We start from the raw sequence: 144,179 nt of genomic DNA, 5'->3' as shown, positions 1-144,179 counted from the left end.
ATCAACAGAGTTGGAAGGGACCTTGTATTGTAGGTCATCTAGTCCAACCCAATGCCCCAGCAGGAAATCCTACACCATCTCTGACAAATGGCAATCCAATCTCTTCTTAAAAGCCTCCAGTGATGAAGCTCCCACAACTTCAGAAGGCAAGCTGTTCCATTTGTTCTCACTGTCAGAAAATTTCTCCTTATTTCTAGGTTGAATCTGTCCTTGATCAGTTCCACCCATTATTCCTTGTCTGGCCTTCAGGTACCTTGGAAAATAGCTTGACCCTTCTTCTCTGTGGCAGCCCCTCAAATATTAGAACATTGCTCATGTCTTCCCTGGTCCATCTTTTCACTAGACTAGCCATCCCCAGTTCCTGTAACCATTATTCATATATTTTAATGTCCAGTCCCTAATCATCATGGTTTCTCTTCTCTGCATTTTTTCTGGAGACTCAACATATTTTTTTATAATGTGACAATCAAAACTGGATGCAGTATTCTAGGTGTGGTCTTACTAAGGCTTTATAAAGTGGTATTAGTACCTCACTTGATCTTGATTATATCCCTCTGTTTTATAATTGGCCTGTCTCTATCTCTAATTTTCTCTCTTCATACATATATGTAGAGTTTATAAAATATTTTTGAAAGCTATTTTTCCTTCACACAGAGCAAGCATTGCAGCTGCTATGATAATGTCTAAATAAAAACAGTCTAATAAAGGTCAGTAGCGAAGTAAATCATTGCTCTAAATCTGTTGTGTTTTCCTTGTGGGTCTCCACCTTCCTTTGCATGTTGCCTGGATTTCTATTTATCTTTTCAGTAATTCTAGGGTTCCTTTTTAAACTCTGGAAACCTCAGAACATAGTGAAGTCAACAACATTCCATTAAAGCTTATTTGGGATTTGCTTCTAAATCAAGCTGTGTAGTACTGTGTATATTTTACACGTAAACCATGACTTCTTTCAATCCTCAGATGTGCAATGCTTAATCCAATGAGTGTTCATCACAGTAATATATTATTTATATGATTCTGACATTAAGTGGATAATGATTCCTAAAGATACAGCCTTGAACTTGCTCAGAAACTGACAGTTCCTTTATTGTAAATGAACCATTATTTTGTATCTTAATTATTAAAAGCCCCAGAATGCTATATAATTTAAATAAAAACCATATAAAATTCTCAACAAATCGAAGGAAAACCAAAGACTTCTAAAAGCAGCAGCAAAATCAAAAAAAGATTATAGACGATAGACTGCTATTGTCACACATTTTTCCTTTACTCTGAAGTCTTCCTGACTGACCACAACTCCGAGCCTGAAAAAAAAGTTCCCATCAGTGCGCTGAGTTGATGGAATAATTTCCCATGAATTAAAGGATCGGCTGGAGAAATAACTGTGCAATGAAAGGTACAATATTATTTCACTTTCTTTTTTTTATATATGCAAATAAACACACACAGCTGAGTGCTCTTTCATCAAACTCAATGACAACTTTTAGCAAAATAATAGAAGCACTTTTTTTTTTGCAAGAAAAACAAATGATCCTTTAATTAAGGTTTAAGAAGTAGTCAAGCTTCTTACCATATTGCAAACTCTCTTGATGCAACCATTGTTTCAAGTAACTGCTCCACTAGCCTAAATTATATCGAAATGTTCAATTTTTGATATGCTTTCATGTCAGAATCAGTGATGAATGAAAATGATCTAATTGTCTGGCCCAATTCTAAATAAGAATAGCTGAATATGTTCTATTTCTCAATCATTCAGAGGAATGTTATCCCTAAACCTTGCTCTTTCATGCTTTGTTGCTTTAATGTTTATAGAAAATTGTCCTAGGAATTAAAGGTAAAAAACAAACTCGTGCCTTGAATAATCAGTGGCCCATCACATAAAATGCAAAGCCATAGTCTTTGACGATTTTCATCTAGCATGCAAGATAGAAGAAAGAAGAACATATTTTGGAAAGAAGTGTTACATGTAAATAAAATTACATGTTCTTAATAATTGTTCTGCACCAGCTACAGACCCCAAAGAATGCAGCACACACAAAATCTGTACAAATCTTAGTTTACTAAAATAAAATCAGTTTTTTTTTCAAACAGAGACTGTTAATTAACTTTCTTAACAGCCTGCAAGAATCCAAAGAATAAATAATCTTAATCTTACTATGGTTGACAGAAATCCCAGAAGCAATTTGCAGAGAACTAAGATTAAGGCACAAAAGAGAGTGAACAGTTGTTCCCTGCAAATTGCTTCAGTCGGCGTTCCTCCTTAAATTGGCTAAGGGAGTGGCCAATTAGCCCCAAGCCTTACTCTCAAGGAGACCTCCTCCTGAGGAGCCACTCCTGCCTTTTGGCAGTTGTGCGTGCCCATGCATCGAGAAGAGGCTCCTCCTCTTCGTCCTCTTCACTTAAGGTAGCTTCTGGAGGTTCTGAAGGCCCTGGCTGAATCCCCGCCTCTGGCACTACATCTTCTCCAGCCTCATTGTCCGGCTCAAGTGCCAGATGCACAGGCTGCTGGCGCAGCACCACACGAGTCTCCTCAGTGTCCGAATCAGCCACCAGCCCCACAGGCTGCGTACGGGCCACAACAATAATAGAAATAATCTGTGGTAAAATATATACAGTAGCAACTGTTCAATCTGTACTTTCATGATGTATCCTGATTAGGATATTTTTACAAATAGAAGATATGTGTAATTTTTGCACTAGTGCCAAAAAGGAAAGAATGCTACTTTAAAATAGCATGGTTTCTTGTTCAAACCAACCAATCAAAACCCTATAAACATCTTTTGACAATAATTTTACTAGGCATATTAATTTCAGCCAGTCTGCAACTGAAAGCTTGAGTATGTTCAATTTTTGGTTTATTTCCATAATAATAAATTTCAAAATATGGATGCCTAGTCTGCTAAATGCTTTCTTCCTGTGGCAAAAAAGAGCTGCCTTTACAAAAATAGTGTTTCAATCTTGTCATTATTCTTGTAAAAATACTTAACTTTGTCATTTATTGTTCTGATAAATAGGCATCATATTATGCATGGAAATGTTCAAGATTTAACAGAAAATAAATGTTCTAAGCATTGTTGTTATACTGGGCTCCTGGTTATTTATTATTTGCTTATACCTGCAAAAGTATAATAAGCACTTAACATTTCATTTAATGCTGACAGCCAAGTTATGAACATTTTAAGAACAAATAGGTTGATTGAGATATGGGTGAAGGCCATGGATACTACATAAAAAAGCAATAGTGGTACACAAAACCAACACAGTGGCTATAAAAGCACTAGTAGCAGGAACACAAGGCTCCTGTAATCAGTACCTATTTCCAGAACTAAATGATTCTTAGAATCAGCATGGAAGTCAGTCCCAAGAACAGGTATTGTAACCAAATCATGGAAATAACGAGAAATGATAGGACCTGCATATACATAGCACAATGATTATGTTCTTAAAGTGGAATGATTATTTAAACAAAGTCTAGCCAGAAAGCTAAACAAATCATTGCTCCATAGCGAAGAACAGAAAAAAAGGCCACAGGAAAATATCTCTCTTCGAGGTCCTTTTCATTCTATACCATACTTGCTTAAATTGGCTATATACCTAGAAGTGTAAGAATCATCTATAAATGGATATTGAATTGGTAGTTAGAATTATGTAGGGCTGTGAAATCTTATTTGCCATCAGAAAGACAGACTAAAGCCGTGATGGTAAACTTATGGCACGTATGCCACAGGTGGCATGCATAGCCGTATCTGTGGGCACGAGAGGTCAGCTCCAGAGTGCATGTGTGCGCTGGCCCACTGGATGTAAGGAAGCAGGCTGTTTCCTGCCTCCAGAGGGCTTCAGGTGGGTGGTGGGGAACACCTATTTTTCTCTCTCCCCAAGCTCCAGAGTCTTTCTAGGACCTTGGGAAGGGTGAAAATGGCTCCCTCCCTGGAGGCCCTCTGGAGGCCAGAAATGGCTCGTTTGCCAACTTCCGGTGGGACCAGAAGTCAGCAAACGGGCTGTTTACGGCCTCTGGAGGGCCTCCGGGTGGATGGGGAAGGCTATTTTTGCCCTCCCCAAGCTCCTAGAAAGCTGGGGGGAGCCTGGGGGGAGAGAAAAATGGGCTACCAGGCCCACTGTGCCATTTCGTGCCAGGAGCAGGAGGAAGCAGGGGGGTCATGCATGCATGGGCCGGGTGCATAGAATTATGGGTGTGGGCAGGTGTGCACATGATCCCCTCCCCCTTCTCCTCCACTCCTGGCATGCGATGGCAAAAAGGTTAGCCATCACTGGACTAAAGAAAAGCTGATATTCTTAATTATGTTACTTGAAGAACTTTTTGAAAATACCCTGGACTGCAAGAACAGATAATTCAATATTAAATCATACTTCTCCCTGGAAGCAAAAACAATGAAGCTTAAATATTTTGTACATTAAAGGAAAACATGAATCTTAGAAAAACCATAAGCAATCAAATAAGAATTTGACAAAAAGCAAAATGTTTAAGTTCATCCATCCATCTATCCATCCATTCATTTGTTGTATGACTGCCCATTTTCCAAGTGATTCTTTGGAGCTAATCCCCCCCCCCCCCCGCCAAACAGATCAGTATTAAAAATCCAACAAATTATAAAAAATAGTCAAAACAGCCAATAGTATTGGATATGGTGAGGTATGTCATGGTATTTAGAAGTGACATATCTAATTTTGTTTGTTTATTTATATCCCACCTTTTTACAAATAACTTAATATGGTAAAAGTATCCAATATATCTTCCTCCTAAGTTCCCCACAACAACAACCGTGTGAGGTGAGTTGGGCTTAAAGAGAGTGACTGGACCAAGGTTACCTAGCTGGTTTTAATGATAAGGCAGGACTTGAACCTTAATCATAATAATTATCCATGTGCTGCATACTGAACCAGCTTTATGAGTGGTCTTTTGGCAGCTTCTTGTATAGCAGGGCTGTCAAACTGAATTTCTTTGAGGGCCAGATCAGCATTATAATTCTCCTCCGCAGGCCAGCCAGTGAAGGGAGATGGGAAAGATGCTTCCTGCAGCACCCTGCTGGCCAAAATGCGGTATGGGGGGCTGTATGGGGAGGCTGCATGCAGCCCCCTGTGCCCTGTTTTTGGCCTGAATGGCCTCCTGCAGCACTTTGCTGGGCAAAACAGAGCACGTAGGGGCCACGCATGCCCACCATGCCCCATTTTGGCTGCCAGAGGTATTGTAGGCCAGCCCTTTGCTATTTCCAGGCTGGCCCCGCAGACCAGATTTAAGCACTCCATGGGCTGGATTCGGCCCGCGGGCCTTGAGTTTGACACCCCTGATGTAGAGTGTCAGGGAGAAATGTTAGCATTTCCCCAAATCAGATCACATTGCTACTGCCCTTTGAAAAAATCCATTGTGACCCATATTATGCATATTTTTATAATGGAGAAGTCAAGTTTGGGTAAAAAAAATGGTAAGCTAACACCAATTCAATAAATACTGTAAAATCAAAGCAGTATGTAAGAAATCGGAGCCAAGATACAGTAGGCGATTTCCAAAAGCAGCACAGAGAGTTAGGATGAGATTTTATTTTAAGAGTATATAGGAAACCTGTAATTCTAGTTAGATGAGCAAATGTTTCTGTGATACTACATAAGCTTAACTTTTTCTTGTCTTTCACTAGCCAAATAAAAGTCTTCACTGAAATAAATTCCTCAGACATATTATTTTTCTCTGCATCTTCATTTTTGAAGCCTCTCTATGGATCTCAATATCCATGTGAAATGTAAGCTGTGATTCATGTTATGGTTAAGAGAGAGACCTTTAAATGTTCCATTATATCAATTGAATGCATTTTAAAAAATAAAATCAGTGTGCAGCTGTTTTGGTTTATGTGGTCTGCTGAGTTCCACTTATGAAATAAAATTAGGTCAAGTCGACATGATATCACTTCCCTTTTCTGAACAGAGTTGGGAAATAGCACATAATTCAAATGTACGTGCACACTGATTTTAAGACTAAGCAGACCAGCTGGAAAATGACAAAAACTGGCAATCATCTTGTTTAAAACATGAATAATATTTTAATCAGATGCAAACATTTTAATAAAATAGACATTTTATGGAGCTATTTACAAATGGACATATTTATTCATATTTCTAATCCTGATTTCTCATGAAACAATATTAAATATAATGCAGTTTATTGTTTCTAAATATTCATCCACTCCCAGTAGGCCTTAATTAAATGTGGACTGAATCAATGCAATATAGTCCGTAGAATAATGTCTGCAAATTCAAATTGTGTTTTTACAGTACAGGGCAGTACAGTACCAATGATAGAAACAGGATTACTAGGTAAAATACTAGCATTATGTTCATTATTTTTGATTCAAAAATTCAAAGGCCTGGCTCTCCTTCACAGATCTATAATCTGTAAATATGGGTAGGATTTCATTATAGATCCCTTATGCCTGAGTTTCCATGCAACTATTTTTGTGGTTACTTTAACTCATAACTACATTGTATACGGCCAATCTGTAAATTATGACTGATAGCTTAATGTATTGAGCACAACTGACAAATACAACAAAACAATATTAAACCATGGTTTAACTCTGTCCATAAAAAGAATCTAATGAACTGAGTGCATTTTGGGATTAGACAAAGTGAGGTGAAGTGAAATGAATATTGCCTATCCTTGAGGAAAAGGCAGATTTCACTGATATAAAATGAAGGAACGTGCAGTAGTATGATGAACCATAACATAAGCAGGATGGGAGAGGATGGAAAATATTCTTGGCTAGCTAACAAAAAAAAAAAAAAGCTAGAAGTGGGATCTGGTTTTCCTTAAAAGCAGAAGAAAGTAAAGTACATGGTCAGATTGACTTTCATACAAGGATATGTGGTCTGCTACTTATATAATTAAAAGAGAGTGATATCCCTTCTTGCTTACATAAGAATGAACAAATGAACAATGAGTCAAAGAGAATTGTGTCTCAAGCTGAAATAGCTGAAGTAGCCTTGTTTCTTGGATTGAGCATGTGTTACTTCAGTTTAGATGTTCCCCTTCTTGTTTCTAGAGCCATCTCAATAGAAAATTGCTATTGCTGCTAAATTCCATCAGAATAGCAGTTCAGATTCAAAATAAGGGCTTCTAGTAAAATGGAAGCATTTTCAAAACCCAGAGTCTATCCCAAGAAAGAGATAAATTGCCAATGAGATTGCCTTCCCTTATGTAAAATATCCCGAACTTTTTAGGTTTCCTAGTTCAGTGGCCTCTCTTCGTATGGTTATCTCATTTGGCTAATATACATATTTAATCCCCACTGTAACTAAATAATTTGAGTCAGGGGTGGGCTTCAAAAATTTTAGCAAGGGGTTCTCTGCCCGGTTGCTGGGTGGGCGTGGCCATGGTGGGTGTGGCCTAGTCAGCCTCCTGCACCATGGCAGGGGCCGCGTTTTTGCTCTCCCTGGGCTCTGGAGGCTTTCCTCGAGCCTCTGGGAGGACAAAAATGGCTACCCCAGGCTCCAGAGGCCCTCTGGAGACCTTCTTCCCAAACTTCTGGTAGGCCTATTTTTTGCCCTTCCCAAGGCTCCATTCACACCCTGTACTTACTTGCATCCAAAACGGGCCATGTGGGAAATCTTGGGAGGGGTGGGGTGGGCAGGACCAACCAGGAGTGGGATTTGGGCGTTCTCCAAACTGCACAGAATCTTAGCTAGAGGTTCTCCTGAACCCCTGTGAACCTCTAGGAGCTGACCCCTGGTTTGAGTCCCTTTTGTGATCACCACCCAATAAATGTTACCATAGAATCATGTCAATGTGATTAGATACCTACCAAATACCATAGATTTTTCAGAATCTTTCTGTTTTTATAGAAATCCCAAATGTGCCTTTTGAGAAAAGCACATTTGGGATTTTTATTTTTATACATATAGAGTATTTGTCTTGCAGCACTATTCACATATAAAAATAATCTTTCATTGCTTTTTTCTAGTTGTCTGTCCGTTAATCTCAACAAAAATGGTCTGGTTTTAGTTGAATCTAAGTCTTGAAAATCCTTTTTATCAGTATATATATTAATCTCTATGGAGATTCTCAATCATCCAGGTCATGAAAATGGCCTTTCCTGCCCCCTGGAGGCCCTGCAGAGGCAGGAAACAGCCCATTTCCCAACTACCGATGGCCCAGAAGGCCTGAAAATCAGCTGGGTGGCACGCACATGTGCGCTGGGGCTGAGCTAGGGCAACACTCATGTGCCCACAGGTACAGCTCCGTGTGCCACCTGTGGCATGCATGCCATAGGTTTGCCATCACAGGACTAGACATACCCAGTTATTGCAAATGTTCATTACATGTTTTAGTCTCTGGATCTCTAATCATCTTTGTTGGTCTTCTCTGCACTCTTTCTAGAGTCTCAATCTCTTTTTTGTATCACGGGTGACCAAAATTGGATACAATATTCTAAGTGTGATCTTGTTAAAGCAAAGAATAGAATAGAATAGAATAGAATAGAATAGAATAGAATAGAATAGAATAGAATAGAATAGAATAGAATAGAATAGCAGAGTTGGAAGGGACCTTGGAGGCCTTCTAGTCCAACCCCCTGCCCAGGCAGGAAACCCTACACCACTTCAGACAAATGGTTATCCAACATCTTCTTAAAAATTTCCAGTGTTGGATCATTCACAACTTCTACAGGCAAGTTGTTCCACTGATTAATTGTTCTAATTAATAAGTGGAACATCTAATTAGTGATGCTAATACTTCATGTGGTCTTGATACCATTCCTTTCTTCTTGCCACCTAGGACTGTACTGGCTTTTTTTGGCAGCTGCAGCATACTGGCTGGCTCATATTTAGATGGTTGTCCACTAGAACTCCTAGATCCCTCTCACAATTACTGCTGTTGATCCAGTACTTCCCTTTCTATACCTGTGCACTTGGTTTTTCTTGCTTAAATGTAAAACCTTACTTTCCTCACTATTGAATTGCAATTTGCTGGATAGGGCCCAGTGCTCAAGAGCACTGGTTCTCAACCTATGGGTCGTGACCCTTTTAGGGGTCGAACAACCCTTTCACAGGGTCGCCTAAGACCATCAGAAAACATATATTTTCAATGGTTTTAGGAATAATTTTATGGTTGGGGGTCACCACAACATGAGGAACTGTATTAAAGGGTCGAGGCATTAGGAAGGTTGAGAACCACTGTCCTAGAGCCTTCTGGATCTTGAGTCTAACTTCTAAAGTGTTGTTATTCCTCCTAAATTGGTGCTATCTGCAAATTTGATGAGTTCCCCTTCTATCTCATCATCTAAATCATTAATAGAAATGTTGAAGAGAACTGGGATGAAGAGAAAAACTTGGGTTAATCCACTGCATACTTTATTCCATATAGATGTGGTTCAGTGATGGGTTGCTCCCGGTTCTGTCCAGTTCTTTAGAACCAGTAGTAAAAGTGGCGGGAGGCTCCACCCACCCACCAGGACGTCATAATTGATGATCTGCGCATGTGCGGAAGTTTCTGTGTATGCACAGAGGTGCGCCAAGTGAAGCAATCTCGCTTGCACTCTTTCGTTGCAAACTGGTAGTAAAGGTAAGTAGAACCCACCCCTGATGTGGTTCCATTGAAGACTACATGTTGAATGAGGTTTGTCAGCCAGTTATGACTCCATATGGTGGTGATGCTGACTATCCCACATTTTTCTATGTTTTCCCATTAATAAATTATGTTCAAAATGTTTAGCTCATTTTATCATAACGTTTAGCTCTTTGTCCTTATTTCAAATTTCAGCAAAAATGTATACATTTCAACAATTACACGTTTAGCATTCGTACATAATTCATCTTCAATTTTTGTCTTTAGTTACTCAGTTCCAAATATCTTATTGACTTTGAAGATAACCTTTTTATCTTCAATATAAAAACCATTAAAAGCTAAATTCATCTGATGCCAATTATTGTCTTGATTTCATCTTAAATTTTCCATGCTCTTGTTCTAACGACTCTCAATAGGCTGACTATTTTTCTTTCCTTGCTGTTTCTTTTCTATAAAGTACTCCTCGTGCTAAGACTCATAAAGGCATCTTCAGGCACAGACTGGGTTTATACGGTATTTATTCCACATTCTCAATAAGGCATTTATGAAACAGTGATTTTTAAAATCTACATTAACCTTAACTTTATCATACCACAGAAAGCTACACCAACCAAACTTCAGATCATGCTATTCTAGTTTAAAATTCTTTTATTTCTTTGTAGCACCCATTCTTATATACACACCAAATGATTGTCTGGAAAATACAATTTTTATTCTCTCTCTCTCTCTCTCTCTCTCTCTCTCTCTCTCTCTCTCTCTCTCTCTCTCTCTCTCTCTCTCTCTCTCTCTCTCTCTCTCTATATATATATATATATATATATATATATATATATATATGTATATATTGAATATATATATATATATTACCATTGTTTAAACAGTACAGGGTTTTGTTTGCTGCTATGCAAAACTTGATATGTGTGACCAAAATGAGTCCAATCATTAGTTCTGACTACTTGAATGAGATAGCACCAAATGTCTTCCTCTTCCTTTTCTTTCATATTTTATAGATCTTTTCCTCTGCTTGGATTCAAGTGAACATATTGCCGGCATGGCTGCTGGCAATATATGTGTTTTTAGTTTCAGTCAATCTGCAGCCAAACCATGGTTTCAAGTAGCACGAGGCTGCAAATTGAAGCAAATTTCTAGTGGCAATATATAATAAATGATCTTACCCAGAACCCAACCCAGCAAAGTTCATCAGAGATAAGTATGTTAGACAGTTCAGCCAAGCACAATCATGCATAATTTGTCATTTTAACCTTGAGAGGTATGTGAAAGGGTGTATGGCTTCAGAGTGGAACAATTGATAGTATATGTACAGAATCTCATTTTTATGTACACTATCACTAGCATTGGGCAAGTTAAATAAACTATTTTTATATTTTAATACCTTGTTATTCACTGCCTATAGTCCTTCTCTGAGGGAGATTAATGGTTCAAAAATGTGAAAATTAAAAAAAAAAAAAACAGCTTCCCACTTCAGAATATTGTTTCCTGATCGAGGATTTCTGCCTTGACTGCTATAGATAGACATTGATGTGACCATCTATCTAAAAAGCCAGTATGGTGCTTTTTAGTGCTTGATACATGAATTAGCCCTCAAATAATGAATGTTTTCTTCAGATCTAAATTTCATCAGATGACATGACAGGGAAAGGGCAGTAAAGAGTTTGTCAAGGTATATCTTGAAAATAAGTCAAAATCAAGCTAGTTTGGAAATATACTGTTCACACTGTATCAACAATAATAATTTAATTCACAGGGACATTTTCCTTCATTAAAAGCAATTACCCAAGCCTGATATAGTGATTTATCCAGAGTACATATTTCTGTATTTTCTCAACTTTGATGTTGTGCGGCAAACCTTCTCTTATGATTCATAATAAAGTAAATATCCAAGAGTGTCTCTCATTTTTTGCAAAATACTCGAAAGATTTTTAATGGTACTTTAAAATTTATGAGAAAACTCAATTGCCTAACATGGACTTTACCTTACATTTAATAAACTTCTAATATAGCCTTAGGTGTTTTCTCTTGAGACAGCCTGATTTCCAACGAAATATTGCAGATAGTAATTTGATTATCAGTAAATGTTCAAGCAGGCAAAGGTAATTTGTCATCCTTAAGTGCTCATTCTATTCAAAACACATAGCACACTATTTTAATTTTTATTTGCCAGCAAAGTATTATCATTCAGCCCTTATTATTTTCTATGCATTAATGAATATAAACATGTAGAATAAGATTGTGCATATGTGCATGCATGCTTTTATATTATTTTAAGGAATCTTTAACAAGTTTGAAAACAATACAAATATTAGAAAAGAAACAAAATAAGAAGAGGAGGGAAGGAGAAGAGTGGAGAGGAGAGCTATTATAAAGAAGTGGCTTCTGTTCTTTCTGACAGTGATTATAAATCACTGTCCCGACACTCTCATGTTATACCCCTCCTGTGGGACCTGCATTGGCTACCAGTTGCCCTCCGGGTGAGATTCAAGGTGTGGTAATCACCTATAAAGCCCTACATGGCTTAGGCCCGGGGTATTTGGCAGACCATCTGCGGCCAGCAACAGCTCCCCATCACCTGGTGCGTTCCCACAGGGAGGGCCTCCTTGGGGTGCCGTTGGCCAGACAATGTCGGCTGGTGACCCCTAGGAAGCGGGCCTTCTCTGTGGGCGCACCTACGCTGTGGAATCAGCTCCCCCTGGGCCTCCAGGTGGCCCCTGACCTTCGCTCTTTCCGCCATGGCCTTAAAACATGGCTATTTCGCCTGGCCAGCTTGGACTGAAGGGGTTTTAGAGGGGATTTTAATGGTTTTTATAGTTTTATTGGGTATTTTTAAAGGAAGGATTGGACTTTGTGTGTTTTATTGTTGTGAGCCGCCTTGAGTCCTTTTGGAGATAGGGCGGCATATAAATCCAAATAATAAATAAAATAAATAAATAAATACATTTAATCCTCTCTATATAAGTATTGGAACAGCTCTTCTTTCCAGTTGCAATATATATATATATATATATATATATATATATATATATATATATAATTTGACACACGTACACTGAGAAACTATTATTTGCACAAAAATGGACAGAATCTGATTAGCAACAATGAAAGAATGGTTGATGAAGATAATAGAACTAGCAGAGATGGCAACATTAGTTAGGCTGATTAAAAAAAGATCAACAATTACATTCCACAGTGACTGGAAACATCTTATGGATTTTTTGCTGAAGAAAAAGAACAATGAACTAGTGATTCATGGCCTTGAAAGATTAGAAAGGTTAGTTTATCAGAAAAAAAAGGAAATTGTGATTTTTCTGCAAATAATAGTTTCTCAGGATATGTGTGTCAAAGTATATCTTTTTGCAACTGTAAAGAAGAGTTCCAAATATTGGGGGGGGGGAATTATTTTCCTAAGAACTCAGATTTGACCCTCTTTGTCTTTAACTGAATTTTTCTGTATATAGCAATAATTTTCAAGTTTAGATAATTAAAAAAACAATGTATCATTATAAGTATGAATAATATATACCTGGTATGAAATAGGCCTCATTCACTTTTAAAAACAAATCTTTCCTGTAACAAACTAGCAAGAACTTTTGGGTTTTTTTTATTTTTATTTTATTTTATTTCAAATTTATATACCGCACCTTCTCCCAAGGGACTCAGGGCGGTGTACAGCCAAATAAAAACATACAATACAAACATTAAGAACAATTAAAAGAATATATATTAAATTTATAAAATTATATATTAATTTGGCCCCAGTTTAAAATGGGTTAACTTTCCATCATCACTCTGCCCACTACAGCCCCTCTTTCATATACCTCAACATTAAATCTCCATAGGTTTCACTGCAACCTAAACTTGTCCAGTCTAAATTCTTTGCAGAAACATTCAGAATAGGTTTCCATAAGTCCCTAAAGTTCTCTTGGCAGGGTCTTATGAGTATTAAGGTTATGTGTCATAGTAGTATCACTCAGCCATTAAGCAGTAGGCAACTACTAGAGTATGTAATAACTTAATTCAGCTATGGGGAGAATGTCATGGCAACTATATATCACTTAAATACTGGATCTGACTTATAATTATTTAAATGAAAAGATCCTGTACTATTTTCATTACATAAAGAAAATCTCCTGCCAAGGCCCAGTCTGTAACTTACCTGCTCTTAAATTGTAACTGAAATGCATCAAGATTGCTCTTTGATGAGCAGCCAAGAAGTAAATTACTCTTTTTGTCCTTTCCCCATCCCAGCCTTTTAAGATCCAGTCTGGCAGCTGGAATAGTTCCTAGTTTCTATTTTCAGCTAGAAAACACTGTGGCATGTTGTAATAGAGTTTTTGTTTTCTCTCTCACCCTCCGGGCCATATATTAACAGCAGCTTCTAAATAAGAAAACTGAAAATAAAATCTTAAAGTTAAGATGCTTCTCCAAATAACTCTGGAGATGTCTGATGAAAGGAAGTAGACTCCATCACAAAATAAGATCAAACATCAAAGATCAATGACTCGCTCCAGTCACTGATTAGCAATCAATCTAATACAGTATTTCCCTTTTTGGTTTATAATGTGATTCATAGTTACTGAAATTCCAGAATGAAACTTTCAGTCAGTTTTGTCTAGGTATATGACATTCCCCTTAAATTCAAGCATCTTTGTTACATATACATTCAAGAATTATATTTATCAAAAAGTCATAACCACTATAGCACAAACAACACAAACTATGAAAAGGATAACACTACTATACATCAGACAGTCAACCTGGTACAGTGGTTAAGGCATCAGGCTAGAAACTGGGAGATTGGGAATTCTAGACCTCCCTTAGGCACGAAGCCAGTTGTGTGACCTTGGGCCAATTACTGTCTCTCAGCCCAAGAAAGCAACAATGGCAAATCACTTCTGAAAAACCTTGCCAAGCAAATTGTAGGGATTTGTGCAGGCAATCTCTGGGAAACAGACATAATTGAAAGGAAGAAGAAAAAATATATATTCCAAAACATCTTAAATAAAACATCCAATATTTCAGGGGAAAAAAACAATAGAGTCATCTACAACATACTGTGTATGGTTTGTAACAACCACTATGTAGACAGATATGCAGGTGATAAGCAGAGCACATTTATGAATACCAACTAGCAGTTAAAGCCAAAATGAACATTCCTTAATCTCACAATAGTTGAACAAATTCAACCATAATTTCTACTGGGAAAATCTGAGCATCCTAGACCAAGTATAAACCCCAAAACAGTAGGGAATTCCTGCAAACTTAGCACTCAGACAAATCAATCTTCAATAGACACATAGAAATAACCAATATTTACACACCATTCAAAATAGATAATAACACAGTTAAGAAGGAAACAAAAAGACCAGAACGCATCTTCTTCCAGCAGCCAACACCCAGATAAGCAGGAATTAACACCAGGCAAACAATTAATCAGAAAATAACACCCTAATCAAGGAACTACCAAATAGAAAACCACACTCTATCAAAACTGCCAGAGCAAGCTATTGCATCTAATAAACCTTTCACTTACTTACAGTGATGATGTTACCTAGTTGGGTAATCCCAAAAGTACTTTTTCAAGAGGCAACTGGACTGTCTTATTTTTCTTTGAAGATGTTTCGCTTCTCATCCAAGAAGCTTCTTCAGCTCTGATTCCCTTGGTGGGGAATCGAATGATTCATATTCCTTGCAGACAGCTGGTTATTTGCATTCTTTCAGAGAGTCATTGAGGCCACTTGGAGGTTGTCTGGGTTCAACAGTGAAGGGACACAGGGAAGAAAGCACAACGCCACAACACAGTTCTTTCAGCAGTTCCAAGAACAGTCCATGCCCATTTGCACTACTTAGGTGACCCTGAGGAAGAAGCTTCTCGGATGAGAAGCAAAATGTATTCAAGGAAAAAACAAAGAAAGTCCAGTTGCCTTTTAAAAAAGTACCTTTGGGGCATGAGTCTGAGGTAGAGATTAACATAAGCTTTGGGGTTAATTTCTAGAATTATTTTTTTCCCTTTGTAGTCATTCAAAGAAGTGACAAGTTACATAAATGTCATTAGTAAGATAATAACTAGATTTCTCAGATAGGATTTCTCAAATAGGAACATTGATGAATCAGGTACACATATATGGACTATGGTTCAGGATAGGCAAAAATGGGTTAAAAATCCACTAACATTTCGTAACAGTACAAATGAGTATTATCAAGCATGTACTTACCTTATTTTTTGGAATATAAAACGCACCGGAGTATAAGACACACCTTAGTTTTTGGGGAGGAAAATAAGAAAAAAGCTGAGTGGCGGGTGGATCGGCCTCCCGGAATACCCCCAATCAGCTGTTCCCAGAGGTGAATTTTAGCAACAGGTTCCTTGCTTGTGATCTCTGTGCTTTGCTTTTTTTTCTGCCTTTGAAACTTCTGAAACTCTGTTTCAGGAAAAACTTTTTTTTTCTGCCTCTGAAAGCCTCCAAAACAGAGCTTCAGAAAAAAAAGCTTCTGAAGCTCTGTTTGGAGCCTTTTTTTCTGAAGCTTCTTTTCAGGGGCTTTTTTTTCCTGAAGCACTGTCTGGAAACTTTTTTTCTGAAACTTCATTTCTGAGGCTTTTTTCAGCCTCTGAAACTTCCATTTGAGAGGCTGGGTGGCGCTACATTCGGAATATAAGATATACCCTGATTTTCACCCTCTTTTTTGGGGGAAAAAGGTGCATCATATATTCCAAAAAATACAGTATGCCTTTTTTCTTTGAGGCAAAATAATGTTAATTATTAAATGTTAAAATGAAGATGCTTGAAAGTTTGATATCATATATCCATAATGATCCTGCAAATAAGACGTAATGAGCTGACATATTTTTACAGAACGAAATATGCGTTATTTGGCCTTTGTTTTAAACTCTAATTTTAAAACTTTAGGTGAAAAGGAAATTTGGAATAAAAAATGTTTACCACTTAAATAAAGTCCCGCCTGGACTACTGTAATGCTCTCTACATGGGGCTCCCCTTAAGGAGCACCCGGAGGCTCCAACTGGCGCAGAGTGCGGCCGGGCGGGTGGTATGGGAGTCACGTGGCGCTCCCATGTAACACCTCTCCTGCACGAGCTGCACTGGCTCCAAGGTTTTGGTTACCACCTTTAGAGTGCTCCATGGCTTAGGGCCTGGTTATTTATGGGATCGTCTGCTGCTGCAAACGGCCTCCCACCGGCTGGTACGCTCTCACAGAGAGGGACTCCTCCGGGTGCCGTCAGCCAAACAATGTCGGCTGGCGGCCCCTAGGGGGAGAGCCTTCTTTGTGGGGGCACCTACTATCTGGAACGAGCTCCCCCCGGAGATACGGAGGATCCCGGATCTACGCACCTTCCGCCGCGCTCTTATTTCACCAGGCTGGTCTGGCCTAACCTTTCCCATTCTTTTTTTTTTAATGTAAATTTTAATGTAAATTTTAATTTGTTCTTAACCTGGGGTTTTAAATTTGTCTTGGGCTAAATTGATTTAATTCGATTTTTCTTCTGCTCTTAATTTTTGTATTCTATGTGTTTTATTCTGTGCCTGTTCACCGCCCTGAGTCCTTCAGGAGTAGGGCGGTATACAAATTAAATAAAATGAAAAATGAAAAAAAAATGAAATGAGAAAGTCTGTTAACTCAGATTAACAGAAAAACAGCTAGAAAAATGAAATGTTGACACTTGGCTTTCAACATAGAGAAAATATTCAAGAAAGTAGGAAAGTAATAGACAAATGATAGACAAATTAAAAGAGCCCAAGGTGCTAATGGATAGATATATTGGATATTCTCTTTTAACTTCCTAGTAGTCTCCAAAGTTGAATTTTTCTCATATTGGAAAATCTGATATTAAAGTACATAAAAGAGCTATGGTGTAAGTTGATAAGGAAGCATGTTGAAGGAACCCATAGAAACAAAAGATCCATAGACTCTTGATTGACAGCTATGTTTACTGAATGTAAATATTCTTTAGATTGCTTGCATTGGAAACAAAATTCTTTAAAAATGCCAGAACAAAGGAAAATCTTTTGGTTCCTCCATTTGGCTTCATCAGCATCTTCGCAGCTAATATTTAGTCTTAGTTTCTGAGCTTGTTAAGACTATTCCACCCATGGGATAAGATTATAATTGCCTTAAGTATTCTCACCTTGCATGGTTTTGTTACTGAAAGTAAATTCAAACAAAATTTGTAAATTATAATTCAAAGAGTATGGGTGTGAATTAATAACAATACAGACTAGTGAAATAGAGTACCGCTGAATGTCTCAATAACAAGTTGACCTATACAACCAAGAGGACTTTCATAGCTCAAATTTGAACTAAATTATGGCCTGGGGAATGGATACTATGTAACGTCTTCATTGTTTAAGTCATTGCAACTCCAAAGAGGTTAGAAACTATCTGAAGAGAAAATGCTTTATCCCGAGAGTTATAACACTAGTTGGCCCTCATTGCTAAGTACATTACCTATATTTTGTCAAGGGACCACTATAAATCTTGAAAGAGCAGCAGCCATAAAAAAAATAGCAACAACAACATTTCAGCGGAGATTACTATTTACTGCCTCATTCCCCATTGCTTGAATAACACTGACACTGCGAAGAGACATGATGCATAGCCTTTAAAGCTGCCAAAAACAAAAATTTGAGTTTCTGAGAAATAGGTGGCTGAAGACTTAGGAACAGGGATTGAGGGGGGAAAACCTTTTGTTGGAATACTAAGCAGCCTATGATTTTATTTAGTGAGATCACTAGTGGAAGTAGTCTAGCTTATCCTAGAAGTTATAACACTGAGCTTCCAACAATTGTAAATTCCACAATTACTCTTGAGTATATTACATTAAGTACAAGAAGTCCCATTAATTTAAACAGATGATTTTTATTTTATTCATTCATTCTAGAAGAGAAGAAAACATTCATTTAAATGTTTTAACTGTCCCTCTCCATTTTTTTTTCAGAAAGTCTTAAAGATTGGCTGGTCTATCCAACCTTGGCACAAAGTTGCTTGGCTTGTCCTTTTTTTCATAATGAAATGGCTCTTTGGTTTTGAATATTGAGATTTATGTAGGATTGTATTATGATTTATAGCTTTTTATTTTGCTTTAGGTTAAGTGATGCTATTTTTGATGTCATTGTCTTGTCTATATTAAACTGTCAGGCCAAAAAAACCTAAGTCATATAATAATTCTTCCAAACTCAATTCTTTATTCAAGTATCAAGTATCTTGCAAAAATATAAATTCTATTCATAGATAAAGCCAAATTTTAAAGGTGCTACCAGTCCATGATTAGTTTATATGAGACTGGTTTCCAATATGAGTTGGAATCTATGTCAGATTTACTTTTAAGGTAAAAAAAAAAGTATTAGCATAGCAACTTTGTGGGTCCCAGATGCAATGGCAGAAACAGGATTTGGGCTTTTCTGCTGTCTTGATGTCAATTAGTTTCCCATTTTTTAATTAAAAGTATCATTTAAAAATATGAATTAGATAGAAATGGACTATTGGAGACAACCCAAAAATATGCTAGCAGGCATATTATCAGGCATATTATCAGCTCTGGGGACGCAGAAGATATCTTAAATCTTCAACGGTAAACATTAAGATTGTGCAAATAATTCAGAAGAGATGTTTAGCACATGTTGGAATGAATATAAAGCTTTTTGCTTGAGATTGGGATGCAATAAAATAATAGACACAACTATGATGAAATGCCAAAAAATGGATTTTATTAAGTTTAAGAGAATTACTGGCGGGGAAAACAGCTGTACCAATCAGTATGTAACGAAATTTTATTTTAATGAATGCCGATTAGTGTATATTCAAAGTGACAATAAAGTTATTCTTAAATAAAGTGTTCCTTCAGCTTTCCAGCAAGTCAATGGCTAGAAAGCTGAAGGATGGACCCATAGGAGCCAGTGGCTGTGCATCACTCCCCTAGAACATTTAAACCAAAGTTAAATTTTTTATACTTTTCTTAAGGAGTAGAGAGTTTCAATAATAAATTTTGAAATGGCTTGATAGCTCATTTAATCAAAGACCTGGCCTCAGCTTCACATAGCTGAACCTCTGCCAGAGCTATTTTTAAAAGGCATTGTCTCCAGCAGGCAACATCTAGGATCATCTGATGACATACCTTGTCAATATCTTGGGAACTTAGATTACTGATTGTTTCCTAAGAATATTTTTATGGAAGAAATCATTTCACATACATAGCCAGTGATCTCCAACCCTTCTCAGAAATCTGATTAGGAAGCTCAAGCACTTCTATTAACTTTAATTGTTTTAAATAGAAGTACATATTAAAGGCTCAAAGGCAAGCATGACTTATAGTACAATAATTCAATCTGTAAATCTTGCTAAGTAACTTTTTCTAAGATTACATATGCAGGAATTTACAATACAAAATTTGTCTGAGTTGATTAAATAATAATTCCTACACTGGTGTCTATGCACTGTGTGCTCACCAATCTCATAGGCTGCCACTATAATCACCCTCCATAGCAAAATACAATACGTGTTAAATTGCTGTTGTGAGCAATAAACAATGGCATCAATGCACTTCTTTCTAGCACCATGAGATACACAATACAGTCTCATTATTGTATTATGGGAATTGTGGATTCTCTTGCAACAGAACTCCACCTGAAGCTGTTAGTTCATGTAAACAGCAGAGTACCATAATTCACCATAAATTTTAAACATAAATTGATGGGAAACAGCCATTTTTAGTGGAACTGTTGGAATCAGAACAATAGTAGTAATGGAATAATCCCTAGTTACCCATAGTGACATCTGTTGTTTTACTCTTTAAAGAATTCTCATTCGCAGAACCTAAGAGCTCACAATTCTCTTGACCAAATGTGTGTGTACTGTATACCTTTTGGCTCAGCATTATCATCTCACCTTTAGTACACAATTGCTGGGCAATAATGCTATTTCTATGTTAATGCCTGAAATAATTGGAATAATTGTGTGAGCGCTGCATAGCATTAAGTTCAATAAAAGTAGATGGAGTCCAAGAGACATCCCACAGTACATGGGTAAAAATTGCTTCCTCTCTTCATTGTGTATGAAAAGAAGCAAAAAAAAAAAAAACCCTCTCTCATGTTAACCACTCTGCACTCGCTTCCAAATGTCACATTTCTTCATGCTGCTGGGTAAGTTCCCATTAAAAAAAAAGACACAGAAAGGTCACAACACTCTCAGTTGTGCATGAAAAATAAAATCAGCTCAACTTCTGCAGGACTGCTTCATTTTCATGAGTTAAACGAAAAAGCGAATCCTATCCAAATGGCATTTTGAAGCTCAACTCCATTTTCTTGCAATTTGGAATTGAACATGTTTTGGTTTTCTTCCAACTTCTTTTTGTGTGGAACAAGCATTTAGAAGAGAAATGTGAGTTTGGAAAGATTTACTTATGTACTAAGTGTGCAATTTCTATGGAAACCCTGTTACCTGCCAAAGAAATTGCTTTCATAGCCCTCCATCTTCTTCAGCCAGTACAGTAAATTATAGTATTTGAAGTTCTGATGGAAACTCTAACGACCAGGTGACAGAGAGTGAGAAATGCCAAATATATCACAATTGGCAACTTAATCCAAAGGTAATTGCTATCTTTGCAGTCATTTCTTAGATACTCCTATCTGTAGCAAGAAAAAAATCTGAACGGCTTTTCTTTGCTACATATTTTTCTCCCATATTTACACTGCTTTTATTCTCCTAACAACAAGAAAAAAATAAATAAGGCTTTGTATTTGGATGAAACCAAATATTTATTTGGTTATTCTTATTTTCTGAGAGATAGATGTGGAAAACATTTTAAACAGAATAATTGTCAGGTTCCAAACAAAAAGAAAAACAAACACAGCCAAACACAAATTTAGTTTGTTGCTGCCTGCTTTACTTCTTTTTTGGCACACGCTAACAATCACAAAAGGAACTTCTTGTTAGGGCTAACCACCCATGCTCCCCGCCACCTTTTAAACTACTGTATAAGCACCACCCACCCACTCACGCGTGCAGCTCCCTCCTACATGACCCTGAAATGAGCAGGGAATAACACATGTGAAGAAGCCAGCACCTGCTTTAAGTCCAGCCTTCCTTTTCCTCCTCCTCAGATGCCAGTAAGTTTTTAAGGAGGACTGGTCCTCTTCCTTCTCTGTCAGTCAGCCTTTACTGTCAATCAGCCTTTACAGGAGGACCCTTCCCGACCAGTCACCCAGGACATTTCAGGATGGCCAGGGAGAGCGGTGGCTGCCTCCCCTCCAAATGGCAGCTCCAGGCCGGTTGGCATGCCAGAGCTGACAATAATTGTATTGGATTTGTTAACAATTCTAATAATAATAGCACTGTGATATGCAAAACATCTATGGATATTGTAGAATACATTTTAACATTCTCAATTGATTTTGATCATTTGGTCAGAATTTCCCCTCTAGATTGACTCCAGTTTTTGTTTTTACTTCGTATCACCTTTTTCTTTTGAGCTTTCTTGCTTCTAATGGTGGGAAGAAGCAATGCTTAGATTTGAGATTACCAGTAATGCTTCTAGTAATGTGGAAAATCCAGGACATTGTAGATACTTAAGGAAGCACCCTTTCAGTAAATGTATTCCTTTATAGGTAATCCTCCTTTAGTGGACCAGATTACTGGACCAGAGGAATGGACTTCAGTAAGGCATTTGATAAAGTAGACTATAACCTACTACTTGATAAGATATAAAAATAGACAGCATCACCACCAGATATATTTGTAACTGTCTGACTAAATGCACTCAGCGTGTAATCATGAATGGAACTGCATCTACATGGAGTAAGTATGTAGTGGGGTACCCCAAGGCTCTGTTTTAGGCCCAATGCTCTTTAACATATTCATTAATGATTTGGATGAGGGGCTGGATGGGGAACTCATCAAATTTGCAGACAACAAGCAAAGGAAGTCTGTTCATCAGATTGCTTAGGATTTTCTACACCATGAACAAAATTTGAAGATAATCAATATCCTGCAAAACCTCATCTTCAAGAGTAGGTAAGTTAGTGCTTCCTTGAAAGAGAGTGAAACATGCAAAGACTAACACACTTCATGAATGTATTTAAGTGGCCCAAGGGTCAAAGGAGGATGTGCTAGTCAGGACAAGTTGGAGCTTTTATTCATGACTTCAGACCATTTAAACTGAAAAATGACTGTACAATTTGTTCATATGCTGCACTGAATATCTTAGTATGCAATGCATATAAATAATGTTCAAATTAGCATGGAAAGCAATTTTATCCTTGAAGGGCCACAAATATCTCTATTTAGCAGGTCTTTCAGGGTTTTGACATTAGATTTTCTAGGTCAGATGGCAATAAAAACTTAACTACTTTAAAGAGCTTTGTTGGATGGTTATTTCAGAATGCAGTAAAAGTCATGAAGTTAGCTTTCTCTACAATAACATACAATAGGTATGATTATATTCAGTAATTCTATATAAATACTATTCACTTTGGAATGTATTTATTTTATCCTCTATATTCTTCATTTAAATGCATGACTGGAAGTCCTTCCTAAACAAAAAAATTAAATGATAAGCTGTCAGGGGAAAAGCCTGAATTCATGAAGAAAAGACTCCTAAATAATAGAGTGAGAACTGTCGTAATATACTTTGTAAAAGTTTTCTAAAATCAAAACTATTGCCTCACTTTATGGAACTGTATTCAGTTAAAATAGACACACAAGCAAGACCAAATATGTATTTCACTTGAGGTCAAGAAATACACTAGTATCATCTTTGAAATTTCTGTTGCCTCTGTATTTAAGTCTACTGTATATGGCATTTGTAATGGTAATGACCTCAAGAGGCAGGGCAAAGAGATGCAGCCAAGAGAACATTCAGATAAAAAAAAATCTTGTCCCACAGCAGGAATTTGGGTGGGACAAGCAGTTCAGAAGAGATCCACCCTTGTTTCTTGGGCTGTAAAGGCAGCAAGAAGGAAAATGTTTTTTCAGGCACTCAAGATTCTGTTAAGATAATCTTACCATAAAATAAAATAAGCTCATCTGGGTTACTTCCATATATGACAATAGCAGTGAGACTTTTATAGGCTCCAAGATGGAATGACTTACACATATTTGTGTGATTAGGGACTGGAGGCTAAAACATGTAAAGAACATGTTGCTGGAATTGGGTATGTCTCGTTTGATGAAAAGGAGGACTAGGGGTGACATGATAGCAGTGTTCCAATATCTCAGGGGCTTCATAAAGAAGAGGGAGTCAAGCTATTCTCCAAAGCACCTGAGGGCAGGACAAGAAGCAATGGGTGGAAACTAACAAAGGAGAGAAGAAATCTAGAACTTTCCTGACAGAACAATTAATCAGTGGAACAACTTGCGTCCAGAAGTTGTAAATGCTGTAACACTGGAAGTTTTTAAGAAGAGGTTGGATAACCATTTGTCTAAAATGGTATAGGGTTTCCTGCCTAAGCAGGGAGTTGAACTAGAAGCCTTCCAAGGTCTCTTCCAACTCTGTTATTCTATTCTGTTCTGTTCTGTTTTGTTCTATTCTGTTCTGTTCCGTTCCGTTCCGTTCCGTTCTGTTCCGTTCCGTTCCGTTCCGTTCCGTTCCATTCCATTCCTATTCTATTCTATTCTATTCTATTCTATTCTATTCTATTCTATTCTATTCTATTCTATTCTATTCTATTTGATTCTTTACAATGGACGGTGAATCTGGTGAAACTGGCAGAGATGGTGAAATTGACAGCCTTGATAAAAGAAAGAAAAGACTTTTGACACATTGTATTTCTATTTGGAAACCACTTTTGAACTTTCTTTGTGAGAAACTGAAAGAAATGAAAAGTTTATTTTGGAATTTGATGATTAGAATTATATGGCACTATGTAAATAGCATAAACAAATATGAACTGTAGAGTAACATGTGATGTATTTAGTATATGTCTGAACCAAACAAAGTTTGGAAGTCTTTTTTCTATCTTTTTCTATCTTTCTCCCCTTTTTTTTTCTTTCTCTCTTCTCTCATATTAATGATTTACTATTTACAAACCAAGAGAATGATTTGGAAAGGGATGTTTCATTGGATTTACAAAAGTAACTGAACAATGCTTTAAAATTCAAAATGACCAGTTACCAAGACTTAAAAGATGAAGCTTTATAGATTTCTATGTAGATAAGAATGAAGAGCCACTAAATTTGTTTATACTTGTGATGAAAATGGAATTTACTTCTTTTTCTCTTTATTCTTTTTTATTTATTTATTTTTTTCTTGCACTTTTATTCTTTTTTCTCTTTCTTTTTCTTTAAGTTTAGTTTGTACTAGATTTTACTATTATAATAAAAATTTATAAAATTATACCTGGACATCAGTATGTCTACAAAAAGAAGAGATTATTTTCAATGTTCTTGAGCCACACCCTCATTACAAATGTATTTTTCAAATTAAAGTCTCTTTGTGAATTTTTACATAATGATTGATAAAATGAAAACAAACAAACAATATAGACTGGTTTTTAAAGATTGGTCATGAAAGCTGTTACCGTCTCCTTTACAGTATGCTGTTCTACATTTTTTTTTAAAAAAAATCTTTTTACGTTATATATTTAAAATGTTTCTATTGCCCCAGATCTTCTTCCAGCAGCTGGTTTAGAGATTTAAAATAAAACCTTAAAAAAACATATTATGTTTACAACACTAAAAGGGCAAGCCTAATATAAAATTAGAAGCCTTCAAGATGCTCAAAATGTTTCTAATGAAAGCACTGGCTGCAAATGTTGGGATTCACTTTTCCCTTGTTAAAAATATAAACTTCATAACAACTCTTTTCATATATTAATGTTTAACGTTTATAGAAAAAAGTATTCTAAATGATTACAATATTGTTGTTGCTAGCTAGTTTGAATTCTTAGGAGAAAAGATGCAGCTTAAACATTTCCACATAAAATAAGCATTTTAAATAAATTAGCTTCACATATTGCTGCAGGGGAAGGCAAACTTCATTTCAAAACGATGGGGTGAATTGATGATTTAATGTGTGAAACTTCATAAATAATGTACAATGAGAAAACTGACTATATCTTAGAGGTGCATTTACATTGAATTATTAATCTTAGCGGAGCTGTTAAATGCATTTGTGAGGTCTTAGTAAGTAGCTGATATTTAATTAACATAACACTTTATTTTTAGGACATGCTTTCTTCTGCAAAATAGACTGATCTGAAATTAGTTTATTTATTCAATGCCACAAGAAACTTTTATAAAGATGATCTAAAAGGTTGTTCTTATATTTTTTTTCAATAATAACTAATCAGTGAATTACTATAACAATACTGAGAGACAGAGGGTGATTTTATTTATCTTTACCTATAATCGCTATATTACTAGATTCATTAGTCTTATATTTAAACCTATATTTAATCTGATATGGTCTTTAATCTGATACGTATAAAGTATTTACATCTACAAACGAAGCAAGTCTCCCAGACATTTAAGAAATTCTATACACCAAATAAAATCCCAATTTTTACAACTTCTCCTCTCCTCTCCTCTCCTCTTTCTCCTTCCCTTCCTTTCTCTCTTTACCTGTAGGAAGTACATAAGGTATGAATACTTAATAGCCTATCAACCATTATGTTATACCATATACATAAACATTGGTATCTGTATTCAAAGTAATCCATAAATCATCTGCCTATAATCATTTGTGTCAGCTCCAGCTATACATGCCGTTCAATTATTCACAAGAAAAACCAGTGACTACAATGTTTGCAAAGATAAAGGACATCTTGAGAAGTTCAAAAGGACATCCTGATGGGCAATATATTTAAATATAATTAATAAAGGACAATGCACACTTGGGGAAACTTTGCTCTAACCATTTCACTGTTCCAGTTCAAAGGTCATTTCTGCATTCAGTGAAGCCACTTCTGCTAGTGCAGTTTTTTTTTTTTTTTGAATGGGGTTTAACTTTAAATTTATCACTGGGGTTATGTTTTTAATTTTATTTCCTTGTGGAATTTAAATGATCAAGTGCAAAAACAACTATAGGTACAACTTCTCCCCACTCCCAAGAAAAGGGAACACAGAAGATTTCTACAAAGGTTAGTCATGTCCCTAAAGTGGACATGTACTTTTGCTGAGTAGAGTTTGGGAAGAGTAAGAAGAATTCCCAAATCACATGGATTTGGGACGGATGTCAAGGGATAAGTATACCTAGGAGCAGAATAGTAGTGGAATAAAAGCTCCATAGGAAAAAAAAATCCTAATTCATTCCTCTCAGAATGAGAGCATCATTCAGCTAAAATATGAGCTATAAGGATATTATAGTTCATATTATATTATAGATATTATAAGGATGTAAGATATATTAAAAGTTGAAACGAGAAGGTTGGGGAAGACCCTTCTGATCTAGAGAAAGTGAAATATGAATGATAAATTGTTTATTCCATGTTCCTGCAATGAGTTCAGACTTTGATAGAGAATTTTACTCATTGGCACCAATGATTATGGCCAAAATCTCCTTATGAAAATATAGCTCCTGTACTGTGGAAGAATTGACAAGAAAGGGACACACAAGGAAAGAGTTTCATCACAAAGTAATGTACAGCTTGCAGGGCAGCCTCAAAAGCATTAGCCTGTTCATTCCAATAGAACATGAATGAGATGAAGGGTGAAAAATGCATGTATAATTCAGTCCAACAAGATATTAAGTATTAGAACCCAACTTAGAGAGACTTCTTGGTTAAGTGAATCAATAATGTAATCAGTGCAGCAATTTAAAAACAAAAATTAAAAGTCCCCCCCAAAAAAAATTCAAAAAGCATCTTTGATAGTACAGGAAGGCTTCCCAAACAGAATAGATTCTACTTTAGCTGAGTCCATCTAAATGCCTTCCAATTGAATGTAGTAATAAAATAGTCCAATACAAACAGATTAAAGACATATTTCTTTGTAGAGGCTTTAATCATGGAGTGTCAAATCACTTAAAATGCTTAGCAAGTAAATGAGCAAATCAACACTGACGTTCCCTCCCAGAAAACATGAAAATTGACCAATCTACACGACTGTACCATTTATTCAATCTTCCCCTAAGGGGAATGAAAAACAGTTAAATACTAGTGTCCCCCTTCAATGGGAATCAAATTGTAGGTCTCCTGCCCAACATTCAATTTAGTAAAAATAGGAGCCTTCTGTGGTTGTTCCAGGAGTTTGGTAACCAAGGAAAGATTGCATAGTACAAAAGCTAATCATGGGCTATATGGAGGGAGTCATACTTAACTAAAAAAGGTAGGAATGGTGCTAGGAGAGGAGGAAAGGTGGATAAAGACTTTATATAAGATCTTATTGATAAGTCCTTTTATGCAGGGAAATCTCATATTACTGTACATTGGATAGCAAACATTTGCAATAATCTTGAGATCTAGGAATGAACTGAGAGGGCAGTCGTATAATCATCTATGGAAAGAGTAGGATTTGTGCTTCTCCCTTTCCCCAACATTGTTGTAGTCTGCATATTTGGCAGGCAAAGTAGGAAGGAACCCTTGCTGTGGAATTATGAGCATTGGAGATTTAAGGTATTGCAGGCTTGCATGCTGAAGAATAAAGGTGTATGTTTTCCTGACTCCGGTGAACATTTGAATTCTGAAATTCAGTCCATTATCAAAATTATTTGAAAAAATAATTGAAAGATCAAATGAAGTTGCAGAGACTGCTGATGATTCCTGGTAGAGGATAGTTGAAGTTCCTAGGTACTCTGTTGAAATCTTGACCAAATCTAGCAGAGTTTTAAACCAATAAGAGATTGGGTAATAATTCTAGTTTCACAAATTTGCTACAGTGTTTAAACTTTCCTTTTTAGGCCAGACATTATTGGCAGAATTTTAGTCAGTATTAGTAGATTTAATGCTATCACTGATCTCATTGCAAAGTCCAGTGGAAACAGAATGTTCTTTTTTAAATTCTTTCTTTCCTGGTAGTGGTGTTCAGGGAGTCTTTTTACACTCCTGTCTAGAGCCCAAATTTGTAACACATTAGATCGAGTTTAATTCCTGTACTGAAAGAACTGTTTGGGCCATTACTCTAAATGGATTTTTCCACTTTCATGATTTATAATCTTCCTGTCTGAAAATGAAATATGGGTCACTTACCGACAAAAAAAAATCTAATTGAAAAAAAACAGCATATTAGTGAAAATAATTATTGCAGCTCTCAATTTTCTAGTAGTAGTATTAATATTTGTTCATTAATATTCACTTGCATATTCTAATATAAATGATGTGAAAGAAAACATACATTTTAATGTCTTCATTGAAGTCATTAACCATTTAAAAATTACTCCTGAAAGCAAGACTCTTATTGATATTTTGTTACAGTGTACAATAACTTTTGAGAAATTTTAGGAGAATTAGGGCAATAACATTAAAACATTAAATATACTAATTCAAGGTTATTATTAAGGACCATGTTAAATACTTTTCTGTTTCTATTTGGGGGCAATTATGTGTTTAAAAAGGCATGAATTAACAGCTGTGGATGCCATCCTGACCTTTTGATTGCCACTCATTTCCACCAATCAGCTTCCTGCAATTTGTAAGTATTTCTTTAATCTTGAGAAGATGTAACTTTTCTAAATTTCAGTTCTGTTTGGTTAATGCTCCAAATACATTTTCCCCCTTGTACTTTTTGTACATGGGAACCTTACCCAATGAAGCACTCTGGAATGGATAAGATATTGTAAGCAAGAGCAAGACAATGACAGAAGACATACTTAGTATTCACATTCAGTCTCTAGCATGTCCATTAGGACACCATATAGAAAGCAATTATTAGTCAATGTAGACAATCTTGAAAGAAATAATATATCTATAATTTGATTTAATGGAGTACATTATTTCATCCTTTATGTATTATAATGTAATTGAGGCAAATGATGACAATTCTTAATACTTTATCAAATGGACTATACAACAAGTAATGATCATGTCATCATATTGCCAAATTAGATTATGTGACAGTGTCAATCATAAAGACCAAATAACATGAGAAACATCAGGAGCAGATAACAGAACATATTTTTTTCACCCTAAGTAAAATAAAATGTGGGCTGTGTTTTCATGAAAATGTTTTCCAAATACCATGAATTGGCATAGTGTTTATTACAACTACAGTCAAGCATTTCTGTTTAAACTGCATACTGACCTATTTAAATAAGTTATCAGTCTGATTCTTATATGTACCTTGGTCTGGTTCATTGCAGTTTCCTTGGCCATAAAGTCCAACTACATTTTTCCCCCTTTCACATTGCCAACTTTGGCATTCTAATCTCCAACTACCAAATAACATATTTTGCTTGTATGTTCTGTCAATTTCAGATTGAACCTGATCAAAAGTCATCAACTTTTTCTTCTTCTGGATCAGTGATTGATAAATTTAAATAATCGGCATGGTAAAGGTTTGTCCACAAAATATAATTAGTATTATTTGGTCATTTATTTGTACCCAAGTATTGTCTTTCCTAGATCCTTCTTGACTATGAAAGCGAAGCCATTCCTCTTTTGCTTTTTCTATTCAGATTAGTAAACCGTATTATATTATAATTGAAAATGTTCAATTACACTTCATTTCATCTCAATATCTAAGCTATCAAGGTGTAGTTGATTCATTCATTTTTTTACTGTTTTGAGTTTTCCTGTATACAATTCATTTCCAACTCTAATTCTGTCTTCATATTTTCATTTCCTGCAATAGCAACATCAATTAGACATCCAGAAGTTTTAATCTAGCCCCAGATTGTTAATACTCCAATCATTCTCTGCAAGAGGCTCTTTCTTTGGTAGCATGGTGAGCACTATCTGGCTTCAGGAGCTCATCATACAGCACTATATTGTTATTCATTTTAACTTGTCTATCCATGTGGTTTTCTTGGTAAAATACAGGAGTAGTCTTCTCCCACACAGTATGAAATTATGCATTTTGCATTTTAGTCACTGACATTAACACCCCTTCCAACATGTTCTTATTTCACTATAATACGGGTGCATGGACAGCTGGAATGATCATCTTGCTTTGGTGGAATCATGCTGGAAGTATATATCCTTGGCATTCTCACCCTGTGTTCTTCAATCATCCCTCCCATCAGTCATAGCTCTCCATCATTATGAAATGACAATTTGAGGGCAAAGAGGTGTGTGTACGTGAGAGAGAGAGAGAGAGAGAGAGAGAGAGAGAGAGAGAGAGAGAGAGAGAGAGAGAGAGAGAGAGAGAGGGAGGAAGAAAGAGAGAGAGAGAGAGAAAGAGAGAGAGAGAGAGAGAGAGAGAAGAGAGAGAGAGAGAGAGAGAGAGAGAGAGAGAGAGAGAGAGAGAACTCAACATGTAGCACAGTGAGCAATATTGATTACTATGGCAATACAGTAGAAACAATAAATTGCTTTCAAAAAATGAATCAGAGATTCTACGAGAAAACTGCCACATATAATTTGTTATCACTGAAGTGTTTCAATTTGGATACATAGTTACTGCATATCTACTAAATCATGGCTGATTATCTAGTTAATATTATATTTCCAGTATTCAATGGTTTCAGTACAACATGAGAAGACTCATCAGTAACAAAGTCAAACTGTCAAACTGATTTTTTTTCCCATTTAAAATACAAGTACCATAGAATATATAGGATATATGAAAATGAAATGGATAATAAATTTATCTAAGTATTTTACCTCCTACTCTATAATTCATAGGAATCTCCATTCTAAGTAGATGCCAGTCCATTCAACTATTGCATTTTCTACAAGCCAATAGCATCAGTTTCAAACATAAATCTCTTTTAATTGAATTGTTTAAATGAAACACAATATATGAGTTTTCCATGTTTTCAATAAGACACATTGATGAAGCATAATGTAGCACTCTTACACAGGCCAAAATAATGAAAGTCTGGACAAAAGATTGAAGTTACTATAGAACAGAGCATTAGTTGCCTCTGATTCCCCTTAGGCGTTTTAGTTGTGGCTTTTGAAACATGTATTTTGTTGATACCTTCCAAAAACTTGAATCCCACTTTTCAGGGAATCCCAATATTCAGGGAAATATTTTGTTCTGTATCAGTTTACACATCATCACTGCCTATGCTTCTTTCTTGCCAGTCTTTTGTTCTTCTTTGCCAACCAGGAACAGCTAAGAGAGTGATGCTTAACTAAACAAACCAGAAAATATTTTTAATTCTCTCTCACCCACACAGTGCCTCTAGTTTTAAGATTTTTCAATAGATTTGGTCAGATTTGGTTTTATAGTATTAAGTTTCAAATTTACATCTGCCATCTTCTGTAATAACTGTAAGCGTGTCAAATGTCATGGATTCATTTCAATAGATTGTACTCTATCTAAAAGAAATATCTTTTCCTATATGTTCAATAATGATAGAAAGAAACATCTTTTTTCCTAATGGATGTTATCGCTAAGATAGAATTATTGTGATGCGACATATTCCATAGACTTTCAATTCAGTATGATTTTTCCATACAATTGGTTTATGCAGGAGACTTTCCCTTCTCTTTCTGGCATCATCTACTTAGCTATGTCAATTGATAGTGGGTAAAACATTTTTACAGGACATAATTTCGAAAGTTTATATCTTTGGAATTTTGCTTTTTTTTTTTTTTATTTACAAGGCTTGCTTTACCTCCAATTATAATTGAACACTAGACAACCGACGACCCATTAGGTCATCCTTTTAGTCATAACAGTGAAACAAAATGGCCACCAAAAAAGCAGTTCCCCCATTGATGTTGCTTGTGGAAAGCTAGCAGGGAATTTTGGAAATCATTCCTCCTACTTCTCTTCATCCTCCTCATCATCCTTGTTCTTCTCCTCCTCCTCCTTGGCTGACCTATGGAATTGTCTGCCACTTTGCTAAGGGGAAGGTGGAACAATGGAATAATCATGGCAAAGCAAGCTAAAAAGCAATGGAAGCATCTGACCTCCTGCCAACTTTCTTACTGATTTTGATGAGGGGAAGAGGGCAGTGGTGGGTTGCCCCTGGTTCGGACCCATTTGCATGAACCAGTAGTAAAACTGGTGGGACGTCCACTGACCCAGACGTCATCATAGGTGATCTGTGCAAGTGCAGAAGCTTCTGCGCATGCGCAGAAGAATGTGCACGGGTGCGAGTGAAGCAAGTACACACACATGGGCACGATGCGAACCAGTAGTAAAGGTAAGTAGAACCCACACCTGGAAGAGGGGGAATAAAGGGAGCCATTGATTACAAGGAAAACTGCAACCCTGATCCCCATCCTGGCATGTCCCCAAGGCCCCTTCCCTCTAGGAATGGCTCATCAATCAACCACTGGTGCCCTTCAGATGCCCTACTTCCAAGTTGCTTCCTCGTCCTTCCATTATTGCCCACTGCTGCTAAGAAATTACAAATTTCAGCCTTGGTTCCAAAGGAACTAACCATCACTCACCTGTCAGGCCACTAGACAATTGAATGCAGCGGCCAGAGGGAAGGTGAAAAAAGGCTGGGGATGCAGCCCACCCATCTTCCCTTGAGCCACACAACCTACAGATTTCTGGGGAAAGTAGTTGAAAAGCACAGTAGTGCTGAAGCAACCACAATTTAGTTATATATATATATATAGTTATAAATATTTTGTATTCTTCAATAAGCTTTTGATAGTTCAAGAAAAATGACATAGCTAAGCTTGTTAAGAATTGACAGTGGGTTTAAAAAACATTTTTTAAAGTATCAGGCTGCTATAAAGGACATTATTTTATAAAATAACAAAATGAACCTTCTAAGATGAAATATAGGCCAAATGATAAACCTTCCCAGGTTACTATAGTTATTCTAATTAAAAAGATAATAAGCAATTCTGTAAAATAAGTAGAATGACTTTCCTGACTTCAATGCCTTTAAAAAAAATAAGAACAATAGTCTTTTATTGTGTGTATTTGAATTAAAACAAACATGACAAGTCATTCTACTTCCTTCTGTTAGATGATTCAGATATATGTTGTTCAAAGTATGGCTGTTTTGTGGAGACTGTGAAGGATGACATAAATCCAATTAATTTTCTATGTGGAAAAAAGAAACAAAAATGACCTCATCTGCTATGGACACCCTTGATCAATTGGAACAGTTAGCAGCTCAGTGTCAGATGCTGCATGCCTTTATAACTGTTTTATATAATCCTCTTTGAATAATGTTTAAGTGCAAATGAGATAATTGTAAAAAGTATAAAACTGAGAACATTAGTTCCGCTTGTAAATGCTCCATATCATGCTTTTAAATGTGTGTGTGAGCGTATGCATGTTCCAATAGAAAGTGTCCCAAGAAATAATTGTGGTTAAGGTTAAGTTATGGATCTCTTTAAGAAGAAAAAAGCAGAAAGAAAGTAATACATATTGCCATAATTCCAATTCCTTCTTAGGTACTGAAATATCTGAGCTAGTCCATCCAAATTCTTTACCAAGGCCTACTAAGATAGCATTGAGCTCTGAAGCATGAACTATTTCTTTGTTATAGAAACATTCTCCATAGTTTGGATGAATATCACATTTGGGTAGAAAATGTTGTCACCTATATTTTTGTGGTTGAAATATTACTGGAAGCTAGTATTCAACAAATACTCTTTGAAATGCAAATAGACCTTAGATTTATTTCCTTTCTGGATGAGTCCTAAAATGTTATAGCTATGTTTTTAAATTAAATTGAGTCTGGCTTGGAATAGTTCTTCAATGTATTTATAACTTTAATTCTCTTTTATGTTAAATATCCGTTCAAGAATTATGTTACTTTCCAAGTAGGCATTAGGTATTTCCAGAAAACAATACTTGTGTGGCATAAATCTAAAGGAAATATAACACTAAGATTGCAGAATAACTTTTCAAAATGTGTTCCATCTATTGTCCAGTTTGTGAAAATGGATTTTGCTAAATGAAGACTACCTGTAATGACAAGACAGTTTCATTACATTCCATTGTTTTTCACCTCGAAATCCAGTTTAGATGCATAAAGTATATGATAGTACACAGGAAATTGTTTTAAAATAGCCCCATTTAACTCAGGCCTTCAAATATAGTCTGTGAAATAAAATATTTCTTAGATATTGTGCTGTATATCTGAGGATTCCAAAAGTGCTAACATATACAGTGCAGTTTTTTTGAAAAATAATAATAAAACCAGGCAATAAAGTTGTTAACATGAAACTCACTTGATGTATTGTGAAGCTCCAGGCTCTATGAAGAAAACAATAGAAAAGATACACATAAATTCTCCATTTATAAAATTGTTTAGTGATGCTAAATAGGACTCCAGCAATTTTTCAATGATGTCAGAAAACATAGCAACTTGTTACTTTAAATTCAGTCATGCATATTTAGGGTTTAGTAAAAAGTCATATGTGGTTTATTTATGCAAAATATGTGAACAGATTATGTCTTTGTTCCAAGGATTGTATTGTTATTATGCTTGTATATCTTTAAGATCTGCTTCTATTCAGCTGTTTACTTCTTCATGGATTTTCCTGGATTGTGAATGTTTTATATAAGTTGATGGTGTTATGACTAACTGATATATTTCATGCAAGCACTTAGTGGATTTTCCAAGTGGATTTGTTGTGCTTTTCCAGAAATAAAATCGCAAATTCTTCTTATTATTATCATTATCATTATCATCATCATCATCATCATCATCATCTTTATTCATTAAATATAAAACTTAGTCAACTGAACATTCAATAATGCATCACAAGTACCATTGACTGGTGTTGATGGTTGATACAGGTTGCTGCCAGCGTCCTAGGTATCAACCAAATACCTTCTTAAAATATGCTATGTTCCAAGTAGCGCAGATTTTTGCAGTTCCGCTGGTGTTATTGCAGGGAGCTACAATTTGCTGATGTATGTTATAAAATTCTTGGATATGGTAGCAAGTGCCCCGATGACAATGGGTATCACTGTTACATGTTTCATCCATAGCCAAGTAGTTTCGATAGCCAGGTCGCGATATTTCATGATTTTTTCCAGTTCTTTTTCTTTGACTCTGGCATCTCCTGGTACCGCAATGTCAATAAATTGTACGTTTTGGTTTTTGACAACTGTGATATCTGGCGTGTTGTGTTCCAAGTGATGATCTGTCTGTATTTGAAAATCCCACAAGATCTTCACCTTCTCATTTTCTATAATGTTTTCCACTTTATGTTCCCATGACTTTTTGGATACAGGTAACTCATATTTTTTACATAATGACCAGTGGATTAATTTAGCAACTCGGTTGTAATCAGTTTGTGTGATTTTGCACAAAATAATAATAATAATAATAATAATAATAATAATAATAATAATATCAATCAACATGAGGTTCTCAGCATAATATATTTAAGGAAAAACAGCAAACAGAAAAAAACTCAAATGGAGAAAAAAAAACCCACCATTTTGTTTTTGAAATAGGCATTCTGGGTGGTTTAAAAAACTAAATAAAAAACTAAAAATCATTCTTGTATCATAATATATATATATATATATATATATATATATATATATATATATATATATATATATATATATATATATATATATATATACATACATATATATATATATATATACATATATATGTTTTCTCAGGTTTTCGCGGGTGTTCGTATGTAGGTCTTTGGTTATTCGGGTCTTCTCCCACGTAGAATTGGAAGTGTCTTGGCGACGTTTCGACGAAGTCTCATTCGTCATCTTCAGGCTGGTGTTCTCGGCTTCGTGCTTCCAGGAGCAATGCTCCTGGAAGCACGAAGCTGAGAACTCCAGCCTGAAGATGACGAATGAGACTTCGTCGAAACGTCGCCAAGACACTTCCAATTCTACGTGGGAGAAGACCCGAATAACCAAAGACCTACATATATATATATATATATATATATATATATATATATATATATATGAATGAAATTAGTCAACTATGAGAAAAAGGCTATAACACTTTTATGTTAGATATGAGAGTTATAGTAAAATGTATGCATGGTCTGGATAAAAATCTTTGGGTTTTTCAAAAATACCTGGTTGGTCATTATGGTAAAAGAAACTAAGCTTTAAGTTTGATGACCATATCTCTTTTTTTCACTAATGAAAGAAGGACAATTTACATATCTTTTGAAAGAGCTAAGAATTAAAATTATTAATACCATGGGCAGCTAAATCATTTATAGTATGTACACTGAGTTTCAGCTATAACAAAAGACTGATTTGTTTTAGACTGTTTTATTTGGGGTCTGGATCTAAAGTAAGATTTATAAAGCTTTCTATGTATCATTTATGCAAAAAATATTAAAGGACTCATCCCAAGCAAGCAAACTCTAATTGTATTATTTTTTAGAAAAATGAAATGACATCTATTGATGTAGTGATCCATCAGAGATTTTGGATCAAAACTATTTAAAATTTAAAAAGATTAAAAATGACTATAACTAATATCTATGATATTATTCAAGAAAAATCTTTATACTGTCATTTTCAGGAAAGGAAGTTCCCATTATCCCTCCCCCTCTCCCATTATTTCATTGGCAATGCCTTTGATAACAAAATATGTTGTTTATTTAGAAAGATTCACTAATTAAAAAATAGATAAAATTGAGGTTCCCAGCATAATATACTTAAGGAAAAACAGTAAACAGAATTGATAAAATAAAAAATATATCCCATGAATGGCAAACTGTTTACTGCAGAGTTGCTTAAATTAAAAATCATTAAAGGAGAGCAAGCACAAAATGAAGCAAAGGATATTATAAAACCAAAAATTCTCTGCCTTTGAGGACCATTTCTTAAAATTATAAAATGGACATTCTTGTCCCTTCCTGGAGTTTACTGGAAAAACCTATTCAAATATAGACCAAGTGGCAGGTTTTGGGTTTTTTTGTGTTTGTTGTGTTTGTTTGTTTGTTTGTTTGTTTGTTTGTTTGTTTGTTTTTTGCAAAGCTTTAAAGTGCTGAATTGTTTATGAAGCATCATGATGGTCCTAAATGAATTCTGGTCACTGCAGATGAACCTGCATTGTCTCCAGAAGCCTCTGAGTTGGTTCAGAAGTAAATTTGGGATCTAAATGTATTCTTGCATTTTCAATAGAGTTTTTTTTTTTCCCAAATAAAATGTCCTATTCCAAGCTTACATCATCAGGTTAAAAGAAATTTAACAAACTTTGGATACTCCATGAATCATTTATGAGATTTTTCATGAATAGAAAGTCAGAATCTGAAAGCAGAGCTCAAATTGTGATGAACCTCAGAATTCAGAATATACCAAGTTAAACCAAGATCCAAGAGATTAACCATATTTGCCTCAAATTCATTTAGCTGCTTTGCTTTTCCTTCAGAGTCAATCTGCCCTGATCCCAAAATGACAGTATTGAGCTTAGACCCAGAAGTAGCTCTAGGAGATTTGGTGGAATTTCTGATTTTCCTTCCGTCTCAATTGTAAATCAGTTAAAAGTTATAATTTAATTCTTTGCTTCTTTAGTATTTCCTTCTAAGTCAGACAGTGATGCCTCTTAAGTTTACTTTCAAAAGAAGGAATCCAGAATGATGAAAAAGCAGGTTTTTGTTTCTGTTTTTCAATCTAAGCATCAAATTACAATGGACTAGAGTAGCCAATAATAAGTCATTATAACGCTACAAATATAAGCATAAAACACATGATGGATTTGCGCAGTGTAAACTAATTACATCTTAGAATCCGGCTTCACACATTCTTTTGAATAAGTTTCATAACAGTATTCCTGGAAACAAATTTGATTTAAAAAGCAAATGTGCTGATTTAACAGAGAAGGGGAGCAAAGTTAGATACATTATTGTTCATTATAATGTATGTCAGTGGTTTGGAAACTCAGTCTGGATGACTGAAAATAGAAATTATGATCCACAATGTTACTTCATCAAGTGAGTTGAAGCTGAAAAACATAGACTTAAAGCTTTTCTATAATTGTAAAGCTCTGAATAAAGGACTAAAGATCCTCAAAATGAATACACTGAAAAGACAAAATAACAAAATCATGACAAAGCTATCATTTCATGGAAACCATAATGAATTGAGAATTGAAGGGGATGAACTTTCTAAAAAACATTTATTTACAAACCTTTGGTTGAAAAAAAAAATTGTGGAAATCCTTAAACCAAAGGATTAAAAACACTTAAAATATTTCAATTATGTGTAATTCTAAGTAGAAGTGGAAAAATAATATAGAATAACATTAAAATAACATAAAAATAATTGAATTAACACTAAGACAGAGGCAATGTATAAAGTCTCTATTTACTTGCAATGTGACTTTTATTTATTTATTTTTAGATAGAACTGAGGAATGTATTCACTTTTGCATATAACCCAAGCAATATTAATATAGAATGAATATCTTCAACTTCATAAATCATACCAAGATCTTAATCATAAGGCATAATTTGGTTCAGAAAAATAGAGTTTGGCTGGAAAGTAGCACTGATAAAAATAAACGGATGAAAGTATATTTCAGAATAAGAACATAACTAACTAAAATTTATTCCCTACAGCACTCGTTTTTATACTAAAGAAAAAAGAACTGTGCTTCTGGCAGTGGTTTGCTTTGCAGAAATCAGTTTAGGCATCACTTTTGAAGAATGAGTATTATGATCTTAGTACTTCAAAGACATATCTTCTTCACCACATAGAGTATCTAGCCAAAAAGAAAAAAAAATCTAGCAATGTTTATGATGTGTGGAGTTCATTACATCTAAAACAGAAAACCTTTAACAATCAAACACTATGCTGTTTCATTCCATTATCTTAGATCCTTCTTATTGCTTCATTTTTCCTTTGTGAGGGAAAAAAACTTGAATCTTTTCCAGGCAATCCTATATAACTAGGAACTTTGCTGTCCCATTTAAATAGTCAAAATACCAAGACATTTACAATAAAATCGGGAAAACTGCAAGGTTATACTATTAATTGTTTGTAGAGGAAAGAGTTCTAAAAATGTAAGGAAAGAATCCCTATAACTAGCAATTGATGATATTTGACTAAAGATCTCTTGAAGAGTGAAAGGAAATGCAGAGAACAAGTTCATGTTTTGTGCTATTTTTGGCAGCCATTGTAAGAGCTTGCTCTCCAAAGTCAAAAGGTCCTAGTAGATTCAAAGGGTGAAGTTTTTATTCATTTACAAGAAAAATGATAAACTGTGCAAGTAATTCAGTTCCTGAAAAATTGTAATGCTCCTGTTTCTTCTGCTTAATTAAAAGGGTTATCTGAGACTACTGGAATTTTCAGTTGGTGTATGATTTAAACAGGTTGCAAAAACATCAGACAACATTTCATGTCTGTTGCTTAATCAACATAAGGCAGACAAATCATTTAATGAGTTTACGATACAGTCAATAAATTTTAAGATAGCTCAGACTCCAACAGTTTAGTGAATTGTGAACCATTGTAGCCATTTTCTGTCAAACGTTTATAAATCTCAATCCCAAATTGGTTCTGTCTTACCATCAAGAAAGTGGTCATTCCAGTGGTGATGGAGATTAGCTGTTCTAATGGGGCAATATGAGACAATGTGGTCCAATTCATCTGGAGAGAACCTGGTTGAAGAAGATCAGTATTTATTTTATTGGCCTTTTTCTTCCACTTCTGTTTCCACATGTGTAGATGCTGCAAAGCTGACAAGCAGTGGTGAAATCCAATTTTTTTTACTACCAGTTCTGTGGGCATGGCTTGGTGGGCATGGTGTGGCTTGGTGGGCGCGGCTTGATGGGCATGGCAGGGGAAGGATACTGAAAAATGTCCATTCCCACCCTAATCCAGGGGAAGGATATTGCAAAATCTCCAGAGGTAGTATTTGCCGGTTCTCCAAACTATTCAAAATTTCCACTACCGGTTCTCTGAACTGCTCAAAATTTCCACTACCGGTTCTCCAGAACCTGTCAGAACCTGCTGGATTTCACCCCTGGTTATGAGTCAGATCTAATCCTAGACTTTGAATCTATTCCTTGAGTTTTGTCATCATTATCAACATTAGGTCCTATGCAGTATTCATTGGGCACCAAGTGTTTTGATCATTCATGCACCTTCAGCATTGTCCCAAGGGGAAATTAATAATTTTAAGATCTTCTTAAGTGTTTGGTGCCAAGTTACAGGCTGGCCTCATTTTCTCTTTCCTCCAGGAGGTATCAAACATAGTGCAATTTTTGGACCCAGTCTTTAGGGATATGTAAGATATGGCCAACAAACCACATTCAATGTTCATTCACAGTGCTCGATAGGTGTTCTAAATCAGATCTTTGTATAGTCTTCATTAGTGATGTGGTCACGATATGAGATTTGGAGGATTATTCTCAAACAGCATTGTTGGAAAACATTTAATCTTTTAATCATCTGGGTTGGAAAGTTCCATGTTCCACAAGTATATATTGCAGTTGGTATAACACTATTCCTTGAGTTTAAATAATAGTTTGAAATAGTCAAAGTGTAGCAATTCCAATCTGAAGCAGACAAGGTGTTTTGGAAAGGGTGTGGATACTAGTAGCATCTACCAGTCCTTCAATTGAAAAGCCATATCTTTTCTTAACTCAATGGGTGCCACCTTAACTCAAAAATCCATTCTCTTGGATCACACAGTTGCAACCCACCCAAAGTATCTTTTCCACTTTGTATCGGTACTATTGCACTTCACCAGATTAAAAAATGCAAAGGAAACAATATACCACACCAGAATGGCATATTAATAATCCTCCTCCTCCTGCTCCTCCTTTCCTTCCTCTTTCTCTCCCCTCTCCTCCTTCTTCTTCCATATATTTTAATTACCAGTATGTTATAAAAATGTTCTGTCTCTTTTCTGATCATTTTGTGAAATCCATTTTAAAAGTTATGAGTTCTGTAAATAAATAAATACTTTTAAAAATATGAGCTCACATAAACCCTAAACTCCTGATTCACAATTATAATTTAAAGAGCCATTTGAATTATACATTCCCTAAAGACAGCTGTTCTCTATTGAAATGCAGCTGCAGAAATTTTGAAAATGAAAAGTCATTCTGGTAGTTTATGTATTGCAATCTAAACACGTACTTGTTGCTAAAATATTTTGAATTTTACTGCTTAAAGAATAAATATTGTACATCAATGAAATTTTAGCCCAAATAGAGATTTAAACTGAGTATTACTTATCCAGTACTTGCTTAAGCAAGCAGTTGATTACAGGATTCAAAGAATTTATGCAAAAGGTGGAAATCTATTGAATAATTTTAGAGAACTGCAATATAGAATTACTTTAGTAAACTTCTCACTGCTCCAGAAAGAATTTTGAAAGCATACAGTGGTAATAGTTGATATCATTGTACTTGAAAGGCAAAAGGATAAGTCATATTTCTTTCCAGAGGTCAAGTCAACAAGATAAAAGCCACAGAAGAAGTATTATTTCAACCACCCATTTAGTTTTGCTTAGATTTGTTTTGTTGGAATATTTTATATGAAAAAAGTAAAATAAAATTATTTAAGCTTTAGTACTCCAACTTAATCTATTGTTTTGGGGTGGTTCAATCATTCTTTATTTTGTCATGAACCAGAACATATACTACTCTGTACATGGTTACAAACATGGAAAATGGCTCAAGTTCCAAAATATTAAAATTATTTTAAGAAAAATCATGATTTTAAGTACCTGGAAAGAATTTCTAAAAATTTATTAACAAGTTACTTAATAAGTCCTCCAGGTGAACAAGTCAGATGCCCTGAATCATATTTTAAAAACATGGCCAGATACATTTGCAAATATAGTGATAGAACTGGTACTATCAGATAGCTACCAAGTCTCACAACCTAGCAGTCCATTCTGACATGCCTCCCAACCCAGTTTTGAGATGGTATTTTCAAAGTGGACTGAGCTCCTTCATAACTCATACATATCTCTATCTGGATTAACAGATTAACAGAGTTGGAAGGGACCTTATAGGTCATCTAGTCCAATCCCCCGCTCAAGCAGGAGACCCTATACCATTTCTGACAAATGGCAGTCCAATCTTTTCTTGAAAGTCTCAAGTGATGAAGCTCCCACAATTTCCGAAGGCAAGCTGTTCCATGGGTTGATTGTTCTCACTGTCAGAAAGTTCCTCCTTATTTCTAGGTTGAATCTCTCCTTGGTCAGTTTCCATCCATTATTCCTTGTCTGGCCTTCAGGTGCTTTGGAAAACAGCTTGACCCCCTTCTCTCTGTGGCAGCCCCTCAAATATTGGAACACTGCTATCATGTCTCCCCTGGTCCTCTTTACTAGACTAGCCATGCCAAGTTTATGTAACTGTTCTTCATATGTTTTAATCCCCAGTCCCCTAATCATCCTGGTTGCAGTCCTCTGCACTTTTTCTAGAGTCTCAACATCTTTTTTATAGTGTGGTGATCAAAATTGGGTGCAATAAATAAATAAATAAATAAATAAATAAATAAATAAATAAATAAATTTATTTCTATACCACCCTTCTCCCGAAGGACTCAGGGCGGTGTACAGCCTATTAAAAGCACAAAGACAAACATCAGTTAAAAATAATTAAAATTATTAAATAATTTCAGCTCAGATTTAAAACCTCAAAAATTTAAAACACCCAATTTAAAAATCATTACATTGATAGCCCAGCCTGGAGGAACAACAAGGTTTTGAGGGCACAGCGAAATACACAGAGGTCGGACATCTTACACATTTCTGGGGGCAGTTCATTCCAAAGGGCAGGGGCTCCCAAAGAGAAGGCCCTCCCCCTGGGTGTCACCAGCTAACATAATTTGGCCGATGGCACCCTGAGGAGACCCTCTCTGTGGGAGGGGACTGGCCAGTGGGAGGTACTGGTGGCAGAAGTCGGTCTCAAAGGTACCCTGGTCCTATGCCATGGAGCACTTTAAAGGTGGTAACTAACACCTTGAATCGCACCCGGAAGACCACTGGGAGCCAGTGCAGCTCGCACAGGAGGGGTATCACGTGGGCACAATGGGTTGCGCCCATAACCACCCGCGCGGCCGCATTCTGGACCAGCTTGAGCCTCCGAGTGCTCTTCAAGGGGAGCCCCATGTAGAGAGCATTACAATAGACCAGCCGGAACGTGACAAGGGCATGAGTGACTGTGTGCAAGGCGTCCCGGTCCAGAAAGGGCTGCAACTGGCAAATCAGGCGAACCTGATAAAAAGCCCCCCTGGCCATGGCCGTCATATGCTCTTCTAAAGACAGCCGTGCATCCAGGAGGACACCCAGATTGCGAGCCCTCTCTGTGGGGGGCAGATATTTACCCCCAATAGTCAGCGATGGCACCAGCTGACTATATCGGGACGCCAGAAGCCACAGCCACTCTGTCTTGGAAGGGTTGAGTCTGAGCCTATTTCTTCCCATCCAGACCTGCACGGCCTCCAGGCAGCGAGACATCACATCAAGGGCATTGTTGGGGTGGTCTGGGGTGGAGATGTACAGCTGGGTGTCATCAGCGTACTGATGGACTCTCACCCCAAAACCACAGATGATCTCACCCAGCGGCTTCACATAAATGTTGAACAGAAGGGGCAAGAGGACCGACCCTTGTGGCACTCCCCATGCGAGGCGCCTCAAGGTCGACCTCTGCATCCCTGCCAACACAAACTACGAACAGTCAGAGAGGAAGGAGGAGAACCATTGCAGAACAGTGCCCCCTATTCCTAACCCCCTCAACATGATACCATGGTTGATAGTATCAAAAGCCGCTGAGAGATCTAATAGGACCAGGACAGAGGAGCAACCCCTGTCCCGAGCCCTCCAGAGATCATCCACCAACGCAACCAATGCCGTTTCTGTGCTGTACCCCTGCCTGAAGGCTGACTGGTACGGGTCCAGATAGATAGCTTCATCCAGGTGCCGGGGAAGCTGTTGTGCCACCATACTCTCAACAACCTTCGCCACAAAATGAAGGTTGGAGACCTGACGGTAGTTAGCTAATTCAGCCGGGTCCAGGGAAGGCTTCTTGAGTACACTTAGTACTCTAGGTGTGGTCTTACTAGGGCTTTATAGAGTGGTATTAGTACCTTACCTGATCATGATTATATCCCTCTGTTAATGCAATTTAGGATTGCATTGGCTTTTTTAGCTACCGCTGCACACTGCTGGCTCATATTTAGCTTATTGTCCACTAAGACTCCAAGATCCCTCTCACAGTCACTGGTATTAAGCCTGATTTCCCCCAGTTTATATATGTGCTTTTGGTTTTACTTTGATAACTACCAGGCTTAATACCCTACCTGGGTACCAATAGCCTACTTGATGTCTTTTTGTAATGTTTTAAGTTAAAACAATTAATTAACATTAATTAAGAAGACAATATCCTGAAAGTATTGGTGTCAAAAAAATAAGTCCAAGAATATATCCAGACCCTGTGTATATCCCAGGGGCATTCTTAGAACATTCATGTAGTAATAGGCTTCATCCAGTATTTCATTTGAAAATGTGCTCACATGCCCCACAATATGTAAAAGTAATTTGAAATTATAGAGAACAGAAAGTGATGTGGAGGAAATAATATTCATAGGGAACCTGCTGGAGGAATAAATGATGAAGAGCAAGCTCATAAATTTGTTTTTTCAGAATTTTTAGTTTAGGAGTGACCATATTTTCTATTGTTATGTTTCCAAAATTTAAAATATTCTCGCTGCCCCACCCAACTGAGGATTCTGATTCATTTCATTTTAGATTAGTCCACGAAATGGCGCTTGATATTGTCTATTACCTACAGATGGGAAACTACAGGCTTCAATTCAACCCTAGCACAAAATGATTTTGGTTTTTAACCCCTTCATCCTGCATTTTACTTTAATTGGGATGGAGTTGTACTTTCCAGAAAGAAGCGGCATGGAACATGAAAATCCTCACAGTTCTTTATCTGACTGGGTAGCCGCCATGGCCAGAATCACATCCTGTCTTGGACCAAGCAATACTGCTCACATTCACTCATCCTTTGGTCACTTCCTGAGTGAATTACTACAATAGGCTCTAAGTGAGACTTTTCTCAAGTAGCATCCAGAAGCTGCAACTAGTGAAGAATGCAGCAGCACTGACAGTTAAGGGTGAATCTCTGTGCACTAATATTGTATCTCTGCTTCAATGGTTTTTGGTGCAATTCAACATGTTAGTTGTCACCTAAAAACCCCTTCATAACATGGGGCCAGGATATTTTTATGACCTCCCCTTCCCAATTATTTCCACCATCCTGTACATTTTGTCAGGGTAGAGATGCTACAAAGTCCTGTTAATTAAAGAATGTCATCACGCAGGACTCAGAATGTGTGACTTTTCTATCATAGCCCCTGCCCTTTGGAACACCAAATCATTTCCTTAAGCACAAGATTCAATTGGCCCCAACTCCTGCAGCTTTTCAGAAAGACGACTTGGCATTGTTCCTGGGGAAAGGGGGCCAGATGGTTAATGGGAGTTTGTGAAGATGTTGTTTATTTTGTTGTTATAATTTGCCATGTCACTTTGTTTGTATTTATGGTTATTTATTATGTCGATTGCATTATTTTTCTCTGTTGTTAGCTGCCCACAGTGAGTCTGGTGAGATGGGTAGCTATATAACATGAAATAAACATCCTCAACATCATCCACATTTTTAGCCATCAGCTTTTAAATGGTATCTCTACTGGGAGTCAATTATCAAAATATTTTTAGTCTGGAAGCATGAAACGAGAACATAAATATTGTTGCAAAAGAACAAATGACAATTAGGGAAGATTATTGTGACATATTCTATTTTCATTCTACCATGGTTGTGTTTAGTGAAACTTCTAGTGAAAACTATAATCTTCATTAAATATGGGAATGCAAAGTAGGGCATATCAAATTTTTCACCTTTCAATTTCCAAACATTAGTGTTGCTCAAAAGTTATGACATGCCTTGAGGTTTGCAAAAATATTTTGGTTACTTTAATATAATTTAGAAGTGCTTGGTAAGTAACTACATAAATCTCATAATTTTTAAAGATTTTGCTTGTTTTATTCTCACGACATTAGCATATACTGTTTTCCAATTTAAAAAAGACCTGCCTTCATTATAATATATTGCATTATATCTACCATACCTAGAAAAGAGCTGCTGAAGGGATGACAACTAATTTAGTAAGATGTAACATTCCAAAATAAAGACTTACATCTGTTTTTCTTTCTATAACTTGGCTTGAGAACATGACATTTTTTAATGTTAAAGAAGAAAAATCAGCTGGATGATTTGCACCATCTAATAGTGTAAAAGGAAAGAAACTTTGATTTCAATGTTTTATTATAACTGATGTTTCCATTTTCACTAGATGTTCATCACTACAACATTTTCTGTTTCTACCATGATTGGTATCATGAACCTTCCAGGAGAAAATACAATATATCATTATATATGAGAAGGCAAAGAGAAAACAGTGGCTTTAAAATGACACGTTACCTTAATATGTTTCATAAGTAACCATGTATTCACTTATCTGAAAGTAAGCTCCATTGAATGCAACTGCATTTCTTTTTGAATGCCAAAATTTTAGCAATGTGATGTTAGAAAAATTAAATAGCTAAGAGCTTCCAAAAGTTGACAGTATTTTTTTCCTTTTCCTTTCTAGTTGAGTTTCTTTTTCCCAACTTTTGTTTGAAAGTTAGAGGTTAGAAAAAGAGACCCTACTAAGTTTACAATCAAGTTTTGCCAGATAAAATAAGCAACAGACATATTTTCTTCTTTTTTAGCGTACTCAGCATTTTCTTTTTGTGGGATTAGTTGGATTTTTTCTCCTTCTGCTTTTTTTCAAGTAAAAGAAATTAATATGCCATAAATTAGCTTGGCTTTAATCCATAATATGCTATTTTTATTGACAAAGGTCATTAGAAACAATGGAGAATTAAATAAGAATTGAAACTAATATTAGAGGCTGACTAACAAAAGGTTAACCTTTTAAATATAATCATTTATTTCCATTCAATAGTTCTTAAATTAACATATCTACACCTAATGTTAGCAAGCCTTTGTTAATTTTGAACTGTTGTTCAATGTTGCCCTCTCCTGGATTGATAGAAGGCATAACTATAATATTCATAATATTATAAACCTTTGTCTAAATTGAATGTGTGGGCTCTCATTTATATTTATAATACAACAGCAACACATATGCTATTATTGCAGTAATTAAATCCATTATGTCTATTAAACCTTGAATGCATTGGAGTTCATTATGTTGATTACTTAAAAACGTATCTTGAGATTTGTGACACAAAATCTAACACATGATTTTCTTTGTTAGTAGAAAATGCAGTTAATTCTGGAAAACTCACAAAGTTAATGCAAACCAAAGAGCATGTTATTGCAAAAAATACAGATTGAAAAATCCTGTCCAAACAAATAATTAAAAGCACTTCTCCAGAGATTACCTTGAAAATAAAAATAAAATAGTTTGTTTTTTTATTCTTCTCAGTTAATGACTCCTTATAATCATGTGAGGATGCCATACAGCCTTTGGTGTACATTTAGGCAGCTCAATGTTTGAAACTTATTTCTGCCAGCTCCAATGCCACTGCCGTGATAATGGTTGTGGAACAGCTCATTGGCACGTTTTGTGGGGAGACTTTCAATATTTCAGAAAAATTTAACAATCTGTTCTTGAGGGTCAGTGCAAGCTGATTCACAATATACCACTGCATATATACCATAACATCTGATCATAGGTTCTATAAAATGAATTTCAATGTCATCTTTCAATAACTATTTCAGCAATTGAACAATCTGAAGACCAAGAAGATTGTCAACCAAATGAACAGAAGATGGATTCACAGCTACAGATTCACAAGAATTCCCAAAAGAAATATTTGGGAGGAGAAACTGTCTGAAAGAAAACCAAATCAGAGCCAAAAAGCAAACAAACTTGCAACGTGGCATCCTGAAGAAAGTACTGCTGCAGAGCAAGGAAGATAGTTCAAGCTAATGATGGTTTTGTTTCAGTTTGGATTAGAAAAGAATTGTATAGTCACTTTCTCTTTCTTTTGAGTAGTGCACAGTTTTTTTCTCTTGAAAGTGAAAACAAAGCTTGCTTAGGAAAGAATTAGAACCTGGCAAAAAGTTAAAATATATAAGAGCTTAGTTTATGGAGTGGTTGTGCAGCTTTATACTTGTGTGAAAACTGAATTTATGTCTGACAATATAAAGAATGTCGTTCTTTTTCCCTTATACAAATGCAAGCTGACAAGTATGAATGGAAAAACAAGAGAAGAATTAGTTCATTAAGCATGTTGAGAAAATATTAGGCAAAATGTTTATTGAAAGAGTATTGAAAAATTTATTAATAAGCCCACTGGACAGTACAATTCAGATTTATGCTCTTCAGAATCACACTGAGAAATCTATGAATGTGAGAAGATTTGCTGTAGATTTATTGATCCAGAGAAAATATATGATAAAATCAATAAGTTTCAGATGTAGAAAAGAATGCATAAATATAAAAATTGAAAGTTGGATTCTGAATTTTGTAAAAGCAATACTGAAAATAAAGCATGCTAAGGAATGCTTGCGATGACATTAGACCAGGGGTATCAAACTCATGTCATCATGGCAGCATCATGTGATATATCATGACTTTTTTCCCATTTGCTGAAGCAGGCATGGGCGTGGCCAGCACGTGACACATCTGGCCTGCAAGCTACAAGTTTGACAGCCCTGCATTAGTTCTCAATGCGTGTGCAAATTTTTATGTAAATTAGGTTGTATTGTTAGCTGAGAACTAAATGAATTTTTTTTTTTAATTTGATTTATATGCCGCCCTTCTCCGGAGACTCAGGGCGGCTTACAATGCGTTAAGCAATAGCCTTCATTCTTTTGTATATTTTATACAAAGTCAGCTTATTGCCCCCACAAACTGGGTCCTCATTTCACCTACCTTAGAAAGGATGGAAGGCTGAGTCAACCTTGAGCCTTGGAGAGATTCGAACCAGCAGAAATTGCAGGCAGCTGTGTTAATAACAGGGTGCACTAAACCCCTGAACTATCAAGGCTCTTTTGTTGTGAGTCTTAGATTGCATGATGTAACAAGAGTATGGATCAAAAATTTAATGTATGGAAAATTACAAATAGATGGAGGAAATTTAATTCATGCAAATAGTAATCAAAAAATAATGGTAGTATTTTGTCTGTGATATGGAATAAATATTTGCTTTAAAAAGTAAAAATGGTTTTCTATAAAGAACCTACCTCTCCTTAATTTAGTTATATATCTCAAATATTAAGAATACTAAAAAAAAGTTGGATCAGGGAATGGATTACTCAGAATGTATGTAGTAAAAGAAGAGATGGGATCAAAAATGCATGAGCACTAAATAAATATGGATTGAATACAACAGTAGGCATTGAGTAAAGACTTACTGTACATTAAGGTGATTTTATCATTAGAGAAAATGAATGAGCATCAATGACTAAATATGACATGTGAATTACGTGAATATATAAACTAAGGACACCTAATCTTTTAAATGCTAAGGCTTACAAAGCCTATGGAGTTTGAAATCATAAGAAATCATTAGTGGATGACCAAGTCATCCACTAATCAAGTCATCCTGCAGCAATTTCTACTTCAAAGAAATGTCAGTGAGATTTTAAAAGCATGTGTACTCTTTCAACTACTTAACATTCATAACACCATTTAGTAATATTTTGTCTCCTAGAGTTTCATGGGTGATTGAAATAGGTTATAAATAGAACAAATAAACACAATTTTAAAATTAACTGTGATAATGGGGGAAAAAAATCAGAAACCAGTGAGATGAACTGTTCTGAGCACCACTGAATATGAACTTCAACTCCCATCAGTAAAAATCCAACATCTGATCATTTTTATATTCTTATGAAATTGCTGTCTTGGATATTATTTCTGTAAAGACTTCTCTTTAAGAAAAGGTGAGCATTAATTTAGCCAAACAACCCAATGGAAACAAGGTCATGTGAGAAGCATTCAGAGAAACATCTGGAAATAGTAAAACAGCTGTAAAGAAAATGAGTTGACAAGGCCAAATATTGGGTTGCCAAGGATGAAAACAATGTTAACAGTAAGGGAATTTCCTCTCTCCAACTCAAAAAGGAAGATTGGCCACACAACCATATTTATTATATCAAAAGAAAGAATATTCCAGCCCAGCAATGTGTGCACAGACCTTCAAACCATAATGTATCACACATAGGCTGTCTTTGGCAAATGGGTATGATCATGTGGAAGCACTTTTGTGAGATGTTTCCAGGAATTTCTTAGGTTTTTAAAATTTATGTATTTAAATTAAAGTTGTTTATGTGTCAGGATAATGCAGGTAGTCCTCAATTTATGACCATAATTGAGCCTCAAATGTTAATCAAAAGTCATTGCAGTTGTAAGTAAAATGATCACATGACCGTATTTAATTTTACGACTGTTTTTATAATGCTTGTTAAGGGAACCCATATACAGTAATAGTCGTAACTGTGAAACCAGTTTATGAAATAGGCATTTTTTTCTGGAAAACCACAAAAAAGTAACAAAACATGATCATGCAATCATGGGATGCTGGTTGTAAATGTGAATCAGTTACCAAGCACTCAAAATGTGATCACAGGACTATCGGGTTAACGTGGCAGTTGTAACTTCAAGATGGTCATAAGTAACTTCTTTGAGTATATAACTTTCCTATATAACTTCAAATGATCATCAAGCAATCAACTGTCTGTATGTTGAGGAGCACCTTTAATCTCCAAGAAGCACACAAGCAACATAGATTATTTATGGTCAAAATTATTTTTATAAAACAGCAAGCCTGTAAGATCCTTCTTAGAGAGCATTTAGTAAGAGTAGTTCTGAGGTATGAAGAAGAAAGCCAAGTCCAGATGAGTAGTTTTCCATTGTGGTTATCATCTCCTTCCCTCTTCAAGATTCTCCTGTCAGGGTTCCAAGTAATAGACCCACAGGAAGCAAAACTCCAAGGAAGGTAGATTCCTCAAAGAATAGCTTTATTGGATATATCATATTGGCACAGATCTGGTGAAAACTGACTGAAGGATCCCATAGTTTTCACCTGATTAAAAGTGAAAGTTTTTCCCTTTCCCCAAACAGTCACACTGTCCAATCGAGGCTCTGTGTGGTTGCCAGGTAACATCACTCCTCCTCTTTCTAACTAGGTGTGAGAATGTCCTTGGTTCCCAAGAGAAAGTATTTTGTTTTGGCTACAAAACCCCAGCTATCTCTATTTTCCCCATCCCTAGCCCTCAGCTCCAGTGTGGCATCACAGAAGTGCAAAATGGCTTCAGTCAGGCCAGCTTCAGGATTGACATCTCCCTTTTTCCAGAATACAACTCTCAACGTAGCTGCTATTCTTCAGCACATTTTTTTAAAGTGTGAAATCCAAGAGTGGATCAAGCTTTTTGCTTTTGAAAACAGCACTATTGTGAACTCACTGAAGCATATTATTTAGCATTCCGAGAAAGTTTTTAAAACTAGGGAGGTGGAAAAGAAAAGCCTTCAGATTTGGGGGGGGGAATGTCATGATGAAGGAAGTAAAAGACTTTGGTAAGTGGCACTTTAAAACTGATTATCTTCTTTCCAAGTTTTGTTACTGTGCCAATATGCTTAAACTGTGTAGAAAGGAGATGATTTATTTGCTTGCATAAAATAGGCCAGCTGCAGATGTTGAGCTCAAAGATGCAATTTTGTACACATCTTATATCCTAGGGACCATTATACAGTTCATGTAGGGTACTTATATCAAATTTTCAAAAAAAATATGGCAATGTTACCTCTGAAGAAGAAATGGAGAGCTGTTAATTTTGTCGATAAAGTAGTTATCTGATTTTATTTCCGTCTCTTTTTTCACACATCTGTTTTTCTTCATCCTCAAGAGGTTGGCCAAGACTAGTAAATCTATTTTCTTCTTGTATTAATTTAGCTTCCTTTGCAAACCAAACCCTTCCATTAGACCCTTCCATTTTCTACCTTTTTCTGTACAGGCAAGTCTCGAGGGTGCTTTTTCCAAAAGGCAACTGGACTTTGTTGGGCTTTTTTCTTTAAAAATTTTTCACTTCTCATCCAAGAAGCCTCTTCAGTTCTAAATGACTGGTGGGGAATGGAAGGATTTATATACCTTGCAGTCATTTGATCGTTAGCACTTTGGGTGTTTATCATTAGCTAAGATGACTTGACTCTAGTGCCTTTTTTGTTTACTATGAAATTTGGAGGTTGAGGTTATGCCTGAGACTGAAGCAATATGCTAGCTTTATTGTTATTACAATAGAATTTATGAAAATCAGTCAAGAAAGGATACTGATGGTGTCAAAAGTGTCAAGTTGAGAAATGAAGATTTAAACTAAAATTAATGTGGGACAGCCCTTCAATAAAAATTAGAATGATTCTGCCATTCTGGGAGATTCTAAGAGTCATAATCACTACCTACAGGTATGCAAAACTGAAAGCAACAATTTTGCTCTTAACCTCCTTGAGCTTCAACTGTTATATAATCATTTGAAAATATTTGTTACACCCACTCTAATGGAGTCATGATTCCATCAGCCAAATCTCCTGTGAACTTTGGGTTCTAAATACTTTTCTTTAAAAAAAAATATGATTCCAACTACAAAAGAAAACCAAATAAGCACTTATTCTGACCAGAAATATGAGGTAGGCAATGACAAATGGATGATAGACAGCATGAATATGGATCTTTGATGGTGGAGGTTGCCCCTGTGTCAACATGTAACCCTCAATTGTTAGCACTCTTATAGATTCTACATTTAATAACTATCAAAAAGAAAGAAACCAACATTTCAAAAGATTGAAATGATAACATCAAATAAAGAAGAAAAATATTACAACTGCATCACTGGAGCAAACTATACTAGATCATCCTGTTGGACTTCTCCTCTAGCACCATTCATGTCTCAAATTTATTTTTAATTTACATTTTGGCAGATTCAACACAAAAATAAAAAATAAAAAAATTAGTGCCCTGCCAAAAAATCTCTGCATTTTATTTCTACAATTCTCATTCAATGTGGTGAAGGAATCTGCTTAGAAATACATTCCAAAGAAAAGGAGGTTTTATTGGTTAGACTGTGGTGTCCTTGCATTTATTAGCTATGAAATGGCCAAGGATGCATGTGAATGGTCTGTCTTTCATTGTGCAGATATTTCCCTTAGTGCTCTTCATAGTAGTCTCTGGCTTCTCCTGCCTCAATTAAATCCTAATGTTAGGCAACATTGGCTAACATCTCCTACAGGGCTTTTTAGATTGAGAAGCCTGCCAAATACTATTTTAGAGAAAAGAAAAACAGCAGCATTATCATCTTTTGCCACCTCCAATAATAAATACGTTCCAAAACACCACCAGAGAAATGAAAGAAAGAGAAAGAGGGAGAGAGGAGAGGGAGAGCAAGAAAGGAAAGTCCATTTTCTCCAAATGTTGGAGAAAGGAGATAAGAATAGATTTAGCAGAAGGGAAAATTTCTTCTCAGGAGAAAGAGAAGAAAGAGGCAACTAGACATTATGTATACTCATGAAAGCTTCCAGCTTCTTTGCCAACCCTCTCTGTCATTTCAGATATATCCACTGGCTCATTGCTCACAGCACTTGTCTAGATTTGTTAAATAATGCTAGATGAATCTCTCGCATGCCATCAGAAATAATAACTGTCTGAACTGGGGTTTTCTTTGAAAAGAAATAGAAGCCAAATTCACTAACCTTTATTCAAGAACTAATGTCTCTGTAGAATCCTGCTATGTCCTGGCATGGTTTCAATAGCAGTTTTTGTTGTTGTTGTTTCCGCATAATGTGGTTTCCTTTATCCCCTATGCCACCGTGCTCACTGCTATGAAACTGCTTAACAGTTAAAGTCAGCATTTGAAGAATTTCCCTTTGCAAGTCAGAAATGGGAAAGTTAGTTCAATTGTCCATATTATAACTCTTCAAACATTTTCTTGGGTAATTACATACATACAGTTTTACAGTGCATGACCATTGACTACTCAGTGTGAGGGAAAGTACAGTGTCAATGTCTGGTATGGCCTACAACTTATACATAAAGTGTTTCAGTTGTTTATGCTGTGAGCTATACAGTGGCATTCTGTTTATGTGAACTCTTTTTTTCATAGGTCATCCCTACTATGTGGGTCACATGTGTGTCATGGTTCTGTCACTAATCTGCAGATACACGTTATTGACAAAGTGAAGAAGTTATTTATATATGAGTACAAAGGCACAAAGCCTGGTGGCAAGAGTCTGTTATTTTGCCATTTCTGATGATGTCCTTGGTGGGTTGAAATCCATATTGGTGGGGTGGGGAATATAATATAATGGTGGCCTATAATGGTGTTGTTAGGGAAATTCCTTGGAATTCTGTGTCATATTTTAGTGATGGTGATGCTGGGAATGCTCATAACCCATTATTTCAGTTATGATGGTTCCGATGTTTGAAACAATGGCACACACTGCATTGCTTGGTTTGTGCATTCTGAGAAGTAGGTAGAAAATACCTGGTTGGAGTTTCTGAGGTGTTTCCATGTCAGCCTGACCCTGTAAGCATTTAGAAAATCCTTTCATTAAATTGTACAATTCTCTTTGCTATACAGGACCTTACAAGCTACAGGACCTTACTAGTGAAGTTGGTAGAATGTGGTGTGGGACAGTTGCTTCTTGGATTTCTTGATATAATCCACCTAATTCTTGATGATGTTGCAAATAGCATGATAGTGCCATTTGCATTTGTTGCTATGTTCCTTCATACCCAATTGCAAGATGGCAATTTTAAACTTTTTAAGCCTTGCTAACTAAAGATTTTCATATTTTAAGGTTCATTTTTCTGTTTACTATTTGTTTTATGGTCAGAAGGCCTAATTGTGTTTTTCACATCTGAGAAACTGTTAACACAAAACTTTATAGCAATTGCCTTATAATTGAAAAATATCTTTTCTGTTTTCTGTTTTCTGTGCTATTCAGTTCCATTCAGTTCCAAAAATCCCACTGGAATTTTTGTTACAGCAAATTCTTCTGCATTTCTTGGAAAAGAGCACTTAAATACAATGTGACATTATTTATATTGTCAAATATAATATCTTGCTACACTACTCTGATTTAATTTGATCACTTAATAATAAGATACAAGGTTTATGGTATGTTGCTTTCAAAATAGCATTTTATGGTTCTGACAAATAATTTCAAAAAGAAAATATAGGTAGTCCTTAAATTTCTTCAGCAACTGGAGCCTTTTCTGTTACTAAGTGAAATGGTTGTAAAGCTCAAGATCACATCACTTCATCACTTAGTGATGGTAATTCTACTATTCCCCATTGCCGTTGTTAACTAAATCCCATTGGTTGTTGCCTAAGGACCCACTTTAATCCATATCAGGTTGGTCCCTCAGAGCTTCAGCATTTATCTTCCAAGATAAATGACTATCTCCCCTTAAAGTCTCCCTAACCATCTATCTACTCTATGTCTGCCATTTGGAACACACTCTACTGTGCCTTGAACGCATGGTCCCAGGGCTATTTGCCATGCTGTGAGTTAAAGCCTTTTTGATAATCCCTGGCTTTTTGATAATCCCTGGGATTATTGTACCAAAATCAAAAAATAGTTGGACAAAATTGTTGAACAAAAAATTGATATGAAGCCAGAGTTATTCCTTTTGGATATAATAAAAGGTAACATAAGCAAAGAAATTCAATACATCATGCTCCATATATTCACTGCAGCCAGAATCACATTCATCCAAAATTAGAAGCAAGAAAACACTCCATCAAACACAATGATTATAAAAAAGGTGCTAGAATATGCAGAAATGGACAAATTAATGATGGAATTAAGGGATAGAGAGGAAACTGTATTATGAGACATGGAACAGGTGGTACAACTCGCTTGAAAAGAAGTCTAAAGTTAACATATAGTGAATGTACAGAAAAGATAAATAAATGCATAAAATGTATATATTAGAGTGTAGTAGACATGTAAATATTGTACCTAGTATAAAAATAAGTAACTATGAAATAAGAATGTATATGTATAAAACAATAGGCCTGTAGATAAGTAGAAATTAAGAAAAAATTCCAATAACGGAAAGCTGTAATAGTGTAATTGTGATTTTAAAGGTTAAAAATGTTGATTTTTTTTTTAAATAAAGCCTTTTTGACAAGCTTTGATTCTTGGGCTGCAAGAAGTTCCCAAACCACAACATTTGTTTGTACAACACAGTACAACATTGCAGCCACACTTGAACCCCCACCTGTCCTAGCCTGGCCCAGCAACACAGCTTCAGCTTCCCTTCACCTAGAGGACCCTGCCACGCTGTGCTCGCCTGCCTTCACCTCCACCTTCACTGACTTCTTGCTCACACTGGTGATGAGATATACCCAGCCTGGTACTACATAAGCCATCTGCTGCCACACAAATCCTTACTCTCCAACTCCTATTGCCAGTCTAAACTGCTGCAAGTATCCTTAGGATGAAATCCTTCATAGCTAGTAACTGCCACATGAATAGCCAGGCTGGCTTGCTTGGTCATCAGTGTGAACAAGAAGATGGCAAAGGGCAGCTGGAGTGTGGAGCTCAGGGCAGAGGGCAAAGATGGGAGAAGAATAGACAGTGGGGAATTTGAAATGTCCCCCTGGTTTTAAGAACAGATGGGTTGTCAAGCACCCATATTTTGATCACACAATGGTGTGGAACAGGGGTGGGTTCTACTGAGTGGTGGGATTCAATTTTTTTAACAACCGGTTCTGTGGGTGTGGCTTAGTTGGGGGTGTGGCTTGGTGGTCATGTGACTGGGTAAGCGTGGCTAGCTGGTCATGTGACTGGGTGGGCGTGGCTAGCTGTTCATGTGACCGGTGGGCGTGGCTATCTGCATAGGGACTACAGAGGGCTGAAAAAAGTCATTTCTGACTGGTCCTTGCACTTTTGACCGGTCCTCGCACTTATGACCATCCTCACATTAATGCCCGTTGCAGCATTCTTAACAACCGTGTCACTCGTTTCACAACTGCTTCTCTTCACCATGGTGACAAGATAAAATGTGAGGACAGTCGTAAGTTCGAGGACTGGTCAAAAGTATGAGGACCAGTCAGAAATAACTTTTTCAGCCCTCTGAGTAGTCCATATGCATAAAAGGATACAGCAATAGAGAGGGATGAAGGAAGGGAAGGGAAATTAGAGTAGGAGTGTACTACTCTACACTCTCTTACTCTAGGTAAGAGAGGGAGGAAGAGAGGAGGAGAAGGAGAAAGGAAGAGGAAGTAGGGAGGAAAAGAAGAGGGGGAGGAAGAGAAGGTAAGAAGGAAAGAAAAGAGAGAGGTGGTAGGTTTGAGGAGAAAGATTGCTGTACAATAAAAAAGATGAAAGGGAAGAAAGCCAACCCCAAACAAATATAAAGATATTAAGATAAAGAATGAATTGTTAAACTTTAAAGAATAAAAGAGAACAAATATGAATAAATAACAATAATTAGAAACACACATACAAACATACAATGTACTTTCTTTGAACAGAGTATTTGGCCGGTTCACAAATTTAAACAGTGTTTAGTCATTTCAATTAAATTTACAATTTCTATATTTCCTTTTTGCCATATTTATTCCTCATCTATGTTTGTAAAAAACCAATATTACCCTTCATCCTCATCTCTAATCTTAATCAAATTCAATTTTTCCCTTCTATTCTATATTATACCCCTTCCCATTGTCATCTATTTTTATATCCATCCTCACATTGGTTAATTATGTAATATTACAGTTGTTTAATATAAATTCAACATTTTAATATAAATCAATTAGTTATATAACTACCTTTTTTGTATATTAATCAATATGAACATGAATATTCCAATTATTTCCATGCAATCCAATTTCTTACAAATCAATTAATTATATTTACCAATAATAATAAACCAAATAATTTCCCCCATATATTCCTCCAAACTACAATTTAACCATTTCTGCTTTCAACACAATATGCAATTAATAGTATCTCAATTATTACAATTCCCTAGTTAAATAGAGCTTTTTTTCTTTTGTGTTTTAAAATCTTGAACTCTCCTCTTTTTCCCTAAATTTCCCATTGTTTGCACCTACCTTTTTTGGTGAGGAAAAAGAAAAGAAATCTGCCTGCCTAATTTTCCAACGTTGCAGCAACAGCAAAGCCAACAGCCTGCTTTACTTTCAGTTTCATTTTTCAGCATAGCTAGGGGAAAAAAAATCTGCTCCAGCAAGCAGCAGAGCCCTGAGCAAAACAGCTGAGAGCAAATCAGCTGAGAGTCGGGAGCCGATCTAATCAAGGGCTAATTAGCCTATGCTGAAGCTCCACGGGCCAATAAAATTACAAAAAAAACACCGAATCGTTTGTTAAATTGCTGGCTCGCCCACCACTATTTATTGACAATAAATAGTGGTGCGGAGGGGTGGGGCAAGAGGTGGGACAAGCCAGCAATTTAACAAATGGTTCGGCTGAACCCCCTAGAACCAGCAGAATCCCACCACTGGTTCTACTTACCTTTACTACCGGTTCGCAACTGGATCGCAACAGGTTCACATGCGCAGATTGCTTCTGATGATGTCAGGGTCAGTGGGCAGAACCTCCCTCTGGTTTTACTACCGGCTCTATAGAACCGGTTAGAACCGGAGGCAATCCACCACTGGTGTGTAGGTGTGTCTCATGGCTGTAACATCAGAAGCCAGGTGCAAGTAACATTCATTCAGCACCACTGCAATTTTGAATCACTGAATGAATGGTTCTAACCTGAGGACAACCATTAGTAATCAGAATATATATATCACATATCAATTCTAAGTATATCCACAAACTATTTTGTATATGCATAATTTCTTTGCTGGGGACAGGTTGCCATTTCCTATTTATTTTAATTTTCTCATAATAAGTTTTTCCAACCAATATATTAACTGAACAAAATTGTGGCTCTCAAAACTTTCCCAAGCATAATAATTAAAACATGAATGTAATATTTTCCATGTTATATAGAAAAGTAATTGTAGATATATCCCAAACCATGGGTATAATGGCTTAAAAAATGACCCTTAAATTTCTCCCCTTAAACTTGATCAGTGCTTCAGTGTTTCCTTCCCTCCCCCCAAAGAAAAATTGCATGATACTGGCCACTAAAAAGTTGTGACTCTATAGCAGCCATTTTTAAAATATCAACAGAAAAGAAACTCCCAGGAATTTCCCTAGCCTAGATAAAGAAAAAAAAATGCTTTCCAATTTGCCTTTCTTCTTAGTGGTTGTACTGGAGCACTAGCCCTACTGGAGCCCTAGACCATTCCCTAACCTTTTTCAAAACTTCAGTGAGGTCATCCTGAACTCACAGAAAATGCCATCCAATCATTTGCATAAACTTTAACTTCAGAAAGGAAAGTTGAGTTTTTATTATAATTCAGCAAATTACAAAATAACTGTGCATTTTGTTATTTGCTCCTCTGGCTCAATCATAGCGAGCTAAAATTATTTCAATGCATAATGAGAGGAATTTTACAATTGTTTGTTTAATTTCTAGAAATCAATATATAGAATGGAAGAATTTATATCTGTAGATAAAAATTCAATGTCATTTTCAATGTTCTCAGACATATGCAAGGAGGAGGAGGAGGAGGAAGAGGAAAAGAGGTTATCTGGACCTCGACCCTGCCAACAAAATATTTGAAATTAAGATAAGACAATTTAACAATGAAAGTTTCATCTCTTTCCAGCAACATCTGTTTTGCTAGGAAGATCTTAATCTGTTGTAACAACCATAACAAATTTTTGACCAGGGCAATTTAAAATCTAGCTACTTAAAAAGGCTAACTTCAAAACTGAGACATGAGTAACAAAGGCTTTGTTTAATGTTTGCATGGTTTTGTTTGAGTTTTGTTGATATTACCTTACAATATTTACAGCAAAGGAAGCTTTGGGGCAATGTCCAAGAATGATGGGAAAAATGAAAACAGCTATAAGAGCAGAGGTTTTCTGGCCTTGGGAAAGAATCCTAGTCTTACTGTATAGTTAAATAACTATTGTTAGTAGTTTAGAACAGTAGTATTTCTCAGCCTTGGCATCTGTAAATTATGTGAACTTCGACTTCCAGAATTCCCCAGCCAATATGTGAGTATTGAGAAACACTGATTAAAAGAACTGTCATACTGTCCTAGTTATTATAAAAAGAGGCAGAAAATTCTGTTGGATGATTAGACCATCGGGATTTGAACCCGAAATTGTATCATAAGATTTTCAGACACATAGGGCTTCAATATGACAATAAAAATGTTTCAGACAGATGTTTCCACAGGGAAAGTTAAAAGAAAATCAGTATCATGCTTATGACTGAGCAATCAAAGGCCTCCCCTTTTTATGTATGTATTAAACACACATACAAGGGGTGGAACTCTAATTATATAGTTGGAATCACCATCTTGACTGTTAACATTTCTTGCAGAGGTTGCTGGCTTCAAATCATCTGAAGCACATACATACATACAGTACGTATGTATGTACGTTCGTACATGTATATATATTAAAGAATTGCAGAATATAGTTACCTATATAAATAGCTGTATATTTTCCTGAGATTACCTGAAAGAGCTTATGTATAAGAGCTTACAAAGACATTTGTATGAAATTTACCAAGATACATTTTTTCTTCTCTCTTTCTTTTTCTCTCTCTTTATCCTTTCTTCCATGTACATCCATTCTTTTTACATTGTTAAGACTGAAGCAGAGACTTCTTGAAATAATTTGTAAGTAGCCATGGGAGTTTTTCTTGGCTAAGGTTTAGAGTAAGATGCTAAACAATCAGCAAAATGAGCAAAACCACCTTGGAAAGGTATTTCAAAGAAAGCAAATGTCTGGAGGGGAAGGATTGTATAACTGTAAACTGACATAAAACTAAAGTACTGTATAGAAGCTTCCTAGAACACAGACAGAGATGAATTATTCACAAGAAAAAAAAGCAGTTTTAATCCAGTAAAATTGTTCTCGATCCTAAGGCTAAGATTTATTAAGACTAAGCTAAGATAAACAACTGTAATGTCATGCATGGAAGAAAAATGTATGTTATTAAAACTTTTCTGTTCGACAAGAAAATACTTATCAAAATTTAGACAAGGTTTTGATTTTTCAAGAGCTCTAAATAGACATGTACTATTTTTTTTCCTGGCATCACGGTTTGTTTCCACATAGATTTTAAATAAATATGGCAAAAAACCAAAGTTATCAAAAGCAATTTGTTTTCAGTTCAGAGACAAATTCAAGAACGCATTTCAAAAATCTCTTTTTAGCATTTTCAAAGTTCTGGAGAACCGGTAGCAGAAATTTTGAGTAGTTCGGAGAACCAGTAGTAAAAATTCTGAATGGTCCCACCCCCATCTATTCTCTGCCTCCCAAGTCCCAGCTGATCGGGAGGAAATGGGGATTTTGCAGTAACCTTCCCCTGGATTGGGGAGAGAATGGAGATTTTACAGTATCCTTCCCCTGGAGTGGGATGGGAATGGAGATTTTACAGTATCCTTCCCCTGCCACGCCCACCAAGCCACACCCACCAAGCTATGCCACACCCACCAAGCCACACCCACAGAACCAGTAGTAAAAAATTTGAACCCCACCACTGACGCATACACATTTAAAATATAAAGCACGCAAACAGTCATGTACAGTAGCATTAAATAAAAAGTCTATATTAAGTCTTGTAAATCAAGATTAACCCAATAAATGGGTTTACATTATCTAAAAGAAATGCAAGTCTGAAGGAGTCTCTAAAAGGAAATTTATAAACTGTTGCCTTTAAGTTTTCAAAATAACTGTTTCCACAATTTTTTAAAGATTTAATAAATGCGTTTTACTTACAAATCAGTAAAGAAAAAAAAACAGTGAGGAAGTCATATCTCCTCAATTCATCCTCCAAATCTCTTTTAACTTCTTTTCATTTTTGCTGCTGACTGCCAGCTGACTGCAATTTGGCAGTTCAAATCCCACCAGGCTCAAGGTTGACTCAGCCTTCCATCCTTCCAAGGTGAGTAAAATGAGGATCCAGATTGGTGGGGGTAATATTCTGTAAAAACTGCTTACAGAGTGCTGTAAAGCACTATAAACCGGTATATTAGTGCTATTACTAAATGCTATTGCTATTTTTTTCAGAATAGGGCAAAAATCAAGAAAACTATAATGTTGCGTGGTTTTTTTGAATGTCAACGATATTCTCTTGACATCCTCCCCTCCCCCACCATTCTTCTTGTGTGGGTCAGTGAGGTTTTGGTATCAAATGTTGCAAATAGAAACAAAAGCCAGCAAAGTTCCTAGGCCTATGAAAAACTTCAATTGCAGTCCCAATCCCCTTTTAAAACATTCTTCAAGTTATTTATTTATGAAAGTACAGAGACCAAGTACAAAGCCAACCAGTTTCAGACAAATGTCTTGAGCTTGAAATATTTAAATAAATTATACTATTTCCTCCAGCTCTTTGAAGAATTTATCTCTTTGTTTTCTCCAGGATTGATATTCATGTGCATTTGCTAATTTTTGCTTAAAAGCTATGGCTGATTGCGGAGGGGGATGCATACAATAGCCTTTTGGTATTGTTGAAGTAGTTCTTATTTAATTTTTTAAAAAATGGATTAAACTTGTTTATGCTGAACTACAGGCAAAACCCTATTATTCACTGAATAATAATAAACTCCTTGAGCAGTCTCAGAATAATCTGAAGTATGTTGCTGAATAAACCGTAAAAAATTCCTATACTCACTATGAAGTAGAAAATTTCTTTTTAAAACTATCTTATTCACAGAGGTTCAGTATAATGAAATTCCATAAACATCATACAATGGTTGAAGCAAACATATATGTTAAAGCAGTGTTGGGATTAAAAAAAATTTACTACTGGTTCTGTGGGCATGACTTGGTGCGTATGGCATGGCATGGCTTGGGTGTGGCGTGGTGGGCATGGCAGGGGAAGGATACTGTAAAATCTCCATTCTCTCCCCGCTCCAGGGTAAGGTTACTGCAAAATCCCCATTTCGTCCCAATCAGCTGGGACTCAGGAGGCAGGGAATAGATGGGGACATGGCCAGTCAGAGGTGGTATTTATCGGTTCTCCGAACTATTTAAAATTTCCGCTACCGGTTCTCCAGAACTGGTCAGAACCTGCTGAATACCACCTCTGTGTTAAAGGATGATTGTTAATGTTTGAAAAATTAAACACTTTAAAGCTTTTTTTAAACAAAAAAATTCCCCATCTGCTGTTGGTTTATATGTGTGCGTGCATGTATTATGTATTTAAAAAAAAACCAGACACATTAAAAACTTATTTTAAATTTTTATTTACCTCAAAATATACGCACTTTAGCACCTCAGATTTGATTTCATCATCTTTTTTCAAGTGAAACTTTTAAATTACAAACAGTAGGCACAGCAGAAATATTTAAAATTGTTCCCTTAAAAAATAAAGGCAAGTCAAAAACCTGATTTATTTATTTATTTATTTATTTATTTATATTTATTTATTTATTTTTAAGAACAACTTCAGCTTTTTGGTATCCTGATACAACATTCAAGTAGGTTTTTTTTTTTTATTTAAGAGTGAAGAATTTGGTTTCTGAGGTTACTTGGTATTCTAAAGTTTTCTTAAAATGAGGGCTTTTATTGTCAAGGCTGGAATTTGTGCAAGAAGTTTGTTTAGAAAAGCTCAGGCCAATCAAAGAGCAAAGATACTGTCAAGTCAAGACTTTCTTTTCCCTTTTAAGGCACTTTACGTCTGTGAATAAACCAGGCACAATTTTTGGGCAAATGCTTTGCCTTTATCTATAATCAACTTGATCCTAAAAACAATATGAATAATTATCCAATTTTTTTTCTTTTAAAAAATCAAGACATGCAGCTTGCTATTTAGATAATTACCAAATGGAAAATCCATATTAACACTTTTACAGAGTGACCATATCAAGGACTTTCCACTTCTTTAAAACAGGAAGACAAGTAAATTATTTTAATTTTATTATATTTGCATTTCAAGGCTCAAAGCAGATGTTTTATAAGTACTGTTTTTTGTTGTCTGTTTGTTTCCTTGAAAACCTTAGGCCAAAATAAAGCAGCTGTCTAGAAGAAGCTTCTTTTGTCACTGTCATCTGGGAGAAAAATTATAAATAAAAGTTTGTTGTATGTTGTCTCTGAATGGCCAGGAAAATAAAATTAAGGGTCAATAAAAGATACTGCAATATATCTTGTTCCTTTCAAAATTGGAAGTCCTTCGTGTAAATGAGTAAGTCTTCCTGGATGCATGAAACTCCATCCTTTTCTAGGTGATTCAATTGAACAGTTGTATCTAATAAATTTACATCCACCTCCCTGTAAGAAATAAGTCAGAAATATCATCTTAAGTCTTTATGTAACCCCACAGAAGTCAATAAAAACAAGCTCCTCTCCAAGTAAAATGTTTTGAATGAGATAACAATGATTGACATTACCATCCCATTCTCAAAGTATATTATTCTGGAGCAGTTGTAAATTTGGTTGAAAGGTACCATTACCATTATATACCATTATATACCATGTACTTTACAACACTCTGCACGATTTACAATGTCAGTACTCTAACTTTCCATATTTGCATTTTCCTTGCATTAAAATGAAATGATGCATACAGATTTTATACAGTATTGTTATTTTCTTGACTTACAACTCCCACCACTACCCCATACAAACTAGTTGAAACCCAGTTTTGAAAAGAGATTAACTATAATACACTGCATTTCAACATACATAAGCGAGATCTTACAGTTTATATCCAATATACTGGGTGACTCAAGAGTCAGTCATTAGCAATCACTTTATCTTCCTGTAGAAATAAAATGAGGAAATACCCCCTTTTGACCACCAAAAGAAAGCAGTTGCAAACACCAGAATGAATGGCTAACAGTTTTCACTTGAGATATACACCTGATACTGATAAGCTAAAGGTAAAAAGGGACTGTGACAGTGGTGGGTTGCTACCAGTTTGCCCCGGATCGGGTGGCAGTGGGAGGCTCTGCACATCTGCCTGGATGTCTCTGCGCATGCACAGAAGCATCATGTGCAAGTGTGAGCACAAGCGTATCCGCGAGTAAACTGGTAGCAAACGAAATTGAAACCCACTACTGACTGTGAGTGAAACAGTCCACTTGGCCATAACTAACAGAATAACTTAGTTGGAAGGGACTTGTAGATCATCTAGCCCAACCCCCTGCTCAAACAGGAGACCTTATACCATTTCTAACATGGTTGTCTAATCTTTTCTTGAAAGTCTCCAGTGATGAAACCCCCACAACTTCCGAATGCAATCTGTTCTATTAGTTGACTGTTCTCACTGTCAGAAAATGTCTCCTTATTTCTAGATTGAATCTCTCCTTGATCAGTTTCCATACATTGTTCCTTGTCTGGCCTTCAGGTGCTTTTGGGGAGTTTTAACTATTTATTTCCTAACGTGGCACTTCAAGAAAATCAGGCCCTGTCAGCAGTACTGTTTTCATAATGGCATGTTATATTAAACTTAATATAATTACATGGTTGAATATTCAGTCTCTGTCCTTTAGTGTTTTTCAAAAGCCTAGTCCAGAACCAGCTTTTCTGATTGTTGGATCAGTTTCTTATGTTTTTTTTTTAATTTGATTTATATGCCGGCCTTCTCCGGTGACTCAGGGCAGCTTACAATGCATTAAGCAATAGCCTTCATACTTTTGTATATTTATACAAAGTCAGCTTATTACCCACTATCCGGGTCTTCATTTTACCTACCTTAGAAAGGATGGAAGGCTGAGTCAACCTTGAGCCTTCCAGCAGATGTCCTACAAATATTTGTGTGGACATGAGTTAGAAGTTGAAAAAACAGCATCAGTTCCTTAGATGCAAGCTAAAACTTACTTGGAAATCTTCTCCTACTTTGTTAAGGGCAATGTTGATGGTAAATGTAGATGAGTCATGGTGAGGTCTTAGAGAGCGCTGTCTTTCAGTAGTATATTTCACAACAAAATTCAACAAGGCGTGACCCTGGAAAACAAAATACGTGAAGAATTTAAAAGGCATGCTGTAACTTGTCATGAGGGGATTAATCAGCTTTGGATGCTCCAAGACTGGAGGTTTTTAAGAAGAGACAACCATTTGTCTGAAACAGTTTAGGGTTTTCTGCTTGAGCAGGGGATTGGACTACAAGTCTTCCAAGGTTCCTTCTAACTCTGTTATTCTGTTAATTGAGCAGTCACATCCACACACCCACAGAAACATTGGTTATGGGTGTGATTATTGCTCCTTTGGATGATATGTTCTAGTTTACTTATCTCCTTGAATTGCACTTCCCAGCTGCTTTTGTTTTTCTTTTTACTGCAAATGCTACAGGTTAGTATCTGTTATATTATTATTACAACTAAGAATGTTGCTATTATTATGAATAATAAGTATTATCTGTAAGTAATATTATTATTCATATTCAGATGGCTCAGTGCATAATATCTGGGTCCTCCTGGATGAATAACTTCTGTTCAATGAGCATGTGGCAGTCATGGTTGGGGAGCTTTTGCTCAACTTCATGTTGTGCACCAATTAAACTCCTTCCTGGATCAAGAGGCCTTTCTTTCTGTCACACATGCCGTGGTTATTTCCAATATGGACTCCTGCAATGCACGCTACATGAGGCTACCCTTGAAGCATATCCAGAAGCTGCAACTGGTACAGAATACAACTATGTGATTAGTTTTAGGTGTCCCTAAAATTGCACACATAACACCTCTGTTCCATGAGCTGTATAGGCTGCCAGTTTGCTTCTAACTCCAATTCAAGATATTGGTTATTACTGTTAAAGCCCTTCATGACATAGGACCAAGTTACATGAGTAACTGTTTTGCCTCTATTTCATCAACCTTTCATTCCCAGACAAGCAGGGAGGGTACGTTGCGTACCCGGTCAGTTAAAGAATTTTGATTAATAGAGGTTAGGACTGGGGGACTGCCAGAGGACTGGAAAAGAGCTGATGTAGTTCCCATATTCAAAAAAGGGGGGAAAAATAGATCCAGGAAACTACCGACCCATCAGTCTGACCTCAATATCAGGGAAGATTCTGGAAAAGATAATCAAGCAACAAATCAGGAAACACCTAGAAGCAAACAAAGTAATAACCAATAGCCAACATGGGTTTGTCAAAAACAGATCATGCCAGACTAATTTTATTGCATTCTTTGACAAAGTGACAAAACAAGTGGACCAGAGAAATGCTGTTGATATAATTTACTTGGACTTCAGTAAGGCATTGACAAAGTAGACCATAACCTGCTACTTGATAAAATAGAAAAATGTGGGTTAGACAGCAACACCACCAGATGGATTCGTAACTGTCTGACCAACCACACTCAAAATGTAGTGCTCAATGGAATTGCATCTACATGGAGGGAGGTATGCAGTGGGGTAGCCCAGGGCTCTGTTTTAGGTCCAGTACTCTTCAACATATTCATCAATAATTTGGATGAGGGGATAGATGGGGAACTCATCAAATTTGCAGATGACACCAAGCTAGCAAGAATAGCCAACATTCCGGAAGATAGGCTTAAAATACAAAAGGATCTTGACAGATTTGAACATTGGATGCTATCTAACAAAATGAAATTCAATGGTGAAAAAAGTAAGGTTCTACATTTAGGCAAGAAAAACAAAATGCACAGGTATAGTGCATTTGATACTTCGCTCAATAGTAGTAACTGTGAGAGGGATCTTGGAGTCCTAGTGGACAACCATTTAACTATGAGCCAGCAATGTGCTGCAGCTGCCCAAAAAGCCAACACAGTTCTAGGCTGCATAAGCAGAGGGATAGAATCAAGATCACCTGAAGTGTTACTGCCACTTTATAATGCCTTGGTAAGGCCACACTTGGAATACTGCATCCAGTTTTGGTCATCATGATGTAAAAAAGATGTTAAGACTCTAGAAAGAGTGCAGAGAAAAGCAACAAAGATGGTTAGGGGACTGGAGGCTAAAACATATGAAGAACGGTTGCAGGAACTGGGTATGTCTAGTCTGATAAAAAGAAGGACTAGGGGTGACATGATAGCAGTGTTCCGATATCTTAGGGGCTGCCACAAAGAAGAGAGAGTCAAGTTATTCTCCAAAGCACCTGAGGGTAGAACAAGAAGCAATGGGTGGAAACTAATCAAGGAGAGAAGCAATTTAGAATTAAGGAGAAATTTCCTGACAGTTAGAACAATTAATCAGTGGAACAACTTGCCTCCTAAAATTGTAAATGCTCCAACACTAGAAATTTTTAAGAAGAGATTAGATAACCATTTGTCTGAAGTGGTGTTGGGTTTCCTGCCTAAGCAGGGGGTTGGACTAGAAGACCTCCAAGATCTCTCCCAACTCTGTTATTCTATTCTATAGTAAGAGAGACTGTTCCTTACCCTTTGGAACATATTGCCCCAAAGGTGCAGTGTCCTTCATTCTTCTTTTTCCAGAAGAGTGCCAAGACCTGCCTCTCTAAATTATATGGTAAACTAAGAATGGCATGCAATCCTCAGGGTCGTTGCTGGCTTCGGGATGCTACCTTCACCTTTTTGAAATTTTGTAGTTCTTAATTTTTAACACTTTTTAACTTTATTTTTAATATTTTTAATAATATTTCTTTCTATGTTTTTTTATTTATAAGCTACCCAGAATTACTTAAAAGAGGTGGACAGAGCAGAAATAAGATGGAGTAAATAAATACATAATGAATGAATGAATGAATGAATGAATGAATGAATGAATGAATGAATGAATGAATGAATAGAGGAATGAATAAATAAATCTTCAACAACACAGGATTATTGTTTGGTTTATTTACCTATTAAGGACAATTTCTTAATATATTATCATTATTTAGCTTGTGCTTTAGAACATGAATTATTTGATTTTTGCAGAAGAAAAGGATGGATAAATACAGAAGCAACCTGAGTAGGATTCAAAGTCATTGCAGTTCTGTCTCATTTGTATCCACATATGCTTCCAATAACAGAGATAGACTGGGCAAAGGGCAAGAGGCAGGGGTGAAATTCAGCAGGTTCTGACAGGTTCTGGAGAACCGGTAGCGGAAATTTTGAGTAGTTCAGAGAACCGGCAAATATCACCTCTGGCTGGCCCCAGAGTGGGGTGGGAATGGGGATTTTGCAGTATCCTTCACCTGCCACGCCCACCAAGCCACGCCCACAGAACCGGTAGTAAAAATTTTGGATTTCACCATTGGCAACAGGCCCAGTGATACCACACTTTGCATATTTGGAGTCCAAACCCTCAGAATAATTGAATAAGATACAAATAAATTTTCCTTAAATATCAGCCATAAATTATTAATAAATTCGTTCAAGCTTTAACATATGAAAAATTAAGAGTTAAACTATGTTCTACTCAATTACGTTACAAAATTTAACTTGCCTTTGTGTAGTAGCCAGCAAATACTTTTAGGGTGACAGGTGCTATGAATTCTCTGATAAAATGCAACCATACATTTTCCAGGCCAATTTGCCTCATGTGAATGTCATCTGTTGGAACGTTTTCATAGCCTCCAGAAATGCGGCTATCCTAAAACAAAATGTAATGTAGCATATTTTATATGAAATGTTTCACCCCTTATATTACTACAGCTATAAATAAAGGAACACGGATATTTGTAATTATTAATTCTTAACTTACTCCAATATCTAGAAACAAAATACTATTTTATATATAGTATAAGGGTCTATAGAACATAGCTCAGTTTATACAACCAAATGGCAGTTGCTTTTTATATCAGTTTTATGGTGTAATCTACAATAGAGAAAGCAAAACAATTTTCCATTCAACTTGTTGATAGTTAATACATTTACTTTTATTGTAAATCAGCAAGAGAGATTCATAGCCAGTATAACAACCTCAATACATTCAGTTCTAAATAAACCTTTATAGTTAAACTGTCAACTGCTTAAAGAGTTTTTAGATTATGAATCATCCATTTAATAAACACACTAACTTCCTTTAAAGGAAGTATTTCTTCTTTATTAACTTTTATATTATACTCCTGTGGGTTGCTATAAGAGTTTAGTATGAATTTTATGAAAATGTAATCCGAATCGAGCTAAACCCTTACATGATTATACAATAAGTGGCACAGAATCAAAATGTCTCACAGTATTGTCTACAGAGAGTATAAAACCTTAAAGAGAAGAAAAGAGAAGTTTTTCAGCCAGAGATTAAACTTGATGCAAAACTCAATGCACAACTACTGCTAAAATAGTTATGAATTATACTTATATATTCATGAATAACTCTTAAGTTTACAATTAAAATTGCAGCCCACCTTAAAACATTGATCCTGCTCAATATCACAGACTTTTCCATTTTTTCTCTGGCTTTTGTTTATGGGCTTTAGCAGTGAACCAAGTGGCTAAAACTGGGTATCAAAACCCAATAGGATCTCTCCTAACCTCATCACTAACCACAATCTGTCTTAGCTATCACTTAACTTGATTTTATTTACCTTATATCAGCATTATGAATTTTAAAGCTGCTATTAAAACTAAAAATAAGTTCTAAAAGTGTCCATGAAACGATTCTTACATGATGTTTTCCACCAGACCACTGTCCAAAGTGTTCCATTTCCTCTACTAATTCATTGCAGGCTGTTTCAGAAAATACGGGGAACCAAAACACATCTGGGCAGGGCTACAGGTTAGAAATAAAATGCACATACATTACAATGGATAAGCATTTGACACTGTATGCATTATTTGACAAGGTAGCCACTCATATTTTTTTCGCCATATTTGATTAGTACAGAAGGGATTTATTGTTTACAATTTTCTACCAGCTCTCTCCTACGATTGGAAAGTATATGTCATTTCTTGTCTTATAGTTGGTGGATTTAATAAAATAGTTCTACATAGGTAATAGTATATAATGAACTAGACCAGCTATACAATTGGTCTTATGTGAAATGTATAATTATCTGGAAGGAAAGACCATTTCAGTGGTGGCTTGGGTCTGCTTGCATGAAGTAGTTTCCTCTCACATGCCCACAAATATGTAGCCTTTCTGGCCAATTTATGTTTGAGCAAGAGACGTTTTCCTTCTCAAGAGCCTAAATTAAGTCTATGAGACCAGCAGTTACAATAATCTGCACCAGATTGAATCATTCCGAAATGTGACCCTGGTGACTCTACATTTGAGCTGTGTAAATGTTTGGAAAGAGATTATTCACAACATATGGGAATCCATATGAAACAGGGGTCTCTGAAACACTAAAGCTGCTGTATCTTTTCCTGGGTTCATGCAACTTTTTGTACATATCCATATGCAAGTACAGACATAGCCACTTCACTTTTTATGCATGCTTTGAAAGGAGGGATTTTTATACACTCCCCTCCCAAAGCTGACTAAAAATGCTTCCAGGATGTGTGATTTTCACGCACATTACACATTAACTGCAGTGTTCACTGAAATTACTCTGCCTGAAATATCTTCAGGGCTGACTGGAACTGGCTCTAGGGTGGGTAGCTTCAGCCAGCACTTCTCTGACTTGCTGCAGCTTTTTCTTAAGTTGCCTAGCATGGAAACACATTAGTTGGTGCTGCCCCTTCTTCTGCAAGAAAAGTCCTGTAGGGGGAAAGCTGACAATGAGTGTGGATCAGTCCAAAGCAACAAGGCTGCTTATTAGTTAGAAACAAAGGGGGCAGAACATGGGTGCTTCTTAATTAGAAGCAACAGGGTCATGAAATTTTGCAGGGTAGTTTTGAAGAAGTCCTTAGCTCAATGTTTGCTTATTTGTTGCCAAAACAAAGCTCCCCTTCAAAGCGTGTATAGTCCTACTGTGTTAGAAAACAACAACAACACATCTTATATAAGCTCACAGGATGACATTTTTCTAGTCTTAGGGTCAGATTGTGTTGTGAAGAGTCATACTGTTTGTTAACGGTAAACTGAACAGTAACATAACTGTGGAGTCCTTGGTGCTCTCTTAGTTTAGTTGCAGAATAAACAGTAGCAGAAATGTGATTTCTGCTTTATTTTGGAATGAGAAGGAAGATAGGTAACATATACATTAAGTTTCCTAAATTCAGACCAACTATACTTTTGTAACTATAGCACATGACAAAATGTTTCCATTTGGTTTGCCTGAAACACCACAAGACTCTCTGCATTTACAGTACAAACTTATGTACAAATACAGACTCCCGTATAACATATGTAATTCACATGTGGTTGCATTTTCAACAAACCAAAGCATGCCAGGGAATGAATTGCTGTTCTTGACCCCTTTTCTCTCATCAGATGTCACCACACAGAAACATTTTTCTTATCACTCTCCAGGGAGAGAGATTGGATGGGGCTTGATATTATGGGATTTAGAAGGCCAGTTTTGGGAAATGGAAACAATTATGAATTAAAGACATCCCTTTTCAAAAAGTTTTCTAAGAACCGGAAGAAAAACCACATAACAATGATTATACAAAAATGTCAACAGGATATTCTTTAAGCATCAGTAAATTAATAATATCAACTCCATTTTAAACATCTAGAACAGCAGTACTCTTAATCATGCATTAAAAATTACATTGTAATACTTTCATTGAGGAGAATTTCTAATTACCTGTTCTACTATACTTTCAGTAAAAATTTTTGAATAGTTGGGATTGATGTAACTTTCCTTCCAATCCTGCAAAATAAAGTTTTTTGGGGGGAAAGGATAATACATGAATTATTTTTAATGTTTTTCAATGCTCAAAACATCAGATTTCAAATTTTCACACAGAATATGGATGTGTATGATATACACAAAAGATGATTTCACACACACACACGTCTGAAAATTATTTCAATTCATAATTCAATACATACCACAGGATTTTCAAAGATCTGCCAGAGGTCATTGTTGTAGTGAGAAGTATTGTAGTTAGCAGTTGAAACAAGTCTCCCAAATTCATGTCTGTTAGTGAGGTACATAAATATTCCCTATTATTAGGGAGCAGGAAAAAATATATTAGTGATTATATATAATAATTTAAAATGTTGAAAAAACTGTCAGCTACATATGGATCAAGGTCACTGAAATCAGTGGGACCCAAACTATAATTTAACTTATCAGTGTTCACAAGATTACTTTATATTTTTCTTTTTGTTCGCTCTTTTGCTTGTTCAAGACTTGCTAACCAAAGGGCTGCACCTTAGCGTCTTTAAATCAACACAGCTTATTTGATGGGAATCAAATGGGTTAACACTGTAAATTGACTGTACTTAGGAAGTGTGAAAGAACAGATTCTAACATATATACAACCTATTCAGTTCTCTCTCACACATGTAGCATGTATTTGCAGTGAAAAGCAATAATAGTTTTTTGTACCCTTCTGTTACAAAAATACACCACACCACTGTCCAGTTTTATGTTCCATTACTTTTGATGGGAAGCATTACATAGAACTGGAGAAATGCAGTGGTAACACATGCTTCTAACACAGGTGTATTTAAAAGTATGAGAGTATGTGTCATGGAAAATGAAAAAAATAATAATACTACAAGCGTTCTTTGTTATTATAGCACAAAAGAGCCGAATTTATATCACAAGATTCAGGAAGAAACCTGGTATGGAAGAACAGGTTTTCAGGATCAAAACTGGACAAGAATAATTGTGTAATTCAACATAAACAACAACAATAGTGAATAACACTCAGATATAACTTTAAAAAACTCTTAAACTAGATTTTTCCTGATACCTACTTGAATTTTATTTTGAATTATTTATTGTGCATACATTCATGTTAATTTTAAAAGTTAACATCTTGTCACTCTATGGGCTGAAGAATCAGTCTCAGACAATATGGTATGGTTTAATATTCATTAACTGAGGGACAAATTAAGCATTTCAAACAGCAGATAAAAGTGATATAAAAATTATTAGCCTCAATGAAAAATTATCCAAAATCCCATTGAATTTTATAACTGAAATTGCACTGTAATGGAGTATAATAACCTACATCTGCTGTTACTAGAATAAACTTTACTGTACATACAGAATTGAGTACACTATTAGGAATATTTTTAGAATTGTATGCATTAAAACAAGTTTATAAGGAATGATATGAAACAAAAACTAGGAAAAACTGATTGAATTTAAAATTGAAAGTAATTTATATAATTTAGATAAAAGGGAGTTTTACATATATTTTAAACCGAATGGACATGAAAATCCACTTTTGGCAACAAGACTATAAATATGTAGACATTTTAATAGAGTTTCATAAAAATACAAATCATATCAAACAAAAATGATTTGCATATTTTTGTAGTTTTAGATACTTAGTGCAATAATAAAGTTTCCAAGAGCATTTTAAAGGCAAAACATTCAAAAAGATATTTACTTGTGTGTTCTATAAATAGTATCCTAAGTTCAGTGGTGTTCTGGTAAATATTTAAGAAATAAGTCTGCTGACTCTATTTTCCATGTTACACTGTGTTGCTAACAGATTGCTAGGCATCCTGGCTCAGCTTTGCTTTCTACCAGTTTACAGAATTCCAGAAAAGTTAACAATTAGTTCTTGTGAGCAGAGCAAGCCAGCTCTGAAACATGACTGTCTAAGAAATCTTATAGCATCTCTCAATAAGAACTAACGAGGGCTGATGGGAAATGTAAGCAGTTTACAACCTAATGCTGGAAGATACAGCACTAATACGTGGCATCACCACCACCATATCACCACTTTATTAGTATCAGAAAGGAAGCATCAGGACATGCCTAAAAAACTAGCCGATATATCACTATGTAAACTATAGTAATAACTGCTTCCTTTCCACCAGTTAGTTCTGTTGATTGTTTAGATCTGTTAACCACACTGTATCTGTTAACCACACTGTTTGGCAGCCTATAGCTCTAGAATGCCAAGTGTCTTTCAATTTCCCTTTCTGTAAGCTATATTTCTTGATTACAGCCCCTAACCCATTTTTAATAACCATACAGTGTCTGTCTTAAATTTAACACGCAGAGGGGAAAAAAGTCTTCTCCAACATTTAGTAACCCTTTAAAAATTCAGTGAGCTCTCCATGTGGATAATCTATCCTTGTCCTACACTCAACTTAGTTTTTAAAAATCAACATGATTAAGTAAACCTCCTGCTTTAATACCTTTCACTGCTTTACATGATATAGACTGAGTTTGTAAAAACTGTAGATGTGGGCCAAAAAGCTGAAGACTTTTTTTTCTTAAAAAGGATATCAATTGTATTGAAATAAATGATTAAAAATGTGAAACCTTTGGGGGGCTGAGCATATGGAAGGTCTCCACAGAAGGGGAGTCTTTTTCCCTCTGTATGGTCTAAAATGAAGGAGGAGAAGCAGCACATCAGTTGACCTTTCGTTGCTCTCTTTCACATTGTTAGAGCTGTATTAGGATTTCCACTGCCATGTTAGATAAACAACATTCTTTAATCAAAAGCTGGTAAAGGATTGTTACAAACAACATGCAGCTTCAAGCAAAGCTACTCATGTATGCGTTAAAAGCTTGATCTGTCAGCTCTTTATGTACTGCAATTAAAAGAAAAAATGTGCTGAGCCACAGAACAAGAGTGTTTTGTTCTTTTTTTCATGAATCATGAAATGGAGTTAGATTTAATGAACATGAGCACATGGCAAGCATAGACTGTTGCAAACAAGATGATATTGACCGGGGTATGCTGTACAATGAGTATGAATAAAATAAAATTATGCCTTGTTAAAGAAGGGAAGAAACTTTAATACTTGCCAGCTTTTCTTGTTCAATTCAGCAAAATTATTTTTCAATGCTATATTGCCTGGGAATAGCTGTCATATGTTTCTGCTCTGGAACTAATGTAAATATCGGTACAAATTACAGATTTACAGTTGTATTCCAGTGATGTTCATATGTGATCTTAAAATATTACGACCCATTCAATACTATTAACAGTATTACTGCTTTTGTTTGACAAAATTTAATCAGCTTTACAATCATAAAACTAATGGCAATTCTATAATGCAACACTGGGACATTAGTACAATCCAATATTGTACTAATATGTATATAATGTATAGCACTGGGGGTATTTTTTTTAGCTAATAATAATTTCAATTTATAAAATGGCAAATAACTATATCTATAATTATACCACATGGAGTGGATTTTTGATTCATTATGTTAAAAAATAATTTTGCATCCAAAACTGGGCAGCCTAATTACAAATCTTTAAAAATACATAAAAATGATTTATTTTAAATTAAATGACTGCCAAGTTGAACAAAAGCTCAAAAAATTGGCTAGTACTTTCTTTTGTGAAAAGTAAAAAAAAAAAGGTGACTTGAAGCATCACATGCATCTTACCATTTCCCGGGCATTCCTGCACATAGCCATATCAGAATCCAGCTTTTCACGAGCAAAATAATTTATTTCCTTCATCTCAGATCTGAGAGTCTGTCCTTTGATCAAGTATATGTTAGCTACATAAGGGACATTCCAGACACCTCTATGGAGAAAAAAATGGCCGAATGATTGGAATTGAAATAGTCATTCAGTTCGGCAAAGTTTTGGACCATAATTTCCTTGCCTCTCTCTTAACTTGACTGATCAAACTTAACTTTTATTTCTATTTAATATGAAGTGAGAAACTATAGTTAAAATCTTTGGAATGCACCAAGAAGATAACCAGCTTCCTGAGTGATTACTATCCTGATTTCTTCCAAAATTGTTAACTTTAGAAACGATGAAGAAACTATAATTGATGAAATTTGCATCTAAATTTATTAGGGCAAGGTAAACTCCACCAAACATATTTCCTCTTATTATTCAGCATGAACAATATCATTTATCAATTTTACAAGTTGCAATGTTCAATTTCTATCTTCTATTTGAACATTGGTTTGTCAATCAATAACTGCACAGATATAAAAACTGCATTAGCAGCATTATCTGTTTGCTGTAGTTAGCCTATCAATGAACTGGAATAAAACTATGATAGGAAGACAATCATTTTCATGGTTGTTACTCTGCTTTGGAAGAGGTCCACAAAGCAAGTTTGCATTGCTGAATTTTACAGAACACTCGCCCCTTTCCAAGGAAATCAATTTCTTGTGGAATATCTGAAAATGAAATGCACATTGTAAACAATTCTGAAATTAATTTCCATAAGTAGCTATAATTTGTTCCATGTCCCAGTACACTGCTTCATGCAAAAACAGTTTTATAAAATTCAACAATCCAAGGGAAACACAAATTATTTTAATTGTAATTCATAATTGAGTCTACAAATAAAGAACATTTAACTTTTCAACTTGTGACACACAATTATACTTTATAAAGTTAATGACAATTTATAGTTTACAAAAGCACAATGCTAATAATTAACTTGACATTATTTACATGAATATTCCTTAAAAAGCTTTCAGTGAGCATTTGCCATAACTTTCACAAATTAGTAACTCTTAAATAAAGGATCTAACTAGACAAGAAGGGATTATATCACATCCTGTAACAGGCATGATTTGATGGTAATATGAAAAATATTTTGATGTAATCATTTTAAATTTGATCTACTCATTTCAAATTTGAAACAGCCATTTTGATTGTGTGAAGCAATCTGAAGTGTGAGCTAGGTTGTATTTTAAGAATGATCAAGACGTTTTTGAAATACTTGAAAAGGAGCCATGTCACACAGAAAATGTGTTGTTGTTCAGTTGCTAAGTTATGTCTGACTCTCCATGACCCCATGGACCACAGCACACCAGGCCACCCTGTCCTCCAGTGTCCCAGAGTTTGCCCAAATTCATTTTCATTGGATCCATGAGACTATCAAACCATCTCACTGTCTGCTGTCCCCTTCTCCCTTTGCCATCCATCTTTCCAACAACAGGGTCTTTTCCAGAGTATCCTCTCTTCTCATTTGGTGGCCAAAGTATTTGAGCTTCAGCTTCCACAAAAACAATTTGGCTATTTTAAATTTAACATGACATTAAAATAATTTGCAAGTCTTTTTTATTCAACCCTTCAGTAAAGGAAAATGCAACATATATTTAACAAGTTTATTAAAACTGTTTATACTAGATAACCACAAAACTTAAAAAACAAATACAGAGACCAGCTAAGATATTTGAATATAAGGCTAACTTACATTCTGCTTCCTTGGATTATATCTATGTAATCTTCAGATCGAGCATAATACCCATCAGCACTTAATGCACCCCAAAAGTTAGACCAGAGTTTCCCATGACGTACTACAAGAGGTGCAATTATCTTTCTGTAAATAAAGCAGAAGGAAATATGACTTGATTGGAAATTAACAATGGAAGCTAACATAATAGCATTAATAGCATAGCATAATATTCACCCATGCCAGGGTTACCTCATGATTGAATTACTGCAATCTGCACTACATGGGGCTGCCCTTGAAGACCATCTAAAATCTATAGCCAAAATGCAGTGGCACAAGCAGTAATGGGCATTTCGCAGTGTGCCCATATAGCACCACTGCTAAGTAAGATGCATTAGCTGTCAATTGGCTTTTGAGTGCAATATAAGATGCTGGTTACTACCTGTAGAATTTATATGGCACAGGGCTTGGATATCTGAGAGACTACTTGTTTCCAATAATTTCTGCCCATCTAGTACATTCCAGTAGTGTGGGTGTGCTCCAGGATCCCTCTCTTAAACTTTGCCATCTTGTGAAACCTAGGAAACATGCCTTCACTGGCCCCACACTGTGGAACAGGATTTTCCCATAGATAAGTATGGCATCACCTTTCTTAGGTTCCAGAAAGTTTTGAAAACCTGGATTTGGTCCCAAGCCTAATTTTTGTTTTGTATGTATGTATGTTTGTTTGTTTGGTTGGTTGGTTGGTTGATGGCTCATGTTTTTCTTTATGTTCTTGGGATTCTTTTAGACCATTTTAGTCTGGGCAGTCTAATTCAATGTTTTTAATTATATTTTATGTTTTTTCTAGTTTTTTATGCTGCCCAAAGTATACTAAAGTTGGGTGGTAAATAAATCTAAATAAATACCAAACAAATAAACAAATAAATAAGTGATATTTTTAAGATATCAGTATGAATGTATCCTGATAGTCACATAGGATTCAAATATCTTTGCCCAGAGAAAACTGGAAATTCTATATTATATCTGGTTCATTCTGAATTCATACACAAAGGTTTATAAACATTACAGAAACTAAGAATTGTTTGAAATACCATAACTTCGTAACTGACAGATAAATATATGTTTTGCATGTACTGTATAAGACCTCAGATATTAACTTCGGCATTTACACTGGAACAACTGGGATAGCTAGAAAAATCTTCCATAGTTGCCTGTCCAAGTAGACCATGCTGGCTGAGGTGGATTAATGGTTGCTATTAACTGTTCATTGCTGTGTAATGAAATGGATTCTTATATTTAGAAGCAATTTCTTTTCAAATTCAAATTCAAATTCAAAAGCTGTATAAATGGTTTTTGAACAAGTTCCTGGAAAAAAAAAATACTGAGAAGGAAATACAATATAATTAACAGACAGTAATCTTAGTGAGCAGTTTACTGTACAGAACATATTAGTATTTTATCTAACATACACTAAAACTAAAGCTGTTTCAAAAAAAATTATTAAATATATCTAAATGAAAAATTGAGATTAGACTTAACCCAGCTCTAACCCAGCCAATTTCCCCCAGGTTAAACATACCTATTTTGTTCTATTAGAAGCTTCAGAATATTTGGATTTGTTAAAATAACATCTGCATCAATGCTGAAATAGTAGTCACACTCTTTATTCTGTCGGCAAATATCCCTTGAAAAATAGAATAGAAAGCAAAGCCATTAGGATTTATAAACAACCCAACATCCAAATTATTCATAATATCTGTACATATGTATGTATGTATGTAAACTTTGGTAGCTTAAATAGTATAATACGCAAACATATACATATACACAGTGGTGGGATTCTGCCGGTTCTAGGGGTTTCGGCTGAACCCTTTGTTAAATTGCGGGCTCACCCCGCCCCTTGCCCCACCCCTCCGCACCACTATTTATTGCCAATAAATAGTGGTGGGCGAGGGGCGGGCGAGCCAGCAATTTAACAAATGGTTCTGTGTTTTTTTGTAATTTTATTAGCCTGCAGAGCTTCAGCATAGGCTAATTAGCCCCTTGATTCTATCAGCCTCCCGACTCTCAGCTGATTTGCTCTCAGCTGTTTTGCTCAGGGCTCTGCTGCTTGCTTGCAAAGAGTGCAGATTTTTTTCCCCTATCTATGCTGAAAAATGAAACTGAAAGTAAAAGCCTGCTTTACTGTTGCTGCAACGTTGGAAAATTAGGCAGGCAGATTTCTTTCCCTTTTCCTCACCAAAAAAGGTAGGTGCAAACTACCTTTAGTGGAAAGGTAGTTTTCCCTAAAGAGGTAGTTCCTCTTTAGGGAAAAAGAGGAGAGTTCAAGATTTTAAAACACAAAAGAAAAAAAGGTCTATTTAAATAGGGAATTGTAATAATTGAGATACTATTAATTGTATATTGTGTTGAAAGCAGAAATGGTTAAATTGTGGTTTGGAGGAATATATGGGGGAAATTATTTGGTTTATTATTATTGGTAAATATAATTGATTTGTAAGAAATTGGATAATTGGAATATTCATGTTCATATTGATTAATATACAAAAAAGATAGTTATATAACGAATTGATTTATATTAAAATGTTGAATTTATATTAAACAACTGTAATATTACATAATTAATCAATGGATGGATATAAAAATAGATGACAATGAGAAGGGGTATAATATAGAATAGAAGGGAAAAATTGAATTTGATTAAGATTAGAGATGAGGATGAAGGGTAATATTGTTTTTTTAAAAAAATAGATAAGGAATAAATATTGCAAAAAGGAAATATAGAAATTGTAAATTTAATTGAAATGACTAAACACTGTTTAAATTTGTGAACTGGCCAAATACCCTGTTCAAAGAAAATGCATTGTATGTTTGTATGTGTGTTTCTAATTATTGTTATTTATTCATATTTATTCTCTTTTATTCTTTAAAGTTTAACAATTCATTCTTTATCTTAATATCTTTATATTTGTTTGGGGTTGCCTTTCTTCCATTTCATCTTTTTTATTGTACAGCAATCTTTCTCCTCAAACCTACCACCTCTCTCTTTTCTTTCCTTCTTACTTTCTCTTCCCCCCTCTTCTTCTCCTCCTCTCTTCCTCCCTCTCTTACCCTCACTCTTACTCTAATTTCCCTTCACTTCCTCCCTTCTCTTCCTTCCCTGTCTCTCCTTCTTTCTTCCATCTCTCTTCTCCTTCTTTCATCCCTCTCTATTGCTGTATCCTTTTGTGCATATGGATTAATCAGAGGGCTGAAAAAGTTATTTTTGACCGGTCCTCGCACTTTTGACCAGTCCTCGCACTTACGACTGTACTCACATTTTACATTTTACGCCCTATCTTGTCACCATGGTGAAGAGAAGTAGTGGTGAAATGACTGACACAGTTGTTAAGACTGCCGCAATGGGCATAAATGTGAGGATGGTCATAAGTGCGAGGACCAGTCAGAAATGACTTTTTTCAGCCCTCTGAGTAGTCCCTATGCACATAGCCACGCCCACCCGGTCACATGACCAGCTAGCCACGCCCACCCGGTCACATGACCACCAAGCCACACACCCCAACTAAGCCACGCCCACAGAACCGGTTGTTAAAAATACTGAATCCCACCACTGCATATACATATACATATACATATACATATACATATACATATACATATACATATACATATACATATACATATACATATACATATACATATACATATACAGTTAATTGTTCAGAAAAAAACTTAGTGAGATATTAAATAAATAAACCCAAGCTGTTACAAGTCATATGCTAGATAAAGTACTGCAAAAAAAAACATTCAGCAGTAAAATCACTGTGGTTTCTCATGAATCGGATAATGAACCAGAATATGATTCAGAAATGAATTTTGCAACTGTCTGCAAAATTATTTGTCTGCAATAATTATTCAGATGACCTTTACAGTAATCTTAAAAATAAGCTATCCAACTTTGAAATGGGAAAATGACTCAAACAACATTGCCTCTGCATTAGATCTTTTCTTGGCTGTGATGGAATGTCAGGAGAATGTGGAACCATTACCAACAAGATCTAAATCATGGGAAAGTAAAAAGACTGAAAAAGTCTTCTTGGGTTTGGTACATCAGCTGGATTAGAAAGGGGCTTTGAAAGGCTTTCAGAGTTCTGTAGCTATACCCTAATTGCATTAAACTACTTTCCAAGATGCCAAGTAACTCCTGCTTCCTGAAAGAATTAAGTTTAAAACGTCCAAATAGTACAAGCTATAGTACTAACAAAAGAGAATATTTGTATTTTATGATTGATATGAGGGGTCCTCGGCGGTCTGTGAGCTTGGTTATTTTCTTGCAGATTTTTCATTTCCCGACCTAGGTTGGGGAATGAAAGGCCTGCAAGAAAAAAAGTAAGCTCAGAAAGCATCAAGGACTTTGCAAGCTAACTGTAGATTACTGTACATTTGCTATTCTAGTAGCATTCCAGAGAGGATGTGGAAAGCAAAGTGGTCCAAATGAGGATAGGGGACTTGGGACTGTGACTTCTAAGTGACTCAACAGATCCCAGGAACATCAGAGCTCTCTATCCAAAGGACTACAATGCTAGGAACAACTACAAATAGCTAAGATAATGAGCAGAACTCCGAGGCCTCTCATATAAGAATTGAGACTGAAGAAGACACATCCCACCCATCAGGTTGAGAAGGAATCCTTTTGTTTAATTTTAAATATAAATGTTATTCATATATGTACAAAAAAAAAAGATGATCTGAGGCCTTTTTTTTATGGCAAAAGGTATGAAACACTCTTTCCGGATACACTGAACGTATGCCTATTATAATAGCTATCCAGAACAGATAAAGACAGCTTTATAATCTTCACTTTTGTTGAATGTCTTATTTTATTCTTATTGTTTTATTCCATGCATATTGATTCCCTATTTTTGTTGCTTTTTAATTTTTTGCTTCATTGTTAGTACTTATGTAAATATTTCTGAATATTGAATTTAAAAGACAGTTGCTTTCAAACCTCTTAAAGGTTAGTGAAGAAATTTGATAAAATAAACTGAAAACAATGAAGTTAGCAGAAGGCTGATGAATAATGCATCCCACCTGCTCTGTTTCAATATATTTCTCTAACATACTGAAAAACTTATAAATCAAACAATCCCACAAAGAGAAAATGTGTATGAACACATAACTGAGGCACTTAATTAAAACAATTCTTTTTATATATATCCTTTATATATGTTTATTCATGTGAATTAAAACCCTTTAATCAAGATCATTATCTCTTCTAATATATGCACTGGAAGGATAAATAATTAAAATTAAATTACATTCCCATGTTCCTGGCATTGGCTTGACTCAGATTTTCTTCAGGTCCAACAATTTTTATAGTTTTAATTATATTCTTGGCTTTTTCCCAAAAGATTTTTATATCCTTTTCATGATAAACCTCCTGGAAATGTTTTAAGAGAGAGAATTAATGAGAAATTAGTAAAACTACAAGAACTAAACATGCAGTAAAATAAACAGCAGACAAAATGGAAACTGAAATGAAAACTCTACACATCTGAAACAGATTATAAATGGATTATTCTTACTTCAAAATTTTTCTGCCAGATTTTTCCTCACATGGTATTTAGACGAGACCCGGAGTTCACCCCATTGATCATATGGAATATGCACAGAGAGAGAGAGAGACAGACAGACAGACAGACACAAACACACACACAAACACACACACACACACACACACACACACACACACACACACACTCTAAATATAGGAACAAACAGACCATGAAAAAGATGATGGCCATTCAACTGCATAGTGACAGCCACCTTCCCATTCTTCCCATTTATGGGTGCTTCTACTGCTGCCTGCAGCCTTAGAATCTATTCTCCAAATATCATTACTTTAAAATAACATTGAGGAAATTGCATCAATTTTGGCTCTATTTTTTCAATTTAATGACACTCAACAGGAAACTAAAAAGGTAGAAGTGGGTAATAGGATGTTCAGGATGCAGATAATAATTCAAATAAAATATTCACCCAGATTGATAACACAATGTCTACTTCCATCCATCTCTACCTTTGTAGTTAGATTGAAAAAAATGTCCCTAAACCAGGGATGTTAAACTCACGGCCTGTAGGCCGTATGCAATACGCGCTGGCAGTGCTCACGCCCGGTTTAGCGAAGGGGGGGAAGTCACAATACGTCACGTGACGACGACTTGACGCGAGTTTGACACCCCTGCCCTAAACAGTTGGGCTAAAGAAACATTTTGGATATTTATTTACTTATTCAATTTCTAGAGCAGCCCAGTTCAAACAAGTGACTCTGGGTGGCTTACAATTATAAATTATAAATCAAGTAAAACAAGTAAAGATAATAAAACTGTAAAACATGCAGAAAACAAATACATACAGAATCTGACAGTACATCAGTAAAGCCAAGATACAGGGCCTTAACACATCCCAAAACCCAAGCCCAGGTACACAGCCCAGGTTTTAGAACTTTGCAAACAGCAATCAGGATTGGAGGCATTCTAATCTCTGAAGGGAGAATATTCCATAAAGTAGAGAATATAGCAGAGAAGATACATCTTTTAGTTCCTGCCAATCAGCATTTTTTGGCTACTGAGATTTGTCACATGCCCAATCTGCTGGAACAAATTGGATAGATAGACTCTTGGAAAAAGACAGTCCCTCAGGTAACCTGGTCCGAAGCCATATAGGGCTTTAAAGGGGCAACCAGCACTTTGAATTGCACCTGGAAATACACCAGCATAGTTAGTGTATTAGTGAGTTTTTTTTTATTATTGGTTAATCTTTAGTGAGATTCACAGCCTTTGAGTCTGGTTAATAGCTCAGCAGCTCGAGTCCTAACCAAGGACCTAGGAACTGTTAAGGTATCGTCGGAGGATGTAAGCTGTTCCGAGTAAGGTGGTTTTTTGTAGAGTCAAAATGTTCAAGTCCGGCAAATTTAGAATTTCTAAATAGCGGGGTAGCCCTTTGGGTATTGCTCCAAGGACTCCAATTACAATCGGGACAACACACAATTTCTTTTTCCACAGTCGCTCAACTTCAATTTGCAAGTCCCGGTACTTTGTGATTTTTTCTTGCTGCTTATCTTCAATCCGTGCATCACCAGGTATTGCAATGTCAATGAACCATACTTTTTTCTTTTCAACTATTGTTATGTCAGGTGTGTTGTGGACCAAGTGCCTGTCAGTCTGAATCCTAAAGTCCCACAAGATCTTGAGTTTCTCATTCTCTAAAACTTTCTCAATCTGATGTTCCCAGTGATTTTTGCTGTACTGAAATCCAAACTTCTGGCACAATTTCCAGTGAATGATCTTAGCAACACGGTCATGGCATTGTAGGTAGTCAGTTTGTGAAATTTTGCTGCACCCACTGATCAGGTGGTTGACTGTCTCATCTTTCTCATTGCAGAGTCGGCATTTGCTGTTGGTGGTAACATGTTGAATTTTTGCCTTCATGCAGTTTGTGGCTAGGGCTTGTTCTTGAGCTGCCAATATAAAGCTTTCTGTTTCTTTTTTCAGTACTCCTGATCTTAACCAGTTCCAAGTTAGTTTCTGGTCAGCTTTGCCTTCAATACTTTTCAAGTATTGGCCATGCAGAGTTTTTTTTTAAATAATAATAATAATAATAATAATAATAATAATAATAATAATAATAATAATAATAATAATAATATTTATATGCCGCCCTATCTCCAGCCAGACTCAAGGCGACTCACAACAGTTAAGAAATATCTAATAAAAAGTTAAAAAATTAAATCCAAATCTCATAAATTAACAGTTAAAAGTACAATTAAGACTAACAAGTTAAAATTAAATTAGAAATAATTCCTAAAGACAAAGGAACCAGTGCTTTAAGATTTGAAAGAACAATGCATTGGAGAGACAACAGAAACACCAACTTGAGATGAAATTTTACTATGTACATACACGTTATGCATATTATATCACATGTAACAGCAGAATCATCTAAGACACGGATGTCAAACTCGCCGCGTCACGTTGCTGTCATGTGATGTTTTGCAACATTTTTCCCATTTGTGGAGCTGGGGTGGGCATGGTCTGTGCATGATGCATCTAGCCTGCAGGCCGCCAGTTTGACACCCCAATCTAAAAGTTTAATGTTATTTTACTATCAGTCTATATTATAAATTGAGTCATTTACTGATTTACAAAAATTACCTATTAATTGCCTATTTATAAAATACTTACATTATTATGAATGAAGATGCTAAGTTTTTCTTTTGCATATTCCAGATTCAATATTCTGTCTAAACACTTTGATAGGAAAGGAGTTGGTTGTTCAATGAAAACACCAATTGTTACTGCTGGCACCTCCTAAAAACAATAAGAGTAAAGGTACAGACCCAAGAAAAGGACTGAGTTCAAAATCTTTGTAATTGTAAGAACAATGAACTACTATTATGAACCTTGAAAAAAGGCACTCTTTTCTGAATTAGTATTTTCCACACATTACTGAATACTTTAAATTATACCAAATAACTGATGCTTTATAAACTACTATAATAATTAGTTTTGCCTGAAATCCTTTAACTATTTACCTAGGAATACATTCTATTGGATTTCATGGAGCTTAACTATTTAGTATGCATGTATAAGATTTCATAGTAATAATATGGGTGCATAGTTTTCAAGACTTTTATATAACTAAGAAGGGACCCATTCAAGTGTTGATTTTAATCTTTCTAAAACATAATATAGAATAGCAATCTGGGAGGGAGGAGAGATTATACTTTATTATGTGTGGCTTTCCAATACCAACATAGCAAAGTGTCTGAGCCAAAGGAAAAATTCTGTGAAGTTAAAACACAAAAAGTAAAATATGAACTTAGGTATAATCACTAGGATTGCATTTGCAAATCCTTTAATTAAAAAATAGATAATGCCATCATATAGAATAAATCTTAAAATCACTGACACTATTCTTCATCTTGAAATACAGGTTTATGTCAATTGGAAATGTTGAGAATTTCCCTGTATCTGTTTCAGTTTAATCTCTCTTAATACTATTCACAAACTAACAACAAGAATAACAACAGCTATGTAATATTTATATTTGTATGGTAAATTTATGTGGTAGTTTATAACAAATCAGCAAGCACCATTTCCCTATGCATTGATAGTCTTATCTAGCTTGGTAATGAAATGTCTTCAAGAAAACAAGCAAGCTCAGAGAATAAAGAACCCAAAATTCTGCCATAGTTGTCTCTTAGGGTAAATGTTAGTGCTGTTCCTCTGGCTGAAAACTAGGCACTGCCCAGACTAACTTATGCCATGAAGAAGAGGGCGTTGTGTACATTATTCATTTCTATCCAAACTTTCTATGCTTTGATGAGAGAAAACAAGTTACATTTTCTACAAAGGTTAGAAAAACCCTGACAAAACTGAGGTAGCAAAGAAACCCATTTGCAATCTTTTGCAGAATCTCCATTTCGTGTCTTTGGCAGAGAACAACTATTTCCCCACTTTTATTATATATGGTCCATGAGATCAGAGTTATCATGGAAGCATCCACCAGGCTGTGGGGCCAGGTATTAAATTAGTGGGCTTAAGAACAAAAAAGACTACTTTTAACAGCCAAAAGAAAGATTTTTTGGCATTATAGGGATCCCCCATTGTGCCTCAGTAATTTGGCTTACCGTACTGAGAAAGAGAAGCCATTAAACAGAATTGTAAGTCTCTGAGAACTTGTTTTCTGCTTTTGGGTCCATTACAATTCTGGTTTCTTGAACCAGTTTTGAAGATTTTTTGAGGCATTGAGCAAAATCAGTTTTCTGGAAGCTTCTGGTGATTTGTTATTCTCCTCATCTTAGTTAGATGAGAGACATCTGAATCATATGCAATAATGACTGGGAACTGGTAGCCCCCTCTTTGCTTGGATGTTGCTTTTCAATCTACAATATTGGACTGTACCTTGTTCTTTTTGGTGAAGAGGTAGAAAAAGGGGAAATCGGGAGAAAAGTTCCAAAGTTGAGTTTCATAATTTTTGCCACCCTTCCCCCCCTCCCCCCGGAGACTGTTAGTGTCCATCATGGGTTTGATCCAGGAAGGCTATTACCTCTCTTGAAATGCCAAGATTTTCCCTAGTAAACTTTAGAAATAGGAGGCCAGGACTGTCTCATGGAGAAAATTTTTTACATTCCGTTCTGAATTTCCATATAAAGTTATAATTATTTTTACATAACAGAAATCAGTTTCCACCATCATTTTATAGATAAATGGTAGTTAGATAAGAGAAAAGAAAGATGACAATATCTGTTGGATGCAAGGGTATGAAAGGAGAGGAGACAGTTATGGACAACTGGATAATGTATCATTTACATTACAGTTCAAGTGCATGCAGCATATACTTACAGACAATGTAGCTATTTCTAATAAATCTGAATCACAGACACCACATCCTGTTTCACGAGTCCAGCCATTAGGCATATAATTTCCGAAGTAATTGAGATTAAACTAGGTTAAGAATGAAAGAAGAAACCACAATCAAGTCAATTCAATAGATTATCATTTCTAGCTTTTAAATAAGATCTATTCACTTAATGGAACAAAGTGAATTTGGCTATGAAATTTCATGAAATGCATTGATCCTTCCTACCACTGTTGCTTTGCTATTAACAAATGAACTTCTATTTTTTTGCTGTTATGTGGAAAAGCTCATATTGAAATTAAGTGACTTTCACTTACTTTTGTTGGGCCATTTCCATGAAGAGTGACTGGAAGAGTATCATGTATAGAATTCCTTGCTCTGGCTCTTCCATCTTCAAATTTCAGAAGAACTTCATCTGCAGCCCATAAAGAAATTAATAACACTTCAACTGGTGCTTACTCAAACAAGGATGATACAACATTTTGGGCAGCTTTCTAAGCATCCATAGAGTCTCACCTAATTTTGTAATTTTCTAACTACTCATTACAAAATTCAAAAATACCATATATATTATAAAAGATATTAAAAAGCCATAGGTATTAAATGTATTAATTACTAAAATATTGAAAGAATAGTATTCTAAATGAGTAACTCTACTATCTTCTCTTAATATTAAGGGATTGGATGTCGTCTCCCCTCCCCCTTTTTGGAGGGGGGGAAATTAACATCTATTCAGAGTTTTTTCAAATTCTGTGGAAAAATTATAAATTGGCATTTTTTCCCCTCATCTATTCCATTCTTTCTTCTATTCCTATGTCTATTGCCAGGAAATTAAAAACTGGATGATATTTGGATGAAAACTAATTTCAATAAATTAATTTTTTAAAACCTAGAATTAATGTTCAATTAATTCCGAGCCTTCTTGAGATTTGAATATTTTTGGTAAATAAGTGAAGCATATACCTCAAGCTCTGTTATCCATGACCACTAATTTCATACAAAATTTTGAAATCTTCAAAGGAGAGCTTCACTTTAAAATTTGTGATGCAACGTGGCATCTTCACATTTCCAGCATTCTTTCTCAACACTTATGAAAACTAAAAGAACCTTTCATGTTGATGCAGTTCCCGAGAAGACCTGTTTCTCAGCTCTGGCATGTAACTAAGACAAGAGACAGATTCTGTGGTAGCGGCAAATCATGCATATTGCAACATTAAAATGCAAATGTGAATTCTTTGGCAGTTGCATTATAGTGCTGCATTCAAGCATTATGTAGAGGTTATGTAGTTAAAATACTTAAAGGGTAGAGGTTATGTCATGACACTACAGTACATGCTTAGTTATTTTGATGAAACCCCCACTGCTGCAGATTCCCACGTAAGAGACACTATGAAAAGTTGAAGTGTTATGAAGTGTTTCATGAAGACAAATAGCATTTCTTCAAGTATGAGAATCATTTTATATCCATTTCTTCAGTCAGGCAAATCTAAATCATGTAGTCTGAATTCCTTATATCATGGGCAAGAATTACAACATTGGCAAAGAAGAAGCAATAATTGTATTGTTTGTAAGCCACCTAGAGTCACCTCTAATGAGATGGGCCGAATATAAGTTGAATGAATGAATGAATGAATATTTCATCACTTAACATGTACTTTTAATATACATACCAACAGCTCCATTTAGGGTCTGGAAAATATTGCATTTGTGATCCAAGGTAATATTAATACGTTCCTAAAGTATAAGAAGAGAAAATATGGTAGAAGTGGCCGTATAAAGTAAAGTTAAGTATAAAACTAAATTCAAATAGTGTTATATAATGACCAGATGTTTCACAGGCAATTCTTTTAAACAAACACACGCACACAATTTCTTTTGCAATGTTCCATATATCATCATGTTCATAATTCATCATGTCATCCAGATTTACCCTCATCAATAATATATACTTTGTTAAGACATTGTTTATATGTCACTAATACCAGAGATTTGCTTTCTGTTCCAAAGGCCAAGAGAAGTTCATGGCTTTTCAGAAAATAGTGACTTGGCAGTATATAGTACAAGAATATCTGCCAAATAACGCTAAAAGATTACCATCTTTAAAAGATCAGAATAAAAAGTTGAAAATAGACTACATACACAACAGGATAGTTAAGACTCCTACATAAATTAGCCTTGCTTATTTGTGTTTTTCTAAAAAGAACAGCAAGGCCCATTTCTAGAATCTATAGCTCTGCCTCAGTTCAAATGAGTGAAAGAGCCATGAGATCATTTTAGTATCAATGGCTAATTCCATTCCATCTTAAAATCTTCACATAGGGAAGGAAAAATAATTTCTTAGGTTGAAGTCTATATCCCAGTTTCAAAATATAATAGGATTCAGTAAAATACTATATTTTTCCTCCTGGAATGTATTAAGTCAATTGTCCCAGAATTATGAGTCTCATATTCTGAATCTTCCAGAAAAATTGATGGGAATGCTAGAGGCTGCATCTAAATACTTTAGAGAGTAGACATTATATATCGCTAATCTAAGTCTTAACAACATGCATTGTTAAAACTACCTAACATTAGCCAAGAGAATGATCTCAATAATCATATCCAAAATACAGTGCAAAACATTCCAGTTTTCCCAATGATTTTTAACTGACTTCAGATATCTATCCTTGACCATAGGAATTACATACACCAACTCCATCATGAAAAATTGAATTCAGTTCCATAAGACTAGTCAACATAATTATCCCTAATTTAAGCAAAAAGATTTTTTTACCGTAATAATTTTACTAGCAGGTCAAATGCAGGAAGCTGGACCACAAAAACTGTTAAATTTTTATGGTTAACATTTGAGATAATTCTGCTACAAGTCCCTTTTTTTCTTCCTTGTTTCTTTTTTTTTTTCTTGCTTTATATAAAAATTCATCTGATTATATTCCATGTATCTAAAGAAGCAGGTTGTGATCCACAATAGTTTATAGGACAATACTTTTGTTTGCTTTTGCTATGGTGTCAGAACATTTACTGTTCTGACACCAGTTTCCATTGGAAACTGTTATATTGACATTGGTTCCTTTTATATATATATAGTTCCAATCCAATGAAATGGTGAAATAGAATAGGATAGAATTCTTTATTGGTCAAGTGTGATTGGACACACAAGGAATAAATTATGTAAAAGGATTCAGGACTATGTCTGTCAGTTGAATAATTTTCTAAAAGCAGAAATGAAGGAGACGACATTTGGTGTTTTGGGAGAAATCAGCAAAACAGTTTTACAATTCAAAGCCAGATTGGATTCAACCAAGCTGTGAACTGATAATAATCTATAAAATGTCCCTGACAGGTGATTGAAATCAGCTCAAAAGGTTGCTGACTCTTTCATTCTAAGATTCTTCACTCATCTACATCATGTGAGTTAGAACAAAGATATTTTTGCTGGAAAACATTGCAGAAATTATGTTACATTTTCCCTAACTTGTTTAGGTACTTGTTTAAAAGTAAAATTTATGTGAACTGCCCCCAAATATGTATTTAATACATTATCTTCAGAAATTTTCAATCATTGTCTTGATTGCTGATCAACTTCTACTTACCCTCTTCAGTGGATCAATATAAATTTTTGTATAAAAAAGCTGATCATCATCACTATCTTGGAGGTCCCATTGTTGTACAATATCATTTACATTTGGTGAATAACCAATAAATCCTGAAATAAACCATAAAAAACAATTTGATATTTTCTAGGACACCAACCATTAAACTTTAGCAAATTCTAATAACCTTTTTGGAGAAGTTGTACCAATTTGTTGCTGGAGATTTCTTGATATTTATTTCTTGAAATACATTCTGTTTCCTAAATAGAAAAACTATTCTAGGTATCATTCTAGTTCTGCTATTGTTTGATGGAAAATGAAGTTGGGATGATGACATGACACCCTGTAACTTGGTTTAAGCAAGTTTCAAAACCAATGTGAAGTAATTCATACATAGCAAATGAAATCTGCTATCAAATCCTATGCATCATTTCTAAAAAGATCTGTAAGAAAGGGCCTTCTGAAATGGACTTCATTCTGTAGCAGAAGGGAGAAGGTCTTCTCCTGCATCATTCCCATGCAGTGAAATATACGCACTACAAAATTTCCTTTGGACTTTGCATTTTACTGAGCAGCCACAATCTTTTTCTTAAACCTTAAATTAATATTTTAATTTTATGGGTTGATTATTGTAAATTGAATACCTAGGGCCATGATGGTGGACCTATAGCATGCGTGCTGGAAGTGGCACATACAGCCATCTCTCCAGGCATATGAGGTGTCACCCGTTGCTTCCAGGTTCCGGTGTGCCGGCCAGATGGCCTTCACACTCACAGAGCAGCCTCCCATGCATGTGCCAGAAAAATGATCTTCCCACTTCCGATGCGTGCATGCACACTGGCCAGCTGGTCTTTGCGTGTGCATGCATGCCAGAAACCAGAAGACCAGGTGGCAGGTCTGCATTCACGTGCTGGAAACTGGAAGATCATCTTCCCACCATGCGAATGCGCACCGGGCAGCTGCTCTTTCGTTTCTGGCATGTGCAGGCGCACTGGACAGTTGGTCTTTACACACACATGTACATAAAAAATCAGAAGACCACCTGGACAGTGCGCTTGCATGCACCAGAAACTGGAAGAGCAGCTGCCCAGTATACGTATGTGCACTGCCCAGGTGGTCTTCCAGTTCCCGGCATGTGCACGCGCATTCCCGTTTTGGCACTCAGTGCCGAAAAGGTTCACCAACACTGACCCAGGGCAATAAAAATATGTTATATAAAATGAGAAAAGCAAAACAAAGTAATAGAGACATGGGTCTTCCTTAGATATAAATTTGCATAGAATCATAGCTTTAGCATACCATGCTATACACAAGAGCACATTGTAAAGGTATCTTAACCAGTGTAAGAGTTCAGCAATCTCATAGAAAACTTAAATGGGAGTGTTAGGGATTGAAAGACATGATGTATATACAAGTCTGATTAACAATATCTCAGATATTTTTCTGGTAAATCATTAGTAGTAACCCAATGTTATATGTCAGCCTTATTTAATAGCAAAATAATTTATATCATTTAAAACACTGGTGTCAAACTTGGGGCAGCACATTGTTGTTACATGCCATATTGTGACATTTTTCCCTTTGTGGTTCTGGGGTGGGCGTGGCTTGTGCATGACTCATCCGGCCCGTGGGCCGCCAATTTGACACCCCTAATTTAAAATCTTTATATTCAGTACAAGTTCTCTTGAAAGTCTTCAAAGAAGTTTTTACAAGGATGATTTGGGATTTCAAAATAACAAATATAAACCACAGCATAACATTCAAATCAGCAATATTGTATATATAAGCAAATAATAACGAAGATAACCCACAGATGCACATTGGAAAAATCAAATCTTTCCTAATGAATTCTGTTGTTGATTTATGGTTTTGTTTTCCTAAAACCAGGCACCAAAATAGCCTACAGCAGTTCCATTTTCTGTCATTCTTATTACAAATGAAATAAAATCAATGTGTCAAATATCCTGTGAGCTTAATTCACCTCTTATTTATTCTTGAAAAACTTCATACCAACAAAAATCAGTATGACAATTGACTGCCTACTTCTGCTCTAATAATATTATCAGTTGTTCATTATTTTAGCTGGTGAAAAAAATATCAATATACGTCTTAATACAACAATAAAAAGATTGATATGTTTAAATATATGAACATACTTTTGAATTATACATCCCAAACCTGGAATTTATATAAATAAATTTGGATTTATTGAGCATTAAGGAATTAAAGAAGATCATTACTTTATCTTGGAAATATATGAGTATTTCAGATTTACAATCTTGGATTGCAGAAATGCATCAACTTTCTATTTATGAGGTGGTTCTGCTTTGACATAACAGAAGGCTGATAAAAATATTTCATGTGATTAAATTATTAGATTTCTTTTTTAAAAAGAGGAATAATTAAGATATAGTAGATAAACTTTTTATTCCTTCCAATCAATCAATCAATCAATCATGTTTGATAGTTCCTGACTCCATTTGCTGGAACCAAAGTCTCATGAATGCCTGTTAGAGAGATGGCATGGTAACAAACCTCAGGTAAAAAAAAATAGAATAAAGTAAAATAAAAGTAAAATAAAAACTGTAACCTCTTGACCTAAAACAATGCCTCCCTTAAAAATATATATAAAAACAGTGAAGTATCTGCAGAACTGACTGAAATTCCAAATTATCCAAATGGCTAAAATACCCACAGAGGCATCCTACCTTAGTTCAAATAAGATAAGATAATAAATCGTTCAGTTTCCATTTTAATGTTAATCTAACCAATTAGCACACAAACTAGAACATGGTACCAAATGTGAAGGCAAATTTATAACACGTGATTACAAGGAAAAGCACACACAAAAGCTGGTGTAGCAGGGAAAAGTGTACATGAGGTAACAACACAAAAATACATATGTATTAATTAAAAATGTATTAAGATAATTCTGGCTAGAGTTCTTAGATGACAGATGACGAAGCAGCCAGCAACCATTTTAATTTCTTGAAATGTTACAGAACAAAGCTAAGAAAGAAACATTCAATTCAGCCCAGGAAAGGACAAAGGAGAACATGAATCATTCCAGTACAGAAAGATTGTAGTTTCTATATTTAATCATCTTTGTTAGTGTCACATAATAACAGGCTATCTGTGATAACTATAACATACCTTGCAGTTAAGAGTATTTTTAGGAAAGTGCAAATTTGCCTAAGCAATTTTCCTTGCCTGAAAAACATTCAGAGGAATTTCTGCAACATTCTTCAAATGAGCTAGTTGTGAAAGAAAACAACTCTATGTTATTTTATAAATAATGGGTCAGTTTCTGTCTATAGCAGTGGTCTTCCAAGTTGGCAACCCTAAGATATGTGGATTTTGATCCTAGAATTCCTTAACAAACGTAGGGAATTCTTGGGAATCAGGGAACTGAATCCACACATCTTAAAGTTGCCAAGTTTGAAAAACATTCTCCTGTTTTTCTACCTTTGTCTTCCTTTTTGTCTACTTCAGCTCTTGCTCATAAGGAAAGGAGATGAAAAATGAGGCAAACTTATCTGAAATTATTTTTACTAATAATGTACATTTTGTCTTCAAAATGTTTCAAATTGTAATTAACAAAGAAAACAAAAAATCATTTTTCCAAGAGCAGGCAACAGAAACTTTTGCTTTCAAAAAATACTACTTGCCTCCAGAATTAAGGAATCGTTTTCCACTGCGGACAATCGGGTATTTGTCAGATAATCTTTTATCGGGCCATATCAAGCCATCTGCTGCAAATACAACTTTGTGATTAACTTGCTGGAATTTCTTCAATAATTCCTCAGGTCCTCCAGCAAATATAACATCATAGCTGAAGTTTGAAGAGAGTAGAAAAAATGACTGTTAAAAAGTATTTCTACATTTCGATAGCAGCATTTAACACTGAAATAAAAGAGAACAATTCTACCTTTATAGTGTATGGATACAGATGTTATACAGATGTAAGCTTTACATTTAGAAAAATGAGACTACTCTACTTTTTTTTTTCACTTCATTTACTTAGCCTTAAACCGAATCAGGTTACTTCCAATTTTTCATTCAAAACCAATCATGCTATTGAAAGGAATATATAGATTAGCCCAGTGATGAAATCCAATTTATTTTTACTACCGGTTCTGTGGGTGTGGCTTCATGGGCATGGTGTGGCTTGGTGGGCATGGAACAGGAAGGATACTGCAAAATCCCCATTCCCTCCCCACTCCTGGGGGAAGATATTACAAAATTTCAATTCCCACCCCACTCTGGGACCAGCCAGAGGTGGTATTTGCTGGTTCTCCGAACTGCTCAAAATTCTGCTACTGGTTCTCCAGAACCTGTCAGAATCTGCTGGATACTTTTCGTCTATTTGCTTCTGTCCATTTATCGCTGTAGCCATTTTTCCTCATCTTAATGTATTTTCAATATTGGAGCCAAAAGGATGAAAAGTATTTTCTGAAAGAATTGTAGACAAATGGCATGGGAGAGAGACCATTTACTGTGCTTTTCAGTATGTTCCTTCTACTGCTGAGAGCAATGTGCAGAAACCCCCAACATTCCTCACAAGTTTTTTTCCCCCATAAATTTCATTTTTGGGCATACTTTTCCACACTCCTGAGAAATTCCATTCAATTCCCCATGGTGTGATTTACTACTTTACAATGTTGTTGGAGGTGATAGAGCTGAAGCTGTTATCTTCTGTTACACAATTTTTTCCCCATTCTGAAGCCTCCATGGCTTATTCTGAAACATGTCATGTAAGGAATTCTTTAGGAAGCAGAAAAGCTAGAGCAGCTGCAAAGCTACAGAACAGGACATTCTTCCATCCTGTCCTATAGCTCAAAATTTCACCCAAGGTAATTACATGATATTACACGATATCATTTACTATTGCAGTTTTAATATTTTTATCATTTTTTTCCTTTTATTTATTGTTGTAAGCCACCCAGAGTAGCCCCATGGTCAGATGGGTGGCCAATAAATTTAACAAATAAATAAACAAACAAACATTTCTTCTTTGAAAGAAATTTCAATGGCAAATTTTCTTTCATTCAACCTTAATCAGGACTGATGGAAAAAATGAATGTAAAACAGTGTGCATTGGGTATAATGTGCCCTGTGTTTTACATGCCCAGAAAGAAATTGGTTGAGAATAGTTTCCAAAATAGTTGGTTCTTAACCTTTAGCAATAGCACTGTCTAAGTGGTTTACAGAGTCAACATATTGCCCCTCATTTTACTGACCTTGGAAGGATGGAAGGCTGAGTCAACCTTGAGCCTGGTGAGATTCTAACTGCCAAATTGCAAGTAGCCAGCAGTCAGCAGAGGTAGCCTGCAGAACTGTAATCTAACCACTGCACTATCGTGGCTCTTTAATTTGTATTCTCAAACAAATCCAAGATAGATAATACCTAGACACTCAAATGTGAAAGTTGTGATCTATGCAGATCGAGTCTATGATTTTGTCCATTTTTCTTCTCTGTCAGCTCCAGAGCATTTAAAACAAAACTAATGAGTTGTTTCAGCCATGGTGCTACTGATATTAAAGCAGAAGTGTATGTGTGTTTTAGACTGAAAGCTTACTTTAGTGTATTTGAAAATTATAGTAGATGGTGCGTTTTAAAATGGAAACAAAAATTAAATTTGATTTAATTATAGTATAAATGTAAGTTTAATTAAAATTAAAATTAAATCAAATATCCCTCTCTGTAAACATTCCAGACTATCAACTATTTTTGGAATTGATCTGAATGGTGCATCATGTTGGACGTTAGATGATTTTAATCTGTGTATATACCTAGTAAAGTTTTAAAAACCAACCTCCTACCCTGAATATGAGATAAGCATTTCTTCTTGGAGAAACCAAATATAGAATGGTTTAGATTGGGATGGATCTCACCTAACGACCAGTCGGATTTGATTAATGAAGACAACAGGGACTACTGGGATTTTCATCCCTATGCACTCATGTGACATCACACTTTATGAATGTATCATGTAGTAATGGAAATTCTAGTTGCATTACTATTGTAACCTAAGAACTAGCAGTATAATATTTTGTAAATCTGCAGCTGCAACAATTTAAGAAAATTACTCTTCTGCATTCTTTCCAAAACTTCTGAAGAAAAATATTCCTATAGAATCTGAGAAGCAACATAATTGCAATGGAATGTTGTCTTACAATCATTTTTCATCTTCAACATTATGTTTGCAAACAATTATATCAGAAATTTGTGCTGCCTTCAATCAGGGCTCATCTCAAAACATCAACTGTGGCATTACGGTTGTTTTTTTAAATAGGTATTTCATGAAAAACATTTTTAATGCTCATTTTTGTAGAAGAACAATTTGGCATGATACCTCTGCAGAAATCTACACTCATGATATTAAATAAGCCATAGAAATATATGTTGTTCTATGGCATCAGAATATTTCTTTTAATTCACCATGGAAAAAAGCCTACAAAATTGCCAGGATTTCTTCTGCGAACTCATTAAAATTAGAGAAGCATTAGAATAGTGTTTCTCAACCTGGGCAACTTTAAGCTATGTGGATTTCAATTCCCAGAATTGTGGGATTTAAAGTTACAGCTGTGTGGACTTTAACTCTCTCTACTCTGGTAGTTGAAATCCACATAGCTTAAAGTTGCCCAGGTTGAAAAACATTGCTTTAGAACATGATCCAATCAATGACCTAATCCTATTCAACCAAATTTCTACTCCAGCATCGTTGTGATACCTGTGCTGTACTTTCTCTGCAAATGCAATTAATACAACAGCAACTTGATGAAATGTAGAGGCTAACTGTATTTCCTTAAAGATTCAACATTCATTTCTGATATCTATAACCACGGAATCATTGAATTAATTACTGTGGTTTTGTGTGTTCTTTTTATTCTAGGTTATTCCCACTCTTCAAATATTTTCAAGCATTCCTATTCACCTCTAATGAACATATTATTCCACTGAAGTAGTACAAGCCAGGCTTCAATCTTCTTTATCTCTTCTTCTCTACATTATCACAAAACAACTATATTGCAGATGCAAACACAACATCTACATAGTCCCTTGCAGTTTATACATTCAGTTCCCCCAAATGGATACTTTTTTTTTTTGTAATCATGAATCAGAATAACAGAGTTGAAAGAGACCTTGGAGGTCTTCTAGTCCAAGCAGGAAATCAACTCAGATAAATGGTTTGTCCAATCTCTTCTTAAAAACCTCCAGTGTTGGAGCATCCACAACTTCAGGAGGCAAGTTGTTCCACTAATTAATTCTTCTTACAGTCAGGAAATTTATCCTTACTTGTAGGTTGGTTCTCTCCTTGATTAGTTTCAATCAAATAGGACTGTGCAGATTTATATTCTTTACCTATTCCTATTTTCTGCTTTTAATGTCTCTACCTTTTTAATCTTTCACAATGCATTCTCTCACTGCTGCTCCAACTGTTTGAAATATTTCTGTCTTTTTTTATTTTCATCTTAGTCTTTTACATGAAACAGAAAATGTAATTTTATTTTGAACCTGAAACAAACACAATGTCTCTAAAGTCCTGCCAAATTGTTCTGGGTTAGCCATTGGCCACAACTGGCCAAAAAGAAAAAAGAAATTGCAGAACTCTTTGTGCTGTTTGAATTTTAGCTAAAACAAAAGCTGCAGGGATCCTGGAACAATCTCATAGGGTAAGAAGGGCAAGGCTATTACACATCCTCTCTCTGCTGTTCTCCCATTGTAACATATCCCAGCACTTAAAATCCAGATCTTTTCTTTCCCTTTTGCTGCAGTCAATGCTTTGGGGAGGCACACTTCACTTCACTTCACTTCCCTTTTTTTTTGCATCCTCCTAGCTGCTGTCACTCATTTCCCAGAATTGCACTTCCCATTGACATCCATATTCTAATGCTTTTTGTTCCCTAAAATTTTTAATGCTATACCCTTGCCATTTTTCCATTTCCCCCCTTTTTATTATACTGTTGTTATATTGTTTCGATAATGACATTTGTACAGCATTAATTAAAACTTCTATTGTTTTGATAAAGTATTAAAAATAATAAGAGAAATAAATGTTTGATAGTATTAATTACAAGTTAGAATATTGATATTACATGAATTAAATTATCTGAATTTTTAATACATTATTGAGTATAAGATAAAAAAAGAAAAACTGCTGCAAATCACATCAAAGGATATTTTTTAATGCTATGTAGGTTTCAAAACGGAGCTAGTTACTTAGTATTGAAGCCTCCATTCTATAATTGTTAATAAAAGAAAAGAAAAGAAAAGAAAGAAGATAAGGAATACCAACTTAGCCAGAATTAGGAGGAGGAGGAGGATTTTTAACTTCTCCATTTTTGTACATCTATTTAGTAGCACAAATGCACAAATGCCACCATATCTTTTTCGCTACATGCATGGCAGCTTTGTTCTTCAAAAGATAAAAATTAAATTATGTCGATGCCATATGCTATGGACCAACCTTTAAAATCCTAACCACTTCACAATTTTATTACAGCACAGATGCAGCGATTTGAACATTAGCATCCCTTTGAATGGAGAAGTTTGGGTTGTAGGATCACTAGAAGACAATAAGGTTTCCCTTTCCAAGCTAATCTTAATACCAGGCCTATGAATCTAATTATTATGAATTTATGTATGGTGTAAATAATGTACCATGTCTAGATGATTTAGAAAGGAAGTATGCTATCAGGTTTGGAAGTGAGCTGAGTGACTTTTTCCTAGTTATTATTTCTTTTCTCTACCATCTATAGATATAAACTGAAGCAAGTAATGCTATATATATCCCCTGACCTCTTGTAAGATATTGAGTGCTGGTTCAAATCACAAACAATTGTTTAGTAAATTTGGGTCATGTAATTTTGTTGCTTGTATCCTTACGATTTATATTAATATTATATCCTGATTGCTTATTTGTACCCTATGACTATCATTAAGTGTTGTATCTTATGATTCTTGAGGAACATGTCTTTTCTTTTATGTACACTGAAAGCATATGCACCAAGACAAATTGCTTGTGTGTCTATTTCTATATCTCTTTCCAGTATAATTCAGAGTAAATGTTAAAGTTTTTAAATCAGAGTATGTTGTGTTAGGTTCTTAGAGAGTAAAAATAAGACAGAACCATGACACTAAAACTGAATATACAGGCTGTATATGGCCCTATTATTACAATGGTTGGAATCCTAAGTTTCACTTAAAAGCTGAAAAGAATCTCAAAAATCAAACAACTTTCATTAAAATTTTCTTTGGAAAATGCTCTAATTGAATGTAGAATATGTTAAGTACAAGAAATATCCTGAATAGACAAAATCTAAACATTGCTTTTCTCACCCAGACTCTAAGAAGCATATAAAAATAAGATTTATTGTAGGGGTTAAAATCTTGAACTAGGAACTGGGACACCATAAATTCTATTTTTCGAAGGCCCTTACACATGAAAACTGGCTGGATTACTTTCACTACACTCACTCTCTCTGAGCCCAACTGCCTTGAGTTGTATAAAAATAAAGGCAGGATATTCCTCTATAAATAAAGAGTGACCATAATTCTGTCAAAGAATGAAAAGCTTTCCAAGTTAATCACTAAAATACATGTCTAAATTATAACAATTCCTTAATTATAACCACTACAAAGCTGCCCACGGTTAAGTTTGCTAACCCCCTTTTCCCTGAAAAAGCCTGGTTGAGAAATTGCTACATGATTCATCTAGCTATTTTCAGTTTCATACTTAAACTTACTAAAACATAATCTTAGTAATTAAGATAAAAGGAAAATGTAAACGTATTTGGACATTAAGAGACAACATGTCCTTTAGTTAGGAGACTTCACATGTACCACTAAAATAGTCCTACGTGGCCAGGAGTCCTATAGTTCCACGAAGAGCCTCGGTGGTGCAGAGCGCAGTACTACAGGCTATTTCTGCTGACTGCCGGCTGACTGCAATTTAGCAGTTCAATTCTCACCAGGTTCAAGGTTGTCTCATCCTTCCAAGATGGGTAAAATGTGGACCCAAATTGTTGGGGGCAATATGCTGACTCTGTAAAACCACTTAGAATGGGCTGTAAAGCACTGTAAAGCAGTGTATAAATCTACATGCTATTGCTATTGCTATATTCCAAAGACTAGGAAAGTTTTATGCCGAAGTCTGCAGTTTTGAACAGCATGTCAGAACCTTCAGTTCAAAAAGTAGACAGGTGAATACAAATCCTAGATTTCCATTAATTTATATTTGATTAACATCTACTTCATTTTAAGAGTTAATATTATCCTTCTTTATTAATTTCATAATTTACTATTTCATATTAATCCCTCAATTTAGTGACAGCTATGGAAAGCTTTGAGAGTTTCACTCAATACTTGGAATGAATTCAGCCTAGGAGAGAGGATGTTCTCTGTTCTCTAAGGACTGAATAGGGCTTTAGCTTTCAGCAAAAACTGATGTGTCTCACAGATGTTACTATTTAAAACATGTATTACTTTGCAGAAACTCTATTCACATCTGGATATATATATTTCTGTAAAAAAAACCTTTAAAGAATGCCTATGGTATTCTATGTCTGGACATAGAATATGTTCAATGTTTATTGTTTGAAAAATTATTGCTAAAGTAGTGTTTTTCCAGAAATTACTATACATTAAAATGAAAAGGTACAGCAGCCTCCTTATTATTCCAAAAATATATGCATTGTCAGAAATGTTTGTAAATCGGAGTGTAAACCATTGTTTTAGAATAGGATACATAAACATTTTATTTATGTTCCTGAAGAAAAAACCATGACTAATTCTAGATGGACGATGAAGATAGAGCCGTGATGGTGAATCTATGGCATGCATGCCACAGGTGGCACGTAGAGCCATATCATTGGGCACATGAGAGTTGCCCTAGCTCAGCTCCAGCGTGCATGCATACGCTGGCCAGCTGATTTTCAGGCCTTCTGGGCCCATCAGAAGTCGGGAAACAGACTGTTTCCAGCCTCCAGAGGGTCTCCGGGAATGTGGGGAAGGCCAATTTCCCCCTCCACAGGCTGCAAGAAAGCCTCTGGAGCCTGGGGAGGGTGAAAAATGTGCCTAACGGGCTCACCATGCCATCATGTGCCAAAAACAGGGTGAATACCTGGGGTGCATGCACATGCATGGGGGCGGGATGCATTGAATTATGGGTGTACACATGCACACGCCCCACCCCACGCAACCCTTGCTTTTGGCACGCGATGGCAAAAAGGTTAGCCATCACTGTGATAGAGGGAGTGGGGAGGAAGGGAGGGAGAAGGAGAGAGAGAGAGAGATAATAGACAGGCAGAAATGGTCTCTATTTTCTTTTCAGAATGTCAAAAGCATTTCTTTACATCAAGGGTATAAAGGGGAGTTTCTACTATCTATCTCCCAGGTTCAGTAATAATCTCTAGACTCCCAAGTTTAAATTGTGCAAGACAAGTTCATAACCCTTCTAGAACCTGAAATACAAGACAAAAATGCAGCCATTATTTTGCTCATTAAATTTCTTTTCTTAAATGGTAGCTAATTCCTCCCTTCCATGGGTTTTTAATCAGCAAAGGAAATCATAGCAATGATCTACTAAAAAAAATCATTTGCAGGTAAAATTCATTAGTTACTTCATTAACTGTCCATACAATAACCCAAGATTTATCCTAACTGTGACTGAACAGATATGTGTCTTCTACATAATATATTTATTTATTATTTATTTATTTTATTAAATTTCTATACCACCCTTCTCCCGAAGGACTCAGGGCGGTGAACAGCCAAAAGATAAAACACAGAGATACAAAATTTAAAATAGATTAAAACAGATTAAACAATTTGGCTAAATTTTAAAAATATCCCATAATTAAACAAATTAAAATTAGTGTTTAAAATTTAAATTTTAAAATTTTAAAAGGGAGAAGATTTAGGCCAGGCCAGCTTGATGAAATAAAAACATTTTAAGCGCGCGACGGAAGGTGCGCAGATCCGGGATCCTCCGTATCTCCGGGGGGAGCTCGTTCCAGATCGTAGGTGCCCCCACAGAGAAGGCTCTCCCCCTAGGGGTCGCCAGTCGACATTGTTTGGCCGATGGCACCCGGAGGAGCCCCTCTCTATGGGAGCATATTGGTCGGTGGGAGGCTATTGGTGGTAGCAGGCGGTCCCGTAGATAACCAGGTCCTAAGCCATGGAGCGCTTTAAAGGTGGTAACCAGAACCTTGAAGCGCACTCGGAAGACCACCGGGAGCCAGTGCAGCTCGCGCAGGAGAGGTGTTACATGGGAGCTCCACGTTGCTCCCATAACCACCCGCGCGGCCGCACTCTGCGCCAGTTGGAGCCTCCGAGTGCACCTCAAGGGGAGCCCCATGTAGAGAGCGTTACAATAGTCCAGACGAGAGGTGACAAGGGCATGAGTGAACGTGTGTAGGGAGTCCCGATCTAGAAAAGGACGCAACTAGCGGATCAGGTGAACCTGATGAAAAACCCTCCCGGTCACGGCCGTCAAGTGCTCTTCTAGAGACAGCCGTGAATCCAGGAGGACGCCCAAGTTGTGAGCCCTTTCCGTGGGGGCCAATGATTCGCCCCCAATAGTCAGCGATGGCACCAGCTGAGTATATCGGGACGTCGGAAACCACAGCCACGCAGTCTTGGATGGGTTGAGCCTGAGCCTGTTCCTCCCCATCCAGATCCGTACGGCCTCCAGGCACCGGGACATCACTATTGATATATTGATAATTATCAATAGTATAATATATCAATAGAGACTGGAATTCACGGTCTTTTTATGGTCATTATGAACTTAAAATTTATTTGTGTCTTTAAAAAAAGGGATGCATATCAATGGAAAATATAACTATAGAATAGAATAGAATAGAATAGAATAGAATAGAATAGAATAGAATAGAATAGAATAGAATAGAATAGAATTCTTTATTGGCCAAGTGTGATTGGATACACAAGGAATTTGTCTTGGTGCATATGCTCTCAGTGTACATAAAAGAAAGAAAAGATACATTCGTCAAGAATCATAAGGTACAATGCTTAAAGGTAGTCATAGGGAACAAATAACTACACAATTCACATTTGCCTACCCTGTTTTCCCCAAAAGAAGACATCCCCTGATAATAAGCCCAATCGGGCTTTTGAGTGCATGGCAATAAGGCCAAGCGCTTATTTCAGGGTTCAAAAAAATATAAGACAGGGTCTTATTTTTGAGCAAATACGGTATCAATATAAATATTGTATAATGGCAATTCAAGCACCTCAAGAATCCCAAACTTGGACACTACTTTTCTGTCTGTTGCCAAAAACATTCCATAAACTTCTCTTAGGTAAGATGGATGGTATAGAAATGTGATAAATATATAAATTCCACTGCAGCTTTTTGCAGAATGCTCATTGATTTATCTAATGTTATATTCTTTGTAAGCAGCCCAGAGTCACTGATAGTGAGTGGTTGGACATATAAATCTAATTAATTAAGTACCAATTCCAGAAAATTTTCCCAGGCCGAGTTCTGTTCTCTGCACCTTTGTTCTCAAGAACTTTTGAAAAACAATAACTTCCTTTCTAAATAATTTATTCATGATAGCTTTTGTGTGAAGTCTTGGTATACCTTTCTGCCATGATACATAAATGTTATGAATATGCAATAGACCACATAGAAAGGAAATGCATGCATGTGTTTCATCCTTGTGCGTCATGTACATAAACTATAGTCACAAGCTGCTGGGTGGCTTTGCTCTCCATTTCTCCAAAGAAATTCTGACTGGCATGCATGTTTTGATCATAGCAAGCAAATATTCTAATAGTTAAGGGTTAAATGGATGCTCTACTATTAGGATCAGAAAAGATAGCAACATTTAATTATTTCAAAGGTTATGGGGAATAAGGTTGCAACAGTAACAAAGCACAACACATAAATAAACCAGAAGTATACAAATACAGTATATTAAGTAACAAAAAATGAACATCTTACATTAATTGAAAAGAGCAGTTTTGTAATACCTGTTAACAAGCTATGACTCTTGTAAAAGGGCATATAATGAATCTAGATCAGAAGTTTGATAAACAAATAAGTGAAAATCCATGGTAAATGGTAATGGTAAATTACTTCTGTAATCCTTCCCAGAAAAGCACATGATGAAAGTTTTTAGAAGTTGAACTTGACTTGAGGAGTTTTATCTTTTACGAGCTGCTAATCCTATTTGGAGTCCAGGAGGGTACCAGAGAGAGAGGGGTGCTGTTTTACAAAAGGAAAAGAAAACAGACTTTTTGCATGTTCTAAGTGTATGGCAGGAATTTGGGGGAGGGAGAGAGTAGGTTTCTAAAATCTTTCACTGTTACCCTTTCCCCAAGTTTTGGCAGAAGGATTAAAGAAAAGAAATTTGCTTTTGGATTTCTTCTGTTTCCAAAAACGATCTGGTTGATGCTACAAACAGCCCTCTGGGCAATTTGACCAAACCAGAGACTAAGATAAAGAACAATGCAAAATAAGGAAAAGGTGACAGAGAGAGGAAAGTGGCAGCTGGCTCAGAGCTACAGTTTTCCTATTTCCAAAGCTGAAAGCATAAATGTTAAGCCGGTGACATGATCCAGATGCAACCCAGATCACAGCTTTCCAGACAGCATTTTCTTCACCACAAAGCAGAATGACCTAATGTTATTGTGCTGGCTTCTTCTACCCTTTCTCTGTCCCAGAAAATCATCCAAACTATTTGTTAAAGTAGTCACAAAGCAGTCAGGCAAAAAAGAAGAAAAAAGAAAAAAAGAAAAGGATATGTTGGGAATCAGATTACTTTTGTTAATTTGTTCTAATTATTTCTTTTTAATTAGTCCAGAGGTTAATTGTGTGGTAACCACTTAACTTCCCTAAAAGTAAAAAATATATTAACAATAACTTTATTAACAAAAAGGCAAAGTATGACCCTACATGTGTGACCCTGAAAATTAAACATACTTTATATTTCTTCCAAATATCAATGACAAATGCTAAAATTCTTGTCTGACCCAAAGATACAATCCTTCTTTTTATATACTTGTAGGAAATATTTCCAGAGCAGAAAGAAAAGTAATATCAAGGTTCATGACTCAGTATTTGATTTTCCATTTCAGAAGGTTGGAAAGTTGCTATTAACTAGCTACAGTTTCTGTGCATTTAATATTGCAAATTAAAAAGACATGTTGCCTAGTCTTTTCTGACAGAAAGGACTAACTCATACAAGAAGAATGAGCTGTACAATTCTAGGCTGCACAATGCATACTCCTAAAGTCTTAATAATCTCTTTGGCATCTTCAAAAATATAACTGCAATAGTCTTTGACAATGTTTTACATATGTAAATCCACTTGAAAAAAAAAAAAAACTGGATGTAGAAAACAGATTCTAACTCTGTTCCTTAAGAGAGACTTGGGCAGCAGAAAAGATCCAGCATGATGCAACAAAACTAACTATGTTACAATGTTCCCAATGACTAAAATATGAAATCCCAAACAAGGAGTTCTTCTTACCAGTCCACATACATAACCACCAAATCTTCCTGATCAGCATATGTCTCCAATGCAGATTTTATCAGACGTACTTTCTGGCCTCCACCAATAGAATTCGGTCCATTTCTTCCTTTCCACTTTTCACCTTTGCCTAAAACCTAGAAACAGAAATAACATGGTTTTTATTTTTATTCTTTTGGGAGGTAGGGGGAGGGTTATTAAAAATATATTGCCATCATTTCTGTAGTTAACAGGAACACCGACAGCTGGGCTGTGTCAGTGTCAACCTTGAAGCTGATATGGTCGAAGCCATCTTGAGCCTCAGTGAGGAGCTGAGGGATAGGGGGAGATTAGAGATAGGTGAGCTTGTGTAGTCAAAATAAAATACTTTCCCCTGGGAATCAAGGACATTCTCACACCTGGCAGGAGGAAGGAAGACTGATGTTACCAGACCCACAGACACTGCCATAATTGGGCCATATGACTGACTGTTTGGGTTTGAAGGAAAACTTTTTACTTTTAATTAGGTGAAGGGGCCCCTCAGATTTGGTTTTCATCAGATATGTGCCAATATGATATTTTCAATAAAGCTATTCTTTGAGGAATTCTCCGGCCTCAGAGTTTTTGCTTGCAATGGATCTATTACTTGGAACCCTGACAGTGAGATCCATAGCTGTTCTGGTTTTATCCAGTTCTACTTCAGATTTTTACAAAGGAATCTTTCCTAAACCTGCCAAGAATTGAATGTGTTGAAGTCAATAATCAAGATAAATTTCACACTGTTTCTCAACTTCAGTGTTTTGATTCAGGTGACAAAAATTATAAAGTACTTCTACCTATATCTAATTTCTCATAGCCATTTTTTTTAGTTGTGAACTACAGATACAATTATTTTTTTAGTTTTAATAGAAATAGCAACATCTACTATGGGTCCAGTCTTGAAAGTGGACTAAATCTGAATTTGGTGCTCTCTGATCTTGGTTGTTTGCTTGCAGATGTTTCAATACCCAACATCATCAGACTGATGATATTACTTGGTTAAGTAATAAAACATCTGTAAGCAAACAACCAGGATCAAAGAGCACAAGAGAGGTATAGTTCAACCCTCAGTTATAGATATTTTCTTCTATTGGAGTGAACTAAATCCTCTCTGGAAGACTACCAAAAAAATATCCTTTGTCCACAAAAAAAAACAAAAACTAATAGATTTATCCACTACTTTGAGTGGAATTCAGACAAAAACTGTAATATATATATTTATTTTATTTATTTGTTTCAATTTGTATACCACCCTTCTCCAACAGGACTCAGGGCAGTGAACAGCCAAAATAAAAACAGAACATACAAAATTTAAAAGCAGTTTAAAATAATTAAATATTTTTGGCCGCAATTTAAAACAAAAATTTAAAATCAATTAAAATTTAACCCAAAACTGTGGGATCAAGCCAGCCAGATAGTCTTCTACTTACAACCATATATTTAATGACCATTCAAATTTACAATGGCACTGAAAAAATGACTTATGGCCACTTCTTACACATATGACTATTCCAGCATACCCACAGTCACATAATCAGACAGGCATGTATTTACAATGGCTGCAGCACCTCAAGGTCCTTGGATTATCATTTGCAATCACCTTAGGGAACTTCTAATAAATAAAGTCAATGGGGAAGGCAAATCCACTTATGTATCTCATGATTCACTTAACAACTATATTGATTCAGTTAATAACCATGGCAAAAAAGAACATAAAATGAACCATTATGCATTTAACTGCTTTGCTTAGCAATCAAAATTTTGAGCTCATTTATACAGGAATAAGTCTTATACACTACCTGTATAAGAAAGCTTTTCAACTTGGAAAAATACTAATAAAACAGTCTCCAATTTCTTTTCCCTAGATCTAAGAAACTTACACTCCTACCCTTATCCATTCTGTACCATCATTCTGTTTACAGTGGCCTTCTGCCCATGTCACAAAATTTTGCAGAATATTCTACTATATAGAATATATTCTATTCTATTTTAAGAGTTGCTGTAAGATAATGCTGTTGTAATTTCATGTGAAAGAAAAAATGGGAAGGGTTACTATATGGTTAAGAATATCCTCTCATATTTGAAGACTGGTGACATTGGTTTCTGTAGTTTGGGATACAGAAAATTTATGAGTAGTGAAATACAGATTAACTTTGGAGGATATGATATTTGAAAGAGCGTATATATGTATAATAGGCTTCACTTTAACTTTTCTTTTTTTAAAGGAAAGAATAGTTGACCCCTGACTCCACTTGTGTTAAAAGAACTGATTGATATTCACTAACTTTTACAACATATACTTGGAATTAAAATATCAAAAATATAAAAAGAACCAAAAGTAAGGGTAGACTGAGGAAAATTACTCCTTTCTGTGCAAATCGGGAAAAAGCTTCTGGTGCTTTATCTCTATTCCTTTACATTGCACTAATGCCTAAAAAAATTCCTAAAATCCTAAATATGTTTTTACACTATTGTAGCTAAAGTACTTTCATAATACTAAGCTGCAGATTGTTCAATCATTGTTACATGATCTGATATTTACTGAAGTGGCTGGTTGTGAAATTCAAAAAAATTGAGACGGGATCAAGGTTTTAATAGGTACAAAACATTAGAACAAATATGATCTTTCTTGTCTTCTTTACTCCTTTTGATTGTGATTATAAAACTTTTTTCTCAAGCCAGTAACTAGGTATAGTAAACTAGAAAAACAGGAGAAAGCTCACACCTGATATCATGATTTCCAATCGCTATTTAGGTTGGTATGAAAAGTAAATTTGGTTGTTTTTTAAAAGAACTTATAAACTAGCTGGAAACAGTCAATAGCGTCTAAATATATTAGGTGAATCAGTTATTCTCTGCACAGATGAACTCTGTTCTTTCATTCTTAAATATGTCATATTTTCTCCTTTTTAAAGAGATCCTTTGTGGAAATAAGTGACACATGTATAGGCATCTTCCAGAGTGGTACGGTGGCCTAGAGGTGGAGCGCTCACCTCACAATCAGGAGGCTGTAACTTCGATCCTAGATAGAGGCAGATATTTCTCTCTCTGGGCACAATGAGAATATATCTGCTAAACAAAACACTGCATTGGCGACAGGAAGGGCATCCGGCCAGTAAACATTCTGTTAGCTCCATTCAGTTGCCCAGACTTCACCCCGCAAAAAAGATGATGTATAGGCATCTTCCACTTGATCAGTTGCTGCCTTATTTTAAAGTTACTAAACCATGATTATGTTTGAAGTCTTTTAAGCACATAATTTTGCATACATATGCCTAGGCTGTTAATAAAAATGTTTACTGGCAACACAACATAAAGCACAATCCAGTTTCCACTCCAAATTTTCAATATCTCTGTAATACTAATTGGATAAAAAAGTTTTTGTTTTAGATTAAAGGAAACCTGATCTAAAGATCATGACCTGAATATCTTGGTAATATTCACTTGTAAATGATGGTTCTAAAACTAAAGAGGCTATTATCATTATATGTGTATTGACTAAATCAGAGAAACAAGTATCTTACTGAATCTACGAGCCAGAATAAAATCATCAAACCAAAAATAAATTGCACTGAGATGGCAAGAGGTGATATTGTTAATATGAAATTATGGAATAAAAGGGAATATTTTGAAATTGTAATAAATGCAAGCACCATGAAAATAATTGAGTGGAAACAGAAAGAGGTAATATTTACAGACAGTTAAAAATCTTGCCAACATTTCAGTCTATAACTCTTTGAAACTGCGTCCTAAAATGAATAAAAGACAGCATCTGGAAGATTAAGAGCTAGGCAATACTAACAAAGTGCTATAGGAGGGAATAATATTGAGCTGGCAAACACATGCAGCACACAGCAACAAAAAGATTTTCTAATTTCATTCTGTGTTTTCATTTTAGCATAGTATAACCTAATGCATAAATTCCCCATATACACAGAGTGGATATTGTCTGCAACATCGTGAAAGGGCAACTGAACACAAAATACCTTTACTGTGTAGTTGAAGTGATTTGCTGATTGCATAAATCGGTGGAAGCCATCTGTTTCCTTGGTTGCGATAGTTAGAATTAAAAGCTTATCTATTGAAGGAAAAAGGAGAAAACATTTGTTCCTGATTGATAAAACAAGATAGCTGAAAAATAAGGAACAATTGTAAAGTTGGCCAAATTCATCAACATCTCATGTAATAAATCAAATCTTCATTTTATCTTCAATCATAACAGTAAACTAAGTTAATTTGTTTCATTAGCTCAGAATTTAAGAAGTTGACATAAACTTAGCTGTTAAAAAACAGCATAAAAGAACACTATTAAATGGAAATATATTATCCATTATCTAAATTATAGTTTAATTTAATTATACAAATTATATAATTTATAACTAGGATGAAATATAATCTATCAACACACTTCATTTTAAAGACTGGAATGAAAACTGTCAAGTCTGTTTCAAAAGCTGGCTTATGGAAAACATCTGTCTAAATGAATTGTCAGTGTCCAATTACATAAGATAGGAACCATTGCAAGTTCAGGCCAGATTTATAACTTGGCCTCTACAGCATACCACTGCTAATCTAAATTCTTCAAAATGTTTATATTCACAATATTTTATATATTCTCTGAATATCTGTCTGTCTGTCTATCTATCTATCTACCTACCTACCTACCTACCTACCCATCCACCTATCTACACACACACAGACACATAGATGAACAAAGCCATTTAGAAGCCATTCACATTCATGGAGGGAAATTTTATATATATATATACATTTGCCTCCAATATATATATATATATTCTCTCTAGCCAAGTTCCACCTACGTAAACCAAGATCTTATGCAGCCCTAGTTCAGTGAAATCACAATTCACTAGTTTCTGGGCTTTTTTTCCTTCTGGCAGCCAGCAGACTCTGTCACGAGTGTTTCTAGGATTTCTGTGGCTACTTGCCTACTCACAAACAGTATGGTTTCAATCAAGCCATCTCCTGTTTGTAATTACCTGCAAGCCTTCCCCGCCCTAGTTAATTGCAGGTTAACTCCCTATATAAGCAAGGACCTTTTCGCTTGCTACTCGGGCCTAGACTCCTGGTTTAGGCTTAAATGCACAGCTCCTGCAAGAAGCTCAGTGCAACGCTGCAGATGGGAGAAGAATGCAGATAAGGACTCCAGATGCCGTTGCAGAGAAACTCCCATGGATGCTTGCCTTTTGCTGTTTTGTAGCATGCAAGCTATCATCGGGACTGCTGTTGCTGGACGTTTTTCCTCCCACAAGCTTCAAGCAATGTTTGCTGTTTGAACCGTTTTTACTTCAGGTGACTTTTAGCTGTGAAGTCTGTGCTGCCCCCACTTGGATTGCCTTGATGATGTATCGACACCAAAGCTGCTTACCTTCATGCTAGCTTTATTCTCTTGTGAACTGTTTCGGTATTGTGGAGAGGGATCTAGGGAGATAGCCTTGCTTCGCATACCCAGATAAGACTTTGTTTTTAATGTGCTTTCTTAAAGACATAGTGCTTTTTAAATGTTTTAAAGTAAATTATATTTTTACACAAGACGCCTCTGTCAGAATTATTTCAGTCTCAGTGTGTTTGCTCATGAGCTGGTTTACGGTCCGGGGTACCCCTCAACCCCATTTCATAACAGACTCTTTGCTGCCCATTGGTCTGCTGGCTGCCAGAAGGAAAAAAAGCCCAGAAACTAGTGAATTGTGATTTCACTGAACTAGGGCTGCATAAGATCTTGGTTTACGTAGGTGGAACCTGGCTAGAGAGAAATACACATAAAACCTACGAAAAAGAAAGAAAAACATATATAGAGAGAGGGGGGGAGGGAGGGAGAGAGAGGGGGGGAGAGAGGTCTTTGGTTATTCGGGTTTTCTCCCGCATAAAATTGGAAGTGTCTTGGTGACGTTTCGACGAATTCTCATTCGTCATCTTCAGGCTGGTGTTTTCAGCTTCGTGCTTCTAGGAGCAATGTGTGATCGCAGCTGTTTCTTCCTTTTAACTGCCAGTGGGGGTGTCACCTGATTGGTTGGGGGCTTGGCTGTGCTCTGATTGGATGGGGGGTTGGCTGTGCTCTGATTGGATGGGGGGGTTCTGTTTGGGTGGGGGCTTGGTTTTGCTCGGGCTAGTCTGAGTTGCAGAAGGATTTGAGCTGGTGAGCAGCTCAATATATATGTGCACATATATGTGTGCTTACTTTTTTTTTTTTAACAGAAATGACAACAATTTTTATTTGTGAATGGAAAAAGGGGAATTATAGGAAGAAATGATTATGCTCATAATTTCATAGAGCTTACTTTTATAGCACTAATGGAAAAATACATTCTGAGTGGCTTCAATTTGAATGTTACTGAGAATTAGTCAATAATGGATTTCTACTTCAGTCTATTATTTTAAATACCTCACCACTAGTACTAGTTATAGAGAGCCAATTTGGTGTAATTATTAAGGTATCAGGATAGAAATCAAGAAACTGTGATTGCAAGAGAATGACGATGATTTAACTAGAAATCTGGGGGACTTTGGATCAGACACTTTCTTTCAGTCCTAGAGAGGGGGAAATAGCAAACCACTCCTGAAAATTTTTGCCAACATGTCTAGACAATCAGACACAATTAAACCAAAGGGGGAAAACAGGACTACAGTAGTTATATTTCAGCATGGGGAAAATATTTATTAGATATGACATTAATTACAGGTGTTGTTACTATTTTTAAAAAAGTACTAGTGAATTGAAAGTTGCAGTATAATTCTTAACAAATTCCCTTGTGAACTATAGAACAATGCAATGATGAAGCTACTATTTTTTCTTCTTTGTTTGAAAAGCAAGAATTATGAAGCTTGTGAAAGAGAAAAATAGAAATATAGTATTCTGGAAAATGAGATTGCCTATGACTAAGTAATACAAATCAAATCTCTCAACAGCAACAAAATTACTTCCATTCCATTTTAAATAACATTGTGGAAATGATGAAACTTTGATACTGTATATACTGTACGATTTTTGTGGAAGGCCTGCAAGTTCAATTTATTTCTGGTATTCTAAACAAATTCCTAGTCTTAAGATTTGGAACTTATTTTACATTAGATTCTAGTTAAATCACCATCATCCTCTTACAAGCCCAAAACCTTCTTACTCCTGTTTTATCTTACCAACAGTCTTACCAAATATTCTTTCTCAGGAATTAAGAAGCAATGGGGTTTAAGTGTGAGATACAAGTAAGAGACGTGTTTTCTGCAACCATAGGAACACGCCTTTGCTCTAATCACCTGATAGCAAAAACATTTAATTGTTTACAAATATTCTACTCCAGTCAGAATACCACACAGAAAAATGTATAAATTAATATTTATCTATAATGTTCTTAATTTTATTCCTTTATAGTTAACTCTCAGCTGAGTCCACCTGAGTGGGTTGTTGTGGGAAAAATAGCAGGAGCAAGGAATATTAGGTACTACATTTGTCCCTTTCAGCTACATATAAAGTGATAAAATCAGGATAAAAATCTAAAGATAAATAAAGTAATAGGTCTGCTTATATGTCAAAAGTACGGTAATTCAAAAGTGCACAGGAATAGACAAGCTGCTTTTTAAAGCAGCCATATCTTTTCTCTTGTTTCTACTCAAATCTGAAGAAAACAGAAAAGGTAATCTGCTTTAAGGAGTTAAATGAAGCATTGATTTTTTTTTCACTTATGTAAAAAAAGATATGGTTGCTTTAAAAAGATGCTGTTCCTCTTTTTAAGTTTTTTTTTTCAAAGCACACACAACTATACAAAAGATTTTGACCATGCTGTGGATTTTTAGAGTTACAAGCAATAAGGCAGGAAAAGACTATCTGGCCATAAATTAAATTCAGCCATAAATTCATCAGGACTGCTGAAGCTAAAAATTATATCAGTTTATAGTTTATTAAATTTCTTCTTCTGATATTATTGATAGATATTACATTTCAACTCTTTTTTTAAAAAATGCATGCTTTCTGTATGACTGCATTTTAAGTTTATATTGCTCATTGTGTGAAAAGGAAGGCTTAATTTAATTTCTATTATTTGTATGTCTCAGCTTGCAAAATTTGTATTTTGAGACACATCAAAAGAAATTGCTAAACAAACAAACAACATTCTCTTATATGAAATTAATTTAATCATATGTTGCATCAAGCATTAATGTGGTTGCTTGGTTTTATTTAGAATCATGTGTGACTCGGGCTACTGTGATTTGTTTACCAAATCATGATTAAACAAACGTCAGCTTTTGCAATTTGTAAAGCCACCCTCTCTGAGTGACAAGACGGAGATTATATATTGGAATTTATTAACTCTTACTAGGGGTTGAGAAAAAAACAAAGAATCAATTTGAACAGGATTCTAAAATTCAATCATTTGGATAAAATTCAATTGCCTTGCATATAACTTGGTCAGCAAACTTCTGGGGCCATATTCTGGAAAAGCAATATACTTTATACTACTTAAAACAATGAAGAGCCAAAATCTATTTTGTACTTTATTGGAAACATTCTTACTGTGCAAAAAGATTTATTTTCTTATGTTATTCTCAAGGTGTTTCAGAATTTCTTTAAACATTTTTGGTGTATTTATTTTATCTTCATTGTTACAATATGTTGTAAATATTAGCACAGAGCTAATATTAAATATATGAAGCATTCAGAATTCTAGTACATTGGCCATTTTATGACAAGTAATACTTAAAATTAACTACTCCCTCCACCTACATCCCCCCCATCCCCACAAAATACTCCAAACACAACAAACCATTTACTTCAATTGGTCTTTGGATTAGTATAAAGTCTATTTACAATAAGTATGGATTATTTTACATATTTTAACAAGACACGGTTATATTGTATGTATAAATTAGGCATCCATCAGTTAAGGAACACTATGTTTTAATACTGCTAGTCATACCAAAGAGAGACACCTATACCATTAGCTTTTTTCACAATTGTTCATATTGACTGAAGTTGTTGGAAATTGAAATTCAGCAAAATCTGGAGAGTCAGAGTTGCCAAATCTCTATTCAGATCCCTATTGGTACAAACATAACCTAAAATACAGCTAATTTCACAAAATGTGGGAGCAAGGTGATAAAAATAGGCATTCTCTTGAAAAGCTACATAAACAGTTTGACCAAGAACATTCTATATCAACTTTATCCATCCTTTTGCCCTTCTGTTTTGTTGGATTTTAAGACCTATCAGCCTCCCTGGAGATGGTGGGAACTGCAGCACAATGAAGGCTAGAAGCTACTAAGACAGAAAAGGCTATCCTTTATGCCTACACTCAGCAGTCCATGTGTCCATAACATTTTCCCCCTGATTTACAAATTTACAAATATAGGTATGGATTATGCTCCTATAAGTTTATTTTTATATATCTAAGTCATCTACTTATGCAGTAATTTTAATAAAAGTTATTAAGGGTTATAATTAAATAGATAAAAACTAATATAAACTAAAATATGAAAGAAAAAATTACAAATAGTGCATAAAAGAAAAAATGCAAAGGAAAATAAGAATATAGCAAAGAAAAAAGAAATATATAAAGAAATAACTTTACCCGTCATCATTTTAGTAACTTATCATCTTTTCTTAAAATATAACAAATAATTTCTTCTTCCCATATCCTCCTTCTTATCTATAAATAAATCCTTAAAAAGTCAATTTGGTTTAATTGTTAAACCAGGTGGCTGTGAGTTCTAGTCCCGCCTTAGACATAAAAGCAAGCAGACTCGCCTTGAAACAGTCACTCTCTGAGTTGTTGTGAGGAAAATGGCAGAAGGAAGATATATTAGGTATGTTCATTAACTTGAATTATTTATAAAATTAATAAAGGTGGGATAGAAATAAATAAAATAAAGCTTCATTGTTCAGTCCTGATAAGGAAATTTTTACTAAAGGTTACAAAAGATAACAACGTATCTGCTTCAACCTTGATCAAATAAAGCAACATTATATTCCTTCCTTTTCCTTTTAACAATCTTGAACTTTCAATTTGAAAGATAGCTCTTTCAAATAATGTCCTGGTTTGTTTTTATTTTTTCTTTGTTCCTTCTCACAAAATTCTTTAATAAGACTTTTTTTGTTAATCCACTATAGGAAATAGTATAGAAAAGTATAGAAGTCACTCCCTTGGTTTGTTATTGATATATCCATTTTAATTATTAAGACATGAGTTTCTTTTATAATTCCAGTTTAGCATCTTTTTCCATATCATTCTTATAGCCTGTCATTTCTAAATCAAGCTCAGTTTTGTCAGAAACAAACTTGTTGCTCTTCCATAACTTCTTTGAAATGGAGTTCTATCTACAGAGGCAGACACTTTTCAAATTAACTACTGGGTCCATTGTTCAAACATATTATTCATTATGAGAATGTTAAAATATTTTGCTTCTTTCTGTATCAGTAAATTAAGTGTTCTCTAGCTTTTAGCTCATTCTGGTTCCCTTTAGTGTCGAACATTCAAATTCTCATCCTGGTTTTTCTCATGAGGAGCAATCGGCTGGAGCACTTGTGGGCACTCTATATTAGTTGGTCCCAAGAGGAATCACGAAGAGATGGTCTTCTCGCCAGCAATTCATTTTGCTGCATTTGTTGGCTTTACTTCAGTTCACCATTTTTTCCCTGGAAGTCATGCTACTTATGTAGTAATTAAAAAAGAGAGCATTTTCCATAATGAAAATCAAATGCTAGGCTGTTTTGTTTGAGCAAGAAAAATGATTGCCTACAAGAAATTAACATTCTTCTGACAATAATTGAAAAGTCTTCATCAGATTTATATTACATTTAATCTATGGTCATATATAGAACCACTTTCTTTTTACATTCTAAAATGCAGTTCTGCAATCCATTCAAAATTTCAGTTCTGTCATTGTCTTTTTCAATAATTCATTAAAGTTATTTTATTTTCCAAGCATGTGGGATTAAATAGAAACTTAATGGACACTTTGAAAATACAAGTTATAGGACTGTATTGCATTACAAATCTTAACTTAGTGTAGCTAACATATGGAATGTGTATGCTTTCTTTTTAGACCTTTTTTAAAGGATTGTTTTTATAGTTTATGCAAATTATTATACCAATTTGAAGTCCTGCTTTGAGCCAAAAGTTGACTTCTTCAAAAAAAGAGAGAGAGAGACAGCTTCGCATCAGGGGTGAAATCCAGCAGGTTCTGACAGGTTCTAGAGAACCAGTAGTGGAAATTTTGAGCAGTTCAGAGAACCGGTAGCAGAAATTTTGAGTAGTTTGGAGAACCAGCAAATACTACCTGTGGCTGGCCCCAGAGTAGGGTGGGAATATAGATTTTGCAATATCCTTCCCCCAGGAGTGGAGAGGGAATGGGTATTTTGCAGTATCCTTCCCCTGCCACGTCCACCAAGCCACGCCCACCAAGCCACACCATGCCCACCAAGCCACGCCCACAGAACCAGTAGTAAAAATAAATTGGATTTCACCACTGCTCTGCATCCTTTACCTAACATTTATAAATGTTAACACCATTACTTTTCATGCATTTTTAGCTTTCACAGGAGAAAATGCATGACTGAAGTAAAAGAGGTCATCAGGTTGAGGATAATATAACTCCAAGTACCAACTTCAGGAGAAGGATGGGAAAGTTGTCTCCTGCTTGTAAATACCCCTGATGCATCTGAATGGCCACTGGCAGGACCAATAGGCTCACTTAAGGTGGATCTTGGCCAGACCCAACCAAACAGTTCTTATGTTCTAAGGTATGAAACATTTTTACTTATATTAAATATGTGCGCAGCTGACATTACTATAGTTTTACACTGAAATTAAACTTTTTAAAATATTTCCTGAAATATACACTGATAAACTACTAGTTCACTTGAATAGCAATTACTGGCACACAGTGTAAACTACAAATTACTGTAATAATATAATATTCAAATGTCTTTCTAGTGCCTAGCCAGTTCACAAAGAGTAAAGAAATTAATACATTTCCCATTCCTACCTTTCCTCTTGTCCGCTATACCAAATGACATGTCATCCAGGCACTGAGGTTACACACAACCAAGCTATTTTGAAAGGAAGGAACATTTTTTGTAAACTGGGCTTAAAGAAATCTGAATGAGAGAGGCATGCACAAAGCCCAGCAATTTGTCCAATATGTACAGAGGATTTTCAGTTGCCATGGGGTATGGATTTAGATATAAAAGCTGTTATTCTGGGATGGTTTCCATAACACAATGCATTTGTATTGGATAATCAGAATGCTGTAAAATAACTACTTCCACAGATCAGTGGAAGATAAGGGGGACAGTAAGAGATAATGTTATGAAGTTAGATTTTTAGGCAACATTATAAGGTACAATAGGAATGATTACCAATGTTAAATGCACTTTGACACTAATCCAGTTTTCTCATTCAAAAATTAATCTAAAATTAACATTTGTTTTCTGTTACTTGTTATCCAAATCTTTCTGGATTTATTTATTTTTTAAAATCCAATTGTTGAAAATTAGGTTAATTCAATGCATGGATCCCCTGGGACAGAAATTACAACTTTTGAAAAACGTAGTGGTAGAATGAGCTAAAACATCTACACTAACTGCCAATCAGTTACAGAACCATATTCAAGGTACTAATATTAGCATTTACAATTCTAAACAATTTAGGCCACTTAACCATTTTGCTTTTGTTAAAACAACTGTATGAACATGTCTGTCAGCTGTTCAAGACAGTCCAGAGAGAAAGCTAAAGCCATGCGCACTACTACATTTATTGCAAGGTTTATTTATTCATTTATTATTTATTAGTTTAATTTATATGCCGCCTTTCTCCAGAGACTCAGGGCGGCTTACAATACATTTAAAAAAAACCGTTATAAAAACGTTTAAAAATTAAAATATTAAAACCCATTCATACTATTTATGGCCGGATGTCATAAGATCGCAACAGCAAGATCAACAGCCCCAGGCCTGCTGGAAAAGCCAGGTCTTCACAGCTTTTCAGAAGGCCAATAGGGTGGGGGTGGTCCGGACCTCAGGAGGTAACTGGTTCCAGAGAGCTGGGGCAACCACAGAGAAGGCCCCGTGGGCCCACCAGCCAGCATTGTTTAGCTGACGGGACTCGGGGGAGACCAACTCTGTGGGATCTTACCGGTCGCTGGGAGCTATGTGGTAGAAGGTGGTCTCGAAAATAGTTTACAGTAAAACTGAAAGCACTTCTCCGCACCCTTGTCTTTGCCTTCCAATAAACTAGGGAAGGTCCCTTCTGAGACACTCTATTCACCCCTTTCCTACTGTGGGCTGAGACATCTTTTATTGACCATTGTCCTGGCTGAAGCTCCTCTTCTATCTCCCAGCCCATTACAATATCCATGAAACTTTCAGAAGTTTGTTTTGAAGAGGCCTTTTAAAAATATATCTGATCTGCCCTCTTTTCTGGTCCTATTCTACTGGCCACAATTTAGAGTATGAGTGAGGATGCCTTCTCCACGGTAACATCTATCCTGTGGAATAATCCTAGCCATGTTCATGGGTCTATTCAGTCCATTCCCCGCACACCTTTGCTCTTTCCTCCACCGGCTTCAAATGATTGCCTGGCTCTTCTATAAAGTAATCTGCTGTTTATAAAACAAACTTTTAAAATCTGCACTAATGAATATAGTTTATCCAAGTCATGGTTTTTAAAACTGGCCCAAATCCTATGCACATACCAGTACTGGCATAAGTATTCTTTATGCTAGATCAAGGTAATTGGAAGAAAAAAAATACCCAAGGTTGTTGGCACTAACCAATTACTATTAGGAAAAACTGTGCAGCCAACTCTTGAGATATACCGTGAACTCAGAAGGTCACTGTGTCTTTGTCAAAGGAGACAGACCTTTCCCCTCTCAGGCATGTAAATGTGTGGAGTTGAAGAAAAATAAATAACCTCCAGTTCTCAAATGAACACTGCAATTACTTAGAAGCTGGCAATTTAGAGTCCACATAATAGGCATGTACATCCTCCCTCTAATTGAACTGAATAAAACCATATGTGCGAGAGACAAGCATGTGTTTTCATAACCCTTTGTGCTTTCAAAACCCACATTCATAAAAATCGCAAAAATAACACAGAAATGAAACAACGTTGTCTATGGAGGAAGACTTGATCCATTCATCAAGCTACTGTCAACTATGAGAAGTAAATTTCCACTATTAATAAGGTGTGCATTTTTCTGCTGAGTGGCAATACTGTCCCCATGTGAAATATGTAGGATTAAATATGTCATCAGGTATTTCATGATTATTTCCAGCATATTAAAATATTGAGCAGGAGAGACATATTTGATCCAAACTTGTGTATTATAGGTTTCCCAACAAATACAAGAACTATGAGGTGAAAAACGGGGGGGGGGGGGGGAGGAGGAACCTTTCTCTCATTTATGGCACTGTAATTTTCTGCAGTCAGAGAAGAATAAACTAGTTAGAAACAGAAGACCACCAGTGATTTTATCAAAAATGCCAATTGGTCAGAAGCAGTTCCATTTTCTGTTCCAAATTTCCTTCAATAAATCCATCTAAAGTAGAAAATATCTACATTTATGGCCAACAATATCTATATTTATGGCTAACTGGAAGCTCCTTATAGTCTTTTTGCATGAACGGAAAAAATGTCCTTGTGACTTGTGGTTTATAATTAGGAAAAAAAAGATAGAAAAAAGTGAGCTTCTTTATAATCGTAGGGTAAGAGAGAATTTGATAATGGTACTTATATTCCTACAACAAAAATCAGAAGCTTCTTTTTTCCTCTTTTTATTGTTTCATAATAAGACCTTCCCTTATTTTCGGGAAGGTCTTATTATTTTGGGGCGCATGGAACAAGATGGGGCTCCTATAGCTATCTTACCTGATTTCCAACTCTGCAATTAAATATTTTCGGAGAGGGCTTATTTTTGGGGGGAGGCTTATTTTAGCGCATGCACTCAAAAGCCCAATGGGGCTTATTATCAGGCGATGTCTTATTTTTGGGGAAACAGGGTACTAGTTTGTTAATTTTTATGTTCCTTGTAAAACCTTTAATAAAATTTATTTTGAAAAGCAACCCATCTAAAGCAGAGACAGGGAGTGGGACCATACTTCTCTAACCTTCTGAATTGTTGTTGTTGTTTTTTTTTAAAAAAAAATATAAATGGGAAAATAAAATTCATTAAAGCAAAATGTACCATAGAGTTTAGAAATATCCTTATTTGCAAAAATTTACATATACTCTTTTAGAATAAGAAGTGTGTCTAACAATGGTTTGTGCCTACAAACAACCAAACCAATTTATTTTTCTGATCATCTTTCAAGATTTATAGTTAATTCAGAGCTTGTGATGAGTTTTTAACCAAGTCATTGAACTGAACAAAGATATGGCATATTGATGTATAAGTGATAAAAAGCAACAAGTTCTCATTTTCTATATTTTCTCATTCCACTGCATACTGTATTTTATGTTCCCAAATGGGGTATATATATACATTTCATTATTGCTCAGTGACTCAGCATTTAAGAACACTTAGCAACTGGCTTCAGTTATACAGAGTGAGGAAAGTTTAGAGAAAGTTTCTTGCTCTTAAACACTCTTTTTACAACACCAGCTGTTTAAATAGCAGCAGGCAAATATGAAAACCCAGAGAATATTTTAAATTACTCTCCAGCATCCAATTTGTTGACTTTTTGAGCAGACATAGCTACTGCTCTTCCATCATATTTGACCTCCTTTGTGCATCACTTCCTATACTTCAGCCCAGTAATATATATTGTATTTTATTATATACTGTATTAACAAAACCACATAATATACTAAACTTCTAGAATTGGTAGGAACATTTTATAGACGAGAATACACATCAATTTTCAAATTCTACACAATATTGCTAAACCAAGAAATTAACATTTGCAAAAAAAATAATGAAGCAAATTAAGCATAGTGATATGCTTGCATGTAGTTGTGGGTTTATTATTAACCACATATTTTACTTGTCTAAAGTAAATTATTTTGTAGAAGAAAACACTCTCGCAAGACAAAGTTACATATTAAAACTGTTACACTCTACACTTCCCTATTTTTATTATAGTTCCCAAGTAATTGCTTCATGTTACACATCTCTTCCTAACACGAGCCACATTTATTATAGTTTTGGGGGATGTTTTTAGACAAGAGAAACATGTGCTATACAAGTTCATTTATTCTGATCTGAGGATGAATGGAGGGCTTAAAAAAAACATCCAGCATAATAATTTGTTTTGACAGGAACCTGAACTATAACTAGTATGTCAGGACTTGAGCAGCCAATAAATTTGGGATATGCTCCATAGTGCATACGTCCTTCAAAAGCTTTCTTTCTGGCAGTGCATTTTAGCAAATGTAGCATGCATAGCATTTGTTGGTTACAAGTACAGCAACAAGTTAACAGCTAGTATTATTTATTCTATTCAATAATTGCTCTTATGGGTACAAAGAATAGTTGCATGAAGGAGGCACTGTTCTATCTATTCATGATCCTTTCAGCTTTTTCCACTCAAAGCAGAAGTGACAGCTCCCTCCCCCTCCCATTTTTTTCTTTCTCACTAAATCAACTGATGAAGCTGAAGGACTGAAAGATTTAATAAGTGGACCACCACTAGCCCTAAGGTTACAACCCTTCTCCCCTTTTTATCTGATTTTGAGATTTCTCCAGAAATCTGATCATGCATTGATGAAAATCAGCAGCAGTGATTTTCCATTATTCCCCATCATTCTAAAAAAAGGAAACTCATAAAAATAATAGTCTCACAAAAAGATGACTTGGTAATAACAGACTCACAAAAAGATAACTACAGCAAAAGTAGAAAACAACAAAAATAGAAAAATAGAAAATCCTTTCTTAAAAATCCTTGACATTCTTGTGCCCAATTTGCATCACTAATATCCCTGCTGTCCCAAATCTTAACTGGAACAGAAGATGCCTTCCTCTTCTTCAGGAGAGCTGCAGAACTGCCAGGGAAACATCATTTTAACTTTTTCAACCCTTTGGCCATAGTGAAGGCTTTTACTATGGTGAAGTCTTTCTATGGATGATATGATTCTACCCAGCAGAACACTCAACTGTGATGTGCAAACACATCATACCTCAGGCATGTTTTTAAATCCTGCGCAATGAATGCCTTTTTTGCATTCTAGGCAAGCGGTATATCCTTATGGTTGGACTTAATCCAACACTGAGGAATCCCTTTTCCAATCTATTTTTTCCACTCCAGATCTAAGCTATGCAAGAGGCTTTCTTTTTCTTCTTTCCTGCTGTCATTCATAATTCCTCTATAGTTTATTTCATTCCTGGCAATTGCAGATCTCCTTTCTTCATGTCTGCTCCAGTCTAGACAGAGCCACTGTTACATGCTGACTCAGTGTAGTCTGCCATCTTTTCACTGTGGGGCAGTTTGTGAGTTAACTTTTTGTGGCTTTCAAACCAACCAACCAACCAACCAACCAAAAGAAACCCACCCTGATATTTTGTTCTACTTTGCCTTTCCACTATCTAGGAGAAAAAAAAAAACTTGTTTTTTTTGGAATTACTTATTCTTTTGGGAAAATGTATTGCATTGTGTTAACAACAGGAACCTTGGTAGTACAGTAGTACTACCTGCAGTACCACTGTACAGTAGTACCATGGTCTAAAGCACCCTGTTATTAAGACCAGCTGCCTGCAATTACTGCAGGTTCGAATCTCGCCAGGCTCAAGGTTGACTCAGCCTTCCATCCTTTCTAAGGTAGGTAAATTGAGGACCCAGTTGTGGGGGCAATAAGCTGACTTTGTATACAAAAGGATGAAGGCTATTGCTGAGCACATTGTAAGCCGCCCTGAGTCTCTGGAGAAGGGCGGCATATAAATCAAATAAAAAAAACAACCAGATTTTTATCATTGACCATCCAAAAGAAAACACTGGAAGAAAAAATAAACATGTCAATAAGATTTAGATAAGCTTGGAACATGAATAGCTCAAAATGAATCCAATTTCCATTGAACAAGCTCAACAAGCCACAGCATGAAACTTGGCTATACAAAGCATAACAACATCTATAGCTATATCATCTGATTAAAAATATAAAAATATGTCTACCTAGTCTGTTCAAGGAAAAAAGAGTAATATAAATACTCAACAAAATGAGCAATGCAATAGAACATGAATCAGAACATTAACTAACTCTGAGCTAAAGAGCAGAATTAGTCTCTCTTTCCAGTATTATGAAATTTACCCTTCTCACACACCTGATAGTGAAATGTTAAAATGTCACAGTCCTACAGAAAATGTTTTCAAAGTACTTAAGATGATATCTGGCTGCTTGGAAAAAAATTAAAAATATGTCAAAATAATACCTTCACGCCAGGCTGCAACACGAGTGTAAAACACATAGTCACATTCTAGAGTCAAAGCAGCATATTTCATGATGATAGTCCTGTTGTCTCCTGTAAGTCTAAGTTGGAATGTGAATATCCCTCAATGCAAGTCATCAACATCTATATCAGTGGTTCTCAACCTGTGGGTTGCGACCCTTTTGGGGGTCAAACGACCGTTTCACAGGGGTCACCTAAGACCATCGGAAAACACATATTTTCAATGATTTTAGGAATAATTTTATGGTTGGGGTCACCACAACATGAGGAACTGTATTAAAGGGTCGCAGCATTAGGAAGGTTGAGAACCACTGATCTATATGATTTATGGTCAAGAAAGTATGTCCATTAAGCCTTCAATCTTAAAGTAGTTTCCTATTCTACACATGTTCTTTATATGAAATAAACAACTTACTTACACTTTAAGCATATTATGAAAAAAATAAAGCTTTCTCTTTAGTAGTTGTTTGCTACTTTAAAATGTACCCCAAGACTCTGGAGAGAGTAACAAATTCTCTTGGCATTGGTTCTGGAAGATTGTTTAAATGGTATTTAAATATTAATAGGCAAATTACAAGAATTTAGGCAAAAACAACACTAGATTTTTTTTCTCTTGCATTTTTAACTCTCATGTTGATTTCTGTCTTTTCTTTTCCTTACTTTATATTAGTTTGTATTAGTTTTTATCTTCCTAAAGTGTGTCTGTGGGTATGTTTCTTGCATTATTATCAAGGATGGAGATCAGACATTGTGATTGAGTTTCAATGCAAAATACATGTAAGAGTATGAAAAAAAGGTCCAAGCAAAAAACATGTGGCAAGCAAAATGTGTGTTTAAAATGCATTATCGCAGTTGAATGAAAGTCTTAAGTGCTTTTCTTTGAACAGGTTTAATGCATGTTCTGCTTTACACATTGGGGATTGAATTTCTTACTGCTTTCCAGCTCTTCACAACAAGCACTTTATAAGATCCAAGAAACAGAATATGAGCAAGACTGGGGCACAAATTCATCCCATTTTGAGAAAACTGGCTGGGGGAACAGGAGGATATAAAAATAACAGTTACTAAGTTGAATAAATTATTTTCCCCAACCTTGCTCCTCAGGCCAAGTCTGTTACCAAATGAAATGATGCCAAGAAAGCAGCATTTCCTTTTTTGCCTAAGAAAGGATTTCTCTCTGAGCTTGAAACTGGATTTCTACATTTTGCTACGTGGGTTCTGAAATTGGAATCATCAGAGTGAAAATAAATTCTTCATGACAGCCATTTAAGTGCATTTGACAAGTTACAATCCTCCCCCTCTTCCCCGCCCAGCTGCTGGTGTTTACTCTCTACCAACAATGTATGAGAATCCACAGATGCCCTCATAGCTATTTCATGTTAAGACTCTGGACTTAATGCCTCCTAAGACCTTCCCTTTTTCAAGAACAATGGCTTCTGCTTCACTTAATTTAGTTTCTACGACACCCTTGTAATTTTGAGAGCTTTAGAAACAGCTACAAATCTTTCCCTGACAGAACATAATTAAAAATCTGAGGTTCCTGAAATAAACTTTATGGAAGAAAAGAACATTGCATTTGTACATCTCCATTTCTTTTAAATTTTTCTCCCAGACACAGATAATTCCATTTTAAAAAATCCTCAAAATTTCAGAACATATTTCTCTCTGATAGGGGAGGGTGTGAGTTGCAGTTAATATTGGAAAGGTGCTTTAATCAATATCTTTTTTTTAATTACCACCATCTTTATCCCGAATATAAGTGTTTAGAAACCACAGCCTTTAACAAGTAACACTTGTTTCAGTTTGTATCTAGGTGAGCATTTGCCAACGATTTAGGTTCTACATAAATGGGGAAGCAAGAAAGGGGAAAAACAGGAATGATGAAACCTTGGATCATTATTATAAGGGAAGTGAATGGCCACAAGACTTTGGTCTCTTAAATACAAGGAGAAAATGCTTTGAAACGGCTTCTTTGACAACGCCAGAAATTAAACTCCATACAAAGGTGCTGCAAAACCAACATCTTTTAAAATCTACTTTGGCAAGATCTGGGATTCCCCTCTCTTCTGTCCTTTCAAAGGGACATCAGCACCTCATCCATTCATCGGCTGTTGGGTTTAATCTCGTTCAAACAGATGCAAGCATTTCTCAGAAAAGAAACGAAGTTCCACCTCCTTGAAATTAATTATCGTCTTATAAATCAGTCTGATAATGGAAAGTGCCTATGGGAGGGCAGGAACACTCCCGTCTTCTGTAACAGGCATATAAACCGTAATCAGTGGAAGCCTGGCACGCGTTAAGCTTAGAACTAGAACAAGTTTAGTTACCTGCAGGAAGGGGCGACTGATAGGATTCTGGCTCAGCAGGTTGGACCGGAGAGAAGAACTGGATGACTAAACCCAAGACGAGGGCGAGGGGTCCAGCGGTCTTCATCGCCATGTTCAGCATTCCGGTAAATCAGCCAGCAAAATCAGCGGCTGCGTTTCTCGTTCGCTCAAAGGGAATCCTTTCGCCTGCTTTGCTTTCCCTTTTAATGCCAAGCTCGGGAGGCTGCCATCCAAACTCCCGAAAGGAAATGGTCTCTGCAGAAAAGTTTCCCTGCGGGGGAGAGGAAGTAGGACTTGAAAATTCCAGGGCTTCCCTTGGAAAGAGTTGGGGAAGGAGGACGCCCCCCCGCCCTTCCGATGAAGTTGGTCAAACGCACGGATGGAGGGATTGCCGCTACCTTCTGCTGCTCCTCCCTTCGGTCCTGGGTCCTTGGGCAGTAGGCAAAGGGCACGCGTGAGGCTCGCTGGAGCTTTTATACGCCAGGCGGGAGTGGGAGGGGAGGGGCAGCAGGGAGACCTGAGCGAAGCGAAATCGGAGCTTCTGGAGAAGGAGCTGCCAGATTCAGCCATTGGCTCGCGGCGAGGTCGGGCGGGGAGCGTATCTTTCTTCTTGCATTCAGCCTCTTCTCTCCCCCCACCTTTTGCCCCACACCCGCCCCATTTATTTTATTTTATTATTTTATTTTTGCACTTCACAGAGCTGGTGCGAAGAGAACATCCAGCGCGGTCAAATGAGCATGTGTGAAATATGTGCACATGCTCAGTAGAGACGTGAAGCTGTCGCCCCAACTCTGAATGCTGTTCTTGATCAACGTCGAGCCGCTTTGCTTATTCCAGCGGCTTTCTTTCTTTTCCTTTCTTCAATCCCGTGCAATTGCGCGCGGAAAGAAGAAGGGTTGTTGGGACTCTTGACTTGGGCAGCCGTGGCGTGATAACAACCTACTTTTCTATTTTTGTTATTTTTTGGCAGCTTGGTTACGGCTTTGATCCAAAAAGGTGCAACAATGCAGAATGATATTGTTTCTCAACCTGAACAACTTTAAGATGAATTGACTTCAACGCCCAGAATTTGCTTTGTTCTCTTCATTAGACTAGACCTGCATGGTTCTATCAACCATTCTTCGTACAGTTTAGCCTCCAGACCAGTGGTGGGATTCAGCCAGTTCGCACCACTTCGGGAGACCCAGTTGTTAACTTTCTGAGCAGTTTGGCAAACTGGTTGTTGGAAGAAATCATTAGGGCAGAGAACCGGTTGTTAAATTGCTTGAATCCCACCACTGCTCAAGACCCTTTATCAGCTTTTTTTATTTTTATTTATTTATTAGTTTGTCAAATATGTACAAGATAGCAGGTATAAATATGAATATGGACATGAACAAAGGAAATGAATACAGATAAATGGGGACAGTAGGACAGAGACGGTAGGCACTCTGGTGCGCTTATGCACACACCCCTTTACGGACCACTTAGGAATGGGGGAAGTCAGTGGTGGGTTGCTACCGGTTCTACCTGGATCAGCATACCAGTAGCACTGGTGGGAGGCTCCGCCCACCTGTGCCAGACGCTTCTGTGCATGTGCAGAAGCTTTGCATGCACAGAAGCATCACATGCACGTGTGCACATGAGCGAACCAGTAGCGACGGGTTTTGCAACCCGCTACTGGGTAAGATCTATGGTAGACAGTTTAAGGTTGAAGCTGTGAGGGTTTGAGAATGTAACAGTGGAATCAGGTAGAGCATTCCAGGCATTGACCACTCTGTTGCTGAAGTCGTATTTTCTGCAATCCAGTTTGGAGTGGTTTACCTTGAGTTTGTATCGATTGTTTGCCCTTGTATTATTGTGTTTGAAGCTGAAGAAGTCGACGTAGCAGACAATTTTGTGTACTATGGTTAGACCAGACCGCAGGCGACGCAGTTCCAGATAGTCCAAGCCCAAATTCCAGATTGTCCAACCTTGTTTCTCTTCCCTTTACTCTTTCTACTGCCTCAGCATCTTTTTTGTATGGCGGTGGCCAAACTGGACACAATATTCCAAGTGTGGTCTCAGTCAGAGGAGTTGTTATGGCACCAAAGTAATATTTTCCGTAGCACAAGTAAAAGCTCTTTGACTGCTGCCCTCATTACATTTCATGCCAGTCTCTCTATTCTACCGCACTGTGGCAGGAACACCCCATCCTCTTCCCTTACTGGTGATCTAGGGCCTTTTAACCTAAGCTTCCAGACTGGTAACAAGCTGGACATTTTTTAAATAAATAAATTGCCAGTGGAAGTGAAAGGCTGGTTGGACTTTCCTTCCTTCGAAGCCTGAATTTTTTTCATTTTTAATTGAATCCTATAGGATAAAAAACAAATTAAAATAAAGATTGTAGGGAAATGGAGAAGGAAATTGGGGGAGAAGTGTGACACGGGGGAAGTGGGGAAAAAAGCATTAACTTCCAACGTTTTTCAGCATAGTAGGATAACAATAATAAGGTACAGCTGCAACTTTTTGCTTTTACCATTTCTATGACAACAGACTTATCAGCAAATCTGAAAATCAGACTTCATTTTGTCTTGAACACAAAGTCTAGACGTGGTTTCCAAATAGAAACAAAACTGATTCTTTGATTAAAGCAGTTAATTTGGCCATCCATTATTCCATTGTAGGGATTGTTGTATCTTTTCATTTTTGTACATAAACAATTATTGCTGCAGCCAGCATATACAATAATAAAATTCCAGATTATTTTCAAGTTCCTTGCCTAGTAGTCCTAAAACAAAAGTCTCTGGTTTCAGCTTTATATTAATTTTAAGAATCTTCTCCACTAAAATATGGCGTCAATATTTTTTTGAGAAATGGTGAAATAGTTAGGTATTTCCTTTTTTTCGTTTTGTTATTGTTAGTTGCGAAGTCGTGTCCGACCCATTTTTTCTTTTAAAACAAGGTAAAATTGGTAAGAGTTGCATCAATTTCCCCTTCAAACCACTGGTGAAATCGGAACCAGTTTACTACCAGTTCACGTGCAAGGTGCGCGCGTACAGTGCACGCCAAAAGGAGACATGCGGTAAGTAGAACAGCGTGTGATAGGTGGATGATCAGCTGTGGTGCACAATCTTTTTTTTTTTTACTTTTAAAGCATTGCTTTTAAAGCCTCTGATGATTGTGCGGCTCAGCTGGGATCGTCAGAGCCTTTTAAAAGCATTTTTTTTACAACCTCTGAAGAGGTTGTAGAAAAAATGCTTTTAAAAATTAAAAAAAAAGCCTCTGATGATCACGCAGCTCAGCTGGACATGGGGGGGGCAGGGATTTTTGCTACCGGTTCTCCGAACCACCCACTGCCATCACTACCAGATCAGGTGATCCGGTCCGAACCGGGAGCATTTCATTGCTGCTTCAAATTGACTGTTAGGAATAATGGTAAAAAGGTGGTGTTCTTTTTATTTTTACTCATTCTCCAGTGGTCACATGAGATGGGAATGTATCAAGTATGGAGAGGGAGGTCAACAGAAGATTTTTATAAATGGGAACCACATATCTGGAAAGGCCTCTCCATGACAAGGAAAGTGGGTGGTGTTTCATTTTTGGCATGGGTGGAAGGAATAAAGAAGCAGGGGACTTCTTTTGGACGGAACCCCAGACCATCACAGCAGCCAAAGTGGAGGAAGGAATTGCAGTCTGTAAAAGATTACTTAAGTAAATGGCTGCATTGAGTTTATGCATAGGAGTCTGCAGAATAGTCTCTTGTCTGTCTTCCCGAGAGTTATTCCCAAAAGATTAGCATCGAAATGGATGGTGTCATGAGAACTTTGTGGGTTCACAGCACAAAGTCCAACTGACAAACACAAAACGCTTCTTGTTTCTTCCTTGTTTGTTTGTTTTCTTCCTCTATTAGCAGAGCAAGCAAATTTATGCACTTCAGTTGATTTCCAGGCTTGGAAAATAACTCAGGCGCTGACATTCCTCTCCTGAGCTTCCTGATAAGTTACAGGGAAAGGCAATAAACAGGCCTGATTTATGTGAATTAAGCCAAGTGTTTGAGAGTTAACTCTCTGTCTACTGGAAGAGAAGAAAGAAAAGGAAGGAAGGAAGGAAGGAAGGAAGGAAGGGAGGGAGGGAGGGAGGGATATTTATAACTTTATGTTCATTCAATCATGTCCAGTTCTCAGAGACTGGACATATCCCTGACGTTTTCTTGTCAAGGTTTTTTAAATATACCACTGCTTCCTTCCTAAGAGAAAGTGACTGACACAAGGTCACCCAATTGGATTCATGCCTAAGGCAGCATTAGAATTCAAGGTTGCATTCATTGAACAACTTGTAGCAAACACAAGTTGCATCTAGTCATATGGCCAAAATTAATTGCCAGAAAACCTAGCGGGTACTCTGCTTCTCCTATAACATACTTAACTTTTCTCTAAGTATAGGAGTATAGAAGTATAGGAGGACTTACTGATTGCAGAAAATATGACTTCAGCAACAGAGTGGTCAATGCTTGGAATGCACTACCTGACTCTGTGGTTTCATCCCAAATCCCCCAAAATTTTAACCTAAGACTGTCTATTGTTGACTTCCCCCATTCCTAAGAGGTCTGTAAGGGGCGTGCATAAGAGCACCATGTGCCTACCGTCCCTGTCCTAATGTTTCCTCTATTTGTATCTATTTTATGTATTCAGTTCTTACTTATACTTGAATATATTACCTAATATGTTCTTGACAAATAAATAAAATTAAAATAAAATAAAATATCTAGCCCTTCTGCGAGCTATATTAAATGCCAATAGAGGAAGATTCTTTACCTGGAGAGTAAGACCCATCTGAGTCTGGACACATAGAAACAACAGAGCTTGTATATAAAAATAATGATAGGACATAGATAGATGATAGGCAGATACTGTAGATGATAGATAGATAGATAGATAGATAGATAGATAGATAGATAGATAGATAGATAGATAGGCAGACAGGGATGGATGGATGGGTGGATAGGTGGGTAGGTGGGTGGATGGGTGGATGGATGGATGATAGAGATGATAAAATAAATGAGCATCTAATTTGCCTACTAGAGTTCTTTCTTCTTTATTTATGTAAGAAGCACCTTCAAATTATTGACATATAACATTCAATGCTGAGAAAGTAAAATAGATACAAAATAGATCATAGAGCATGGGTAACAAGTATATAAAATAAATAGAATTAAAATTAAATGACATTCGCCCACATTGATAGCATGTTCTCTTGCCAGCATGAGGTCTTCCTCCATATACATTGAAGGACATTGTATGCACTGTAGCATATGTGAGTTGGAATGTTGTTCCCTTTTTACACCCTGTAATCCTTTAATTCAGGATATAGTTGGGCATACACAGTATCTTCTATAGGGAAGCCCATTGCTCTTTGATCTTCATACCCAGAGTATTCTGTAATTTGATACATAAAGCTGTAATCATACTAACCTTTATGCTCCCTTTATCCATTTAATGTTCCTACACCTCCTTTTAGATTTTTAAGACATTTGTTTTGATAAATAAAACAATTTGTTTTATATTTTTAACTTTTTAAAAAATTACTAATACCTTAGATTTTTATGTACCTTTTATACTTTTTAGTTTTACTGTATCCCATCCTTATATTGGTCTGTTTATTGTAATAAAGATTTTATTTATTGAATATTAAAAAAAGAAAGAACTCATAGTCTTCCAGTTGGTAGCCTGATGCCTTAATCACTACACCAAACTGGCTTTTACCTCTCATCTATAACTATATAGATTTATAGTTCTATTTCTATAGAAACTATTTCTATAGTTTCATATTTCTATTTCTGTACTCTGTATTTCTTACTTAAGAGTCAAGGGATAATTACATTGTCTACTTCCCACCCCACCCCCCACCCCCCGGTGTATTTTTCCTGAACAAATATGATCTCTGCACTCTGCCTTTACTTTCCAATGCTAATCAACTGCAACAGTTAGAGTTGTTCCTCATAGTGGTCTTCAGTGGGTCTTCTCTAATTTAATTTAATTTAATTAATCATAAATCTATGCTGCCCAACTGCCAAGGGACTCTAAAACCCCACTTCAAGAGTCTTGCCCAAGCTTACCTGGAAAGAGCTACATTGTCTTCAATAACTAACACTGTCTATAATCCATTTTGATCAGTTTAACCACCATCACCACCATCTCTTAGCTGTAAAAGAAAACCAAGCCATTAAAGAATACAGTGGCTGGACATCATCAAAGCTGATACCAACTCAAAGAAATAGTGCAAGATTAGACATGCTGGAGAGTCCTGTCCCTTAGAAAGAGTTGGACACAACTGAATGGATAACATCATCATTACCACCACCTCTTCCTTCTTGTTCCTTTTATTATTATTCTCCTTCTTGCCAAGTTCTTCCACCTCGGATCAGAACAAAGCATCCCGTTTTGTTTCCACCTTGAATTAAAACTTTTTAACAAAACCCTTTAAATTGAAATATATGTCCTTGTATACCATTTATCTAAGCACAAATAGCCATCATGAAACAGACTAGAAAATAATACGATCACTCTTCTCATAAAAGGAGCTTTAAAATGTGTTAAAAAGCTGACAAGTTGCCGAAGAAATGAGAAGGTGGATTATTTAAGGACAGGAATAACACAAGTTTGAAGAAAGTTACATAACCCTCTCCCAATCCTTCCCTTTCTCCCTCCTTCCTTCACACAAATTTACATTGTTTAAAATAAAGAGCATTTTAGAGTGAACTCAAGCAGCTGAAGAGAAAACATACTTCCCAGGAAGTTGAGCACATTCTTCTTTCAGTATGCTATATTTGAGTAAATTGTTACAAAGCTCGTTCTAGTTAAGCATCTCAAAATTCTTATCTTAAACATGCTCATTCAAAAATAACTCCTACAAAATTGAATGTGCTCAACTTCCTGGGAAGTATGCTTAGTTTTGAAGCACCTGAATAAGGAATGGTTAAGTTAGCTCTACTGTTATCTGAACCTATAATTCTGAAAAAAATGTGGAGATTCTATAATAGAGACTTAGACCACCAAAGTAGTCCACAGGAAACTAGAAATTTAGATTAATCTGGATGATTAAGTCTTGTACAACTGTGAACTGTTTATTTCAAATATAACTGTTCCAAACACATTCCCTATGCACATTCATTAGGGGAAAAATCTTAGCAAAAAACTCATTTCTATATAGATTTCATTGCTTGCAAATTTCAAGTAATTCCTCTTTTCAATGAACTAAAAATTGACATATGAAGCAAAGGCTTTCTTCCTAAGGCATGTTCACTTAAGGAAGTTTACAAAGAAAAGGTTTTTGTCACATCATATCCCTTGTATCCACTGGAGAATTGATTGATGCTCTTGAATGATGGGGAAAATGATGCATGCAGGGGCCACTGGGGAAGTATTACCCTAAATCAAATTTCAGTCCATTCAATTTTCTTCTATTTCCTTCTACCAGTAAAACTTGCTTTTAATAGCCGTGTCCTCCTCTCTTACAAGATATCAGCAAAAGGCAGCATCTTCTTTCCTTTTACAAAAAAGCTTTTGTGTAGTGCCTAATTTCACTGTGAGAAATGAAAAGATAGGGTGAGAAATATACTCTTTATTGTTGCTACCTGATTTTTAAGAGGCGTCAGCAGGAAGTATAGACATAAATAATATTTTGTTTTATTTTATTGAATTTTTATAGCCGTTCAACACAACCAAGTGATTATGGATGGCTTACAATTCTAAAATTATAAAAAAAATAAAAAATATTAAAACTGTAAAAAACATCCACAAAATAAGATGCATCTGACCATAAGACACGCTCCTGTTTTCAGCCTCTGTGTGCCCCATTTTTGGCTGCTGTGCTTCCCATTTTTGGCCTCCAGCAACCCATTTCTGGCCTCTGCATTCCCATTTTCAGCCTCCGTGAAACTGAAGGCCGAAAATGGGACACACAGAGGCCAAAAATGGGGCACAAGGAGGCTGAAATGGGCCACATGGGACCCAAAAATGGGGCACACAGAGGCCAAAAATGTGGTGTATGAAGGCTGAAAATGGCTGAAGGGTAAGAGCTGGTGGGTAGGCAGGGATTCACTCCATAAGATGCACAGACATGTCCACTCACTTTTGGGAGACAAAAAAAGTTCGTCTTATGGAGTGAAAAATGCAGTAAATGCAAACAGCATCTGGGATGATTAATCAACTAACAGTAAACTCAAGCAATGGGACCATTAACACATTCCAAGTCCCAGGCCAGGTACACAGACAGGTTTTTAAAACCTTGCAAAATGCCATCAGAGTTGGGGCCATTCTAAACTCTGATGTGAGAATATTCCAGAAGGCATAGGCTACAACAGAAAAAGCCCATCTTCTAGTTACCACCAGTTGACATCCTATGGCTGACAGTATCTGCAATATGGCCAATGAGTTGGATCGACAAATTTATGTTGGAGAATAGGCACTGGAAAATAGAAAATCTAGGAGAAGTTCAGGGAACGTATTATCTGGAGCCTCCTTAATTCTGGCAATACCATTATGTGTACCATTCAGAATTCTATATTATAGTTATTATAATTATAGTTAATGGCAATAAAAAAGTAATAATCCAGAGAAATCCCCATTTGATTAAAGAAGAAAATATACTGGAAACCAAAGAAGTTTATTTGCTTCTGGAGGCATAGAAAAATAATTTAAAATACTATTTTAAGTAACAGATGACTCATTCTGACTAGAAAACATCTGTTTCAAATGCAAAATGGCCTGTTTCCTGAAGTGTTTTGGGGTTCCCAATGTGAGATACACTATAAACAAGACTGAAACACATCTAAAACGAATGAACCATGCGACTTCATATGTAAAACAGCTGTTTCTTACTTTACATGATTCTAATTACTAATAATTTAAATTTGACCTGTGAACATCCGAATTTGCTTCCATGATTTCTGTGGGTTCTGAAATAGCAGAGAAAGGTCACTCTTATGTAATTTCTACATCTATGAAAGTTATTTGAAGTGGTACCAAACAAAATAAATAAATAAATAAAATGAATAGGTCTCAGTGAAATGATTGCAGAAGCATATTCATTTCCCCTCACTAGAGTTAGAAAGGTTCCTTTCTTCCCATTTCTCCTTAAGCGCAAATGTTAAACTTATAGGTAGTCCTCGACTTACAACAGTTCATTTAGTGACCATTCAAAGTTACAATTGCACTGAAAAAAGTGATATAACCCATTTTTCACATTAATGGCTATTGTAATATCCCATGGTCCCGTGATCAAAATTCAGACACTTGGCAACTGACTCATATATATGATGATTGCCATGTCCCAGGGTCATGTGATTCCCTTTTGCAACCTTCTGACAAACAAAGTCAAAGGGGAAGCTAGATTCACTTAACAACCATCTAACACTAACATAACATTTTCTGTAACAACTGTGGCAAGAAAGGGGCAAAAATCACATTAGAACTGTCCTGCTTAGCAACAGAAATTTTGGGCTCAATTGTGGTCATAAGTCAAAGACTACCTGTATACAGGTAGGCAAAATGGGAAAGAGCAAATAACTCCGGGGGTGCTAACAGGTCAAGAGAGAGATACAAAAAGAAATCCAGTTGTAGTTTTGGAGATTAAACAGTACAAAAAATCTTATAACACTTGACAACACATTAATATAATGTAAAAAATTGAAAAGTTAAAAGTAAGCTGACTCAGGATGGTGACTCAAATACTGGGTGACTGGAAGACAAATCTTTTTCTTTTATGTACATTGAGAGCACATATACCAATATATGCTCTCCTTCCTTGTGTGTCCAATCACACTTGGCCAATAAAAATTGACTATTAAACAAATCAATCAAGAACCATATTCCATTCTGGCATGCCATTGGTGGGGTAGGGGAATTGTCCTTCCTTTTTACAGTTGGAAGTGGTGCACATTTTACTCTCTTATGCATCTTTTGTATCAAAATATGGAACTCAAAAGTGTAAATTAAATGAGATGACTTTGAACTGGCCAGTTCCCTACCTCAATGGGTTCCTGCTTGCCATTGGATATTCAGTTTGTGACATTCATGTTATGGAATGGATAACAGCTATTTTAGATAATGGAGCCCATAAAGAATTAAATCTAAGGGAAATTGCCCAAAGTTTATAATATCATGGAGAAGGAAATCTCTATGCTGATAGCCTCAGCCTTAGATTGGCCGGCAAAATTTTAAGGGATAAAATTCACTTCAGTAGAAATCTCTGTTCCAGAGTCTGGGACAGTCTTGTTATTTGTCTTTCTTACAAACTAAGACTTTCCATTAATGAACAAAATAAGATAATCTTGATAATTTGATTTATCAAAATATGAACTGGATCAACAATGTTCAATGTATGCCTAAGGTTTTGAAGCAATTCATCAAAGATTGATCAATAAGATTAGTAATCATAGTGATGCTTCACAGAGAAAAATGTATTATATAGCAAAGTTGGAAGAGTTATGATTACCAGGAATTATTATCAAGATATTGCTATTTTGTTAATTAAGCCATAATGATTTCATAGAACACCATATAAAATGTGGTATTCATAGAACATTAGGATATAAATCATGGTTTCAAATCTTAATGGTTAGATTAACAAAATACACTAAGCTTGATGACTAAATGTGGACTAAGTGTGTTTTATGAACCAACAATTCTTTCCATTCAAATATGGCCAGAAAATTAAGGATATTTTTCCACAGTTGGTCCTAACTCTGTAGTTCTAGACATTTAACCATTAGTGCAGTAATTCAGAGATAATACCTAATCGCTATCATAATGAATAGTTTAAAGAGAGGGAGCAAAATCACAACACTGAAGTCATTCAAACAGCATCTGTGTAAAATTCAACATTCTGATTGAATACTGATGTTAAAATAGTAGGAATATGAAGAGGAGAAACACAGAACTACAGGAAAGCATGTCTCCTGAAGTCACACTACTTCATTTTAGAGCTATGAAAATTATTTGAACAGATGGAAAATCCAACGTATCTGGAAGAAGTCAACAGGTCTGTGGTGTCTGCAGTGAATCATTCTTTATTCATGTCTACCAGTAGTATTTATAAAATAAAAGAGGTCATTATTTTCATTCTTTATTCCATCCCAATTTTTCTGCATTTTACTTATCCTTTTTTCCCACCACACTACCATGCCTGAGTCCAATGGAGTTTATCCTCAGCAAGGATATGTAGCAATATGTGGCCTAGTTGATTTAATAAATTTTGATGTTGTATTTTAGTCACATCAAAGATCCACCTTTAAGGAAAAACTGTTTTTAATATTGGTTGCGGGGCAGGCGGGGGGAGGCATTGGAAAAGAAAAGAAAAATAGCAGGGGAGGTGAGAGGCAGGATATTTATTTGAATGACAGTTTAACATATGCTTGTTAGGTCAGTTAACAAGACTTTATTCTGGGGAAACAAAAAGCAATGTACAGATATTTTAAATAAATATTAATAAATGTATAAATTAATTTTTCACATGCCAGAACTGACACTGAACAGTATATGTTTCATCTGAAATTCTAAACTAGATTTCATAGGGATGTGTATTGCAATCTATTTCAATAAAAATGTATAATTCTTCATCATCAACAACAAAAAGAATTAAAATGGTAGAGTATTTTTTCTTTTTCCTAGATTCATTGGGATATGGGGAATTCTTGAGGATTATTCAAATTTTTAAAATTATGGTAGTTTAAACTTTTTTTTTCAAATGGACTATAGCAAATATTAAAAATAACTGATATGTATGATATTCTCAACTCAAAACTCAAGACTAAAAATCCAAAGGCATATCAGGAAAAAATAGATTTAAGAGAGGAATTATAGTTTAGTAAAATAGGAGCTTTATAGAGGATCCGGAAATCTTAATATCTTAAAGTCCTGTTCTTGAAATATCTAGCCTCAAACATACCAGTCTGAGTTGGAAGCCACAATATAGAAAACTCTGATTGCACCTTTGTTAAACCTGAACATTAAGTACTGAGATTACACTTCCATAAAAATGAAGTGCTAGACTGCTCATTTTAAAACTCAATTATAAGCTACTAACGTAATTGTAACCTTGCTTTCTAGAAATAGATTCATGTTTGTTATGTTCTTTTGATTCTAAACTTCAATTAATCTCTTCACTGATGCTTAGGGATATTGGTATAAATTATGATTTATTGGAAGAGTGTCTAAAATAATATATAGAGTGCATTCAGAATCTTTTATAGCCCACTGCTGACTTTAAATGTTTATGTTTCCTGCAGAGATTTAATCCTCAACCCATGATACAACCTAGGAGTTAACTTGGATTTCACTATTTAAGTGTAAGCTGAAGCTGAAAGATGATTATTTGGTTTTTTCCATTTAATATTTGATTGTGTATTTTGGCAGTACAGAGCTTCTCCCCAAACATTTTTAGAAACAGTTGACTTGCAATCTGATTAGTAGCCAAATTAAGTCAAAAATGATTCAATTCAAAGACTCTACCAGCAAAGCTTCTTTAAAAAAGAACTTTAACTCAAGGAATTCCAGCTATAATTGATACTCAGGGATCAAAAGATGAATGGTATTGATTTGCAATCACATCAAGAATGCAACTGAAATACTGTTATGGCATAATCATCAGTCCTGAAATTTCATGGGCAGATTTTGTTTCTTCACTGTTTTCTAGAACCAATGTCGTACAATCCTGAGACTAAAAAGAAGACAGCATGATTTTTTTCCCCTGGTTACAAAAATGCATCTTAAACAGTTAAGACTTTTCTCTTGACTAAAATGCACCCCACCCAGTGCAGTCCCTAAATTCCTGTGAACTTGATCTACATTCTAATGAGAGAAAAAATAGTATCTAAATTTATGATGGGGGTAGATATATGTCTTGTTGTTATTGTTATAGCTATGTACTCTTATTACATTGTTGAACATTTTGGGAAAAACAACATCCATAGGGAATTTAGAAAGTATCAAAATTGTATGGAAAGCACTGTTAGGAGTTATAGGCATGACAAGAAAGCAATAGATTTGAAATGATAGAAAATACTTGTAGCTAGGATTTTAGATTTTGGCAGTGATTTGCTCTCCAAGCTTGCCATTTAGCTCCTGAATATTTTATAGTCTAGTATAATGGTAATAAAATGTTTGGGAGCTAAATGGCAAGAAATTAAAAATTTGGCAAACCACCACCAAAAAGCAAAAGATTATTTATTTTCCTTATTAAATCACTTTGGGAGTGTTTATTATTCTGGGGGGTGAGAAATCCTTCAGTCTGAGATGACATTTTAAGAAAAAGTCTTTCTTCTTTAGCTTTGGGGTGCAGATATCATATTTCTGCTGTTTTGCAAAATTGTACTGGGACCATTTCATTGTTCCTGACAGAACAGGGTTAACCAAAATGCCAAGTTGGATACTCCACAGAGTCATATGCTTTGACTTGGCTGATAGTTTAGGAAACATATTAGTGTTGTAGATTTCTGCTGAGTGACATATATCTGTACTCTTTTTCCTTTACTAATGAAAATAAAAGCCATTGCAAAACATGAATAGCTAACCCAAATTGGACTCCCTGTCTTGAACATTCCAGGGAAGTTATAACTTTCTTCTGTCCCACAGTGCTGTCAATGTCATGCTTCATGTTTATAATTACCCCAAATATGAAAACCTTTACAAGAATGTACTGTATGTAATTTAATATCTCTTTAATTTTTACATTCATTTTTCTAAATGGCATTTTGCTTTGCTGGAAAAAAGAATCTAGCTTCCCCCTGCAAATTACAGTTCGCTTAAATATCCAAGGGTCTATAGTAGTCATTAGCATCTTCTTGCCTATTAAATTTGGTATAGATAGTTGTTTACGATAGCAAAACTAATTATGGACTTCCTCACTGTACTTACTCTGTATTCAAAACAGACTACCTGAACGGTTCAAGAAAAATCTGCAGTTCATGATCCACTAACCTCTAAAAGATTAGTTGGATTTATTTTAGGAAGTTGTATTAAATCAGTTCCTGTGGTTATAACCTTGGTTATAATTTAGCAAAGCCTATTGAATGAATTCATCAAATTATTTGTTCTGTTTCTCTCTCTCTCTTCAATAAACTAACATGGCTAACAGTCAAAAATGTATATAAAAGGTGTAAAAAAAGGGTATCATGGAGATATTTATGTAGGTTCTACCTTTATGGCTTAGTTCACACATAGCACTGTCATAGTATAGTTATGATATATAAATATGATATATAAACAAGGTCAGTGTTACAAGTTTCTGGAACATCTGGCTAATAAAAGTGCATCAAACTGTTTGAGAAATATTTATCACTAGAAAAAATCAGAACAAAAATAAATGGATAAATTAATAATTATTGTGGCTACTACATAATATGAGAGCAAGTGTTTAAGGGCAGACTGAGACAGTTTGAGAAGGCTTTAATCTGTTAAAATTAATATTTTAATAATTTGCAGCCAATTTACAGTCAAAATGTCAGCCTTGGAAACTTGAAGAATTATTTGTAAACATACATTGTGCGCTGTCACTGAAACATATGCTATCCAACCTCTTTTAACCACCTTGGCTAGCTTTCTTTCAACCAGTTTGCCTTGTTTGCTTTGAGCAGACTTGGACTGAATTTTTTTTTATTTTTTTATTTTTTTTTTAATTTCATCAAGCATGTATTTTATGACAGAAACGAGTGTAAACATAATTATAAATACATGAAAAGGATACAAATAAAAGAAAACATTAGGACAGGGACGGTAGGCACGTCGTGTGCTTATGCACGCCCCTTATGAATTGCTTCATAGTTCAAAAGGAAAAATGATGTTTTACAAATCTGTGATTTTCAGCCAAGCTTTCAGAGGTTCAGTATTTCCCCTCTTCTACACAATCAGGCATATGACATCTCAACTAGAATAGCCTCTTTCATACAACCAAATCAATATCTTATTTAAAAGCTTGTGCTACTGGCAGCCAAGGAAAAGATGTAAATTACAGTTATAAATCACTTAGCTTCTTCCTATTATTATTATTATTATTATTATTATTATTATTATTATTATTATTATTATTAATAATAATAATAATAACAATAAAAATTATAATTATAAATCCAGAAAAAGAGCTTATTATAAATTATTCAATGCACCATTATGAGTTTAGTCAGACATTACTAAAGTAGGATAAAATACTTGCCTTAGTTTTGAAGTGAAATGTACAATGAAAGACATTTCTCCAATTATTTAGGAAAAAAAGATGGTTCAATGTTTTTTCAGTT

The 144,179-nt window shown here is 35.7% G+C and overlaps 1 protein-coding gene across 1 annotated transcript; it reads right to left on the bottom strand.

The window, feature by feature from the left end:
- Positions 1 to 64,047: 64,047 nt before the first annotated feature.
- Positions 64,048 to 129,251, bottom strand: PLOD2 (procollagen-lysine,2-oxoglutarate 5-dioxygenase 2). The gene is made up of 20 exons (XM_070946370.1): positions 128,930 to 129,251; positions 112,202 to 112,293; positions 108,198 to 108,334; positions 96,362 to 96,525; positions 92,694 to 92,806; positions 90,771 to 90,834; positions 89,418 to 89,515; positions 89,085 to 89,186; positions 86,922 to 87,047; positions 83,997 to 84,118; positions 80,258 to 80,362; positions 78,697 to 78,822; positions 76,914 to 77,055; positions 75,831 to 75,893; positions 73,427 to 73,540; positions 73,179 to 73,244; positions 71,150 to 71,254; positions 69,989 to 70,135; positions 66,461 to 66,586; positions 64,048 to 64,909 (listed from the first exon to the last, which is right to left on the bottom strand). The coding sequence occupies exons 1-20, from the start codon at positions 129,048 to 129,050 to the stop codon at positions 64,754 to 64,756; spliced, it is 2,289 nt and encodes a 762-aa protein (XP_070802471.1). The 5' UTR covers positions 129,051 to 129,251; the 3' UTR covers positions 64,048 to 64,753.
- Between the last annotated feature and the right edge of the window lie 14,928 nt (positions 129,252 to 144,179).

The sequence above is a fragment of the Pituophis catenifer genome, unplaced genomic scaffold (genome assembly GCF_029215685.1).
Source record: "Pituophis catenifer annectens isolate HBS135680 unplaced genomic scaffold, rPitCat1.0.hap2 SCAF_6, whole genome shotgun sequence".
Classification (NCBI taxonomy): domain Eukaryota; kingdom Metazoa; phylum Chordata; class Lepidosauria; order Squamata; family Colubridae; genus Pituophis; species Pituophis catenifer.
Note: the sequence above shows the minus strand (reverse complement) of the source record. Positions and strands in the feature narration are given on the sequence as shown.

What these genes read in the sequence shown, in the direction of transcription:
- PLOD2 (XM_070946370.1), bottom strand. Translation starts at nt 129,050, where the DNA reads ATGCTGAACATGGCGATGAAGACCGCTGGACCCCTCGCCCTCGTCTTG. An exon ending in TAGAAATAGCTACATTGTCT is followed by an intron (nt 87,048 to 89,084) that starts GTAAGTATATGC and finishes TATTGTTTTTAG; the next exon opens with GAGGTGCCAGCAGTAACAAT. An exon ending in GCATCTTCATTCATAATAAT is followed by an intron (nt 84,119 to 86,921) that starts GTAAGTATTTTA and finishes AAACATTTCCAG; the next exon opens with GAGGTTTATCATGAAAAGGA.